At 30.4% G+C, this 144179-nt stretch overlaps 2 protein-coding genes and 1 non-coding gene across 3 annotated transcripts; 2 read left to right on the top strand and 1 right to left on the bottom strand.

The window, feature by feature from the left end:
• Positions 1-37455: 37455 nt before the first annotated feature.
• On the top strand, positions 37456-83295 carry LOC131851315 (uncharacterized; the record flags this gene model as incomplete). Its single annotated transcript, XM_059201802.1, has 37 exons — positions 37456-37503; positions 46571-46687; positions 47665-47795; positions 51810-51899; positions 52315-52479; positions 55908-56012; positions 57278-57304; positions 58734-58799; positions 59585-59711; positions 60275-60473; positions 60884-60996; positions 61074-61213; positions 61314-61946; positions 62313-62501; positions 62787-62927; positions 63211-63378; positions 63647-63730; positions 63816-63966; positions 64178-64706; positions 65235-65542; positions 65633-65842; positions 66237-66327; positions 66408-66968; positions 67054-67180; positions 67275-67498; positions 67575-67789; positions 67958-68143; positions 68409-68526; positions 69246-69383; positions 69761-69907; positions 75316-75468; positions 75747-75823; positions 76323-76499; positions 77471-77656; positions 79076-79262; positions 82059-82194; positions 83149-83295. Coding segments are annotated over 37 exons (6516 nt in total), but the record flags the coding sequence as incomplete, so codon positions are not given.
• On the bottom strand, positions 78750-78868 carry LOC131851416 (5S ribosomal RNA). The gene has a single exon (XR_009357885.1). It is a non-coding gene; the product is annotated as a 5S ribosomal RNA (ribosomal RNA).
• Positions 83296-87218: 3923 nt separating the features above from the next.
• On the top strand, positions 87219-119341 carry LOC131851370 (protein bowel). The gene is made up of 3 exons (XM_059201862.1): positions 87219-87700; positions 94380-95276; positions 117376-119341. The coding sequence occupies exons 2-3, from the start codon at positions 94396-94398 to the stop codon at positions 118667-118669; spliced, it is 2175 nt and encodes a 724-aa protein (XP_059057845.1). The 5' UTR covers positions 87219-87700; positions 94380-94395; the 3' UTR covers positions 118670-119341.
• The last annotated feature ends 24838 nt before the right edge of the window (positions 119342-144179 follow it).

Raw genomic sequence — 144179 nt, 5'->3', positions numbered from 1 at the left:
ACGTGTCGTAGCGTCGCGAATGTAGTAAGGAGTATAAGTCGTACCAAGGTGAAACAATTTAAAAAAAGTTAATAATAGGTAATTCCGGAATTTTATATTAAAGTGTAGGACATCCTTGCTATATACATTTTATTAATATAAAATCAAGGCTTTCCAACTTTAACAAAATATTTAACTAAATAGTAACTAAATAGTAACTCAGTAAATAAATATAAAACGTGGTAAATAAATATAAAACGTGGTAAGATCCCGTGACCTACTAATTATACTTATAAATAATGACCGCGTCAAGTTTAAAACAGTATATATTTAACTAAATAGTTTAGAAAATGCTATCCAATCTTAGAAAATTAGACTTTTCATAGTATAAAACATTTATTTGCCATAACATTATTCGTGTTAAGATCCGGTTAATAATTTAAATAATGTATAAAACATTCATTAAAAAATTAAGTTTATGATGTCATGTTAATATAATAACAAATATTGTCTCATATTTATTAATTAGACGTCACCTGCGTGTTTCTCATATGAGCTGTATTATGGTATAGCGTACAGGGTAAAATGGCGCGACAGATTTTTTAAACGACTACCACATAAGAATATGTAAGACTTTATATTGTTGCATGCAAAAAGTGCATGTATAAAATATTAGCTCTTTGCTTATAAACTAGTTGACAGATTATGTCTACAACCCTTTTACAAAGTAGATTAAATATAAAAGGTATTATAATATATTTTAAAGTAACGACTTTTATAATTTTATTTTACACTAGCTGTTTTACGCTGTGCACACACTTGTTTAACGTCTGTTAAATTATTAAAAAAGGACATTAAAATATTTATGAGAAAGGTAAATCTTTCTCATAAATATTTTAATGTCCTTTTTTAATAATTTAACAGACGTTACGTTCGAAATGTATAGCTTAGTTAGAACGTACCATTTGATAAGTAGACAAAGGTAGAATTAAAATTTATTTATCCATATCTATTCTAAAATATGTCAGAGAAGTTGTGTCTGTCTGTTACCCTTTCATAAATATTCGGCTCAACGAATCGTACTGAAATTTGGCGTGACAACTGATTGTATCACGAGGATCGACGTAGACATTTTTTGTTTTAAAAAGAAAAAATAAGGTCGCGGTAAACAACTACTTACTTTTAAAAATCGAAGAATAATTAAATTGCGTTTATTCGTATTTCATTTAAAATTCCACAACATCGTTTACATCTAAAGTTTTCTGATTATTTACCTATAAGAGTACAATATCTGTCGTCTGGTCGATCAACTTTCTAAGACTAGATGGTAAAATATGTATATATTATATTTGTCAATAGATGAATAGATAAAGTTACGGTACATATACATTCTGAAGAAATCAAACAATACTACTAACATTTTATATGGTAACGATGGATTCTGTCACATTTTCCGCAACATTTGCGTAGGAATATGGCTCATCTAGCAATGGAGTTACGGCATATATATTCATTCAAGTTCGACATCATTCCTCCTGATATTACGTATATACTCCGATTAACATTATCTGGTGTTATCAATGGATAATAGATTTCCTTTTGAGACATCTTTGCGCAGAATTGTAAATTTTGTCCATGATTCTACATAAGGTACTACGAAATGCGGATTGTTATTCGGGGTTTATATATTCAAATTCAAATTAAAAAAAACATTTCTATATTAGCCTAAATTATTATGTGAGGACCTAACCCAAATCTATAAACTTACTATTTTGTCGTATAAATGAATAATTATTAATTTATTGCTAAAGAATGGTGCCACAATATATTAATAATTATTAAATAGTATAATTTGGTATAAAATATGTATTCGATTATTAAAATTAATAGTTGATATAGAGCTCATAAGAGAGAATGACTTTCTTTTTATAATGTTAATAAAGTTCAGTTATTACACAAACCTATTTAGGGTAGCGTGGCTTAGGACAAGTTACGAGAGTGAAATACCCAATGTATCCTAAAATAAGCTAATAAATTTCATGATAAACGCGTCATATCCATAAAAAAACATCACACCATCATACTTCCGAGACGATATGAGACCGCCATTGGGGTGGAACAGTCTTTGAATCAGAAAGTGCCGACTGCAGAAAAAGACTTGAAAGAAAAACTTAAAACTCTGGTAAAAGGCATTCGTGTGCTCAATATGTCAAAGTTATGTGAGTTTTAAGAGTGCTCGTATAGTTTGTTTAATGGTTCTATTTCTGAATAAATTTCTTACATATAGTATAATAGTTTATTGTAAGATATAAAACATGGAATCCACGACACATCAATTTTGAAAGTTAACAGTTACTGGATTAATTATTATTATTTATAAATTTGTTATTATATTATTAAGAAAAGAAAAAGACGTCATACAAACAGGCTAAGGAAATAGATTTACAAAAAACGAGATAAAAACATTGAATTTAAAACAATGAAGAATATGAAGAACATTTTAACAAGAAATTTTAAAACTATGATGTCATGTTTTGTGGCATATGGCCGTAGTTAATATAATGGATAACATTATACACGCTACATAAAAATATCATATTGTGTATACATTTATCTACTACATTTAATATATATGCGTTTAAATTTACTCGTACGTAGATACTTGTATCGACTCGCGATTATCTCAAGAATGCTGTTCAGAAAATAATTTCTGTACACAAATTTGAAATAGGTATTAATATGAAATAATGATACGATTACTTGTATTTATAACTGCGTTGCTCGCAGTTTCTTACGTTATGACAGTAACAAAAAGCATTTTGCATAATCGTCCGTTTATATACGGCGCCGTCAGTTTACAAACGGCCGGCATTTGTAAAATGACACGAAATTCAATGTCGACATAAATGACTGTATACAAAATGCTAACTAGGACAACAAAACAACTAAAGTATAGCATTTGCTTCTTTATTAGTTTTGTTTTTGTAATTTGTTTTCATAGTTTATCCAATGACCATTATTATTGTGTTCTCTTTGTTATGAAACTCTACTGGTTTACATGTTATTTCCTCTTTTATCTGTATACTTATACTAATTATTGTTAATGTTAGTTACTATGTGTTATTCAGGAGAAATAATGAAAAATGCAAATTATTCTTTTTATATTTTTCTCTTTTGCTTCAATTAAATTCATTTGTAATCAGTAATGAAATAAAACATCCCACACGTAAGCAATACGACTGGTTCTAACAAATATCCTTTTTATGTCAATATGACGCTTTAGACGAGAAATAAACAAATCAAGTGTGCATAGTATTCTTTATGTACTGTTGCCTCAGTAAAAGTTAGTAATTTTATAATATTCTTATTCTTTTTATTCTTATTCTTTATTTAATTCAGAAGGATCATTACAATATTATTTATACAATAGGTACATTTTCTAGACAATATCAATCCTTTCAGTATTTATGCGTAGTCCTGGCTTCTGAACTAGCATTAGCCGTATGTAGTAATATGTAGTTTATATTTTTATTTGATATTATATTCTATATACACATATATGCATACATGCATAGCTGTATGTCCCCATCTCCAGTCCCACATAATTTATAAAAACTATGTTTTTTTTATTTTTGTAGTAATATTATTTTATTTATATTAAAATTCGTGGTCATTTTCCTAACGTGACTTACGTTACTTACTCAGATAGAGTTTAAAGTATTCTTATTATTTCTGGTCATTAAATCTAGAAACAAATATAAATAAATAAACCAGTATAAATAATTTGTCAGTTAAATAAACATTCATTCCAAGATATATATGTATATTCCTAACATGTCAATATAACAATATTCTTGACACCGCGATACTGTGAATATCTATCTGTTGTACGAATTGGGAGAATAATTGTTCAGTTGTAAAGTAATTATAACTTTACTTTATTTGATGTAACGTTCATTTTAACTTTGTACGAACAGTTTATAAGAGTTTTGGTATGTATAAAGGGGATCTCACATAAAATTGGAAATTAATATAAGCAGCTACTTATGTTTTGATGTATGTATAGAATAGAATAGAACTTTGGTTTGAATATAATTATTGTAACTATAGGTAATATCAAAATAATATAATGATAATTTTGATTTGTGTGTTATAAAACATAAATCCACATGATTAATTGCGTTGAATTTTACAGAAATAAATTATCATTCCTTGTAATTATTTTAATACAATCGTGCAAATAGTAATTATGCATATTTGTTGAATTAATTAATATCTGTAGTGTAATGCTGAGATAGATATTTGTAGGTTGTAATATTTTCTCCACTTTTATACCACGAGTAAGAATTAACGCTGGAGTTCATCTGCATGTAAGAATAAAATTTTCAAAGTATTATCTTATTGCTTTATTATACTCCACTGCCAAGTAAACATAACAGCTCATATAGAAAAAAGAGTAAGCATAATACATTACGCTATTCTGCCGTTGTTATTGTAAAGGTCACATAATTTACCATCCATTTTAGTAAATGTAAATAGAAAACAAATATTGTTGTTACAAACAATTTTACTTATACAGAAGTTTCTCATTTGAATATTATTACTCGCATTGAAATAAAAGTTCTACATGCTGCATTCTCTCTTCGACAAGAAAGAAAGGCTTGCATTCTACAGAATCTGAAACAAAGTACGATGCCCTCGCAGTAACCTTTGCTACAATGTTGCAGAAAGTGACATGTGTAAGTGAAATACAGTTTCATATGTTGCATGTAAATACAAAATGTTTTATAGCAGACAAAGGAATACTGAAATTATTCTAGCAGATAGTGCGGACTTATTGTGAGTCTAAGTCGGATATGAGCATCTACTTCTACTACATAAATAGCTGCAGGTAGTCAAACATAAATAAGTTTATGAGACTGGTTATATTGTGCAGCAACATTATTTAGTCAATACTATGTCTATTTCGTTATTGAAATGAAAATACTTCTTTATCTCATAAAAAGTAAATAAAAATTATACAAATATAAAAACAACATAATTACAATACTGAGGTAATAATGGGCCTGTAAGAAATCACTATTTAGCAATGAGGCCTTATTGCTAAATAGCGATTTCTTCCAGGCAACCTTGGGATGGAGAAGAACGGTTAGACTGGGTCTGATCAAGGCATAATAATAATTAGTTATAGTATTATCCAATAAATATAAATTATATATTTATACACGTACATATAACTACATAATAATTCTTATATATAATGTATACATACAGACATAACATATAAATAAATATCATTTAATATTAGCCTTTAACTTAATATATCTTGTGCAAAAGTTATCAGTCCATACTAATATATACATATATAGGACCTATACATATTAAATATTTACACAAGCCTTTGTAAGTGACGGGTATCGAATTGAAACCATCAATCAATGAAATGTGACACAGTGTGCTCAACTATGACAGAGGTCGCCAGAATCGAAATATTTTATTCGTAAAAATATTTTTAGGTACTGAAATACTTCAGTTTTCACATACTGTATCGTTCAATTCAGCACACAGCTTCAACACACCTGGCTAGAAACACAGCTGTTTTTATTTTTTAGTACATTTATTCATTTTAAGTTTAACGTATTGAATATATTGAAAATCACATCTGTTATTGACAGCTTCACCAACTGTAGGCACTTGTTGTTCCTTTTATAACATTATTTTTCTTTTTTGTATGTCGTTTTTCGTGATTATATTGTTGGAGTTGCATTTTTGTTAGTACTATTTTAGTCTATAATAGTCGTAGTATTTTAAACTTAGAAATCGTCACAACATAATCAATTAAACTAAACGTTTTTCAAGTAATCGTATAATGAGAAATCTATTATATTATAAAGAGAGGGAACTGATTTTTTTATAAGAAAACTGAGAAAATCTTTCACTCTTTAAAAAGTATAATTTTATTATTACTAGCTAATCGCCCCGGCTTCGCACAGCTGTACATGTATTATATATATAAACAATCCTCTTGAATCACTCCATCTATTTAAAAAAAACCGCCTCAATATCCGTTGCGTGGTTTTAAAGATTTAAGCATACATAGGGACAGACAGCCACAGCGACTTTGCTTTATACTATGTAATAATTATAGTATTCGAGCCTATAATACGAAGATGTAAGTTGTAAACATCCAGGTGAAAGTAGGGCAAACCACTAGCAGGTTGTTTATAAAAATAAATTAAGTTATTATTTGAATTATAATAGTAATTAATTTACTTATAGAATCAAATTAAAACAACGATGTTTTCTATCGAACATTTAAAATATTTATTAAATTAAATTAGAAAAAATTAAGTTAAGGATTATTACATAAAGTATTTTATTACTTATAAATACGCAAATGCATGCAATGTCGCGATATGTAGCAACTGTATTTACGCTTTAAATAAACATTTTCACTTTCCCTTTCCGTGTAAATTGTAGAGAGTACATAAAAGAGTCAAATTTCAAATATTTACATAACACAGCGCGTGTGAAAAATCTACTACTGAATGAGTATTATATGAGCACACGTTTACAAGCATATCTGAACGATAAGAGTATATTTTTGGATATACCAATATATGTTCAAATTTGTACGAGTTAAGACAGTAAAATTACAGAATAAGAGGCAACATCTTTGTCTCTGTTACTTAGGATAGCAAATATTTGCAGCTACGTCTGATGTCCCGGTATGAATAGAATAGAATAGAATAAGAATAGAAAATCATTTATTCAAATAAACTTACATTGAAGCACTTTTGAATAGTCATTACATTTTTTAATCTACCACTCGTTCGGAAAGCTGTCTCATCACAAGAAGAACGAGCAATATATAATATTGCGTGTTTTTCTTTTAAATAATTTATTATTACTTTACATCAATTCTTATTTTTAAGAATGATATTAGTAGTTTAATTTATATGACAAAATAACTGCAGCCGGCTTAGCTAGTGTTATTATAGATAGAAAACAGTCATAATTATTCTATATTTTTTATTAAAACTATTACACTTAAATAAAAATTTCTTCTGCCTCGAAAATCTGATTCCATTGCAATATTTACCACTGATGATCTGATCCTATTTTTTTTTATTTATTTATTAAACTTTAATGCACAGATACATTAATAAAGGTGCACATGGCGGACTTAACACCTAGAGGCATTTTCTCCCAGTCAACCATAGGGCAAACAGAGATTCATGGCGGTATATTATGATTAACATAATACTTACATAACGTAATAATAAATATATATATATATATATACATACATACCAATACATATACATACAATATATATACAAATCAACAATGAAAGTCAGATTTCTGATGGAGGAGAGGTAGAGGAAGATTAAATAGTATTGAAATTTGGGATAAAAGGAATTACTCTAGTTCAAAAAGGTGTTTACGCAATTTTGATTTAAATGAGAATTTGGAAGCGCTGGATTTAATGTCAAGGGGTAAGTCATTCCAATGTTTGATGGCTTGTAATGTGAAGGATTTTGAAACGAAGCTCGTACGATGAGCAGGAACGTGGAGAAGTAAATTCCTAGACGGACGAAGGTTGCGATAGAAGATGTCCCCATGAAAAAGAAATTTGGTATTAAGATACTCGGGAGAGTTAGGATCGTATAGTAAAGAATGAAGTGTACACAAGAGACGAACAATTCTGCGTTGGCGGATTGGAAGCCATTTAAGTTATAAGAGGAGATATGGTCGTAATAAAGACCGAAAATGTAACGTATACAATTATTAAGAAGGCGATCCATTTATTTAGAAGTTCTTCATTCATATCCGAGCAGCACACATCAGCGTAATCGATAATGGGGAGTACCAGGGACTGAATGAATAAGGTCTTAGTACTGGTAGGTAGAAAATTGTTAAATATATAGATTACGTAAGGTGTATGTTACTTTACGATTAACCTCATTGACGTAATTACTCCAGCAGTTATCAATTGTTAATCCAAGGTCTTTAACATTTGAGCAATATGGTATCGACATTTTATTGAAGATTACTGGTGGAATAGAAGTCAAGTCCAGTTTACTTAGTTGTCTCGAAACCCAAAACAATTGCTTGGCATTTGCTATTTTTGACACCGAACCTAGCCGCCCAGTCCTCAATGTGAGCAAGATCATCATTTAAGTTTACAGCTTCAGATATTCTTTCAATTCTTCCGTAATATAGCTGCAAGTCGTCTGCGTAAAGATGATAAGAGCACTTGAGACCATTAGTGATGGAATTAATGAAAATAGAAAATAATAAAGGAGATAGAATACCGCCTTGAGGGACAACGACCAATTCGCACCACTCAGATAAAGCTTCGTCAAAGCGGACAGCCACCCTGAATATAAGAAAGGAACCAATTAATGGCCGCGGAGGAGACCCCAAGATGAAATAGGACGTCATGGTCGACTGTATTGAAGGCATTGGAAAAGTCAATATACAAATAGTAACTTTAGTTTTCCATGCCCTCCCTCACATCTTCCGTCACTTTGAGAAGTGCAGTAAAGGTGCTATGACCAAGTCGGAAACCAGACTGAAAAGGACTCACAAGTTTGTTTCCAAAAATGAAATTAGACAACTGCCTGTGAGCCACCGCTTCCAGAATTTTAGAGAGGTAGGGCAGAATGGAAATAGGCCGAAAATCCTTGAGAAGAGAAGGAGATGATACCTTAGGAAGTGGAAGGACGAAAGCATTTAACCAGGATGAAGGGAAGGTATTATAAAGCAGTGAGCAGTTAATAATGTGAGTGACCATAGGAAGTACATGTTCAAGTATGAGAATAATCATGATTCTACTCACATTATCAGCACCAATGCAGTTGGATTTAATGGAGGATATAATCTTGCGGATCTCCTCGACGGACACTGAAGAAAATGAGAATATATCCGTGGATAGTTTAGGCCAGGAAGCAATTTCCTCTAAAGTGGCTTTCTTGATAGAAGAACTGTAAGCAGAGAAATGCCTGTTCAGATTGTCTAGTGAGAAGGGAAGGATAATATCGTTGAACTGTTTGCACACACCAAGCGAATTGAGGAACTTCCAAGTATTGGCCGGTGAAGCATTAAGTAGATTTGAATGGATATAGCGGCGTTTGGCTGCTCTTACCATATAATTACACCGATTGCGAGCTGTTTTAAATGAAGACCAGTTCTCTTCAGTGCGATTCCCCTTAAATTTACAAAAAGCCTGGTTACGCCTTTTCATTGCCATAGAAACGCCCCTCGTGATCCAGGGGGCAGGTGGTTTTCTTATTTCCTATTGGTCACAGTGTGATATTATTATATATATATAGCCTACAGCCTTCATAGATAAGTGGGCTATTCAACACAACGAATTTTACATTTTGAACCAGCGTAAACAAACAAACTCTACAGCTTTATAATATCTGTATGCCATATTTTCTTATCTATGTATTATGTCAATTACTATGGTCCGTTTTATGAACGTTAATAAAACGAAGCATATTCCTAGGAGCAATTTGTGCATCCTTAATAATATTCGCGTTGTATCAAGTAAATAGTAATTTATTGTTGCATTTCTTTAGTGTCTAATAGTATACGTAATGTTTATTCAATAAAATTAAATATTAATGTAACAATCAATCAATGTAAAGGTAAATTTACAAGAGGATAAAGTTTACAGAAATTGGTCATGAATTTGAATTTACGGTTGACCTATTCAATTAACAAACAGATATTCCTAAACGTTATTGTATGAAATGATTACAGAATTTATAATACTAATTTCAAGTTTAGGATATTAAAATTTATCTAACTGTCTAGCGGTCTAGAGGTTTATCATACCGCCATGACTTCTGATACCCGCGAGTTCGATTCCGCAATGATATGCGCAAGATATTTACATTTTGTATTAGGTCCCAGGCCTAGTTGTAAGTTGGTTGTATAAAACATAATTTTATTCAAAACGAATTATAATATTTGTATCTTTTTGAAGAAAATCTAAATTGATGAAGACGTATGTTCGGTCTTCATCAGTTTAGATTTTCTTTCTTTGCAGTACTGACTTCAGTACACTTGGCGAATGTTCAAGTGATACTTGACCTTGCCCTATAAATAACTATCCAGTAGCGATTTAAGTAATACTTCAAACAATGTACATGTCTTTTGCATAGCTCTATCATCATAATTAATTAGATTTCAAATCTAAACATTAGTAATATGGAAATAGAAATCACTTCGCGGAAAGTGAAGTTTCTGAGAATTAAATTGGATTTCTTAATCAGCAGTTCCGTTTGATGGTTCTCCTGAGGGAAATAATCGAAATGGAGAAAATGTACGCCGGTAGTGTAATGTCAATTATAAAAGTCTTCAATGGTTTGTTTGTAATTCTTTATTGCACAAATTATTAACAGATACATAAGTCTTAAAAAAAAAATACTTATTTATCCCAAAAGAGGGATTTCTTCCAGTCAACCTTTGAGTGACTGAAAAGAATTGCGGAGTGGTGGATACAGATACAATAAAAAAATACGCGTCGAAAAGCAGTATATATACATATATAATGCAAGAAATAAGAGTAAATCTAATAATAATTTTAATAGAAACATAAATAATAAAAACAATATATAAATACACATAAATATATATACATATACACATATATAATGGTATTATGTTTCTTGTTTTAATTTACTTAAATTAAATTAATTAGAGACCTAAATAACTAAGTATTTCTCTATAATGTAATGGAGAGCATCGTGCTTCAGTAATTACTATTGTTTTTGGCGATAGGGTTTAAGTTCGATCTTGCGAATACTTAGAACTTTGTGTTTAAAGTATACAGGAATTTTACGTTTAGATACGTATATTTAGAAAACCAAAAACAAAATCCAAGAGATACTGTAATGTTGAAATTTAATATATCTAAAATACATGTCAAGTATTTCATCATGTATATATATGTATCCATGTAAATATATTCAACACGATTCCGACATATATATTTGACAATGCCCTGACTATGTACACCGTTACAGATAAGAGGTATATTATTAGTTAATATTAAAAATTTATTCGGCAATATGTTGTACTCGCACATCCTGAACGAATATTTTAAACGAGTTTTTTTCTTTATATTTACATACAAAAAATTGTTAGCGTAATGGATAGAAAATAAATGAATACGTAATGAATAGCTGCTTTTACTCTAATATTTGCGGAAAGCTGTAGTTTACTTGTTTAAAATATTTGTCAATCAAAACTGAAATGTTTCAATATTTTATTATATTTGTAGAATCTACAATATAGACAGAGGTAGTTTTCTATTTAGATATAATAGAATTTTTAATACAAATAGTGAGAATGAATTATGTGCATTGTATTTGACATGTTTTAGCATTTACTAAAGTATTTCATTGTTATTTAATGAAATTATTACACAGCATTTTTACTAGCTCACGTAAATAAGATGGAAATAATATCTATGAGTATATCTTTATAGTCAACTGATCCTGCAACTTTGTAATCGTGGTATACGCAAAAAAAAAGTTTTTAAGTGTAATCTACCTCAATACATTAGTGACGACCATACCCAAATCGGATTTTTAGTTTCTCAGATTAATTAGATTAACAGAAATTCAGAAAAAATAACAATGATTGTTTGGTTTCTATTACGTTGATAAAGTCCATAATAATTTTTCTCCCATACATTTCCCCCATACATTTTCATGATAGTGATCACTTAGATTTTTATTATACGTATAGATATGTTACACTTTGGTTGAGTTTAATCTGTAACGTTTCTGTGACAACACCCCAACTATTATTGCCAGCGGACAATGGGTCCAGTCTGACCCATCGTCACCGTGACTGATAACAGCGCGTGTGGGTAACTAGGTTTGTGTAGTTCGCGAATGAACTAGTTCAGAAGTTCACCTTAAAGACGAATTTCGTGGTGTTTCTGCTCTTCAGTCCGTTAGTTCGTATGAATACAATAATAATAATGTTGATTGACATAAACATAAATTTAAGCACATTTTAGTAGACGTGAGTTAATGTACCTACCACTAATTTGGTCAATTTCAGCACAAGAAGAATGAGCAAAAACTAGTCTACTGTTCTTTTAATTTACATTTAAAGTCGAAGTATGTATAAATATAAACTACTTGATAGTATTCATTAGATTTAAAATATAAAATGTACAGTAAGTTGATAAAATGCTATAATAAAACTTTTAGTGGTTGGTAGCCTATTATTTATTTCTGACTCGAGTCGGGAGCGAACGAACTAGATCATAAGAGTATACAGAGTTGCGAACTATTTTGCATAAGACTATCGGTGACCCAAATGACAACAATGATTAATTAACACCGCGAACACTTCAGGTATTAACGTGACAATAACATTTAAAATAACTTTTTATTTATATTTATGCCCGTATTTTATCTCTGTCTATCTCTTAGAGGACCCGACGAGAGAATCGCATTAACCTCATTAGGCCCGTAATGAGACTACCGACATACAACAGTACTGTAGCTACAGGAAATATGTATACGTTAAAGTACGGAGTTAGATTTTGTACAGTCATTTGTCTGTGTACCTCTGTCTCTTCTATTTTAGACCCTAACCGAATTGCTTTAGAAGCTATTATGCTTTATTGCTTTTATTTGGAGGATATTGTAGTTGTAGTTGTTACATGGTACGGAGGTTTAACAACGCAACGCTTTAGCAACGCAAGAGTGGTTTCCACGTGTGTCATTTGAAGACAATATCTCTTTGTTGATTTTTTTTAATTGTTAGAAAACATTTAATGTTACACAGCAAACGTTTTAAATAAATAGATATACATTTATATTGTTTTGTTATTCTAGTCATCATAGACAACGATATGTTTTAGTGGATGATATTGATATGGTCCGATTGTACTTACACTGATGGTACACCTCTGGATGATAATAGTATGAGAATGAAGTAAATCGGGTCATTTATTCATAAGGTATTACATAATAGTTCAGAGTGTGAAAGTGAACCTGTCATGATACATTGTTGGTAATGGAGTCACAGGAAATTACCTTTTACTAATAACTTCTGCCACCTATAGGTTAGTTGCAACTTAGAATGTTGGAAAGTCAGCTTGTTCAGCATTTCGTTATTATAAAAAAAAAGTACCAAAGTTAAAGTGGGACAGCGTAATACGACAGAATATAGTAAATTAGTTCTCCGAATCTCTATGGAACAACGTGGCTCGTCGGTGAATTACCCAAGGCTCTGCATGGTATGTAGGTATACTGTCTCAAATGCCACGCCGTTTTTTGGACCGCCTAATTCGTTTCCACGAATAGAAATTTGTACCGTAAATTATGTATGACTTTACTCCCGCAATCTCATTTATTATTTGTTAGCCTTAGTTCATTTTGCTCGAAATACATTTCTGGACTAAACGCTAGTTGTAGAGAGTACAAAATGCTACAAGTTATTTTATGATCTCAGGAAGTCTCGGTTGAATTCATTGTAATACGACAATGTCTGCCTTACTTCCGATGGGCGCTTGTTCGATTCCCACCCAATATTATTAGTATTCGTCTGCGTGTTTCCTATGTATATTTAAGTACATTATATATCTATAACCTTTTACCCAAAGTTCAAATTCAACACACAAGTTTCTTGCTCGTTCATCTTGTGATGAGACAGCTTTCCGTCAGTGGTAGATAAAAAAGAAATTGTTATGACTATTCAAAAGTGCTTAAATTAAGTTTATTTGAAAAAAATATTTTCTATTCTATTCTGCTTTGTTTAATACACGGAGCTATGTGATTGGCCATGAGTAAAAAAAAAATAATCAACTTAAAACATGAATTTACCTGAACAAAGCGTAATGTTTATAATTTTTTCCAACGTAATTTCCGTAATGTATTCGCCTAAAGAAGTTAAGTCGTCAAGTCAGCATGACTATGTCAAGCCAGTTCTCTGAGACCCAACAATTTGTCACAGCGGATAAATTGCGGGGTATTCCCCTCAGTCGGCACTCGCGCGAAAATTACTAAGCTATTAGTCGAGTTTTACAAGTAATTAGCACAGAAATACGTATGGTTGATGACGTGTAGGGACACCATTGTTGTATTATTTCGTAGGACAAAATGACATAATAAAAACTAATAGTGAATATGTATATCGGTTTATTGGTTAGTTTATATTTACTGGAATGGCAAACAAACTGACGGCCTGATAAGAGGAAAAGGGGTTGTTAGGCAATGTAGCCTGTCAACTCGTCCTCCACACAGTCCCTCCTAAAAACCACCCGTCACATGCAAATTCAGCAGTATGGGCTAACAGATCTAACTTCATCATACACATCATATCATCATAGGAATGGTTTCAATTTAAACATGTCATCATTGAAATGATATGAACTAGGTTTGTTTCCGATGTGTTGTATACACGCCAGGTCACAGTTTGAGCGAAGTTTATTCTTAAAAACTCGATTTTGACTGATCAGATTTTTTTATTGGTAAACAATGTAGGCTCGACGGACGACTTTCAATGAAATTTTGGTCTCGATCGGTTAAGCTGTTTCGGAGGAGTGTTATTACAAAGAGTGAAGGAGGACAAATATAGTCTTAGAGCACATCGTGTTCTTTACTTTATATCATAAAAATTACTTGGGAAAAAGTGTCGGTTTTAAAATAATATTTGAGATAAATATGATTTTATTGTAATTGCGTATTTATTACGGATATAGAGATTTCCATAAAGTTTCCATTACTTCAATATTAGATTTCATATCTAATCTTGTATGATGTTAATACTACGTACGTTTACATATTCAGTGTTATTGAATAACCAATTTAATTAAGTTCGCCTAAAATTTACATATCTTATCCCGTAGAATAACCAAGAGCTGTTGTTTTGCGTTTTCTGTGTATTAATATGGTAATGATCACCTCGCTAGGTTCGATACATGTTTTGAGATAATTTCAAAGAAATGTTACAAAATTTCATCATAATATATCTATTACTATAATGTTAAATTATTGTTTTTTTAACTGTCAAATATTATGAAAGAAGTCGGAGAATTAATATATATAAAACTATATATATTAATTCTCCGATTTATTACAATAAAAATAATTTACTTATTAAGGGATTTTCTAATAAATTTATACCATAACAATAATACTTCAATTCAAGAAGTTTTTCTTATTAGTACGTATTATGGTTTAAGAAAAAAATAGAATTGATAATAATATATACTAAATTATAAATCAATATTTCTTATATATGGTAAATATATAAATCTATACAATAACATCCATTTATATAGGCATATGCATAAAATTTAAAATTTTACAAGAACATACTGTCACGTTGAATAATCCTACTTCGTCTACTTAAATGTAGGACATACTACTGAAGGAAAGCTTTTGAACCGAAGTTGTTTAAAACTAAAGCGAGGTCTGGTGACACTTTCAGTTTATTAGCATTGAGGTGAACTAAATTACAGTATCAATTAACCTTCGATACATAATTTATAAGCCATTTAAAGTTAAAACTATACGCTAATTATGCACTAAAAATTTACATTAGATAAAGTCATAGGGTTAAATTTGAATGTCAAAGACACCAGACAATTTGTATGTACCGAAGTCAAACTTTAATTAACAAAAACTAACTATTTGAAATATTGAAGGATTAAATAAAAAAAATAAAATATTAGTGATTAATATATTTTTAAAAATCTTACATCCCTACTTCCTTACCAATATTATAAATGATAATGTAACTGTTTGTCTTGCTTTCACGGAAAAACTACTGAACCGATTTAAATGAAATTTGGTACACAGATGGTATAGACAAGATATAGATAGATAAGAAAGGTCATACGCTACTTTTTAATGTAAAAAGGGATTGTATAGAGAATTGTATGGAAGTAATGTCATTTTTAAATCTATTCGATACTATCTTATGAGGGCTGTTCTGTATCAAATTGAAGTGATTTTATATGGATAATTATATATACTTGCATTTAATGCATTACCCGCATGTCATTAGCAATAAGATTTGATCTAATAATATAATTGTTACAGAACTAATTGACAGTATGTGTTACTAATGTTAGTGTACGATTATACGGTTGATGAAACAGACAATAATTCGATATACCCACCGTAATGATATATACTATATATTGTTTTGCAAGACGGAACTAGTATCAGTAAATAAAATTGATGAAATTAAACAAATACTTTTACACTTATAATATATTACATACTTATTATTTTGATATCTCCATTGATAAAAAATCCTTTCTCTTAGATAATAATCGTAGATATTACTAGTTTTATTAATGGTGCACAATTTAATGAAATATTCGGGAGGAGAGCATCTGGTATAGACATTAGACGTATATAGGTGACTTGTCATAAAAATATACAGATATTTATATTATTCAGTCCTTTAGACTTAATTGAGTGTACGCCCAAAGAATTTAAGTACAATAAACCCACTGTTCCACTTTCCATTACGAAGGTTTCGGGATTGTTTAAAGCAATTAAGACGTACGAATATAATAGAGGAAAATCATTGAAGAAGGCGTGACTATGCAACTATATTGTTTTCGCTCTCAAATGAACTGTACAAGCATTTGTTTGTTTATTCCAATTTCAATTAAACATAACGTATTAGATTTTTTTTTAATACTTGAAAGGGTTAAAGAAAGACAGATTATGGATATTATTGAGAATAGGCGGGAAAAAGTGTTGATATGATACGACGAACTTATTATTAATATTATCAAAGGAAAAACAGATAGAAAGAGAGAAAGGGGGAGACCAAGACACAGCTGTATCAAGTAAGTTAAGGAAAAAGTTGGAGTCGTGGCGTATCAACAACTAAAAAGATTGATAGAACATCGTGGAAGGTGGCGTGAACTCCACCGACATGAGCACAGTTCTTAAATTATGAATGAATGTAACTGGAATAGCAAACAAGCTGACGGCCTGCTTGATAGGGTGTAGCAACCGTCGACTATATGTTTGTACATAATAAGTTTATATATACAACCACGTTATCATATTGTCATAACAAATTAGCTGCCTTTACGCGTACGCTGTGTCACTCGGATTTCACACTGAAAAGATACGCTCTCTTTTAAGGTTTACAAAGAGAGCTCCTTCTGAACGTGGAGCAAAGGCTTTATCACAGATTAGCTAGTAATTTATGAATCTTAAACGTGTTTGTAGAATTTGAAACCCTATCTTAAAAGAACATGCATCCATGAAACACTTAATCGCGATCTAAAATGTAAACACAAAAAAACATAAAAAAAAACACGCAAAATTGCGCGCGCGAATTTTCTGCTTTAAATTGCATGCACACGTGCCGTGGTAAAGGCTAGTGTCATGACACTAATGTTACCACTCATGAGTTTCTATTCCTAAGGACTAAGTTGTCATGCCACCATACCTGTAATTTCATATGAAATCGTAGAGCTTACGAAGCAAGCTTGACTGCGCAAATAGGTTAGACATATACGTATTAATTAATACTAGAGGTGTAGGCGTGTGTGTACAGTTATATAGAATATTATATAAACACAATAGATTTTTATAACACTGTTGACAACTCTAAATATTTGTTATTATTGTTGTAAAAAAACTAGTCATTATCAACTATATACTACATGATTTTAAGATAAATAATCTCAGAATAATTCACACAGCGCCATCAACCCAACTTAAGCTAGCTAAAGCTTATATTATGTGTACCAGATAACTGATAAAAATACATAGATTTATTTTTTGTAAATACATATATATTCTACTTAGAAAACGCCCAGATATGTACAAACAATCATACTCATGAATACAAATGTTTATGCCGTACGAGGAATCGAACTCGCGACCATTAAAAGTAGGCAGTATGCTAAACCGCTGGTCCAGCGAGGTTGTCGCTAGAATAAGTTAAAAGCTCTGAAGTTTTCCTCTCCTAACTTCAGTCAATACTTATTATTTATTCGGTCCAGTTAAAAACTCTTGACCGCAATAAAATCGATTTCAACTTGAAGTGGTTTAGTTCTTAAACGAGGTGTCAATTGGCTTGAGTTGGTTGGACGAAGCTAGGTTTCTTATATTGAATCTGGCGGCTACCGTACTGGGGAAAAATATTGGACTTTTGCAGGAAATTACTGCACTTATTTTCACCAATGTAGATTGAGATAATAAAAGTATTGGTAATCCTACATAAACAAAGCAGGAACATTCCTAAGTGGAACCCAAATATTTATCTGCAAGTTAATAAAAGATAATCCAGAACCTTTTACGTTTTGCCGCATTCTATATTTGATAAATATAGTTACTAATAGGTACATTATGGTTACTAATTATAGTTACTAACAGTAATGGTAGGTTAGGCAGGTCGTAATTGTGATACTTAAATAGTAATCATGTTAAGAATTGAGTAGAGATGTAGTTACAAAATCTTTATCTGAAATTATTTTTGTATTTTCATATTACTATTTGGTATATATCTGAATAACATTTTTCGAGTGTTCAGTAATTTAAATAAAATGTGAAATGTTTATTCCAACATTTTATATTTTATTTGCATATCAAAACACTTGCAATTTCCATTTGCAAACTACTATTTGCAGCGGTCAAAGGAACTTTTTAAAATATTAATTTATTTTGTTTCGTAGAATATAGTTTTTAATAAATAAACTCTTTACTGTTTATATCTATATAGAAATTATAAGAAAATAAAATCAAGTTTTCTAGTTTTAATATGAGTCGCTAGCAATCGCTTATATATTAATTTATATCCGTACTAAGATTATAAAAGTGTGTTAGTTACCTTTTCACTAAATGGCTTAAAGGATGTCAATATTTGACATGAAGATAAAATTTGAAGAAGAGAAAATTCAGATGAACTCGCAAGAATTGGTAGCGCGTAGGTATATATCTATACTTACTCTAATTATTGTGAATATAAATGTTTCAACAGTCAAGAACTGGTGTCCTTACTATACTTCTTAGTATTTCGTATATGACCCATCGACCTATCTGCAAACGAGCTCGTATAAAATGCAGTATAAAATGAAATTGCATTATAGTGTACATGCGAATGAACTTTGCATCTTTGTATCTAGACGAAGTCATAAGATTTTACTTGAAGGTTTCAAGTGCACTATATAAGTACAACTTAGTTACCAACCACTACTTTCAGTTTATAGTATAAATAATAATAAAAGCAACATCAATTACATAAATTAATATTCGACTGTCATTTTAAATATAAAAGTCGAATGATTTATTAAGAATGAAAATAAATTTAAAATTCACATAGCGCATTCGCATAGTCTCAAGCTAAACAGAGCTTCTTCTTCTTCTTGTTTCTGTTATTACACAATTGATACAAATACATTTTTTATTTTGCTAAATATACATAGATAGTACCATTTTTGTTTATTAATTGTTTTATAGATATAGTTCGAAGAAAAATTAAAGGCCATTTTTATTAATTGTTTTATAGATGTTTTTGATTTGTGAGTTACGTAATACTTTATTTGGTTAACAAATATATTTATGTTAATATTATCTACATAAGTAACTAATATATGAACAGAAGCCTTACGAAACTATACTAATTAATTTTATTACGGTATCGGATTATTGCACTAACTTAATACGACCTCTACCAAATGTAATATCTACTTTGCTAAGTTCCTAATGAAAATTTTGTCATGTAAAACTTACTCATTCATGATATCAGGTCTTCCGTATTATACATTTTGTTGAAAATAAGAAACATTTTTCTGTTCATGAATTAAAAAAAAACGAAACCCATAAAAGCCACTACCAACTATAAAAGCCATCGTTACTTAACGTAAGAAGTAGTAACTAACCAACGAAAAACTAACAAAGTGTAACAGAGTTGCAGATTAAGAATCAGGAAAGAAACAACTCAGTTTATAGTCTATAAAGTAACAAGTTTTATCTTCTCATCCAGTATAATTTTTCATCAAACAAATAACTTCTATATGCAGTTGTACTCATAGTTTTCGAAGTTAAATTTAATAATGAATGTTTCACTGTATCCCTAACATGAAGTACAAATTTCAGATTCAGTGACCGAATATTAGTGTCAATAGCTAGCTAATTCGTCCTGTGAATCTATTCATATATCAATAGTCAACGTTTGAATCTACGAGTACTGTTAATTTTTGCATTACCCATGGGGTTTATGGAAATATCGTGTTACAAAAACAGAAATACGACATTTTGTGTACAAAACCTTGGCTGTCTTCTTTAATTAAGTATTTTATAATTTACCTTAAACTAAAACTTAACGTACGTAAGTCAGAATAACTATTCATATTAGTACCAGTACCTCATCATCTGTTTCTTCTTTATCCTATTTATTTAGGGTCTGCGTAATTTGGCTTTCTCTTCCATTCATCCCTGTTCGCAGTCATTTCGTTATACTCTCTTTCATTGGATGGACTATGTGAAAGATGTTGAAGATATGGTATCTTCATCATCTTTCACATAGTCCATCCATCTATTTTTCGTCCTTCCTATGCCCTTATAACCATCCACATTCATATGTACCACCTTCCTTAAAATATTATCTACTATGTTAGTACGAATATGTTAATTACCTACGTTAATTTTTTAAAAGTACATTGAATATTGCATGTGCAATTGTGCAGTGCATGTACGTAATTGTCTATGCCATATATTTAGAAATAAATAAAAAATATTATTAGTTGTTTTAATAAGTCATGATTTACGACGTCAGAATAGCAAAGAGACTCGTTTCCAGTCTCTTTATAGAGAATAGGTATTACATTAAAACAAATAGCTTAGATTTTGTTCCTATATTGCAATATCCCCTACATGCTGACTCTGACTTCACATATAGCGCATTTAGTATTATCCAATAACGGCAGCGTTATCATCTCGTAAATATTTATGGAAGCATCATGTAGAGTGAAGATTAAATCCAACGAATATTTCACTTCGCGAGGTTCCTTCACTCAGCGACGTTAAAAAAAATAAGCAATTTCCTTTCACTTCAAAATCAATATTAATAAAGAATTGGGTTATTCTTCTTTGTATTTGTTTATTTACAGTGTCTAGTTCTGCGACGACTGAAGGACATAATGGACGTCATTCAATACAACAGAACAGTTGCGATAAACGAGTAACTTGTTATGTTATTTGAGGATAAATTCGCGGGTTTTATAAAACAAAATAAATAAACGAAATTATAAAGAAGACTACTCTACGTAGCCTGTTGCTATATCATTTTAATCGTTGAATAGTACAGTAAAATTATTATAAATAACAAAACTAATTTTAAAAGATTCTTACTGTGCCAGAATCAAAATTTATGATATTTATTTTGAAATAATTTTGTTGTTTAATATTTAGATGTGATTGATTTAATAATAATTTTATCTATGATTTTTTACTAGTTAAGGTTAAGTGATGTCTGACATTAAAGTTTGTAATTTGTTATAAATATTTTTCATTATATTTTTTAGTTTCTATACCCCAGTATAATGATATTGCGATTTATGTAACGTCATATTTATCTAATACATTCTATAACGGGGCCTCTTTGCAGATAGAATTTATACGAAGGTTACGAAGATTATTCGTAACTATTTTAAAGGATATTAATTTTATAATGCTCCAAATAAAACTATAACATTTACAATTTTCAATGCAACGACATGGCCATAATATATAGATAATATATATGTATATATAAATAAAACCGGGTACCTATTCTTATTGTGTATTCATTGAAAAGATCGAGTGTTTTTAAACTAAAAAGAATTTAGTAATATGACAGTCTCTACAAGACTTGTTAAAATGTTAGTCTATACAATTAATAACACATATATAATATTATCTGTGATATTACTAAAGCAATAAAATCTTAACGTTAATAAAACGCATAAACCAACCAACTCTCAGGAGAGATGAGATTAATTATTTCGCGATCTCAAATTGATTTATCATTACACGCTCTCTACTTTGCTCGAGTATCGATAGCTCTATGTGTACAATTATATATAAGTATGTATACTATTCTAGCTAAGTATATATAAAACATTTTGTCTTATATAATAGCTTTGTGTAAGAGTGCGTGATATTACATATCACATACACCAGCGTGTATTTTCGTTTCATGGTTTACGATTCGTTAGAAGGCTTAAGCGAGCATGAAAATATTATATACCTATGTTTATTAGGTTTAGCTTGAAAGTATATTTTGACTAGCTATCCTAACTAGCTATTAATTAGGATTCAAATTCAGGATAACAACAGAATTATGATTATAAAATAAACTAATCTACATGTATTAAAATGTAGAGAAAAAAAATATTTTTATAGCATTGGACATACGGGTAAATATGAGATTTGCCATAAATAAAGTTGGTATAAAAGTAGTTAGAGGTTGTGATTTCAGATTCATTTGTAAATAATAATTAATTATATTATACGTATGAAATTAAATATATTAAAATATTATTTTTTTACATTAATATAAAGCAGATTAGGTAATTTGAATAAGTGTAATGATTCCATAGCAACGATAAAACTGCTACGAACTAAAATATTTAAAATAATTCTTTGTAAGAGATTTTATTTCTAAAAGGAATTCCTTAAAAGTGATAAAGCTATATAAATAGTAATTATTTCATGATATAGACCATATACGTTCTTAGTCTTAAGGTGGGTTTATACAGGCAATTAAATTGCGCATAGTAATTGTTATTTATGACGTCACAAACACGTCAACATCAAGCATGCTAACATGTTCAATTAATAACAATTGTTAGAGATACCGCCTCCTCCTATCAATTCCCAGCGATGGGGAGGAAGTTAATAATCTATTACCCCCGGCAACTTGTAGGATAATTTCTTATTACTGTAAAAATCTCCACCTATACCGTAAGATTGATACAGATAGATGACGTAACTGTTTTCTTATTAAGATGGATAAGATCAGTGGTGTAGCGGTTTATTAAACTGTCTTAATTTTTGATAGACCAGGATTCTTATACAATATAAATGGTATGTTTTATGCATAAATATATTTATTTATATATTTCTTATAGTACACGCTCTTTGTTTGAGACTAAACAGTGCTATATTTTCGTTAGATTTATTTATTATTTGAATCAAATGTCGTGCCTCTATAGGCATAAAAAACATGGATCGATTGCTTTATATTCTCGATGTTAGACACTTCTTCAACAGATTCTTATATAAGACTTCGCTATAAATATCAATAGTGGGAATAAATATTTTATAACAGGTTTAAAAATACAATGTTGTATTTTAAATACAATAGAATACTGTCGAGAACTTTATACCCTCCGTCAGAGAGGCATTTATAATAGATGCGTAAATATATTAAAATAGATTACCCTTCTACATACCCTTGAAATATCCTTACACGTGACGAATTTATACTAATATTACATGTTGATAATGTTTTAGATCATTAGAGAGTTGTTAGAGTAATTACTTTTAAGTTTGTTGTAAAGTTTTAATTACTTAGATAGCTGTATATAATAGAGCTTGTCGTAGCTACGTCGTAGCTATCTACACAGGATTTCCCAAGTGGTTAAACCATGGACATTTTCAATTACATCTAGCGAAGAGAGTATTCTTTAAAAAAATATATTTCTAAGAATATTTATTAAATAAATAATTGTCCACTGCTTTAGTGGTTATACTGGATTCTATCTTTCTTTAACGCCAAATTCGTACAAACTAAATTAAAATTAAGAATTTTTCAGCACAGAATATAAAGCGACTTAAATAATACTATTTATTATTTTTGGTAGCATTATGGATATAGCGTCAATATTGCCCGAATTTGCGTTTTTCATAACAATACGTTTGTTTGGTACGATCCGCTCTTTTCAGAGAAAGTGCTTTAGTGATGTGATTCATCTGATTGTTAGTCGCGTTCTATAATCGTGATGTGAGAACTGTTCGAATAAATATTGTCAGTCTTAGAACATAAAATATAATGTAATCGAATTAAAAAAAAAACTTTTTATGACATTTTATATTTTTTATTGATTGTATGATAATAAAAACGACTTAAATTAAACAGATTTTTAATCGTACAATCCGGTTCATACGAATCAAAAATACCTTTAATGTTGTATATGTGAATGATGAAAGCTTCAAATGCCATTTCTAATACTCCCGTTTTATTGTCGAGTTTATTGTCTATCGTAAACTTTTAAACAGAAAAGCTGTAAACCTTTGGCACCGTAACACTGGAATTTCTAACGACAGGTGGAAATGTAATTCTATATTACTATTAATTTAATATATAAAGTTTATTAATAAGTGAGAGTCTATCAGTTTAGATTCACTGTACCTACATAATGAAAATTTTATAGTAATAATTTATTTATGAGAATTCACACTCTAAAATATTCTGTTTGAATCTCTGTAATAGTTTAATTTAAAAACTTGTAACACTGTACCTACTTAAACATTTGGTATAGTAATAAAATAACATAGTGCTTTAAAATTATTGAGATTGAAATATATATCTCTATGGGGTTTTAATTATTATTTAAGCATATAGCTCTCGTTATTTGATATGACATCACGTAACTAATGCATAGTAAAATAGTATAATATACGTTATGGTTATTTTTTTTTCACCGTCAACATTTTGTTTTTGTATTTTAAACTCTCAAATAAAAAGTCATAGTCAATTCTTATGCAAAAATATATAAAATTCCGTATTGGCACGTTCCTATCTTACGGAGCTCACTTAAATTTCAAAAATTCAAAACCAATTTAATTTCAATTTCTACTGATGTATATACCAAGTTTCCATTAATATTTAAGAAATCTTTTAATTCAATTAGTTTACAAACAAAAAAGTTATATCATAGTAATACTTAAGTACAGATGGTACGTAATAAGAAAAATAGAAAAGCATGAAAAACAAAGTACTACCGGACGTCCACAAGATGGAATCCCAGCGGATATTGCAGCACTTCCAATCGATTAGTTTTCAGACCACGGACTAATGGCTGTGTGTTGCCAGTAAAGTGCAACTGAGTGCTTCTGTTTCAGAATAACTAGATATAAACTTTAGTCATATTTTATTGAAAGTCGCTAACCTTTCAAAATACCACACACTTTAAATTCTGTCAAGAGTTATATTTACTTCCTCAAACTGCATAATACTTATTACGAATAATTTAAATTTATACTTCCATTTATTTATCTATAGTCTATTAATAGTAAATGTGAAGAGAGTCTGTTTGTCTATTTGTTACCTTTTTATTACTAAATGCAATTTTAATGCTTGAATGATAAAATATTATGAAGGTAAACCATATTATATAACTAAGACGGACATTGGCTATGTTTTATCTCAAAATGTAATCTGGGAGGGGATGAAAAATAGGAAATGAAGCTTTATACTCATGAAATCGCGAAAAACATCTACTTCTATATACCAGTATGGGTAGATTGTATTATAAATTTTTTTATATAAATGTAATAAAATTTATTATTTGATTTCTAATAAACTTCTTAAAAATCGTATGTTATTTTGCTAGACAAACTTATTCTCAAGAGTTTCAATTAAATACTCAACATAGTCAGTTTCATTCTATCTGTCTTATCTGTTGTTGAAGCGTCCCATTCCATCACAATTAAATAATCTTCCAATAATGTTTTTTAGCAGTCATTTATAACCGTTGCTATATATTTATATGTACCACATTGAGCACATTACCTCATCACGTGAAGTCCGTCGTAACCTTCATTCCAAAGGAATATAGTGGCACATTCCCAAAAACATACTAAAATGTCCGATGATAAAATTTAGTGAGTCATTAAAACATCAATTATCATAATATCTCCATCTATAATGTTGGGATATTCGTTTATATATTCAATAAGACGACAGGAAAAGCCATCAGCCGTTTACTTCGACACGCGATCGACGAAATGAGCTCCCGCGCCGGATATTGCGAGTGGGGCGAAGGCAGGCGCAATTTAAACTGCTTACTTGAGTGTTTATTTGCCAGTTTATATAATTTATTGTGTTCTGAACGGAGCATATTGGCACGATTCGTTGGAATGTATTATGAAGAATACGTAAATGTTATTTCTTAAAGTTCGAATTTGAAATGGAAAAAGCATACTGAGACAAAATAAGGCTCGTGAATTTGCGCAAATTTTCTTGACCGGAAAACTGCTAGAGGTACACGTTGTTTTCCAGTTAAGATAGGGTAAAAATAATGTTAGGTACATGTATGTTATATATCTTGGATATGCAATATAATGTGTACTTTTCATTCAAATCTGTTGCATCTAACGTGATTGAGAAACAATCTCATATTCATAATATTAACAAGCATTAGGGAATTAGTGACTTAAAATATAAAATATATCCTTTGAATTATACATAGTCCATCTTAGGACATAGTCCGTCTATGTATATATAAAGCTTTGATATATATACGATAGAATATCTTGTATAATATGATATTGTAGATATATAGTTTACAGTAAACATTTATATTATTGTATATTTTTACAATAAAAGAATAATTATCCCTATTATGCTTTAATTAAGACATAAAATATTATTCATTGCTTAAGACCCTTTATCAATATTAAGAAATAAATCATTTGACAATACATTTAATGAAATTTAAATGAGATAGAATAGTCTTTTATCTTTCTAGAATAATAGATTACAAAGCCATTTCCAGCAAAACTGAGAAACCATTGAATTTAAATTGTGAGAATCAAAGGAAGCATAAATATTTGTTACGCAAATACTCGCCGAGAGAGGTCTCAAATTAAGTATTAAAACCCAATTTTATTGAATACGCTGCCAATTTATACAGTTAATCTTCGGTTCTATTCTCTGAAACGAAATATCTGCTTTAACCATTTATTTTAACTTGAGCCTTATTTTAATCGATCTCAAATAGTGTAATTCGAATTATTTTAAGATTTTCAGAGATACGTTATTGCATTCTTAATTTATAAAATATGCCTTTTAATTACTTTTTTAATTTATTTCACAAATTAACCATATGTACTGTTAGTTAAAGGGAATCCAATCTGTATTCGGATTAGCTTTCCTTTGACCAATACATAACTGAAATATTTGTACAAAAAAACTAGAGTAGAAATCTGAATATTTGTACTACATTGATTGAACTTGATCTTGACTGCCGAGTTTGTGTGAATGTACTAGAATAATTTTAATTTTGCACCTTTGATTATTTTGTTCAGAGTCATGTCCAGTTCAGTTTAATTTCAATTTGATATATCTCACGACTAACCGAGTATACTAACAAAGTATATATATAGCAGATTTCTTTGATATTAATTAAACTGTGGAGAAAATCTGGTTTTATTTTAGCTTGTCATATAATGTATGTTAGAGCTTAAATAAATATTAGTACCTATATATAAGTGTGCACTTATAACTAATAAGTAGATGAATACTTCTATTTTCAAGAATAATACTTCTTCCAAAAAATCTTCCAATAAATAAAACATTACATAAACAGAAATGGAATGGAATGATACAACCTCGGTATAAGGCTGTACGTCGTATATCATTTCAGCTTCACCGTTAGGCACTGCGCTCCAGCAAATCTTTTCAACCGTATTCGACACGAATGATTTCTGTGAACGTGTGCTTTAAGATAATAGGCACTTGTAAATTTACATATCTTCATAAATTTTAATGCTAAAGTGAGTAAATACCTACCTGTCTATAAGTTAAAACATTTATTTAGTCGTCGAAGAAGAAATTTGAAAATGTTTTCAAATGATTAACAAAAAGAGAGTCTCAGTATAGTCTGCGATATATAATATATTTTTTAAACATAACAGAGATGATTGTCATTACATTTATTAAGTAATTATTTCTATTATTTATTAAGTATTCCATAGTAATATTATTCCTAACAACCATAAATTCGAATTTATGGTTCCAGTTACTAAATTGAGTTTTATTGTTGTAGTAAGACTATTATTTTAAATCAATGTACATATACACCGTTGTTAGAAGATATAATATATCAAAATCTAGAAATAATGAAGTAATTGTATTATCAACCTTCAGAAGTTCACTATTTTCATTACGTAGGTGTCAAGCCATCCAATTTTCTTCATCCTGCGGCGCCCACATAGACGTAAGTCCCACACAATTTACTATCGAGTAGCTTAGCCTATGCCAAAGTTATTTTATTAAACCAAAACTTACACTTCAAAATTGAGATTAATTTGAATTCTATATTAAGGGGAAAATAAAACAAACCTACCATTGCGACCGTTAAAATATTGACTTGTCAAAGGTATAGTCAATTGACTACGTTATCGTGAACTCGATACTTGTTACCCACATTTTGCATGCTGGCTTCGTGCACTGACTAACTACTGGTTCCCCTCCGATCGATCCCCCGTCAAATTCAAATGGAGATCGAAATTACGATGGCCTGAGCCGAGGTTCGAATCTCGAGCGGTGCCTTCAAACTAAGGTCGTATCCGTCAGGCGAGAGTTGGCCTTCAGCCGCTACATAAATCCTTCCACGGGTTTGGAGTGTCATTTGCAAATATATAAGTAATGTATAAGAAATAATAAGAGATTTCAGGTTCGTCTTTGAAACATTTCAAAAATAGTATATAATATACTGTATCCATTACTATATTATACTTTGCGAAATATTGAAAGCTGTAGAATATAAATGGTGAAATTAATTTTCCAACATTGAATAAACTTTGAAAGACCAAAGAAAATTATTAAACTGACTTATGTACAATCCTTTGAAGTGTAATCATTAAACGAAACTCAATTAGACACTGTGTAAATATTATATTCAATTCACGAGTGAAATATTTCATTCAACGATCCATCACTGTGGAAATGGGCGAGATGATTACTCTCATCAAAATTCTAAGTACCTTTTACGATCTAGTATATTTCATATACATTTACAACTTGTAAAAGTACATTGGTCTCTTATTCTTTTGTACAATCAACAATGACCCTTAAACTAATTCCGAAGGTAGCGCGTTTGATTTTCATGTTGGCCTAAATATTTTCGTCAATTTCTATACTACCTTCACAATAGTCCTTTCAGTTTTCGTTCTCTTATATTTGTTTTTAGATAAAAATAGAGTAATAAAAATGCTTCTAACAGGCTTAACATTATAAATAATGTTCGTTACTTTTAACAGGCTTTTATAATGTTTTTCTTGCAACTGAATTTTAAAACAGTCATTATTTACAGAACAATGTAAACTTATCTAAAAAGTAAATTAATGTTAATATAATATAATATATATAATATAATTATAATGCCACTAACACATTTCTTTCTTATGTAACTTTTACAATTTTCCTGTTCAATTAATTCCATAACATCTACATTTTCAACAGTAAAATCCATCTACATTGTATGTTTATAAACTGTAAGTGATCTGTACTTATATAAATATAAAAAAAATCTAATACCTATAGGCATGGGATAGATTAATCGGTTGGGAAATTTTTCACTTAAAAGTTAAAATTTAAGAAGTTCTATTACCTATCGACTTTCTCGAACTTTCTCTATTTTTTGGAAATGTAATCTAATTTCATACAAATGAAATGAAGACATTACTAATTTACTACAATAATAAAATCGAAGACTCATTTTATGCAGGTGAATATAATGTTTAGAATATAACGTCATCGGTGAAAAAAGAACAATTATTTATTTACAAAGTAAATAGCCGTTCAATGAGGTAGAAAACTTAGCTATTAGGCGGGAGAGCTATTAACTTGCTTTTAGCTTCATAAGGATAAACATTGGGTTAATTCAGTAGTATGTGCAAAGAAAATATCCACTTAAAATACAGATAAATGGTTTATTATTCACTAGATGTTACCCGTTACCTTATCTACTTTTTTGAGATAAAAGATAGCCTATAACGTATTATAATATATTCAGAATGGATCTTAACGTTTGGCGTGAAGATAGATAGTACGAGGTCGGGCACAGACTATCTTTTACCTTCAAAAAAATTGTCGAAGCCGAGGATACTCATATTCATTACTAGGTTTTATATTATAACACCAGAGTTTCCAGATGTTACTTTATTCATAATAAAATCATTTCTTTATTACATATATGTAAATGTTATCCAACACCAAACTACTTAGGATACAAAATACAGTTTTTCAATTTTTACAATGGTAATTACTAATATGGGGTTAAATTATAAGGTATTTATTGATTAACCTTTACCAAACCAGAAGAAAAAAACTCTGAGCCTTAATCGTAATTACGTAACAAGCACATAGCTTCCTTTACAGGACAGGGTCACTCATTGTTCTGAAGCATATTTAACTTACCATGGGTAATAAAAGGATTTTTAATTATTAAAAGGTTATAATTCTTCTAAAATTAATGACTTTTATTTTAATACAGGCGTTAAAAAATATTTACATTAAGACTTACTTCTTCTTTCATGCAAGGAATATTAAATAATGGTTATTATGAAGTGATGTCAAAAGAAATATACTTTATTTGTATACATAAAGGTGTTTGTACATATTCTAAAAAATTAAATTAAAATAAATGTGTTACTAAGAAAAAAAATCTCTTCAAGAATTGATTTTACTAAACGAATTTTGAATAAAGAAAGTTTTAAATTCAGAAATTATTTAGTAGCTAAGCTGGCATATACACGTAGGTATATCGTACTACCTACACTAATGTTGTAATTGTGAAAGGGTGTTGGTTTATTTCACGGTCAAACGACTCGACCAATCTTATAAATTTAGACGAAAACTGATGGTGTTATTTGGACGGATATAGGCTATGTTTTATCAATCAATAATTTTAATTATGTTTAAAAGGTATATTTTTGTGTTTTTTGGTACTATTTCTTTATAAATAAGCAAGAAAAGACTGCAGTAACAGCAGGTACAGATACAAATAAAGATTTCAGATGTTAGTTTAATAAATGGAAAATAAAATTGCACTACGAGTGTTATTCTTACAAGGCTACAAGGCTAGAGGAAAATATTGTAAATTCCCTTCAGTGGGAAGGGAATTTACAATATTTTTCTCTACAACAATGCAAAGAGTTCGTTTATCGGCAATATTACAGACCGCTAAAGCTCGACCCGAGTATTTTCCGTTGTTACAGTTTCCATTACCGTTGTAACGACAACATTAGATTTTTTTATTATTTTAACATTTTGCTTTTCGATATCTAAACGTAATTTGAACACTAAAATTTTATTCACCACTGAGCTTTCACCATTTCTAGAGAGAGCGAATGGTAGAGAATGCATGCAGATGACCTTTTAGAAAATTCCCCTCGAGTATGTCAATACTGAACTATTTCTATTTATATATATATATATATATATATGTTCTAAAGATGATAAGAGTTCGCGTGCAAATTAATTTTGTCTTAAAACCGTATAAAATATGACTAATTATAATAACTGCTATTAAAATTAAAGGTAGACCAATGTACAAATTTTAACTCAACCACATTTTTAATTCAACGGACCTTAATGTTTTTAAATCGTGTAAACTAACACGGATAGTGTTTAGTTTAAATTTTGAAATTCATATGAAGAGAACTTTTAATAAATATGACAAAATTCCTCTACTTGACTTTCAGTTTAAGTATGCACTTTATGAATAACAATATAAAGATCAAAACTTCGTCTGAATAAATTATTTAATACCTTGTGAGCTTCAAAGTGTTAATCCTCAAATTAGGATTTCATGTCTGGACCACAGTGGTCCCTCAACATCAGAGAGGTGTGGTTAGTTTGATGAGTTACTAGGAGTCGCTACTTATCTTCAAAACGAGTGCTCATTAATTTAGCACGCCAACAAACAGACATAAGGAACCTTTTTTTACAAAGAAAATGTAGGCATATATTTTTTTTAATATTCACTTAATAAGTTTTACCAACAACTTACTAAGTTCAAAAAATTCTGGTATTTCTAGTGGTATATATGGTAGTGGATTATTATATACGAATAAGATTAAGGACATATATCAATAAAACTAGTTCCACAGTTATTTATGTAATAAGTTTGATAGCCCATCTAACATTAATCAAGGCAAATCAAGTAAATATTTTATTCTGTTATTGTATTCTCAAATTTGTAATTTTGCACATATATATATCTACAAACATTCGTTTGAGGAATGAGGAATTAGTGTCATTACAGAATAATAAAAGGCGGAGAGTGTATTTAATGGTAGTCGTTGTAAACAGAAATTTCCTCAAAAGATTTGCAACAACAACTTCAGATTTATCAATATTTTATCAGGAATTAAATTACACAAATAACATAACTACTTAATCTAACTCCGCTACAAAATATGACCTGAATTGTAGGCCAGATGGCTTGATATAGATCTTCTAGCCCAAGAAAAATGTTTATGCTTTATTCTTTTAGTCATCTCTCTTGAAATAAAATTAACTACTTTTTTAATTTTATTAATATAATGGTAATTGTAGTATCTAGGATCAAAACACTTGCCTCATTAATGTGCTTTAATCTTAAGGTAAAGACAGTAAATTATCGACAGTGGATGGGGTGATATGAGTTAATTAAATATGTTTTAAAAATATGTAATCCGGTTATAAAATGAATCCGAGAGACATCAACACACAGGCAAACTTATTGCCATATCATGTTATATTCGATATACTTGATGTAATGAGACCATATCAAAGGTTGCGTTCACCGCGTCGTTGATAGTTGACAATGCTTCTATCTGATATATCTGAATAACAGTCGTGAAGGTATATTTATATACTTTTAAATTTGTTAAAATATTAACACATAAACCGGAAACAGAGGATAACTGTTCAAGACAGAAAATGGTTGGCGCGCAGCCACACTATAATGCAATCAGGGTAAAGTGCTACGCCACAATCTGGTTCAGTTAGAGAAGAAGTAATGGACTTCACAAGTGTAAGCTGGATATAGTTAGTGGAAAATCCTTTTTAAAGATTTACCACTCCTCTGGAAAATCCTTTTTAAAGATTTTCCACTAACTATAGCCCGATATGTTGGGGGAAATATAACTTATGATTGCTGAATCAAATTCATATGTTAATGCTGTACCTGTTTTTAGTACCCAAGTAGTAGAATTGTGGGCTGATCAAGTGTTACGTTCACCACTACATCGACAGTTAACAATGCCTGTATTACTACCATTACACGACGTATTAATGAGAATTATTGGTATTTTTTTTTTCTTAATGTACTGCTTATGTTCTGTATTTATTGTCTGTATTAATTTTTATCGTAACGTAGTCAGTAGATGCAGTAATATAGAAATTTTATTAAGCTTTCATGTCATTACCAGAAAGCAAACTTTATAAATTATATTTAACCGAAGTTTGAAGAAGTCCCCGGAGCCATTTTCAGAAATTTAGCTTTTTGTTGTAATTAAACACATCTTGTCAAACTTCGGACGAAATGTTTTTCATTATAACAAATCTTTAGTTATGAATTTAGAAATATACCTGTCTACGAGGGTATTCTTTATTTATTACTAGTACCTATCTACTAGATAATAATTATTATAGGTAGTATATTTAAATTATTGCACTAATATGTACTTTGCAGATCAGTAGGTACATACATTGGTCGTAGCTTGATGTCGTATAGCCTTCTTTGACAGATGATAGATATTTGTATGTGAAAAGATTAAAGAATTTCAATCTAACAGAATTAAATGTATATATATATACAAAATGTATATAAATAAAAAAATATTAAAATTTACGCACTTCGATATAAGTTTGTGAAACTAATACGTTTATACTTTTGACAGTCTTTTTATGAATAAGACGCGTTTTATAATTGAAATACAATTAAGCCAATAATGCTAATTATGCTCACTATATTATATTACTATAAACAAAAATTGATTCTACATATTTATTCAAACTATTCCATTAATTTTTAAACCACTGTAATAAACGGAAACAAGTACCAGAATCTGTATAATAAAAGAGACAATGAACGTTAAAATAACATATTTGCATATTATGTGTTTGCATTAATCAACAGCCCGTCACGGACCGCTACAGGGTGATCAAGCTGAGTAATTCGATTATGGAATACGATACGTCGATATTGTCACGCCTTTAATTAAAATGTTACGGAAACAATGCTAAATAAAGATTAAAGGTTATTATGCAATTTGATTGGTTTAAACTGGAAATATTGTTCCATAATTAAAATAATATGAATTGAGTTCTTACGAAAATCTATTTCATTATTACATAGTATAAAATAAAGTCACTGTCGCTGTCTGTCCCTATGTATGCTTAAATCTTTAAAACTACGCAACGGATTTTGAAGCGGTTCTTTTTTAATAGATAAACTGATTCTTTCGGAAGGTTTATATGTATAATACATGTATACCCGTGCTAAGCTGGGGCTAATAGCTAGTATATTAAAAATACGTTAGTGTATCTATCTGATTATTACCTTTTCATAAATAAATAACCGAGCAAATCGAATTTTTACGTATAAATAGATTATATACATTAATATATGTCCATAGTTTGTTAAATTATCGGTATAATGTGTCATTCCCTACCTAAACAGATATTAAACTAGATAGCAGCATAATGTGTAGTTAGTATTTATTAAACGCCATAAAATTTTTAATGTCTCTAGACGGTATTGACAATGACACCTTTTTTATTATTATTTTTATTTTTTAATTTGGAATAAGTAGGATAGGCAAGCAAATCTGATATATATAAATCTTAATGAAAGTGATGATTTAAATTTGCACCCAAAACAAACGAATTTCCGTTCCTTTTTATATAGTGGATTTTTACCAATATTAATAGCTTTCAATAGGTGAAGAATGTTTAAAATCGGTCCGGTATCTTTTTATTATATCTATTACAGGTCAAGTCTTACTTCTTTATAATATTAGTATACACAAAAAAATTATAGCTGTCTATCAGTCACCTAATGATGTACAAAAACTTTTATATCCTTTGACCAAGTTTACTGTAGTCATTCCATCGTGCACTGCGCTTTATGGACCTTTCTCTGTATTGTCTACGTCCCCGAAGGCGTATTTCTTACAAACAATGCGTTGTATAGGACTGAAGGTGAATTGAAGGAAACTGCCCTTCAACTATTATATACGTACTCGTATTGTGGTAATATATTAGAGATGAAAAGCTTTCATATATATATATATATATAAACTTTCTATTTACTGGTGAAAATAAAAGATATGGTGTTTCTTGTCTATTTTGGACACTTTTTCTGTCTACGACGTGTTATAATTTCTTTTAAAAGATTGTTTATTATTGTTGAAATGTATGTCTGTATACACTTTCAGTCCGAAATATCACCATCAAACTCCAAATACAAGAAAATTTATGTTTAAAAAACTAGGAATCATTCTGAATTTTAGAAGCGATAACCAATAATAAGATTAATCACGGGTAAATATATAAGTCGTCATTTAGAAAGATGTGATAAAAAAACAAACCATGACGAAGCTGGAATAATTGCCAAATATGCCAGGTTGATTTATGGTATGTACTTATGTTTAGAGGAACATCTTTTGCTCTTGCTTCCTTTCAAAGGAATCAACTCTAATCACCATTACCAACTGTAGATAAAATTAAAGCACATACAAACAGAAATCCCGAATAGCCTTATGCAAAGTAACTTAATATAAGAACTTTTGAATATTCATTTCATTTTAGTCTGCCGCCCATTCGGAATGCAGATTCAGCCGAGAAGGATGAGCAAGAAACTTGCCTTATACTCTTTAAAATAAACGTCCAACATTCATTAATTTTTCACTGCTTTGTACAATAACTTTACACTATTAAAATTTTGTGTGAATCGTGTAAAATATTAAAGTATTACATAGTACCATTGAGACAAGACTTGGGTTGCCAAATACAAAAGGTATGATATCATATCATAGTAATGCCAAATCACACATGTTTACTGACTAGCCACAGATAAGAGAACACTGTGTAGCCTTGACCTTGTACCCTTAGATTTCTATTTGTTTAGGACATTACAGAACATGTTAGGTGAAGGAAGGTTGACATCAAAAGCCCTAATTTTTAGGTCAAAATTGTATACTCAGCCTTTAAGTTGATCTTTGGTCAACAAGTTATGCTAGCGAATAATAATACATATTTATTTTGCTGTTATTTTAGAAAATTATAAATTAACACGATATATATAAATACGACTATTATCTTTTTCATAATAAATGAATAGGTAAATAATTTTATATATATTATTTACCTATTCATTTATTATAAATATATATATGATTTTCTGGCACTTATGAATTATTTTTTTACTTTTCGTACCATCCAGTTCGGCTAGCTACCTCAGTTCACAAGAATCTGCTGAATTTTATATTATATTTGCATCACAGCCGTATTTTTATAAAAGATTTATTCGCTATTTTGGGAACGATTAAAAAATAAGTATCGATTAAGTATAAAATTATATATAATAAGTATAATATTTTCATACACGTATGTATATCTATATATATAGATACACCACGTATTAATAATATAATATAACTCAATTTATAATATTTAAATTCACCTTCGTTTAATCGCATATTCGTTCCTGAAAGGCTTCTATTTATGACATTGGCCGAGCTTATCAACCTCACTGTCTGTTTTAAAGCCACTCGAAAGCCTGGCTTTAGCAACTGTTATCTAAAAGCAACAACAGTATTGGCTTAATATGACGTCTGCAATACAGTAAAAAATTATGATGCATACTGAATTTATATTTACAAATACGATTGGCAAAAATTTTCTGCAAATACTTACGCAAATACTAAAATATTGTTACGTAATTAGTAAGAAATTGAATAATATATTAATCACCGTTGTCTTAGTTATGGATTCGGTTTGTTAATGGTATATATTATAAGGCGAAAGAGAGTTGGTCGTAAAACAACAAATACTATTACCACGCATTAGTTGGTTTCATAGAGATTCGAACCTAAGATCACAAAGGGCTACCAAGGGCTATATCACTACACTACTGCTCTCTGAGTAAGAACACAAATAAATATAATACGTACAAATAAATACAGATTTATGTTATATAATTATCTGTAGTAATATTAAGTTATCTGTGTCTGTAGTAATTAGACATAAAAAATGTAAAGATATGAATAGGAAGTATATTTCCAAAATTATAGCAAAAATTACAATAATTTTCTATATATATTGATCTCATATTAATACAGGAACAAAAAACTTCCTTAACACGTGTGAAATACGTAACAAGGAAACTTGTTCGTCGCGTAAAGTAATGGTATAGGTTTATAATATCAATATAAGGAAAAGTGAAAAAAAATATCATTCCTTTTTACCTTCTTTCCAGGTGGCAGCGTGGGCGGCGAAGGCGTGTCAGTTTCTACTCAGGTGAGCTTTATATCCGGGGAAGACAAGTTCAATAGGTGGGATAGTGGGTTTCTATTTGTTGAACTTGAGTTTGTCCATTCCGAACGTTTATACGTTTCTTTTATCATATACCACTATGTTGTTAAATTATTTATTAAATTTTATTCTTATCGATCTCACTGTTTCTTACTTTTACTACACTGTAATATTTTGTCGAAGACATGTTTTCATATTAAGCTCTAACATTTTAAAAGAGTGATTTAGTAGACACTCTAATTCGATATAATTATATCTAAATGTTTAGAATGTTGCATTTATCACAATAAGTTGCATTCAACTTACACAAATAAATGCCATGTATTTGTGATACCTTTTTTATCGTAACACATTTTCTATACTCATCTTATATGTATAGAGGAGTCATTTTAAAAAACAGAGACTAAGATAGGCATAAAATTATTAAGAAATATCTTAATAATATTATAAACGCGAAAGTTTCTGAGTATGGATCTCTGTTACTCTTTCAGGCAAAAACTACTGAACGGTGATGAAACTTTGCAGTAATTTAGTTTATGCATCAGAATGATATATAAGCTATATTTTTTATTGAAATTTAACGCGAGTGAAACTGCAGACACAGTTAGTCTTTGTTAAATGTATCATAGATCCTCGTCTTGAACATCGAATTTCAATATTATCAATATATACACATACACATATTATTATATATACCTCTTAATTTCTTAGATTTATAAAAAAGGATCCTTCAGATATTTATTGTTAAATATATATTTTCTCTGGAATGAGCTTGGTTTAAACGTCCAAATGAAAATTACTTTTGTTTATCGTAGAAACGTATATAGGTATCGTAGTATCGTAGAAAGGTTTCATATTAATTTGGTAATCTAATTAGATTCATTAACCTTAACTTCATCTTACCAGTCATCATTAACTGTTAAATATATACAAAATGCTTATACAAAACAATTTATTGATAATACATGTATAATATAAGATAATACAATGCGATGTGGTAGTATGCTTGACTACCTGGCGCTTTCAAATCTACATAGATGACGCAAAAAAATATTTTATATATCACATTAACTCTCCGGTAATGAAAACACCAATAACAAACCCAGTTAATCAAAGAGCTCACGGTAGACTTAACCCCTGGCACTTTAGATTCCGTATGGGTATAATGTTAACATTTAGATCTAAATTTATATGTGTTTCAGTCACAATAATCCCTTTTACACTATCCAGAATAACAGTAGTGAAGGTACTTATATATTACATTATTATAAAATAAAAAACATATGTCCATCGTCGGAATGTTTAATTAATGCTACATAACCTTGTCAATAATGTAATAAAGAATTTCCAAAAAGTATGAGTTGGAAAGTAAATTACAAAGGAAAAAGACCCCTTCTTTCCAATTAACAAGGTTGTAAGCTTGTTACAAAAAATATTACGGCCACGGATAGAATTGTTTCGAAGGCCAAGGTTATTTAGAAGGTCAATAGGTTCCTTTATGAAATTGTAGAATACCAAAAATATTTAAATTTTTAAATTTTTGCATTCTACGCATTATTAACATACTTAATCGGTAAATCATAAATAATAACACAAATAATTAGTTATGATGCAGTGATAAATAAGTTAAATAAAATCGGTTTACAAGTATATGTATATATACTGTGAATGTTATGCATTGCAAGAACAATAGTGTGGGTAGTTAAAAAAACTACTGGCATCTATAGACATTGATTGATTGACATTGCTGTACTCCAGCTCGTGATCACGGCGAGAGCAATCTAGTCGAAACGTCAAGAGCACCTCTCTTGACGTTTCGACTAGGTTGCTCTATTAAATTTAATATAATGGAGTAATTGTGTGGTAAATATATTTCTTTACCATAAAATTATTCGTATTTAGACTCGATTATTTACATAAATATATTAATAATGTGTACCAATCAAAATTTATGTCTTTTTTATTTGCTAGTAAAAGCATTCTAAAAGTGTTGATATATTTTAAAACATTATTTGTAAATTATATTGGAATGGTGAAACTGCTTTTACTGAAATGCTTGCGGAGTACAAGCAGAGGATAGTAGGGTTAGAATCATGTCATGTCAATTATCAACTCACTCCATGAGGATTTCTCCAAAAAAAACACGGTTTAATATTATGACCTCTACATTGGAAATTGTAGTACCAGGCTAATGTAGTATACAGAAAGTTAGATCAGGTTTTGTATTATAACCATTACAATAAAATGTGTAGCTGTAGGTCAATATGGTATACTGGTGGTATATGGTGGGTTTGGTTAAATTTCGTCTTGACTTACAATAGAAATCAATCCAAATGGTATCGTAATCGTATCGTATGTTTTTGATACTATTCTATAAGAAAACCTTCATTATATGTAAAAAAGAATTAGCGACGACGACTTGTTGGCCTCTTGAGGTTCTCGCACATACGCAACCTCTAGTCTAAACAAATATATATATATTAAAATTAAATCCTTACGATTCCAACCACATATCAACCGATTACTGACTAAAAGTATTAATATAAAAACTGTTTTATAGTGTAGTAATATAGAGGTTTAGAAATTTTTTAGGTCTCTTTGTGTTCTAAAAATAACAACAAGTTTTCTAACACAATATTCTTTTTATTCTGGAATATATCACTTCTTTTGATGTTTTCTTTCAAATCTGTCATTCACAATTCTATGTACTCTACAGTAGCCCCTTGGTGAAGGTCGTCTTAAAAAAGACACTTTCCTTCTTTATTTAATCTTTGTCCCCAAATGAAAAATGTTATTGTCATAAAAATGGACATAGAAATAAGTGGGCTATAAATTTTACTAGCTACAGATGTTTTCTTTTCTTTCCCGAGGTATTACTGAGGACCATCTGCAACGCGATTTTCTTATAATGAAATTCCATCCGAGGCGTAAAGACTCGTGAAAACCCTTTATTTCAGAACTCAAGGTGTCCGTCGTTGTGAAACGTACAAACGATGAACGCGAAGCGATTTGCATCGAGCTAAAAATTTTAGATTATGTTACCCTAAAATATGAACTTTCATTTTGAGAAAATTTGTAAGACGTCACTGTACAAATACTTTTGTAGAATAATTTTTAACGAAAGAGAAGAACTGAATAGACAATGCTATTTAAAAATACAGTTAATATAAAAGCAATATTTTTTGATGTTGCTAAATTATATTACGAAAACTAAATAATATTAAACACTTCAATTATGCAAGTACATATACTTAAGGTAATCACACGTGATTAAACAGGTGAGCTTATTAGTCTCACGAAAACCACAGAGGAGAATGAAAAAGTGGATACGAATCTGTAGTTTAAATTTTAGTAACTATGACACTTTCTGTTTATTTTGCGATATAAGATATTTCAATATATCTTCGCGTTAAATCAGTTCCATATGTTCCTACATTTATGGGCAAAAAGGCAACAAAAAGACAAACACATTGGCGTTATAATAACAGTATAGATTACACCATTAAGGATTGCCAGGAGCAATAAAAACATTATTAATAAAAATATATTATATAATAACAATACATCAATGTATGTTGTAGCTAAAAAGATGTAATTTTTTTATTATGATAAAAAAGTAGAAATAGAAATTTTAAGTTACTCTTATTCTTAACTTAGACTATACAAATGTGAAAGACCGTTGACGACCGAAGCTTTTAGGCATGCATTCATTACTCGAGAAGATAATCATTATTCTTCATTATTTTAATTATTTCACGAGAATCTACCACAGAATATATATGTATATACAAATATATATGAAGTGCGTAATATCTACAGCAACACTTAAACATGTTATAAATAACCTAGGATTATCTAATTGTAATACTTTTAAACTAAAAAGGTTTTAATACCAATAAAATCTATAAAATACTTTCTAATTACACGAATTATAAAAAAATATTATTACAAGACCTCTCTTTAGATTTTCATATAACTATATTTATTATGTAAACCCAATAAATAATATGCTGTAGACCAACCTGTTGGCAACTGTGAATATAAAACAACTGCCAATTTTGTGGTGAACTTAACGCTTGACGTGCTCACATTTTGTTCGGTATATTTGATATGTGATAACCATCACCTATAATATATGAACAGTACCATAGATATCACGTCGTAATTTTTCTTGACTTGTTGCCTTTCGTGCATTGCCTTTGTTCCGGAGAACTAACGTGTCATGCCCATACGCCCTTGAACCTTAATACAACTTATAAAGTACTTCGAGATTAAAGTAAGTGAGACTGAATTGTCCACGCAGATGATTTTGTACAAATACAGTACTATAGTACTATAACATAGTAACCTAAAATGGGATATAATTCGATCCTGTTTTAGATTACGAACTTATCAAACCAATAATAACTTATACAAAACTTTAAATAGCTTTCTTATGTTAATAATACTAAAAATATTAATCCTATGTCTAGACATCTCTGAATTTCAGAATTACACAGAAAATCCCCTGAGATCTAGTTCGATAGTTACAATAATATATTACAAATAGCTAACGGTAACAATTCCATTTGTAACTCGATTATAAACTATACAAAACTATATTACTTGATTTAACATTTCTTTGGAATAGCTTTACGCCTTAGGATAACTTTTTATTCTTACATAGACCACTTCAAAATGGCCTCACGTTCAAATTTTATGATGATTAAAATAAAATAATTATTTAATTTCTAAAAATAATTGAACATCAAATCTTCCTTCACAATAATTGAAATAATATTATTATTGATCAACTATATCCTCTTTAGACATGAAACTATTGTGGTTAATTTAGACATAGTGTTTTGTTATCACATAAAATATATTTTAAAGTTTCTCCCTTTTAATTTAATGACATTTTTTTTTAAATAATCGTCTAACTTAAAATCCTATTTAACTTAACATCAAAGCTTTACAATGATCCAATAATACTATTATTGTGGTTCTGTAATCTGTTTAGTCATAAAACTGTTGTGATCTTAATTTAATATTACGGTCTGTCATTAGGGAAAAGCGTTCTCACTCAAGAATTTTTGTCGTATCGTATTCGTTTTGTTTATTACGAAAGAAGGGAAAGCTCATTTTGAAACGGACTGGCACAATTTCATTTAGATGCGATGGAAACTTTGATAACGCTGTAAAATGGTATGCTTTTAAAGACTTTTTTACAGAATTCTGAAGTTAAAATATTTGGTTTAGTGACTTTATGCAAAAAATGTGATTGTTTTAATATTATTATTGTTTTCTTATGTTTTATGAACTCAACAGTTAAAAGTTTATCCAGCTGTCTGTTATTAAATGCATTAATACCTATTATACGTGTATTTTTATTAGGTATCTAATTAATAATTCAGTTTTATAATTTCAAAATAACTGAATATTTAAATTGTTTCTGAGATATTTTGATGTGTTCATGAATTCTCTAGTAATTAAAATTTGCATGAGAATAGGGAGCCTGTATTAAGCCGTGAGTGAAATAAATTTAGAGAAACTGACATAATCATAGATTAATTCCACGTACATTAATATTATGTGACATTTTATTAAGAACAAACATGAGAGTATAATTAAAATTTATTTGCAAATTGACCTCAACAACTTTTCATTCATTCTTATTATAAATATATACACTAATTGAACTTTTGTGGGTTCCGCATAGAAAATTGAATACAAAAAAATTATTAAAAAATGATACGAGGAAATTTAACTTACTCTATTTTGTCTTATTTTGTTTGTTTTAAGACTGCCATACCTAGAAAGTCCATTTGAGCTCTCTTTAAGGATGATAAATCTATTTTATCTAGTCTAGCCAAGGTTATGCTTCATACGGACTTGAGATAATACACTAGTGCAACCGCATTACTAGATGACTATATTGATATCAATATCCACTAGTACACGAAATGCATTTTTAGTGCTCCTTATAGTGCAATTAACTTTCATTTTTATCTACTTAGATTCTACATTTATTGAATCTTATGCTTTACATAAGATTCAATAAATGTAGAATCTAAATTTAAAGAATAAATCTATATCTGTTGACTTGCTGCAAGATATTTGAATTCACATATATACACACCCATGTTAACAATATTTTGTTACACATAATGGAATCCTTCCAGCAATTGTATTTCCGGAGCCATACGATTATGAAACCTTCAAGAAAAGAGCAATTTACAATTCCTCTAGTGTTGCAGGTGCTCATGAGCGGTGGTAATCACTTACCATCAGATTTGCCACAAACTCTTTTGTTCTTTATGCTATAAAAAAAACTATAGCATGAGGTCTTTAAAAAGGGATTATTAAGGTTTTTTAAACGTCGATATCCTGTACGTAACACCACTGTTGCTCACGCGTTTACGAGCTTCGGTGACCATTTACCATCTCGTCGTAATCATGTTTAATATTACTGTAGTATAAATGAAAGCACAAAATTTGTATTTCTGGAAAATATTTGTTTTCCATTGTCACTCAATAAACACTATTATCCATATAATTAAACACAGTGGATAAGTAGGTAGTTACCTACTTCTAATATATTCTATTTAATATTTTATGTCTAACAGTGACAGTATTCGAATGCGGACAAATTTAGAATACGACTTAAATAATTACAAACATTAAATCTAATCTGGCCTCTATAAGATAAAAGGGAGACTCATTGTTTCGTTTTAAACATTGAGTCTTTTAATTAAAGCGATCAAGGAAGTAATAGAACATTTATTTTAATGTAAAATGAGATTATTTTTCCCTCTTTTAATTTGAAATACAAATATAACGGTAACAAGTTAATTAATGATACGCTTCGAATAATTCTTATCATAACTTTATTTTAATTAATAATTTTTTGCGACAGATTTATGACTGAAAATCCAAACACAATAGTATCTAACGATACGATATATGCGACATCGTATCTATCGCAATTAAATAATTGATATAATAATTATTATTAATAGAATAGTGATTATTAAACAGTAGCTAGAAGTTGACCTTAGATATATTCATAAATCACGATGATAGTAAAACGACTAATAACCTATTAGTACAAATTTTATTTAAATCTGTTCGCAGTTTATTCATTATAGGATTGTTACTCAGTAAAATACTTATAAGTGCTTGTAAGTGATTAAACTTCTTACTTTTTTTATTGCGTAAGGGTTTAATGATCACAGAAAGCTAATGTCATAGCTAAGTTCATAGAACCAGAGCATTTTATTAGTTGTAAAGCGAAAACTATCGACTCAACTTTTATAACTAGTCTCTACGATAAGTCTGGAAAAGTCATTTAACTTAGAGTCATTAGGAGAACTTAATAATTGTCTCTTAGCTATCAGCTAGTGGTTAAATCATAATGAAATGGCATTGAAAAAAATTTTATGATGATTAATATTATAAGAGAACTAATGAGAGTGTCTGGCTCTTATGTTGTAGTAGACTTGGATCGAAGAGTAATGAATACGAGTTCGAGTCTGACCAACATCAAAATCTTTTCTATGTTTATTTATCTGGCTACCCTACTTGAATAATTATGATGAAATTACGTTAAAACAAAGATGTATTATATATACTGATACTGGGGAGTAGGCTTATGTCGCGATAAGAATATTCCGTAAATAATTATGTCCTTAAAAAATGCAAGCTATTTTACATTATTTTTTCTGTATTGTAATTTCAAATTTCAAGTTTTTTTTTCTATTAAATTATTGACGAAAAGCAATGTTGTCCAAATATGAACTATAAACATTAGTTGTTGTTAGAAAAAAAATAGAAGAGACGATTCATCAAAATATTCAGTAAAATTACATTTTATTACAAACTGTAGTCAATATAAATACGATGGAAATATTTATACAACTAAGTTGGACTTTACACAAGTTGTCGTACTTCTCTGTCTAATACAACCGGCAAACAACTTGCTATATTATAGTTAAAAAAATATGACAATGAAATTATAGGAGTATATATACCCATACGAGTATATCATAATAAATTGTACGTCAGTATAATAGCAATGTATGAGCGACACCAGAGTTGTCACATGATATCTATGGTTGTGTAGTTCATTTATATATGTATGAATATACAGGCGACGTAATTGTCAACACTTTTCGTTTAAAGTCCTGCCAGCTTATTTGCCATAATATGGAAAAAAGGTATCATCCAGCAACTTAGTACTACAATTGCTGTTGTAGACTAACTTTATAAAGCCGCAATATCAGAGAGTCGATCGTAGTGTGAAATGTAAAGGATCACAGTCAACTTGCAATTATGCACTCAACTTTTGCAATTGTGTTGCTATCGAGTTCCTTTGAAGCGATAAAACATCGAGCTGTTGTTGCGTGAATCCATTTTCTTTGTGAATTTCCTTATGAATATCGTTTGCACTATTTGTACTTTTGTAATAAGAATGCAGTTTATAATGACTTTCAATTGTACTGCAAGTGCACTTTGTTAAGTAAGACCGATACTTTAAATGCTCTAGAATGTACCTTTCAGGAATATAATTTTACATTTAATTATTACTTATGCCAGTGATGTAGTTTAATATAAATGAAAGAATGTTTAAAAGCAGTCAAGTATTGTTTCTATACATCTCTTTCTAACAAATAAATATTATACATAAAACTCTATATATATACTCGTCTAGTTAAAATTTGTTATACTTATTTGCTATATTGCAGAACTACAAGTGTATTTCTACAATTACTTATAATATATAACATAAATTATTTTATTTTATGTAATTAGAATATTAAACTTCGTCAGGTTGTTTAATCCACCATGGATTTAAATTACATTACATTACTATGTATCGATTATGGACTAGTCTGCTTCCGTTTCCATTTCATTTATTGGACAATGGCTTACGTTCGTTGCCATTCCGGTGATTAAGTTATCATTCCTTCATATATCAATGAACACTAATGTCACTGCCATAGCTCCCTCTTGTTGTATTTTGTAATTTCAATAAATAGTTATGTTAATATTATATTTAAATTTTCTTTAACAGGCTGATATAGCACATTCGGCCAAAGGCTACGAATCAGAGGATGAAAACGCGAGCAGAAAGTGGCAAAAGGCCAACGACGAGCGGCCAGCCAGCAGAACTACTATGTACTCTAAGCAGGTTGTTATTTTCTTTATATTTATATAATTTAAATTGCAACGACAAATGAGCCACCTGATAGAATGTGTCCACTGCCTTAATATTCGTAATATGCTCATGTAAGGTGCTCAGTTACTTCTCAGCACTCCGACTATTATACGGACAGAATACTGTAACCATGCCCGGCTAACTTCATATACAGTGCCTTTTCTGAGAACAAAGCTGCTGTCTTTGTGATCTGTACCACTTCCATATTTCACATGAGAACATGACTTACAATGTAAAGAGAGGTAGCCACACAGAAAACTGTACAAAAGCTCCTTTTTATATTTAATAGGGATTTTAGGGCAATAGATTAAGTATAATTTGAAATAGAGATCTTATAATAAATTTAAAATGGAAATAATATTAAAATGCCAAATAAGCTTACGGTTAACTTAAAGCTGAAATAGCAGCCTAATTTTCTGTTTCGTTGCAATATTAATATTAATAATGGCTGTAATATAAATACTTTATTTGAGAAAACCCAAAGAGTTGAATCTCTTATTCATCTAGCCTTTTTGAATTTTAAAAGCAGATGAGAAAAAATATATTTTAGCGCATTTCACTTGCGCATAAATTTGTGTAAAAATTAGAAATCCGATGATTGAATCTTGGCAGTATTGGAATATATTTTTTCTTTCGATTTACTATAGAAAAAATATATTCCAATACTTTTATAACAACCTTGAAAGTACACTAGCCGCCTATACAGAAAAACTTAAAGTCTGCTACAAACTTTGAAATAAGTATTACAGTATTTTATTTCACTTGAAAAAAATTGTTGGCAAGAAATAAATAACTTCAAAAACTTACACTCCACTATAATAAAATATATCACGCTCTAAAATGTAAGAAGAAAATATTCTCATCTGAATTTTTTAGCCGTTGCATAGTCGTATAACTAAATTAACACTTTACCTACCATATAAAAAAATACGTTTTTTCTTATATATTAGGAGTTCCGAGAGCAGTACTGCATCAACAACAAACAACTGGACCTGCTGGAGCTGGAGAAGTCCAAGAAGGACAGATTCCTCGGATGCCTCTCTCAATACCACATCGAGAGTCCATGTTCGAGAACCAACCGGTATGTGGTACGGTACTGTACACATGTATGTACATCTATAGTAGGTATAGAAACAGCAGTGTAAATGAATGCTATAAAAAATCATTTCATCATTGCCTTGCCTTTATCCCCTTATTTGGGGTCGGTGCAGTATATCATTCTCTTCCACTAATCTCTATCGGCCGTCATATCTGAGCATACTCTCCTTTTATTCTTATAATCATTCACTCAATCCATCCGTCTTTTTTTAGGGCGCCCTCTCCCTTTCCATTCATCCACGTTCATATTGTACACTTTCCTTAAGACATGATCCTCGTTCCTTCGCATAACATGCCCAATACTATAAAAAATATAGTATAAAGTAAAATATAAATATATATTACACATCTCACAATGTCATGTCTACAAAATAATTGAAACAATAGAAAACACTCTAAAATTCTAAATACAAAGTTTTCTTGTATTCAGAAGGGAAGAGAAGATACATATTTAATTACGCATTTTTAATACGTCCGTTTAATTTTGAATTTATATAATATGCTGCACTTGCTGTATTTTTATATACCTATATTGTACTTCTTTTACATCAAAAAAGAAACAACAGAATATGCAAAGACTGCAGAGTTGTCAATAATACTGGGCAATACATAATTCAAGTATACAATGTCACTAGAAATAATCTTCGTTTTCTTTATTTTACTTCAAAGTGATAGAAATTTAAATTAAAATTTACGTATACTTTAAATAATAAAAAAATCTGAATTGTTTTACATCTCGTTACTTATTATTTCTATAGGAGTATGCTGATTGTGTATAATAGAAAGGTGGTTATTTTACCTTCATTACGTAGAATAACATGACGGCGCACCGGATCTGAAGTTGTCAATATGAGAATATTGTCTTACAGAAGAACTAGGTAGCATAATGTGACACTGAACTAGGCCAGCCACATAGCCATCATACAAAATGACTATTGATTACCTTTTTCCCATGTTCATAAATACCGACGTCCCACTTAAAGTAGTAATATCATTATAAGTTTTCATATGATATATGAGTTTTTATTTATTGTTGTGCATACAAAACTGGCGGACTTACCTGATGGCTCTACCTGTCAACAGTCGCGTTGATCAGAGAGAATATGGCGGTGCAAATTAATATACTAAAACAGTAAACATTAAAATATAAAATCAGTATATATATGTACAAACATGCGAGCTCGTGGAATACATACAAATTAAATGTAAAATTAAACTATCATTTATATAGTCTCATGGAATATATCTTCAGATAGTAATTTGCTTGAATACTGTTAGAATTACAAGACATTACAAAACCTGTGGTGATCTCATGTGTTGTTGTTCCTAAAGACAACATTTTTATGCCTACCCTTTCATTTTACAACAATGTGATTTATTGTAGTAAAATGAAATTATTTACATCGAAACACAGCCTGCTAAGCAAGTAATTAGGGTCAGAATTAGGCGAGACAGAAACCCACATATATCACTGTAAAGTCTGGTATTCTTAATTTAAAATTTGTTATATTCTTTACATGTAAATACTTACTTTCGAACTTTAGATTGTTATTGATACTTTATCGTTTCGACCAAACTTATTTGTTCCATTGAAAGTTCAATTTTGTAATAAATTTTAGACCGAAGTTTTCAATTCCATTTCTGTTAGCCACCTGCTATTTCACGTGAGGAGAACTTTTACAATATATATGTATGTTACTATAATTTGTTGTATATTTTATTTCATTGTACCTACTATTCTCATATCTACCTATATGAGATTACATACTCTCATATAACTCTTCAGAATCTAATTAATTAAATGACAAACCAAATTCTGAACTATGAGCTCGAAAATAATGCTAACGATAACTTACCTAACCCATTAGTATTAATCGCATCACTATCTCTGTCTGTCTGTCTGTATAATTGTTAACTATTCTCGACTACGAAACGATTGAATTGATTTTAATGAAATTTGAAAGATAGTTTGTATCAATATGACAATGACAGACATGCCCTTCTAAACAGCAGAGTAAGTGGCGGGTATTGCCTAGTTTACATATACAATCTTGATAACAAAACAAAAACTAATCAAATAAACAAAAATTTTCTACGCTTGAATATGAAATGGCTATAAAATACCAAATTAAGTTTTGGGTATGATTCCAAACAACCGTTCGACGGACCTCCCATGTGAGTTCTTCGAAATGACCTTCCATGCATAAGATATGAGCTTGCTTGTTTGTTATGTACAACTCAAAAACATTATACCCAAGTTTCTAATATAAGTAAGTACATACCTTGTTTGGTTTATGAATAGAACAACGAAATGGAAATATTTATATAACCGTGATTTATTATTATAGAACTTACGTTTTCTTTCCTCTATTGAAAATTGTTGAAGAATTTGTTATTTTATGATAATTTATTTATTTTTACGTAATTGGAATGGCAAACTAGTTGACGACCTTACGGTAATCAGTATCCGTCGCCTATATAAATGAACTACAACTACGGACATCACGTTATCATGTGACACCTATGATACGAATATAACTGATGCCTTGTCATTCTAGATGACTAAGATATATCTAATGCTTTTTCACTGCTTACAACTGAAATACAGCAAAAATATACCAAGTCTCCTTACAATATAAAAAAAAATGTGCTAAACTGGCAACAGGTCAGACAAATATTGTGCGATCAGGACATTAATAACAAGTTCTGAAATTAATTATAGACGAAATATAAATTAACAAATTATATAACTATTTGGCATTAGTAAAAAATCGGTCTTTAAATTACAAATAATACTACCTGCTCACCTTTACTCTATAAGATCATCTTTTGTACAGAACTTTAAAAAAAGTATAACTTAAATAAAGTAATGAATATAAACCATAAAGTTTACTATTTAATTTTGTCTTCATTAAAACGAATAAAAATAACCTCTTTTCGTTGATTTGCAAACTAAATAGAGACCTCTTACGAAAGGTAAAGGTAACAAATTGAGCATTTTATTATTCTCCACCCTTGCAATAGTATTAGGAGTCCAGTAAGGAATAAAAACACGACACAGAAACTTTTTTGACTTACTTTTTTCTGTCTCAGCTATATTAATTCCAATTTTAAAATATGATGCCATTGTAGCTACTGCTTGTGGCTATCCCATTTAGTTAATCTAGAATATAAACTGTCTGTATTTGTACGAAATTTAATTACGACCCGCTCGCTACTTTTAACTAAAATTCAAACGCTAACAACTAAATAGTTTAATATTCGAACATCACATACCTTTATAATAGTAAAATAGTGTTTAAGAGTAGAACTAATTAGAAGAGTTAACTCAAATAAAGTTATATCAAATATTTAAAACAACGTAAAATAAATATATAAAGTATTGAATATATTGATTTTATATGGATTCGACGATGTTTAATTATATATTAAGTCGGTGATATATCTTATTAAAATCTTAATATCGATTAAAACTTTTTTGAACATTTTTTAAACTGAATGTTACCGGAACATTAAAACTTGTGTTAAAATCTTATTATAAATAAATAATCTGAATAGATTATTAGGATATGATGAATTATTCTCGCTAATCACGTTATAATAAAATTAAATAATGCTATTGAATATAATAATAGTAGCTAAAGATTTTGAAACGAATGAAGATACTACTAGAGTAACAAGTGATTATTCTGAAATTTGGTACACATATATGTAGATCACAATTATCAGGAACTAGATGCAGCGCATTCGGCCGTTTGTACGTATTATATTCCCGTGAGATTTCCGGAAAATCTATTATTAGTCGATGCTTCATATTAAATTCAAATTCATAGTCTCAACAGTAGATAGATCATTCAGCTGTAACAAATTCACTTTAAATGAGTTTATAATAGAGAGAGTAATGAAATTACTGGAACATTTTTCCCTTAGTACAGTTAGTATTAATGGTATATTAATATACCTATATAAATAAATATCACTGTTTTGTTGTTTCCAGAGCATCATTTTTATCCGTGTGCGTCCGCCGTCGGGTGCCCTCGGATGAGAACCTCAACTCCGACTATGCACCAATACAGCGGTTTCCAAGGTACATATCTATATATCAATACATTGTATAATATGTTTTAATTTGTGAAGCGAATGCTGCTAATAAGTAAGTTTTTTAAGGTTAATGTGGAAAATATGGTGACAATTAAAAGACGAAATTTATAAACAGCGATATAATATAGAATCCACAATTTTAAAATAATACAATAATATCGAATACAACAATTTGTATAATGATAAAATACAAAAGCGATATCTTAAGCAATAGACATAAATGCATTGTCCATTTATACCTAAAGTAGTAAAGAAGAAGAAAATATGACTTTTTGGTTTGTAATGAATAGACTAGATAAATAATGAGCCAACTTTTAAGTTTAAGTAACATTCATGAGAGCCCGTTGTGGGGATAAAGTTACCAAATGTTTTTATAATTTAATCGTACACATTAATTCTAGGTTTGGCCAACCCACCCCCGTTCCACCCGAGCTATGTGCCTATGATGCCGATTTGGAGTGTTCGTACTTCCGCCGGAGACCAAGGTCCGTGTGTAGCCAGCCTGACCCGAAGCGGTACACATGGATGCCAGAAGATGAAGACTTCACCCGGATGGAGTGGCCACAGTAAGTCGACATTCTTAATAAGGGTCCAACAAAGGGGAATCCAGATGGTTGCTACCTATAGTAATAGGGCCGTATGATCCTCTACCGACGTAAGGCCGTAAGCCCTTTTGTAAGCATGTACGTTATCAGATTGACTTTATAGCAGTCACTCTAAAAACCATCGTAATGAATTCCCCGATATGTCTGAACTATAACTAACTGAATATATGTTTTTTGCTTATCATCATCCTCCACTGACCTAGTTGTTAGCGCAGGCGGGTGTACCTATTGTGACATTCATCCATCGCAAAATAATATTGTACATATCAAGAACTTTCTAGGACCTTGATTTTGTCCTTTTGAGAAAAACAAGAACCTATCAAACTATTAAACAATCTATAAATCTAAATGTCAACTGTAATGTAGGTTAAAAATTGCGTAAAATCGTTAAAAATAGCGTTACTTTATATTAATAATGATTGTAATTTATCAATGAGTTTTCTTGTTCATTATATTTTATAATTTGTACACCGCTATAAAACACTGGTACTACATGTAAATAAACAATTGACAATTGAGTTTCACATTTTTAATAACCTCAGGTCGGAAGTCATCAATTCATATATTTTGTCTGAACACCACACTTAGACTTGATAATGCATTTATTATTAATTAAAAACCCTTGGTTCAAGTTTAATTTTCTAATTTAGTAAAAGTACTTACACTCTATTTTAATAGGATCAATTTTGATACTTTCGGAGACAATATCAAAATATATTTTAGTTTTAATATAAAATTGGGAATAGAAAATTATGTAATGGTATACATGCATATGCTTTTTGGCGAATAAGACACTCATAAATGCTTTTACAACCTTAATCCAAATAAATTGCGTAATTATCCTAACATATAATTTTACCCAGAAATGCAGGGAACTACCAAACAACATTAAATTCTTCCAAATGGCTGTTTCCGAGTGTTAGGGAGCATTTGACGACAGCTGGAAACAATAAAATGAGGGTGCCCATAGTTCTCGCTATTTTGAAACGTTTAGTAAAATGGTTAAGCACGCCATTATCCTTTATCATGTTATGCTTAAAATTTAACTTCTTAATTATAATTTATCACAGGTCTATTAAACTGAAGACTGAGTATATCTTCATAGACATTGCTAAATAATACGGTCCTCTGCCAGGTAGCCAAGTTGTTAAAAACTTATTCTTCGTCCATTTACTCGTATACCTACAAGTCTCAAGTGATGTAGGAAAGATTTAGCCTCTTCCGCTCTGGACGTGCGCCTTATTATTATAGTTTATGTCAATATTTTTTCTTCTGTGTCATCGATGTAAGAAACAACATCCTGGGGATGGGAAAACGAAAGCAGAGAACATTATATCCAAACTCCATAATCAACCGGGGTCATTGTTGTATAAAAAAATGTTTTACAACTATTCTAAATTTATCCAAATAACTTTCTAATAATACTTATTAAGAATTACTAAGTTTATTTGAATAAAGATTATTTGTATTCTATTCAGTGACTCTGAGAAAGTCAATTGGAATAATTTAAAATAAATATAGAAAAAATATAGCATTTGATTAATATAATCATATTATTGCTATTTATATTTTCCTGCTAGATGCCTAATGGAGTAGGCCGGGAAACGGAATACTAATGACTTATCTAAATATTCAACTCTTGTTTCGACCACTTTCATAATTCGTCTTGTGTTTGGACTCCGGTTCCATACAAAACTGTTTTTTACTGCCTTTTATTTATTGCCATTTTTATCTGTTTGATGCTAATATATTTTACTACATTTAAGATGTAATGAAAAAATTGATGAAATTTTATACATCAATTTTGTAACTAAACAAAAACATTGTATAATGATTTTTTTATTGTATTAAGCACTAACATTATAAAAGAACATATTCTTTTAATTGAAAGATTTCCATTTTCTAATTACAAAGAAGATTCGAATAATTTGCTGACCTTAATTAAAAGTAAGAAAATATAGCTTAATTAAATAATGAACAGCGGAATAACAGAGTAATTTTAATACGATCTCGTCGAGTTTCGAAAGTACATTCTCAGTGAAAACCCTAATAAAATATAGCCTTTTGTTTGAAGATCTCACGAATGACAGTGAAGTGCTAGGGCTGCCTTTGATATTTGCATAATCAAAATAAAATAATGTCTCTTATTGGAAGAACTTAGCTTGCCCCATAATTAATTCTGACTGCAGACCACTTATAAAATGCTTACGCTTTTTAAATTTTCGAACTAGAAATAATTTGCAGCGTTGTGTAAATTACTTATTTCATTATACATTAATGCAACCTAGACGAATTGTTTAGTGAGGTGAATAAATATAACGCATGTTAATACTTGATTACTACTCGTGTGTAGATTATAGCACAAATAACATAATAATAGTACTATATACTATATTTGTATAATAATTATAGTACCTTTGTTAGAAATATCGTGTCCCCTAAATCTAATTAATGGTTATAAATATACTTTGAATTATATTTCACATATATAACTACTACATAATATTAAATAATTAACATAAAGCAAATATTTTTTGCACATATAATATTTTCATATATTTGAAATTCAAATAAAGCTTCATATTATTTATTTATAAAGAGCTAAAACAAAATTTCTATTTTACATGCTTAATATATTACATATAACGATTTCCATATTAATTTTGATACCTATTAATTCTGGTACCAAACCAGGAAAAAACTTAGTCCCAATTAATTTATGCAAACCCTTCACAGAGGAGTTAGGATTTTATCTATGTAAATGAAGATACACTTTGTATTCAGAAATATGGATATATGTATGTACATATAACTGTAATTCTGAATACAATGTGAATATAATTAAATTTATTCATATTATTAAACACTTAGATAATATTTTACCCATAAAACACAATTCCCCTCGAATACGAATATATATATAAGGAAGTTGGTCCAATAAAGTAGATAATTCAAATATTTTACTCTGATACCAATATTGCCGACTGCTCTATTCGATATATATCTTAATCCCATAAATTCCTATCGATTACGAAAGTAATCATCTAATTGTAATTATTTTTATAATATACTTAAGAAAGGGGTGGGAAATTTGTAATAATTCGGTGTAGCAATATACCATTGCCAGCAATATACCATTAGTCGTCACAACCTCCACGAGGTCCCACCTAGATACCTTCGTGGATACTTCTAGGTGATTTCGCTACGATGTCCTAATTGACCTCACTTCATACTGATTCTATCATGCAGTATTTACCACAAAACATTCCATATTCATCCATATCTTAGGAATATAAAATAATATTAATATAATTATAAATAATAATAATAACCATTTATTTAATATATTATACATTTTTGATCTAGAACTATTGACAAATTTATTTCAGATCGGTAATAGAAGATAACGCGGGGTGGCCGCAAAATTACAACATAGACCAAATAAGCTCTGTGACCCGAGGTGGATCTTTGCCTAGACCACCGTCTATAATACCGTAAGTATAATAAAAATATATAATATATAAGTTACGGCTAAGCACATTACCTCATTTTTTTTATCTGCATTCCACATTTCTAAATGGATCATTAAAAGACCTGTTTATGCTATAATTACTTTTATGTACATGTAATATTTCCTTAAGACAACATTCATAATTACACGAATCTCATAATTATTATATGTGTGCAGATATTCACTAATAATATAAATTATGACAATATGTTTATGTTTCATTTATTTATCTAAGACTTTATGCTATGTATGAAATTATTCAATTTTCATGTCATAATTCCATCCACGAATTTTTCGCTATAAATTGTATATTGTTATATATAATATATTATTAAAGTATAGGTTACCTGTTGTCTATCTGTACCTATACTACATTTCATTTCATCCGGTCCTATCATCCGATTTATCAGTGATTGAGTAATGTATTTCTACATAATCTGCTATAATAGTAGTAGGTAGTATGTGATAGATTTTGAAGTAATCTTCTTCATCAAAGGTCAGATCTAGTGTATTAGTATACAAAATAGATTTACCCTTTACATAGACACTGTGTATTATAATATAAAGGTTAACAATTCCATAAAATGTCAAGATATGAACTCAAGTATTCAGCTCAGTCAGTCTAAAGCCGATCGCAATTCAGGGCAACCGCAAAGTGGGCGTTGCGTTTTCCCTATAAATTACATTGTAAGGGTTGTGTTTTGTGTAAATTTGATTGTTTTGCTGTAAATTAATTTAACGTCGCGTTTCCGTTGTATAATAGAAAATGGATCTACCCACTCCAGTGTGGTAACTTAATGCAATATGTCATTTGCGTACTGTTTTTGCTCTACATTAAATGCCTACTTGGGCAGGAATCTATAGTGAGGGTTTTAATAGTAACTCTTAATTAAAATTAAAATAGATTTTGTAATTATAAACCTATTAGATATAAACTCATATTGTTAGTATGTGGGTATGTAGGGTGATATGTTAAGTATGAGTTTTAAGAAATTAGATAATAAACATAACTTGTGGTGTTTTGAGATATGCCAATATAATATGCGTTTCCTAAATTGGCCTAATCAAATCCAGTATGGACATCGTCAGACAAGGCATCGACATAACCTTGACTTCTAAGTAACAATACAAATGAAAATTAAATTATAAACACTACTAACCTCTAATCTCTGTTCATATAGAAATACAGTATTTATGTTATCGCCAACTCGTATAATAATTCTTTTTTTTTTTCATATACCGATGAAGGCACACATTCATATGGCCTACCTTCTGGTAAGCGGTTATAACACACAGCTTCTGTTTCCACCAGGGATTATGTGTTGACTCATGCATGACCCTGAACCTTCCCCTTTATGGGTACTATCTATTCTGAATTTTAATCTTATTACTTAATTAACAGTGACGCATCATCGTTTTACTCATGAAGAGTTGTTACAGTAATATGGCTGACACGTCTTTCCATCAAATATGTGCTCATTCGTGTATGACTCTGACTTCCGAATATTACAACGACCTTTTGTGAATTCCCGTGCCTAATTCATATTCACGTGCACGTACTGGTCTTGATAATTACTAAATATACTTAATTGTAATAACTTAATTCACAACTTACCTGATACAGTTCTACTTGTATTAATCGGTTCCATTAATACCTTACCTTACCTTACCTCCTCTATCTATCAGGGTTGTCATGTCATGTTAGTGTTTACCCATGTTTACCCTTGAACTCTTCCCATGATTTGCAGTAATCGCAGTATCTAATTATTACTTTACTTGTACCTTTAATGATATACTCTCTGTGACTACCAGTGACAGCAAGTGTGTATTTGTGAGTGACTCTCGATCCTTCCCAATGCTCTTTGATAATTGTGAAGTTTACTCTAAATGTATTTTATACTGTTGTATGGGTTTAAATTGGATATTTAATTATACTTCTAATAATATTCATTATAGGCATTAATGAACAACACAAATTTCAGATGAAATACAGTTAACATTTCAACTTAAAAATACGGTATTCTTTTTATTTACATCATAGTCAGATATGCATAAAATTTGACTGATACAAATAAGTGAAATTAAATTAAATGAAAATTCTTTTATTATTCTTCTCAAAGAAAATATAATTACATAAACTTTTATAATTTTAGACATATTTAATATATTAAAACCTTAGTAATTAGCAATATTATATTGACCTTACACCGTATAGTCACCACATATCCGATTAACCTAAATTTTCTTGTATTCACAAAATACGACAATAAAAAAAGTTTATACGAAAATTTTTCACTATTGCATTATTTAGATACTAATAAAATCATAACAATCAGTACAGAACCGAAACTGCCAATTTACACAAACCGGAATATTTTTATTTGGGTATTAAACGATTAACATACATCATTATCGTAATATATAATGTAATACTACAACCTGTAGAATGGAATATAGATATTTTGTTGTAGCCTATGTATAGTAAATATAAATTAAAGCGTCAATTATTTCATTGTATATGTACTTTTTATGCTAAAAAACGATTGAAGTATTTTATTCTTGCGTATTTTTTTATATTCCATTTTTTTTATAATTGTTGTCAATATAATTTTAAAAGGAAAGATTACGTATTTTTCATATTCAAACCTCTTTAAAATAAAAGACAGTGCATTTTTTGTTTCATCATGCATATTGATTTTTTCAGTTGCCCTGCGCACACGCCGATACCCCCACCGCCACCGCCGCCACCGCTTACTATTCCACCAAATAGGTAATTAAATATAAAAAAAAGACATGTATATAAAGTTACATCATTTGCAATTGCTTTTGTCTTTTATTTTATTTAATCAACTGATTATTATCACAAATAATATCCAGACAGACTACAAAGTCGTCTACGTGAGTACTTCTGCCTCATCTACATTAGCGAAGCAGCTTTATTTTGTATGATATGTTTCAGTTGAAGGAAGAGATATAGCAGTGAAATTATAGCTTATGTAAGAATGATATCTTAGTATTCCAGAAAGGTAAAGCTTGGCTTTTGATCATCCACTGGCCCTTATAGGCCTTCGAGACTATGCTCTTTACCCGTGTGTACTGCTGGGGTGACCCGCTCCAGCATCGTTTACGCCTTTATTGGTGAGGCCGGCTACAGTTATATAGCCGGCTGAAGAAGTAAATGTGTAATTAGGTGTCGCTCGCTGGGCCGACTTAGTTGTCGCCCTGTTTCGAATTACGTGATTACGGTGGAGAGTCCGACGGATAAGTTAACGCATACAAGTAACATTACGGGCATCACATGTTAATGTGTCCGTGACGCTGTTTACGCATCTAAACGAAAAATATCACTTATATCAGGTATATTAACAGATTTCTTATCGATTCACTTACATAAAAAATATTAACTATCTATACTTATTTTTTACACATTTGTTAAATTTTATGTAACATGATTCCAATACATGACATATTAAAATACAATACGTAGGGCGTAAGTCTATCCATCGATACTTATAAGGCTATTTATTTCTAAATTATGACTTTTCTCCATTTCAGAACTAAACACGTATCTTTCGCCCGTTCCCACACCTTGACCACGTTTGATGACTCCGTTATGCCAGCAGCAGTTGGTAATAGATTCCGCCGTGACTGCGAAAGGCTCCTGGATGGACGACCTGTGAAGGTTAATATTCTGTAATATATTTCTTTCGAAACCCGGTCATAAATACTATTATGATGGTGGTAACATAAGTGAAATTTGGTCGTTTAGTCCATCCTGGAGAATTAGGTCTAGAGGTTTAGCACTGCGCCTTATTTCCGATGGTCACGGGTTCAGTTCCTCGCACTGTATAAACATTTGTATTCATGAGTATGATTGTTTGAATTGGTATGGGTATGTCATATATTTATTATGAATGTATTTACAAAAAAAATGTATTTAAGTATTTACATCAGTTCTCTAGTGCCTGCTTAGCATGATACTAGATGGCGGTATGTGAATTGTCTAGAATTATTATTTTTATTATAGTATAAAATACCTCTTAATATTCGTATTTTTAGTAACAACAGGAAATGCAGCTGACTATACGACGTACGAGGATTATTAAATTCGAAAAAGTATGTAGTCCGACATTAACAAGACATAGGTCTACAAAAGTACAATCCTGAACTGACAACACAACAAACAGTACCACCTACGTTCAGTATTGTAAGATCAATTATTGTACCTATATTCACATATTTCAGCCAGAAACAAAACAATACTCAACATTGCCGATGATGTATCCACCATACGCACCGTACCCGCAATTCATGACTGGCCAGAATACTCCGGCACCAGCGCCCATCCATTATCCGACGCAACCACAGTTCGCGACATTACCCCATGCCGGTCCACCGGTACAGCGGCCCACACAAACAGAGCAGCCTAAAGTCGTTGTCTTAGGTATTATTAAAATATGTTATCTAAAAACTCTTTTGTTAGTCGATCGATAATGGCGTTCGACTAACAAAAGTACCGTTCAATTTCTTTCAATTCAAATATATTCTTCAAAATTCAACAAAGTAAATAATAAAAAAAAAATATTGGGTTTAATAGTTCTTTTGTATGTCGAGATCGTTTTATCAAGAGATCATATTGGATTGAAAATAATTATATTTTAATGTTTTATTACGAACATAACAAATTTATTAAATTCATGATTAATGACGTAATGGCGTCAATTATTATTGTAATATTCTTCGATTAAATTACCAATATTTTCTTTAAATAATATAGTTTCACATAAATATCAATCATCAATTTGAAAATTTAAATATTGAAATTTAATAATTCTTTTAATGTTATTATTACAGACTCAATCAAAAAAGGAGTTATGAGGACACAAGCAACACAGACTGAAGTATGTTTAGGAAGAAAGCCGCTCCCGCCTAATTATTTATCTTTGAGTCCACGAACTATTAAACGGGTAAAAAAATTATGATAAGAGGAATGTTATAACAACTCTTTTAGCTAAATAATTTAACTGTCCAATCCATTTAATAGGTAAAAATGGTAGCAGCAGGAGTCCAGACAAATGGATACACGGTAGGTGTAAGAAGACTCACAAAATCATTCTCTGAAGTAGGCGGCGATCGATTAGCTGGTCGAGATTCTCAAAGCGATATCGATGCTGTTGTTGAAAGGTATTAATGTTCAAAATATTTTTTTAGTATTTAACATATTATAAAATAATATTAATAAAAACAAATTATATATATGCCTTGTTATTCTACTATTTTTCAGCATTATTGGAACTGATCATGAAAAACTCCATAGAACACAATCTGAAGAACCTCCAAGATCACCTCGTTCGCCCACGTCTATGATGCCACAATCTCCTTTAATGCAAAGAATGGATTCAGATGAAGTGACATCTTCATCTGTAAAATCAGTAGCGTCGTCCCAATTAGATAAATCATCGGAACTAAGTGTTTTGCAAAGACAAGCTCAGGAATACTTTCAACAAAATTTCCAGTTTATTCATGAAAGCGATAGAGACGATACAATTGATGATGATATAGAAACAATTGAAAAAAGTATGGCATTAAATAGAAGAAACTTAGAATATCTGCAACAAGAGATAGCCAAACAAGCTAAGGGCGATAGGTCACTAAGATCAATTCTATCTAAAAGTACCAGTGACACTTCACAGAAAACTATTAATTCACATCCACTTTCAAAAACATCCACATTTCATTCAGAACCTTCTACAGAAACATCTGCTACAACGACAGATGATAGTGAGAAAAATGAAAAAGAAATTATAATCGACTTTGAACCTAGGCCTGATGAAGAAGCTATACCATTCACAACACTACATAGAAAGAATAGAAAATTACAGAAGACTCTGTCCGAAGGAGAAATTCTTTTAGATGTGTAAGTTTTTTAAATACATATTGTACTTAATATTAAAATATTATTACATTGGAATAGTTTCCATAATTTTATAACTTTATCGTTGTTTATGTACTATGAATAAAAATTAATCTGAAATTCTTCTCGGTTATCCCATGAGAATAACGTATACAATTTTATTCATCCTTTTAAATAAAATAAATATTTTTTTCTAATACTTTGTGGAAGGTTCTTACGAAATGATATATTATGAATTTTACGCAGAAAATTGGAAATATTCAGAAAATATGTGTATTTTAATATTGATTAATATATGTGATTAAAGTATGGATAATCCATATTGGTACTGTTTCGTTAATTAATTTTGATATTTATCAACTATGACAGGAGAAAAATCGAAATAAATGGCGAAGGTACAAAAGATGTTCCACTTGTTATGTCCACTAGCCAAGAAAATATGACAAGAGAGGATCGTGAAAGAGAAGCAGTATATCGACAATATATTGGCCAAAATTATATACAAACACCCATTAAGGACGAAGGCATTTTTGGTTTTGAGCCTGATGGGTCATTTAGGTAAGAACAAAATAGATAATTTACTTCATAAGTATGATAGATAACGCACATAGAAAATAGGTCCATCGCACAAAAACACGTTCATTTTCACAAAACCACATCACAATCTAATATTTTTGTAGGGTCATAATAAAGTCTTGTTTACTCTAAAATAGCCTACTGTTTTTACTACAGTTTGTTCTCCACGCCTGCCTTCCTTCTAAAACTGCTGTTAAGTTCTATGAGCTTAAAAATTTTGTACGCTGTGCTTCCATCCATTCTCATTCAAGTAAATTCTCTTCATAGTTCTTCAGACGGGAATGCACCATATGAAGATTTTCATGAAAAATACATTAGTTACAAGCATGAACCGTTTAGAAATCGAAGCGTAAGTTTCGAAGAGCGTACAGAAATTATCAGTAAAAAGGACGAAATTCCTGAAAACAGGTATGCACGCTACAGATGAAACGCAATGAGCTTTAGCAATGCCTTTCATATAGAATAAGATATATTTTTAAAATTTGTCTAAATGTACCAAGTACTTCAATTTCCCTATTATACCTTTAAATTATAGGTAAAAACTCGTCAATAAATTTTACAACTCCTATTATCATAATAAACCAAAACTTTTTCATTGCATAAAAAAATCACTATATAATATTAATATTACTTATTATCATTTACATACGTATTGTATGTGAATAAAGAAAATTAAATCTGATTATTTCAGTACTGCAAAATCAAGTCCAGGATCACCAGAACCGACAAGCATCTGCGTAGATGTAGAACACAAGGCAAAAAAAGCGGTAATATTAAATAGTATCACAACAATTCTTACTCCATTAGAAAAGGTATCACCATGTGCTTCGAATGAATCTCTCACTGCGGACCATAGCAGGTAGTGTAAACTAATTAGTAATATAAACATTGTATTTTAATTACTAATTGTCCCCTTAAAGTAGAAGCTAATTATGTACTTCTAATGGTACAGATTCTGATATCTCTCTTTAGCAACGAATGCCTATTACATATATTAAAATACTAGAATGTAAGATGTGGTGCAAGAAGTCAAGTTTCAGATTATATCAAATCAATCTCAATCGAATTTCCTGAACATTAAAAATTCATATATTATATTTAAAAGTACTGTCTGTTTAAAATTTCAGAGATCACTCCGATGGAATGTGGAATGAATCACAAACTACAGTCTTACAAGTAGATTCTGGGACTGAAAATGGAACCGTAATAAGGTAATAAAAATTATATAAGTATACTCAATTTTAATTTTTTATTTATTAAGTGTAAAATATATATTATCTGCACTTTGAATTGCAGCTCATCAGATCTCAGTTCATTAGCAGCTTCACCAGGTGCTCTTGCACTACTAACACCTACATCACGAAGAAAACAACTTTTATTATTACAACACCAACAACGATCCTCTTTAGATACAGATGCTTTAGATGAAGAATTTGATGCCTCACAAGTAATTATTAAATTAATAATAATATAATAGAGATATTATAACAATATGTTGAAAATGTAGACATAGTCAGTTGTAACTTGCCTTGGTAATGGTACAAAAACGAGATCCTGAATAAAAGTATGAACTTTCGTTCTATCATCAAGATACATCAATGTAAAATTTATAAACTATTTAACTTTAATTAATATTGTCTTATAACTAATGATTTCAGAGTCAGTCACCAACGTCCCCTCGAAATAAACTAGACACCTCTAGTTCAAGTTCAGTACAAGCTAGATCTTCCTTGTCTCCACCTGCAGTTGTTCCCAATATTAGTCTACCAATTACAAAACAACCAACGATATCCAAAAATATATCTACAATTGGACCACATAAAGTTAATCACACTCCAGCAATAGCCATTACACATCCTAGTTTAGATTTATCAGACGTACCATTTAAACGAACCCCTAGTATTATTAATAAGAAACGTGAACGAGCTTTGAGTCCTTCTAGAAGAAAGGATTTACAGAAGAAAGCGCAACAAAAGGAACCAAATGGTACCATTCCTAATCAGATTATAGAATCGCCATCTGAAACTCCCTTAGCTAAAGCAGCCAGTAGTGAAACTAGCTTAGCTAGAACGGATTCTGGAAAAATAAATACTACAGATGTGTCAGAAAGTACGACAACCACAGAAGATTATGTTACAGCTAACTCAGATAGCTCCAAAAAAAGTAATAGTAAAAATCAAAATCAAAGTAAGTACAATAATGAGATTTAAATATATAATATATTTAAATCTATATATCTATCATTAGTAATATTATTATTATTTATAACAATAACTTGTTGCAAGGACCTGGAATTCTTGATTTTTTTAAAGAAACTATGATATTGTCAGCCATTAACATACCTAATTTATATAAAAAAGTATATATATGTATGTTATTTTTTATGTAATACGAATGGCAAATAAGCGTTCTACCTGATGGAAGTAGCAACCGTCACCTACATAAAAAGAGCCTCCAGCATTTTTACGCATGTTTTAAAAAAAAATCTTTACTAGTAAATGAAGTTTACAGGAGGTAAATTTGATTGATAATAAAATCATATTTAAGGTTTACCTTGAAAGAATGAATAGCAATTAGTATATAGACGAATTAAATAATTCTACAGGCTCAATACTTCGTTTAATAAATATTCAATATTTTAACAGAATTTATGGCTTTCTACATTATTCGAAATATTATGTACCTTTTGTATTATATTAAAATAATTTTTTGAAGCTCCGGAAAATAATAAAACACAGGAGGGTTCATCTTTTGAGAGTGCATCAAGTTTATATTCATCAACCCGAACAGAAAATATAGTGGAGGACTTAGTTGTGCCAAGCTTTTCGCCACCATTAGAAATTAGCGATGATTTTATTGTACCAAATCTATCTTCACCGCCTTTACCATTACCCGAACGAGTTCCTAAAACAGTTATCGAAAAAATTGAAGTGAAAGCAGAGGTTAACCAAACAACAGAATTTGCTAGGAGAGATAAGACTGAAATTATTAAACATAATGAAGAGATTACTAAAATAACTAAAGTAAGTGTTAAATTTACCTGCCATGTTAATTTCAATTCGTCGATATTCTTATGTTATCATAATTATTCAATATTGAAATTAATATTTTAGCGTACTTCGCGGGATACAGTAAGTGGAAAAAGTAGCTCAAGTGGAAGTTATAGTATAGGTGGTTCAAATCCAAATGTGACTGAAGATATAAATAACAAGGCGCCTACTGAAAGGACGAAAAAAGTTCCCGAAAAGATAGAAGTTAAAACGAAAGAAGAGAAATCTATAAATTTAAATAAAAGAAAGGAACAAATGGTTCCGAAAATGATGGTATTACTTTTTTATTTAATATTTGTAACTGTAATCGGCATTTATTAAACGACGCTTTTTAAGTCTAGTTTATTATTTTATTCAAATTTGTATAACCATTTAAGTACATTTAAGAAACAAATATTACAAAAAAAAAACTCCTTGACAAGCTTTTACATTTATTGTGTTAGAAGAATGAATAAAATTGTTGACTCTAGTAACATTATAAAAGATCTTAAAATATTTTGATGTTTCATTAAACAATTACTCTCAAATAATTAGGTGTATGTCAATCAACTATAATATACAAATACGCCATCATTAGAGAAGAATATTTCTAATTATAGTTGACATAATATACCGCGGCTATTTCTAAAGTATTTGTATAGATAAAAACCATGACCGTTAATTTCAGGGTTCTGTATCGGATGATGAGCGAAGTGTTCATTATTCATCTTCCGGCTATTATGAAAGTCCTGTGGATGATGAAGATGATGGTGGATTAAGTAAGAGATTTGATATTATTATATTATATATCAGTGAGTAATTTTGATAAGCTTACTAAATAGTTAATTATATATTTCAGCTTACAAACACTCACAACGATATAGAACAACTAATAGACAAAAAACGTGGTTAGAGGAGAAAAGAAGAAAAAAGAAAGCTTTCACATTAGAATTTTCTAAATCTTACGATGACTCGATATCTACTTCACAAGATGATTGGGGTAAGAAAGGGAAAGAATCTGATTGTATAAGCCAGCGTTCAGAACGTAGTATATTTAAACCAATAAATTTAAAATCACCTGATGAGAAACCAACTGAAACAAGAAAAAAGAAAACGCATTTCAAGGAGACGACTAAAAGTGTGCAATCTTCACCTCGTGAACCAATTGATGTAGAAAAATCGTTGAAAGATAAAATAACTAAAGAAAAGGATACAGAAACAAAAAGGCCACAAGAAAGGGAACGATATGTCAAAAGAACGAAATTGAAAGCAAAAAGTCCTACGCAAAACAAAACTATAGATAACGGCCATAATTATAGATCTCAACATTATGATAGACGAGAAATTATGGGATCTAATATGAAGCTACATCTTAATATTCCTACATCAGATGATTCTAGTGAACAATATAGAAAGGATGGTCTGTAAATAAAACTATTTAAATCTTACTGTATAAAATGTGTATGGATTATGTAGGAGGTACATTAAAATATTATTTATTTCAGGCGCAGGAAACGGTAATATATCTCCAAGAAAACATAGACGCTTACGAGATAGTCCTAGAAGAAAAACGGGCACTAATTCAAATTTAGTGAAGTCACCGACATCGGCAAATAATCATTCCGCATATAGGTATTTATAATTTTTCGATATTATTTCAAATTTGCCGATAATTTCAAAGAAGTGTATTTTATATTATATTAACTAAAAATAATAAATATCTTAGTTGTAGGCCTCGTAGAAAAAGCGGGTCCAATGAAAGCATATCACTTCCCGGTAGTTTGCCTAGAAGAAAACAATCAATTCTCACAGTACCCTGCTTAAGTTCTCTAGAAGCCGAAGATATAAATACTACTAGAACCCTTACCAGTGCAGGCTCAAGATTAACACCTTTACGGTACATTAAAAGTCCAAATACTTCACCTAGACACCACAGAAAACAAGATAGAGGTAATAAAATACATATGAAAGTAATTAATAGACATTATTGTATAGAAACAACAATTCATTATTGTATTTCTTTTAGACGGAAAATTTGCAAAAGCAGCGTCCGCAGAATCATTGCGTTCAGTGTCACCAGGCTCAGACTCTGTTTTCTATTCGGAGCAAACAGAACACAGCTTCACAGGTGCCGATGGAGAAGCTAAAGCTCATTGCTTGCATTGCGGCAAAGAAGTACATATTGTTACTGCTGCTGCACACGAACATGATAGTGTAGCTTCAAGAACTTCACACACTGATGTGAGTAGTATGAATGTCATAGGTATTCGTGTATACGAATCTAGTAATATTACACACTTAAAGCAATATATGTTAGACTTAATTTACGGCCAACATGTAACGATTATGTTGTTAACGGAAACCAATGAATAAAATCTTATAATATGTTTACAAATGTCTTGGTTTCAGGAATCGTATGCTGACGCTACACCAGATATAGTGCCCGCTCCGGCGGGGTTCGCTGATTCCCCGTCATGCATCAGTTCCAAAAAACACTCAAGTGGCGCCAGATTATATAAAAAACTTGATAAAAGATATCGTTCTGAAGACAAATCTAGACACCATTATCGAAACCGACAAGATGTTCGAGCAAAAGTTAGTTTATACTTAGTTTATAATAATATTTTAATTTCTCTTCCAACTATGTATTTAGACATCTGTACATTAAATTATAAATATACATATTTTATAACAACGATTAAATGATACTGTATGCAGTTATGTTTATTTTGGCATTCTTTGTAATTTCAGAATTAATTTAGGATAGAATAAAATGTATTATTTATGGCCATTTTACATATTTATTAAAACGCCTACTTTGTATTATTATTGTTTAAATTAAATTTTTGTTTTTTTTTAGTCTGAAGAAAGAGGAAAAGAAGAATATGCAGCTAATGAAAAACCGGCAGACACAAGAATTGCACGTTCTGCTGGAAATAGTTTAGATAAACTGGCTGGTTCAAGTGCAGATCCTGATGGTTTGTATATTTACTGATGCATCTAATAATTATAAACTCATAGGTAAGGGAAATAGAGTACCACCTACCTTGTTTAATTCGCTTAATAGCTCTTATTTGCTGTATGGACAAGTTTTCATAATATTGTGCTTACTAGACGTGGATTCAATTTGTAACAAGCAATTCTTCCTGATCATGTTATTTCACAAAATTATTATTAAAAAATGATACAAATATAAAGAATACGAAATAGATATAAATAAAACAGTAGAAACCAGTAAACATTCCTGATACAACGGTACCTATGAAATATATGCAGTGAAAAATATTGCCGTAATTATTTTATCAGGAGGAAATAATTTAGATTCATTGTAAGTATTACCAATACTTGCAAAGAATCTGGTAATTTTGTATAAACACATTGACTTGATGTTTTAATATAATTTTTATAATGTTGTATATTATAATAATAATATTTTAGGACAATTCCCACAGCGTCATCTAGTTTCAAGCTAGGCAGAGACTGTTTTATGAGTTCTAGGAAACTTATTTAGATATATAGAAAATACCCAGATTGATACAAACAATCATATTCATAAATACAGGTGTTTGTGCCTTGAGAGAAATCAAATCCGAAAGTAAGGCGGTGTGCTAAACCGCAAGGCCGTCAATTATATATATTGTTAATACTAAAAACAGTAAAGCTATAGTATTTATCTTGTTTATATAAAAATTTACAGAGCATGAAGAGTGTTCGGGTAGCTCGGAAGGAGCTGATGGAGGCCGTGAAGAAAAAGGTGTTTATGCAGCTCCGTGGTGGTGTGGTAACTGGATACTACTTTCTGAAAACGATGATAATTGGACGAGGATACCGCCAGGTAAGTACAATATTACTGTAAAGTTGTCATAAGTGTCGAATGCAAGAATAGTTTTAACCACAGATAAGAGAATTCTTCATAGTCTAAACTAAATTAATAACTGACCACATTGGAAATATAATAAAACAAGAAATAATAGTACCATATAGGTCGTTAATGAAATACTCTAAAGATTGTAATTCTAACGCCAGCTAGCGCCGATGTGGTAAAGCCAAAACTAAATACGGCCAGATTTTATCCAAATATAAAATTTATAAGCTTCGCATTAGTAATTTAATACAAAACTATGCACCTACAATTTTATTAGATATAAGTAAATGTATGTAAATTAATCACAAACACTGATTGTGGTGAACAAATAAATGAAATCATTACAGATCTATTAGAGACCGCTGAAAGTTCTAAAGAAGACCCAACAGAATCGGAAACCGAATTTAACAAGAGATACGTAGCTCTCACACATAGACTTGTGCACAGGCGAGCATGTATTGAACTGAATAGACGACAAGCGGATAATACTTTTGGTAAGTAATTGTCATTGTAAATATAGAGTAGTTATCATTTTCTTTGCGAGATCAAGGAATATTTATTGACCGGGATAAACAGCTAACCTATGTCCTTCTCTGTCTTAATTAAAACATGTATTCTACTAATCCAATGGTGACAAAGTGTCAAGTTACATAAAACGTGTGAGTCCATACGCCAAAAAGACAGCAGCTTAGTTTAATATTTGCTCGAGCAGCAAACCACTGATTTTCAGATATTGCCCAGGAACATACACGAGACCGCATGTAACAAGACCGGCGGCCTAACTAGCTCTACTACACTATTATTAATAACAATTTCTAAATGGCATAAATAACCTTAGTAAATAAAAACATCTGAATAAATAGGGACCACAACTTTCATTGATGTAACGATATGAATACCTACATTATAAATAATTACGATTAAAATAGACGTAACAAGTTTTATTAAATTGTGTCGTAGTGTTAGCAATAAAACAATACCATTATTCTGATCCAATATGACGGGCACGGTGGTCTAGCTTAACACACCGCCTTACTTCCGATAGTCGCGGGTTTGAGTACTCGCACGGTACAAATACTGTATTCATGAGTGGATTGTTTATATTGATCTAGGTGTTTTCTATGTACTATTCTACATGTGTATGTATTTATAAAAAAAAGTATTTATACCAGTTGTCTAGTACCCATTACACAAGTTCGGCTTAACTTGGGACTAGATGACGCTGTGTTAATTGTCCGGGGTTAATATTATTATTATTATTTGTATATTTTGTTTACTCAGCTTTTTTTTTGCTGAGTTTTTACGCTTTGTGTTCTGAGTTGTTAAGCGGCCGTAAGTGTGATTACGCCCAAAACCAAGTAAATGCAGTGCGTACATGCGTGCGTGTATACGAGTGTGCGCTTTTGTGTGTCTATATATTGTGATATTATTATTATTATTATTATTATTATTAATGTAATTTATGTTAATCATGATACTAGTATACATGTATGAATTCCAGTAACATTCCAACTGCTTATTACAAACTAAACGCCATGAACAAGCCATTCTAGGAAGCAATTAATGCGTATAGTTTTGCGTGCGTGTCCTTCATTCTTCTCATTACAGTTTTAACGTTTTCGACGAGTTGTTACGTCATTGCATCTAGCTAAGCGCGTGCATTAACTGTTCTACTTCTAAATAGTGACGTACAAACTATTTCTGGTACTCTCTTTATTTAAATAGCGTCACCTATTATTTTAAGATTGTCCCCTGAATTCTTACGATCTTTACTAGCTATTGATACTAAAATATCGTTCTGACGTAATCTTATTGATCGTTAATTAATACGTGCTAAAGTATTAAGTACTACAATTCTTAGACTTAAAATCTTATAAATTAAAGGTAAGATTTAACGCATTACATTTGGTTCTAGTATTAAAACAACTTCCTGTAACAGCGCTGAAATCGCTGATAAAGCAGCGAACGGTACTCAAGCGGACTAAATTTAATTTTGAATCGTTCCAAACGTCAGTTCTTAGTTGTTGAAGACACGCGACTGTAGCCAGATGATATTTTTACGTGTAACGTTGTGAACGGTTGAGTTTGTATTGATTTTACATTTGGTAACTACATGTTCAGTCAAATTATGTCGTGGCTGACGTAATATTAATACGGTGTTTGCGCGAAAACTTAATTCTGTGACAAAATCGGGTCAACGTAATACAAAGTTCAAGATCGTACGTTTAAATACGAATACAGCATGGGCCATTCCTGTAAGTAGTTTCATTTCATTATTCACTATTTTTTTTAATAAAGAAAGTTTTTGCTGTTTTATATAATAGTCGCCTTTGTTGATGTTATTATTTTTTATTATTATTATTTCTAGTTAAAGACGTATTGACAAGCCCTAAAGGGAGTCTCAGACAGAAATTAGAAGAAATCTTCAAATTGATGTTGGTGGTCTGGTGTCGACAGTGTCAAGTAAATAAATTAGTAGCTGCAGAACCTTGTGGTAAAAAGAACGAACATTTTTACTCTTTGAATTTTTTTTATATGGTTCGATTAACTGAAATTTAGGTAATTCGTATTTACATAGTGATGTTATAATTTTTATTACAAGATATTAGTTTTTATAGTGATTTGTATACAGTGCAAAACATTAATAGTTATCATGCAGAATATGAAATTATTTTTTACAATATTTTTAGAATTATTCTGTCTAGTTAAATGCCTAATTCTAATTATCGAATTAAAAGTACCGGGATAGAAATTACTACTCAATAAAACAAAAAAATTTCAGGGTTAAATAAATTTTATTATTTCTTTAATAGGTACCCGTATGTATAATACTTCGTTATTTGTATTAAAGATATTCTACACTAGCTGTTCCCGCGACTTCGTCCGCATGGAATTTAACTTCATTTTTCTAAAATAAAACTAGCCTAAGTTACTCCTTATTACATTAGCTATCTAACAAAAAAGTCCAGTCAAAATAGGTCCAGCCATTTCAGAGATTAGCCGGAACAAACAGACCGACAGACAGACAGACAGACAAAAATTATAAAAATTGTTATTTTGGTGTATGTACCGTATTTATTTTCATATGCATGCAGTAAAGATGGTTATTTCAATATTACAAACAGACACTCCGATTTCATTTATATGTATAGGTATCATATCTCCCATAAGAGTGCTTAAGATTAAGTAATTCTCTTATCAAAAAGTTGAGAAAAAAACAGTCTTATCCATAGTTTTCTGTAAACATGGATCATAATAACATAAAACTGTAAAAGTCACGTCATAGTCATTTTTGGTTGATGAACTGTATTATGGCGCTTAGAAAAATAATGCAATAATACATTACTTACTCTTTTCAAATCATACGATATTATATTCCAACCGTTGATATAAAAAACATACCTACCTCATATTTTTATTTCTGTGGGATTTCCCAAAATTTAAATTCGCAGTAGAATTTGTAGGTAAGTAGAATGGAACATAACATTAAATCTTACAAATTATACAAAGTATTAGAGTCTTACTTAATTTCATATAATACATACTCGTACATCACTTTATATATTATTCTCGTAACGTAGATTTTAGTTGAGAAGAACTGGCCGTGACAGAAAAATAAAAAAGAACCTATTTCAATAGGTTACATTTTTATTTTATTCATATTGATTATTTGAAGCTTCTTCTACTTCTACTATCTACCTTACGTAAACTAGAAGAATTATATGTAGCTAAACTTATATATATTGGAATAGAATATATTATTGATTATAGGATTACATATCCTTGTTATTTTATATATATAAACTGGCTGTACTCGCGACTCCGTCCGCGTGGAATTTAACTTACCTTTTTTAAAATAAAAGTAGCCTAAGTTACTCCTTATTATGTCAGCTACCTGCAAAAAAAGTCCCGTCAAAATCGGTCCAGCCATTTCAGAAATTAGTCGGAACAAACAGACAGACAAAAATTGTAAAAAATGGTTATTTCAATATTACAAACAGGCATTAATATATATAGATAACGCTATTTTCATATGTTCCTAAGTTCCTAGGTTGTAATAAGAATACATAACCACAACATAACTTAGTATTATAGGTATATTTTGAATTCTACGAAAAATTCAAATCTTTTGTAATTGTTACATTTGTATTATTACTGTAATTAATAACTGTGTTATTACGAAACAAAGATATTCTTGCAAATAGGTGGTTTGACTATACAATTAAGAAACGATTTTGAGAATGTTTGCTTCTTTAATTTTTTTCACGATGAATCGTTCGTGTGCCAAAGTTTTATGTTTTTATACTTACAAAGACGATACATTTGTAATAGATGAATTTAAAATATTCTAAACTGATTTTTAAAATTCCCTTATAGTCAATATAGCTAAATTATTCACTATCAGATATAATTATGAGTTATTTAATTTAATAAAAAATATTGAATTTACAGTATTTGCATCTTTACTAGGACAATATAAATACACTCTGATTATGGTCTCTAATAATATTTCTGTCTCAAGGTCCCTTTTGTTTTCTTCCCAGTTTCTGATATCTTGAATTTTGAAAGTATGTACTGTTAGTTATAATGTATCTTTGACAGTAAAATAATTTCTGATGTCTAAATTTTAGTCTCCTAATTAGAACAATGGTTATCCTCTCCATATAATAATATATTAATTATATTATATAAATTAAATCAACATAATTTTATTTATAGATAAATGTATATCATATAGTGGTATTCTCATTTATTATTGGTAAAATTTGGAATTCCCCAAGTATCAAAAATTTTCGTTTATCCACTTTAAATAAAAATAGAGAAGTCTGGCCATCTGTAACACTGACGTCACTTGTTTAATACGTATTATATTGTAATGTTTACTGATATGTAATACATACGAATCTAAATCCGTCTAGTTATCTTCAATACATACTTTTTTACATGTACATTATAGAATTTATTTACGCTGCCTGTTTATTTACCATAGACATCACACAATTCCAGAAGGTAATAATCGCATTGTATGAATGAACATAGCTTTAACAGGTTGGAACTATGCCAAAATATTTTAGAGTGAAAGTAATTTTGCAAGCAAATATACGTTCTAGGCATCAAGTGCATAAATGTATGTCAGGGTCGATTTTTTCTCATTTTACAGCCGTCTGTAGGCCACCATTTACGATTTAGATAACCATATTAAACGAAGATTTAAAGAATTAGTTACGCTGTAATGATAAACAGGTTTATTTGGGATTTCAAATGCTGTGAGCAGTCTTTAAATACATCATACATTATAGAAATGTTGTTATGAATATACTGATACACTAGTATATTCTACAAACGATAAAATTATCAAATAACTTTTTTTATGGAATTGTAATGGAAAACAAGCTGACGGTCCACCATACGTTAATCATCGTTTCTTTACATGAATACCACTATGGACATCATGTTATCGTCAGACGCCCGCAATGATGCTCATGCGTTGTTATTCCGTAGGACTTATCCTGTAATTTAACTGCTTTGTCTCACCTTTCAGCCGAAAAACAGCTTACAAAATAAGCTGGTTGGCTTTTGAAAAATATAGACACGCAGAATATTTTTTCAACGCCTATCCACAATATTTCTTGTACAAGGATAAAGATGCAAATATGCTCGATTTTAAAGAATCTATCTAATACACGATTTGACACCCAACCAGTTGGACTAATTTTTCAAATCCTCACAAATTGGCACCAGAGATGGCTAGTTGAGTTAGTCGAGCTCAATGTCCTAACTGTGGGAAAAACCCCTCTTCAGTTTCTAAAAAATATCGTACAGAGTATACCCTATGTAGTACAAGTAGGTATATTTATATTGACTCATTTATTATATTACTAATAGAAACAATTGCTCACAGAAAGTGACAAGACAGTCGTCGTCAGACGTGGCAATGAGGAATTCGGCTTCAGAATCCACGGAAGCAAACCAGTCGTAGTGTCAGCGATCGAACCCGATACCCCGGCCGAAACATCGGGTTTAGAAGTTGGTGATATAGTAATAGCTGTTAATGGTAAAGTTATAAGTCAATTACTGATTTTTTTTAATGAAACTTATTTTTTGTTTATTATTGCTGCAGTAGGTATTATTAGAATTCATAAATTTGTATTTCAAATATAATTCGTTTTAATACAAATAATGTCGCGATATGCTGAATGATAAATTTTAATTTGGAATAAAGTTATATGCATAGGCTATTTCTATTTATTTAAAATCAGTTATAATACGTTCTTTATACTTTAATTGCGCCGCTGTTTTATAACTACTAACTATCTGCTCATTATTTTACAGGGATCAATGTTTTAGATAAGACTCATTCTGAAGTAGTGAAAATAGCTCATTCGGGATCAGAGATACTCGAATTAGATGTAAGTGTATATAAAATACTGCATTTGATATAGTAGTCAAATATATTGGTATACCCAATTGTCTCATATAAGGTCCCTACTATATTTTTACCAGTATTATGTAATATATTTGTATTCAATTAGTTAAACTACTATTTAGTACAAAACTTACATATATTTAAAATCATTATTTTGTTAAATTAATACTTTTTTTGTTGTAATTTTATACTAGACATATGTCTAGTAGAAATAGCCGTAGAAATGAGCCGTTAGTTGCATTAGCGACAATACGTATATATGGAGGGCTTATTTTTATTTGTAACATTGATGTGCCCATAAGACACATCAATGTTACAAATAAAAATATTCAGATACTAAATAATAAAAGTAAAGTAATAGCTTAAACTCTCTCTCTTTGCATTGTAATTTTAGGGTCATCAACCTGAAATTGTACCCTGAAACCGTGCTCAGTTTAATAGCCCCATTTAATTATCACTATACTAATTAAAATTCGCGTTAGGTGGCAAGAACATGCGAAGTGGTGGCGTCATTAGCTCACGAAGGTGGACCAGCAGCTCTATACTCAGGATATCTATGGCGAGCAGCGCCAGTCAGACCTCATCATCCACCTCGTTGGACCCGAAGATGGTTCGTCCTGAAGAGGGACAACTGCCTTTACTATTACAAGACAGATTCGGTACTCATACTATATTTTTTTATCATTATGTAACCAAAATTGATTTCATTTCGTTTAAAGTTTATTCTGATAACAGTATTTTTTTTTTGTTTTCTGTTTGAGCTGTTGACACTAAGATAGTTGAAATTACTTTGGTACTATTAGAAAACAGACTCAGTACTCAATTTCACATTATTTTTTTAAGGTTATGAAACCTATATTGTATGTCTTATCGTTTAATGGTTATTCTGATAATTGGATATTTTTTTTAGTAACTTTCTATTTCATGTTGTTGATAAAAGCACCGAAGACTAGTATTGGTCCATACTGTGCCGACAGTGTTACTCATATACCTATGTTATCGGTATGTATTGTCAGGATACTGTACTGAATTCACCAGAAATTGATTACTAGGTTTTCAGAAATTGATTACAAAAGGTTTCTCTATTAAATAATCCGGATTGATTGTAAGAAATCTGATAGATATATACTTATATACTATAGTTAAATTACATACAAGTCTACTTGACTATATATTAATAATCCCATGTCATTTCCCGACTCGAAGACGGTCCCATTGATTGTAAGAAAATCATTTATTCAAATAAACTTACATTGATAGATATATACTTATATATTATTACTTTACATTTTTAAGTTTAAATGTGTGAATACAAACCACCAATTAGCACTAATTCAATTAAATACTCAAAATGAAAAAATATTGAATACATAACCAACTGGTTAAACAATTAATAAGAGACGTCAGTATATTACAGACCAGTCCAACATGTTCACTCTGTCATTTCAGCCATCACTGCGCTCGACCATATTTTAGGGAGCCCAATGACGACCACGCCGCCACAAGTCGCATTTTAGACGTTCAAAACACCAGTTCTAGCGAAAATCAATCAATTAAATCAAGAAAGCAATGAGAAAATACAATATTATATCATATATTTTATTAAATTAACGCTCTTATTTATTTCCAGAGTATACACCCAGTAGGTGCACTAATGCTTGTTAACTATCAACTTACGGAGGAAGAGGGAGGAAGACCACATGGCTTTCGATTACAGCGCGGCGGCGGTACAAGATTGCAACTAGCCGCTGACACAGCGGAAGCATCCGCTAGATGGCGCGCTGTACTCGCGCATGCAATAGACGCTAGTAACCAGGTAATTTTATTAAAAACTAAACAACCATCCAGGTTTTACACGAATATAAGTTTAAAACAATCTAATCAGCTGACTAAAGGTCAATAGGACTAAGGAACCTTGTTCTGACAATTACAATTCAATTTAGCCAAATAGGTACAGCCTTTCTAAAATGATGAATGACTTGCATACGTGCGGGTTGTTATTTCTCTCTCTCTCTCTTATATAGATTAAGATTTATTATTTAATAATATTGTAATAGTAGCACATTTCATATGAAAAAGTAATGTATGTAATGGCTAACATCTATTTACGAGACTAAACACTAATTATGCTGTCTGTTATTGCTGATAGTGCCTATAAACAACAGATGGCGTGCATTTTTGGCACCATACTTAGGTGATTTTAATACCATAAACTGGACTTAGTCGATCTAAAAATGAATTTGAATGTTTGGAATAGAATTGTGGAGCGTCTGTTTTCTAATAAAAATTGAGATACTAGTTCAACTATATTTACTTCGTTTTTATATATTACTTGGTTTTTGATGTTGAAACGTGTATTAGTGGGTACATTTTCTAGTTTTCTTTTGTATGTAATTAATCATGTTTGTAATTGATATATCATAATGTTGTGCATTGTATCCACAATATATTTATATGACCGGAATAGCAAAAGGGGGCAATACTATTTTGCTAAAAATAATCTTATCACGACAATAAAAATCTAAAGTAAAGATTGGAAAACTTTGTCATATTCCGTTTGTGTCATATATATGATATATATATATATATATATATATATATATATATATATATATAATATATATATATAAGTCTTCTTAACATCAATGAACAAATATCACGTTGAAAACATCGGTTCTCGTCCCATCACCGAAAAAAAACTTAAGTATATTTTTTTAGTCATAATTTTTAATTTATACGTTGATTAGTCAAACATATTATTATAAATTCGTAATTATCTAAGTTTATGTTCATTAGTACATATTTACAAGTTTAGGGAATATGAATTCCGCATAGGATTTATTTTATAAATTTATCTTAAAACTAGTAATCATTCTTTTCGCCCATAAAAAAAATTATCGTAGCAAAAAAATCAACGGCACGCGGTGTTCCCAGGCGGTCACCCAACCAAGTACTGACCGAGCCCGACTTTGCTTAACTTCGGTGATCGGACGAGAACCGGTGTTTTCAAAGTGGTATGGACGTTGACAAGCATTTTGTTTAAAACTTACATGATTTTAGCTACGAATATGTAATTTATTTTTTCACTAATATATGATATTATGTTATAATAGTTTTTTTCACAAAAGTACGCGTAGTCATTATACTTACTTATACTACAAGACATCGAATAATGCTTTAATTATTTGAATGTAAATTATTATTCTTGTTTACAATAATGATATGTTTGTGCTAGCGTGACGGCTGGTTAGAAGTCACAATGAGAAATATGAAGTTGCCGCCTTCGTCTATACCACGGCCTGACTGTTTCGGATATCTGATGAAACTGGGCTCAAAATGGAAGTCATGGGCGAAGAGATATTGCGTGCTGAAAGATGCCTGCTTGTATTTCTACAACGATGGAAACAGCAAAAGTGCATTTGGTACGTTGTCCATGTCTATACTTTTATTATTATTGTAAGGTGCCACCAAATTAGGGCCCTACCTGTATTTTCTTCTTCGAGGCATTGTATTGAATGTTAGTATTCCTATAATGATGGAATATCGTGTCCGAGATATTTCGGTATAAAAATATCCTTAATAAATACAAATATGTGTTCCATGTAGCATAAGTTAGCTTTTAAAATAGCAATTGTCGCTTCGGTATGCTTTGATAGGTTTGGATCAATAAACTGCCATAGTACCCAAATAAACCTATACTTGTGTAGTAAGGCACTATATTTAATTCAGTAAAAAGAAATTGATATGAAATATATGTACTAGGTGTATAAATATGAAACCGGACTGATTTTTGAAAAAAATTATCGTTTAATACTCTAGACACATAGGGGCGATTTTATTCGAAATATTTTCCTTCGTTAGCTACACAAGTCTCCCACCTCTCGGGCAATTTTCGAATTCCGCGGCGGACGAATTCTTCACCTTTTGACCCGAACCAATTTTCGACCCATTTTGACACTTCTTGAAAATTGGCGAAGCGGTGCTCAGACAATGCGTGGCCCATTGATGCGAAAATGTGATAGTCGGATGGAGCAAGGTCTGGAGAGTAGGGCGGGTGGGGTAGAATCTCCCAGCCGAGACCTGCGAGCACTTCTTTTGTCGCATTTGTCCTGTGAGCCGGAGCGTTGTCGTGTAGCAAGATTTTTCCCTCGTGCCTTTCCTGCCATTCCGGGCGTTATTCAAGCAGAGCTGCGGTCAAACCTCTCATTTGTTGTTGATAACGAACCTGGTCGACCGTCTGGCCAGGCTCGAGCAGTTCGTAGTACACCAGACCCTTCTGATCCCAAAAAAGGCAAAGCATATGTTGCTCTGATTCACTTTGCTGATTTCACCGAAGTACCTGGATCAACCCAACCTCTAGGTCGCTTAGGATTCTCGAAATAGATCCACTTTTCATCTCCAGTTACAATCCGGTGCAGAAATCCTTTCCTTTCGAACCTGGCAAGGAGCATCTGACAAGTGGTTTCTCGCCGCTGTATCTGTCTTTCGCTCAATTCATGTGGGACCCACTTCCCGAACTTGAGAATCTTTCCCAACGCCTTCAGGCGTTGCGAGAGGCACGGTTGGGTCACGCTGAGTTGCTCTGCAAGCATCTTCTGTGTCTGACAAGGGTCTTCTGTAAGCAGCGCTTACAGCTCTTCGTCTTCGAACTTTTTTGAGGGCCTTCCACGCGGTTGGTTCGTTACGTCATACTGACCCGCTCTAAACTTCTTGAACCACTCAAAACATTGTGTGCGGCATAGGGCATGATCGCCGTAAGCTTCCACAAGCATTTGGTGACCTTCCTCGGCGGTCTTGTGTAAAAAAAAAACAGAATAAAAGATTTCCCCGCTGAACCTCACTTGACGGCATGTACCCAGCCATTTTCGGCGGTAATATAAAAATTATCTAAATGCAAAAGTGGCGGCTTTTTGATTGGAACTCGTAGTCGGATTCCTCAACAATAACATATAATAAGTTTCAGCACCGTAAGCAGACCACAGCGATTTTGGCGGCACTTTTAAGAAAAATCCGGTTTCATAAGTATATATTGTATAAATTAATTATTGCTATTAAAACATGAAATTCCTTTATTATCATATTATATAAAGCATATATAAGTACTGAGCACTATAGTAAGGAATACCATACAAATAACAGTGAGGTAGCACTTCATAAAAAGCTGAAATTTTTGAAAATGTAAACTATTTTTGAGCGCTTAAATCTCTGGGCTCTAGTTGTATTTGATAGTCAACTCTTGAGGAAGTTCATATACTATAAAACATAAGACTACGACCCTTAGCAGTTGAGCAAAAATAAAAAAGATTGAACACTTAAATTAATAGTGCGGCCGTGTAATGCGATGCTATACCGGATGTTAGGGAACAGGAGTGCTCAGTATTCCTTTGAAATTATATAGCAGGTGAAACCTCGAGGCATAGATATGCCTCGAGGTTAAGAATATAAAATAGAACAAAACAATTGAACCTCAATTGTTTTGTTCTATTTTATATTCTGCTCAACTGATAACATATTTGAACTGTGAATAATAATCTTAATGTGACTCGTTTTCGAATAGTAGATAAAGTCATTTGACGCCCGTACGCCTCATTAGTTGCTATACCGGAGTTGTTATTTTACGTACTCTGTAATTTCACTATGCTATATCTCACACTCCAACAAAAGTTACAAAGAAGCTGATTTGTGTATGAAATAGTGTGTAAATAGAATAACCACTAAAATGTATGTTGTTTATCTTAAAGCTAGAACACTTACGGTGTAAGCACAGAGAAAATATATATTTGAAAAATAAAACTTGTGACATTTTACGATTATTAATCTATATTAGGTGTTAATGTTGTGATAAAGAGCTTGAGTAATACAAATTTGCAGCTAATTTTAGCATCTTGAATATCTCTATTTAGCCGTGTCGGCTTGTCATACTGAATATACTGGAAAGTATTTACGACATTAGCATTAACTGTCATTATAAGGAAAATGAACTATTATCATGCCTTTCTTTATAACAATATGATAGCGTAATCTATACAATGTTTAATGTATGGAATGAATAAATTGAACACATTTTTACGTACAGAATGCTACTTTTTATGCGACAAGTATAGGTTATATTGTACTAAACATGAGAGAATAGAGATGTAGAGATTTCTTTAATGGAGCCCATTCAAAGCTAAAAGCATTATTGGTTAATGATTACAATGCTACTTGTTTTTTTTCAGGTATGGCATGTCTTCACGGGTACAGGATACAGACGTGTGCGCCAGGCGGCAAAAAATACGCGTTCGAAGTCATGCCTACAGAAACCAAACAGCGGCACTTCTATTTCCACACCGAGTCAGAAATGGACAGAAAGAGGTAAAATGGACTGAACATTATTGATTAATTTCCTTAGACTTCGTGTTATTATTTGACAGCTAGAGAAAAAAGTGCTACTTATTGGTACATATTACATATATCAGGATTTTAAGAACATTTTGTAATCTAAATAAGTTGATGGATTTTGATTAGAATTTGTTATATTTTTCTTGATATAATTATGAATCAGTTATATATTCTGTAATAAATAATATTTGGAAACTTAATTTGACAGCCCGAATTCTGTTGCTTTATTGCATCCAATTCTTTAATTTCTATATTGTAAGTACATTTTATACAGTGTACATTTTATCAGAGGATCGTAAAGTTTAAAGTTCCTGTACCTCATACCATCGAACTTTATTTTATGCAATTGTAATGGCAGATAAGCTGACAGCCCACCTGATGGTAAGTGGTAACCATCGCCTATATACTTGAATAGCGCTACAGACATCACCTTGTTGTGTTACGCCAGAGATGGACATTTTCCTTATCCTGTAATTTTACTGTCTTATCTTAATCTACACACAGCTTACACAGCAAGCTGCTTAGCAAACTGAATAGACAACGCCACTACACATACCATGTGGTTGTAGCCCATTGAATGTATATACTCTATCCTTAGGAAATAAAAACCATCGCTCCCAAGAATATTTTTTAATTCCTGTCCCTGACGGGCCTAGGCAGCGAACTCTGAAAAAGGGTTGGCACAATAGGTCTATGTAGGTGCTACAGATCTAAGCACCTAACAATAGCCTAAACCCCTCAATAAAGAAATTCGCTTATTAACTGAAATCTCAAAAGATTTTTACAAAAAAAGCATTATTGTTAATTTATAAATACCGCTAAAAATTGAATTTAAATTCTCCTACTGCCTTATGCCTTATGTTTTTATCTAATTTCATGATATTTTATAAAATAATATAGTCTACATTATATATTTTTTTATTCTAGATGGATGGCCGCTTTGGAATACTCTATAGACCGATGGATGAAGGCCGGTTGACGACGACACATCACTCCAGATGATTCATTCGACGTCTAAATAATAGTTTCATTAAATTATTTTATTTTATTTTGTTTTCCGTTATTTGTACCTTTTTTACACACAAGCTTACAAAGCAATGGAATATATTTAAATTTTATTTTGGATAAATTATTTAATATTTTTATAATGTATGTATTTCTTATATAATGTTGAGGAAATATTATGTAGATTTATTTCTATCAGAATTGCTGAACTTAGGTAATATACCTATTGTATACTAAGAATGTAGAATTATTTATTCACGAAAACTATCAATATTTTAAACTTGTTATAAGTATATTATAAACACATAATAATAAAAACAGTAAATCACTAAAACAAGATAATTTTACATAGTATTTTTAGGATTCATATATGTACGCTTTGAAAATAATATAGTATATTATAAATTATGTCGCTGTGGTTAACCTACTGTTTACCTGTTCGTAGAACATTTTCGGTCTGTCTGGTGTATTGTCTGTGTATCTTAAGTATTTACATCAGACACCTATAATTACTCCTCCGATCGATCCACAGTCCAATTTAAATGGGGATCTAAATTACAACGGCCTGAGCTGACCCCTAGCAGTGCCCTCAGACAAAAGTCATATCCGTCAGGCGAGATTTGGCCTTCAGCCGCGCCATAAGTCTTTCCGCAGGTTTGAAGTGCCATCTATACTCGGCCCCTATCGTCCGATGAACAGCATTAGAATAGTCCGAAAAAACTGACAAAGAAGTTGAAATTTTATTACCACGTGACATGTACAGTAAGAATCGTCCAAAATGTCTACTATGCGCATACTGCGCTGCAGAAATGTATTATGTATAATACAAGAATGTTATGTCGAAATTGAGCATTTAATTTATAAATTGCGTTATAATATAAAACTTCATATATTTTTTGAGGGATAAAAATACGCCATTGATTGCCAATATCTTCCCAGGTTATTAGCTGTGGTCAAGTATTCCTGAGTCGTGTCTCTAAGTATCCTTAACTGATTTTCTTATCCTAGCTAAAAATTGGGTGACTGGTGTATTTCTTAATTATCATCGTCATCACTCATCCACCGTCCAATGATGTAAACAAATCTCTCCCATATCATGTGACAAAGAACGGTCTGGATCACCGGCATCCATAATTTTTTACTAACTCAATAATAAAATATACTTAAATAGTACTATTCCAAAATCACAAATAGATGTATTATTATATATATGTGGGCCGGTGCTGGCAGGGAGCCGGTCTAATTCCTTGCCATCAGATATGTTGAAGTGTAAAGCAATCATATATAGTAATATTTACTAAAAAATATGATATTTGTTAATAAAATTATTTATTTAAAAGATTACGTTACAATTTTAGTAAAATGATATTTTACAGATAATGTATAATGTAACGACGCATCGAAACTTTAAAATGTTTAAAAGCATAGCTTTATCTATGTTATTCTAAATAAATATTTAATTAAAGATATATCATATTAGAGAATTAATAACCATGTTATAAATAAAGTTTTTTTATACTTAATATGACTGATAAAAATGAGACTAAAATATAAACGTCGAATAATGAAGAGAGATTTGATGGAAAGTATGATTATGTATATAAAAACAAAATCGTATGAATATTGAAATGGATTAATTGAGAAATATTAAATATAGTCTTATCGAGAGAAGCTGAGTTTGACGTTAAAGTGCTAAAAAGAAATGCACAATTACCATTAAAAAACACGCAAGTAAAGTTTGAATGCGAAAAATTTCTAGTAATTACATTAGAATAGTTTTATAGTTATGTTAGTAGGTTAGATAGATGTTTAATTACTTTGTCAAAATATTTCAATCGTCACACGTAATATAATTGTTATTATAGAAGAAAATATTCAACATTTCATTTATTATAGCACATATATTGTAAAACAGAGATAATTATAATATGTATAAAATTGTTTCCATTTAAACTAATAAAGTTTTAGATAATTTATTGAATATTATATATTTATATATAAAATATATTTAAGCCGAAATAATATTCCTATTACAGTAGGTAAATATTAGATGTGGAACGTAGATATTACTATTATAAAGTATTTAATTAAATGTATATGTCAAAGCATGGTAAGCAGTTCATAATTGATATTAGATAGTGATTTTTTTATTTGATTAAAAGCACAAACTATGAATCACAAATAATTAATCATATTATCATTATTGAATAACAACTGACTTTGTCTTTCATGTGTAACCCTTCACATTTCTATAATCGCTGTCAGTGTTGTGACTCTCTTAATACTTTCCTATTCATTTATGAATTAAGCATGTTTTTATGTAATTTTAATGTAAAATTATTTCTTTATCACCGTTGTATATAACGCTAATATTGGAAGGGTTACGGAAACGTATATTTATAGTAAAAAATAAATTATAAAAATATAATAATGATTATTTGTTAAAACGTATGATTCAGTACTATTTCCCCTTAGAATGTGGTCCATACTAGGTGACTTAAAATTGTGCATTAAACTAATAAATAATAGATGAGTAAAATTCATGTTGATGGTATGTATATAAATAATCAGGTAAAAGCTCAAATATACTTAAATGATAAAATAAAAAGACTTGAAACTAAACAAAATCTATATAAATGCTTATAGAGTAGAAATGTATATTAGTGAGTGTTAAAATTATAGATATTAAAGTTATCGAAGTTTTGTTTAGAGTATCTACACACTTTGAAATCTGTGGTTACGTCGGAGCAAGTGAATATCTCGCTGTTAACAGGATTTGTATGCCATTTGATTAGATTCGGACGAGTCGATGAGATTACTGTTCCGATATGGCTACCGATTTTAGGGTCGTGTGTGGTGCTTTTAGATTGTCGCAAGTTTATAAAGTCACGTTATAAGAATATAGTATTGTGTATTAATAATTCATAGATTTATCATCAGTAAAGAAATAAAATAGATACTTATTAATGTGTTCAATAAATAAGTAATCCACGTTTGAAAGTTTTTAAAAGTTTATTTAATTTTTAATATTTAAACTGGTGCCAAATATAAGCGAATTCGTATAACAAAGATGCCACATTAGATTAAGTTTTAAATATAATTTTTATGCACTGTTAATTTTATCGAAATTCTATGTTTATATTGTAAGAAGGTTTATTGAGAGTATGAAACATTTGGGACGAAGAAAATAATTTAACGTCTATGTAGACGATTTTTTAAATATATATGTGACCATATGTATAGATTTCGTTGTAATAAAGTATTAAAAACTATCGATATTATTATTTCAATATATGCCCATGTAGTTAAGTTATAGTTAAGCTTAGCCCAGCAAAACTAGGCATTATCTTTATATTTTTATTTTGTAAACAGTATTTTGTTTATAAGTGTTGAAGGGACTTATAGCTCTATTTTTTATTAGTTCCTATGTGTATGATACATTTTTTTTAGGATTTTAAGTTACGGAACTATTCTCTACAAAGCTAACCCAAACTTAAACTTAATGTAACCAGATAATTATGTACAAACTGACTATTTATACGTAAATGCAAAATAAATCGTGTTATTTTTTTTATTTTCAAACAATAATTAAATATCAACTTGAATTTTTATGCTTAAACGGTTTCTTTCTAAAAGAGATTGAAGCTATTGATTTGTACTACGTACATGTAATATTCAGTAAATAGCTTTTAGAAAGTAGGCAACCTATAGTGAATGTTAGATCTATCACAAGAAATATAAAAATATTATCTAAGTCATGGTTTTTATAGATATATTTATTAATTAACAACTACAAGTCAAATTCATGACCCACGAATTAAGTCGAGGGCGGCGTTAATTTACACGACTTATAAGCTACTAACACGAAAAATAAACAATTCAGCGATATCCTTCCCTTTTTTACTGCTTCTAAAGAAAAAATGGGCTGGTAGAAGGCTTCGGTTGGCGGCGTGTGGGGAGGGGACGCCACGGGAGCGCTACTGCCTGCCTCTGACGGCGCGGGCGCGGTAGTACGCGCGCTCTACTCCCACCAACCGCGCGCTATCTGCGCATACGCAGCCTTTGCACAGTGTTGCCATACATAAAAAATCTACAGTGATATGATATACGTTCCAAATTCAAAGTGGATTACAGTGAATAAACTTAGACCAGTGAATTAAAGTGACAAACCCCGTGTGGACAGGTGATACAGATATACCGTATCTACTTGGAGCAATAACTTTTTCGCTCAACAACACCTATTAACTGTTTATGGCCTGTATAGTGCGTCTATTGTAGTGTGGAAGCGTATACTAATCTATTCACCTGTCTCGACGCTACCTTCTGCGGTTGGACTGTGAAATGTGACAAAAAATTGCAATGAGCTTCTATTGTTGTGCGGACCCTTCGTTTGTAAACTTTGTGGGTTAACTACCTGACTACTGGAGGGTTGAATTGGACACATCTGACGATCGATCGAGCAACTCGTCTCCTTGTGAGTTCTATTTTTTTATAATTGGTAATTTAATACAACGGATGTGGAATAAATTGGGTAGACGGGGTGCGCTTGAACGTCGCTACCTGTTTTGTATGGTCATATGCTTGATAGATGTTTGTGTGTTCATTTACTGTTTTTATAGCAGATGTTACCGGAGTGGAGGAAATTAAACAATTCTGAGAAGTAACGGCTCTGCGGTTTACACCATTGTTCTATAGTTTTACACCGACGTTTACTTAACATTTCCTGCTACTGTGTTTCGCAGTAATTATCATGTATCATTGTATTCATTAAGATGAAGATTTACACCTTTAATGTGTACCTAACGACTACAATATACGTGTAGACGTACTTATATATACACGTATATATAGATAGCCAACAATGAAAACTTGTACAAATTACAGATGTCTTATATTGGTATAATAATTCAATTAAGTTGACAATATCTGTATTTCAATTATTTTATCAAACCGTGTGTGTAATTATTACAGTCATTTTAGTTTTTAAACGGTATTATTATTTTTTATATCAATTAGCAATATATGTATACTCATATTATCTGGATGCAACTTGTTAAGTTCAAAAACCCCGACTCTTCATTTTCAGATATTTTACAGTTTATAGTTATGCTTGCCCTTATTGTTTGTAGTTTTCATTTTTCAATTTCAGCAAAAGGATAAGTAGATACTTAGACAATATACAGTTCCTGAACTTATTTTATGTAACACCAAATAATTGACATGATACAGGCACGCAAAGACTAGTAGGTATCTGAGTATGCAGAACTGATGGTCGCTGATTCGATTTCAAACATATTTGTAAATCCAATATATAGTTACTACGGGTAACTACCTATTTATATACCTGTTTACAAAAACAGTATTAAAGTATGTCTATCAGTCATCATAAAGATAACACGTATATTGCTGACACTATTTAGCAGCCTATTAGTCGGCTCTATATTTTTAGTTTAGACTAAGAAGATACGGTAAGAGATTCATATAAAGAGAGACATATAGAGATGAAAGTGCTGAATTGGTATACCAATTTGTTTCGTTCATACAGATACAGAAGTAGATACTACTGCATGTTCTATGCATAAACGATACAAATATACAAAGGAATTTAAATCAACCGCTAATGTATTAAGGTTTAAAATTGGTAACGAACAAAACGGTTTCCTCGATCGGTAGAGCAGATCACTACATAAGGTAAAATTTAGCCTTCCAGCCTGTCAGTTAATAGATTCCAATATCCATTACCTACCAAAAATTCTACTGATTGTGTATTAAAGTTTGTGGAATCTAGATGCTTTAAGCATTTTTGTTTTATATTGTATACAAGGAAAGAGCGATTTTACCACGTTTTGTTAAGTCACGACTTTCTAATATTTCAATAATTGGATAAGCCATGATTACGGCCAGACTAAAAAAGTATCAGAAAAGTTGTAGATTGTGGGTAGGACATTATTCTGTATTGAGTAATGAAATAGCAAAATTAATTTCAAAATATAAAAATGGTAGTAGCTAATTAACAACCTTAACGCAATATGTACTGTGATCATTATTGATATAATCAATACTTCAACAATCTCAATGTAAGGTACATTACAATAGGTGACATACGTTTTTTTTAATATTGTTGATGTAAATAATAACGGCTCAATAATGTTAGAAAAAAAAGTATATATAAGTTCTTAAATCTCAGTCTTCCAAATTCTGTTAAATTGAGAGATAGAGGCATCGATTGGAAATATTAGTTGACAATAGTTATTATGGAATTAATTAATGATCGATAACACTCAAAGTTTAATAGTCAGTAAAATTATATTTTAGGGTGGACGAGGGTGGGTACACTATCGAATTCAATCAAATTATTATATTCGCTTAAGCGTAACACGATTGGTATTCTTATAAATCAGATACATTAAATAATATAATTTACGCATAAAATATTCTACAAAAGACATTTTATAATGTATGTAAATCAGATCCGCGCTACTAACTACATATGTATTGGCACATCATCGTCGAAACACTATGATATGCCCATTTTGTTGCAAAACTAATATGGATTTTATTACGATCCTGTTGATTTTTATTATAATTCAAACACATTATGTCGTTGAATAAAAATGCGTCATAAATTATGAACATAAACCTATTATAAAAATTTAACTAATCGCTGTCTGTAAGTACATCATAGATAAACCTAAAAATAACTATAATAGTGAGATTTTATCAACATAATATAACTGCGCGATTGTACGCCTTTATTCCTGAAACAGTTTAACGAATTTGTATGCTGTTTTCACTCATTTATTTCGGTAAGCTTCACCTAAAATCATGTGGTTATTTTATACTAATCGGTTTACAAAAAAAATGTTATAGGGGTACAAATACGTGGGCTCAGATAGTTAATAAATAATTATGAGGACAATATTTTCAACTTTATGTCTACTACAATAACAGTAGAGTTGGAATATGATCTGATTGCTAAGTAAATAGTAGTTAATCTTTACCATCAGTACGATAACAATAATCTAATCATTAATGTTTGAATAGATTATTATCATGAAACCTTGCGGCACCGAAAATGAAACGCGTAATATTGAGCCATAAAAGTTATTTGCCTGTAGATACTGAATCAAAAGTACGTAAGAACTTAAATTTTATGTTCTTTTACTTAATTATTATGACAAAAATGGTGACCAACTACCTGATGGCAATCGGTAACCACTATATATATCCATGAACAGCAACACGGGCATCATGCTATCATATGACTGATACTACTCAAGCTTTGCCATTACAGAGAATTAAGATATCGTGTCTCTTAACTTCAAATATGACTACCTAATCGCACGCTATAGACACTTACAAAGCAACCTGGTTGCCGGCAGACATAGGGCAAGTTGAGATACCCTCGCAGACTTTTTACAGTTTACCTCTATTCTCTATTATCAACCGTTTGTCTGCGACATGGTCAAGATTGAATCGAGATAAAAATTAGCTTATTTCTTTTTGCATTTAAAGTTAATATATTATATATTAACCTATGGCAAAACCATGCTGAATTATGAATTGGTATAGCCGTTAAAACGTGAAAATAAAATAAATAAACATATTGATTTTCATTTATTACATAAGACAAATTAAAGTAACCCCTTCGAGAGCAAAATTCTATAAAAAAATATAGTTCTGTCCATCTCAATTCAAAGACTAAATAATTTTTGCCTACATATTCATTTTGGCTTTAATGAAACTTTGAATATATTATATAATGGTAAAAAAAATGTTTTCAGGAGCATAAAGAAAACATAACTTTTATTCAAATAAAATCTCTCTTGGTTCTGCAATCTACATCTACGTGGCCTGTAGAATAAAGAGAATAAGAATTATTTAAAGATTTATTCGGATTTCGAAACCAATAAACAAGAAAATCAAACAATTGTACTAAGTACCTAAACTTTTTACGGTATTCTGTGAATATTAACTACTATAAAATAAAAATAGTAATAAAATTTAAATCATTAAGTATATAATTACTTGAGTACTAAAATAAATCAGCCATAGTAACCACACCACTTCCTAAAAACAGCACCCAACTTCAAGCTTTCAAACTTTCAACCCTACTTCAAGAGTAGGTACCTCCTATACCTAATTTATTTTCGAGTTTCATATTCAACGAGTAACGCTTTTGTTTAATATTGAATGCATCTTATGAAACTATTAGAAGTGAAGTGAGAGTTATATTCATCTGCTTGCATAATATGAAGATCACCATGAAATATTCAGTGCGAGGTAGTAAGAACATGTAAAAAATCTTTACGATTGCTCATGGATCCCAATCCATATATTTCAATACATTAAATACTAACAATATTTACATAATGAAAATAATTCGACTGATTTTAATTTTTTTTTACATTTCATGATAATTTTACTATATACAATTCGATCACAAATCATTATTGTAACATACGTACCCATGTTAGTACCTATTATAAAGCATTTAAAGGCATTTTGCAAATCATCCTTGTACCTATTCATCTTTACCCTGTGCTATTTGTCACATGTCAGTCTATGAAATCAGTGTTTGTTAATCAGTTAGTTAATCAGTTTTCAAAGAGTCCACAATATTACTTATCCACCGAATTTTAGCTTCAATACATACTTTATTTTCTATTTGCGATGACTTGGTTTAACTAGATTCAGCAAATAATATTTTTACATCTGTAATATTAACAATATGTGTATTTCTGTATCCGACAGTAAACTTGTAAGACTCTCAAGTAGTTACTAAATTACTTAAACACCTGTGTGTTACAAGAGAAATGTAAATTACCAAACAGACGGCTTTAAAATATTCCTTTTAAAGTTTTATGTTATTGAAATGACCAGTATTACATCCAGAGACCATTGCTTACTGCAGCTTGTATACATATTCATATCTCTCAAGTTCTTGAACCAAAAGCGAGATAAAAGTAGTTTTACTGCTTCGGAGCAAGTAAGATGGTAGAAACTCGATCAAGCGTTACCGTAGAGTAAACGAGACAGAATATAGAAAGCAAAGAGTGTGAGCAAGAGGGACAGTAAATCAGAAGGCTTTTACGGTAGAGCGAACAACGCAGTGAAATGTGGGCCCGCTTGCCTTCTTTTTCGATCTCGCTTGAATAAATTGATTCTGAGATTAATCTTTTGTAGATGCTTTAACTTATTTATTTTTTGTTTAGTTTGTATCAGCAAAAGGTTTCATATTAGCAAGTAACTAGTGCTATTTTTAGTGAATAATTAATACTTAGAAGTATGTGTTTATAATCTACAATTAATTATACTCAAAAATATATTAGATAGTTGTCCCACATTACGTCAATTCTGGTAAAGGTGTCTAGATCGGGAATACAATCTTAATTTACAAAATTTCATTCAAATCTATTCAGTAACTCTATATAAGAGAGAACTGTTAAATTGGTACTCAAGATGCTTTTTTTATATTAATACTAAAGTACAATTAACCTAATCATAAAGAAATCAACTAGCATAGTATGGACATGGCATAAGGAGGAGCAAAGATCATGTTCAAGAATAATTCAATGCGATTGTGAGTTTTACAATTAGGTGATCAAAATATAAGCAGGAACATAATTAAATCACATAAAGTCGCAGACGCCGGAAACTTTATGAAAACATTCGTATACACACCGAGTAATAAAATGAAACGTCAGTTTTATTGTCCCAAGTCATTATAGTTTAGATGAAAATAGTCAGACCAATCATAAATCTTAGAATAGAAATCTTTCCAGAGTCGTTATTAGTACAAATAAACGGTGTAGCAATATGGTAATAAATGTATCTACAATATTGACAATAATTTCTACTACGTACAAAAAATACATATCTTTTATTGAAATTCGGTCAAAATTTTCATTTTTGATATCACCTAATTAAAACTGATTTCCATAAACTTAATCTGCCCAAAAATGCATAGGTTGCACAGGTTAATTTAGTCAAAATAGAATATATAGTATTTATTACACGCATATTAATTCATAATTATGTTTTAAATGAAAGTTCTAAAAGAACATATATATATATTACTATTTTGACATATATTTTTTAATTTAATGATAAACAAATACCGTTGTCATTAACATGCCATAATAATGATTGAATCCGAAAAGCCAAAAATTTGGTAATTTAAGTATTAAGTTACAGTCTACATTGTCTCATGTCTCTATTATATATACCAATTTTGACAGTATATCTAAATAATCATCTCTCCTTTGGCTATTACAATATATTAAGTAACCTTAAAATAAAATACTATAAAAAATACAATTACTTAGATTGTTGAGTTTAGAACACGAATAGAAACAACAAATTTAGATAGGAACTACTTGAAAGAATCAGATTTGAAGTTGATTTTTAAGACAAAAATGTTTTTTAAGAAATATATATTAGTAGTATACTGATAAAACTAAATAGTAGTTATCGTGAGAAGATTTACTGATGTATTATAATTAGTTAGTGGAATCAAAGTAGAGCTACTTCATCAAGTATGTTTCTCGTTCCATAAATCTAAATGAATTAAAAGAGCAGGTGACCGTTAATTAACTCACAGTTCAATATATCTATTTTCACACTTGGTCGTTACGTGGTACTTAATTGAATCTAATAATAGTATTGTAAATCCAAACTATTATTTTAATTTTAAAAATGTAACTTTTCACGACTAAATAAGTATATAAACGATTGAACGGATTTAAATGAAACTTGATATGAAGATTGTATGATAAAGACGGAAATAGACTATATTCTAGATAAAAATATAATCTAGAAAGAAATGAGATAGGAGATGTAAGTTTGTGGAGATCTAATGCCGTGTTACAGCCAGTATTGTATATTTTGAAAGACCTTATTGTTAGGTGTTCTAAATATATCTAATTAATAATGAACATTAACTTGACCTCCGATGGACCTTATTGTTTTATACCCTATATTATACGTCAATGACATAACCAATCAAATCTGTCCTTTTTAGATCACAGAACTATATTCTATGATAAATAAGCATAGTGAATGCCGGAGGGCAAATAATAATTAGTATAATAAAACAAAAACTACTACTATCAAAAGCATCATGCTAATGCCATTTTTTGTTTTCCTTTCAGATGTTTTTAAAGCGTGATGTCGGACAACGGTGGAACAGTTGTATCACGGGCTTCTACACCACGCCCTGTTTCTGATACACCCGTCACTGCACCTTTACGATCCAGACATGATCAATTTCTCACAAGTTCTGCAGATAGAGCCCAACAAAGACCATCTTCTAATGGAAGAAATCCAGGCAATAGTTTTGAATCACCCCCATTACCCTACCATCGACAGATGACATCTGGTTCCTTATTAACAGCGTCCCATCGAGAATCTTCGGCTTTTGTTCCTGTAGTACCGACAAGATCCATACATCCCGTCATTTACCCTAATGAAATGCATCCTGCATTAATACCTTCCGAAATTATGGAACGAGAAAGAATATTGGATAGAGATCGTACTGAATCTGCAAAGGGATCTCCGGATAGAGCAACAGCGAATTTCCCAAAACGGAACTTTGATTTAATGGCTATGATGGTTGAAAAAAGAAAAGAAGTGGCCCTTCGTGAGGCTGCAGCGGCTATGCTACTGCCACATCATAGAACACCATCTATTGATGGCATGATCTCTGATGGATCAACACAATCCCCAATATACGGTCCACCAGGTGCATATCTTGGTGCACCAGGTCCATCCCCAACAACGCCCGGCAGTTTCAGTTTTCCCGGAGCTGGATTATTTCCACCTGGAGCAGGCCCACATCAAATGCATCCTCACTTAGATCGCCGATTGCTTAGAGCACCAGGAAGAGCGTCAAGACCTAAAAAACAATTCATATGTAAATTCTGCAACAGACAATTCACAAAATCCTACAACTTGCTCATCCACGAAAGAACTCATACAGATGAACGACCATACTCCTGTGACATTTGTGGAAAAGCATTCCGAAGACAGGACCACTTACGAGACCACAGGTATGTAATTTTGTATTAAAACACTAAAACCTATTCACTGTGACTAATATAATTATGACATAAATTGTATCTGTTGTATAGAATATGAACTTCCTTACATTTTAATTTTCTACAACACTGATTATGGTATAAAGACCTAATTTATATGCCCGTAACAGGCAGTCGGTGTAAGTCAAGTTGCAGATGTGAAGCCAACTGTGGCTGCATCCGCCCGGCTACTAGGAAATGAAATATTTATAAGTCTCTCGATAATAGTGCTAGTTTCTCGGAAATAAGTCTATCTTGATTAATAGTAAAAGGTGGTTGTACTTTCCAACGTACGAAACACGGCCATCAGTCTCGAAGCATGTAGAAAAAAATCTCAGGGACATCGCTGCGCATACCATTTGCTGAGCAACGGTTGAGCTATTGGTCAGTTTTACTGATTGTAGATAAGAATAGGATGATATACAGGCGTTTCGGTTCAATTATGACAGATAGAAATGAACAGATTGACTTTTTAATATATTATCAATTTGAGATGATTTTATTTGTAAATGAGTCTTATTGACTTGTTTAAATGCATGTACTTACATTTTATTTTAAAGTAATATTTAAAAAAGATAATTGTTTAACTGTAAAAATACAATAAGTATAGCTAAAGGGAAATCTTGCAACAAATGTTACAAATGCTGATCAATAATTATATTCCATATTAAATTGGTTTAATTTTATAAATATTTTTGCTACCAATAACTTGAGATTGTGTATCCGAATCTCAAATTATTTGTAGCGAAACAAATTTTATTTAGCCAAAATCAAATTGATTTTAATACCTGTATCTTAACAGGACATAGCTACGTTTTGTATGTGAATAGTATAGTGGACATAGCTAGTTTTGAAAAGTGTATCCAATAACTAAATACTATTTTAAAATTCATTTATCATTTAATTACAAACCCGTTTTCAATCAAGGTAATAAATAAAGGAATTTGTATTTTTATTCCATCATAATCATCATCATTGTTATTAAGTGTTATAGGTTTCGGATGCAAAATTATTACCGTCAGTATAATACTACTTTATGTCGTAAATTACAATTTGTGTTCTATAGAAGATTGGAATTGAACGAATGTCTATATGGTTATAATATTTGATTAACAATTTTAGATTTAAATCAAGAGTTACTAAATAGTTAAACACTCTTTACGACAGATAGATCACGAGTTTACTACTATCCACTTTTAAATTATGTATTTCGTAAGTTATTTCTTTATTTTCTTCTTCATTTTTAAATTCACATTTATTTAACTGCAACTTATTACTCTTACTTTTAAAAAATCTAACATTCCATAGTGATGCAAAATTCTAACTAAAAAATTCTAACTTTCATGATAGTGTGTGCACGTGGATGATGATGATGATATGGAAAACAATATTTACTTTACATTTAATTATTATTAATTAAACCTATATTTTAACAAAGAAGTAGCGATATACTGTAGCAACTATTCTAAAATGCTTCAGGTTGTAAATGTCGTTTAGTTCCCATCAAATAAAAATAGTCATAAAATTAACCATAAAAATATCGGCAGCCTAGACCGATTTTGAAGGAACCGACTCGGACTATTCGTCTCACATTAACTTACACGTTTCTTTTTTTACTTTTCGATCGTAATTAGTTTAAATTCTGATGACTCATCGTATTCTATTGGTGCCGGTTTGGTAATAGAAGTTTGTACGGTCCACAAAGCTGAATTTAATGGAACGCCTTTCCTCATGGAAGTAGTATTGCTTTTTTAATTTAGAGGGCAAAGCAACTTGATTCTGATGCCAGTAAATTATACAATGTATACCTACTCGTTATTTACTAAAAAGCCTGTAAATCATATATATCCATTATTATAATGCTTTTTCAATATAATATTTTATATTATAATGTGTGTTAGTTTTAGACGATAGTACAAAATGATTTTAAATAATAAAATAAAATATCACAATGGAAGATCCTTTTTAATGGATTAGAGACTATTTGTAAATTTATTTTGAGCATTATAACAACTTTTTAGTTTGTACACTTACCAAAATCCCTATTAACAGCTATGACATTTTTAATTATAGTTATTAAAGTTTTTATATTCCACAAGGATAGACAATTGGGATAATTTTATTAAATTATTATTATTTAGTCTAATAAACTTTCACTGCTGACGGTATAGACTTTAGTTCTTTTAAGGCAATTTAATATTTCCCGTTCAAATAATTTTGCGTTATCATTGTAGAATTGCCAAAAGTCATTGAATAAGTCGTGAGATCGTGACAAAACACTTACTTAGTTATAGCTTTAAACGCCAGCATAAAACGGTACAGGATAAAAACAATTGTTATATTTTCTATACTAATATAATGAAACCAGGACGAAAATGCGATCAATAAATTTTTTTTTTTTAATAATTTGTCAGTATAATTTATATATTGAACTACAATATGAAACTAAAATAACTGATTTGATCGTAGATGCTATTTCGATGATAATACCTACTTATAAACCAAATCTTGTTTTTTGAGAAACCTACAAAAATAACTGTTTTAAATTATGCATTTAATTACTTAGAAATACTCATATAAGTTTTCAAATTTATATTTGTAACACCATAGTAAAATACTGATTTTTGAAACGTAAATCAATGGTGCTGTAATGTAAATCAATATTTAATTAATTTATTTATTTATTTATTTACATTGTACTAAGTGAGCTTTACAGTCTCCCAATATGCCCACTTAGGAAAATAATATACAAAAACACACAATTATAAACACTAATTACACAAGGAAACAAAAAGAGAAAAAAAAACAATAATAATAATAATACCTAATCTCCATATAACATACTAGATAATAATAGATAATACAATATGTCTTATATTTTATTAAATTAAATAAAAACTAAGAAATCATAACTGCATATAATGAAATTTCTTTAGATCTATAGACCTATCAAAAAATATTTATTACTTTATAAATAAGTATATGCACCTAACTAAGCAAATAACTTGAAATGGAGGCACGGCGGTAATGCAAAGGTTCACTTACTTTTTTGTCGCATGCATTATTACGTTATGATTGCCTTTATAATCGAGATGCATCGCACAAAGCATGCATAATGCCATGTTATTATACCCTGTGCCGCAATTAATAACTCCAAGAAAAACCTACGCCTTTGACCCATCAAGGACAGACTTGAACGCTTATTTCGTTATTCTGCGAAGCATTTAACAAAAACCATGGCAATTTTTGATACTCGACGATGGCTGTACGTAATAAAATACAAATAATATAGAATTATAAAATGGATATGAATATGTAACAGGCAGTTACTCAGTTTCATTACATAAAATATACGGAAACTTTAATTACTTGGTCTTATCGAAAATTGAACGTGAGATGATCGATCTGTAATTAAAAAAAATTAACCAATGGCTTTCAAGGAATATTTATCAGGACTAATCTATGTATGGTATAATTACTTGAATATAAAATATTATATACTGCAATAGTAACTTTTTCAGACAATTTCAAGTAGGTAATAACAGCATGGTGTTTTATTCAATGCATACTTTAAAACAAAGTAACTAGTAATATTATAAAATTATCTTTAACACTCATTCTTTAATTACCATATATATCGTAGCATGCTTGGGAACTACAAAAAAATATATATCTAATATCCAAAGAGCTGTGAACGTCTGCCAGAACGCATCTGTAAACATTTTTTTAAATCTGTAAATTTTTTTTATTGTGTTATTAGAATCTAGATACTTTCAGCCAGATTCACGTGTCTTTGAATAGCACCTAGTTATGTGATCGTGGTCTAATGATTTACTCCTCCGACTCACACCCAAAAGCTGGCAATTTCAAATTTGCCTGACAGCAAAAAGAACTTTGTGTGTCAATTTAAATTTCTGACTGACAGTACGGTTAAGGAAACCCCGATAACAAAACCAAAAATTAATCTGAAAGACGGCGGTACAGTCTCACCTGCCATATTGGATTGAAGAATGTCCAGCGAAATATGGGCAGTAAAGAATTGCATTTAAAATGACATTGATAATTGACAACCTTTTGGACTATCCCATCCAGGATAACAGTCTTGATGGTATGTCTTTTTACGTAGCTATAATATTTATAACATAGAGTAGACGAGTAGAATCAACAAACGGAAATTCTGATCTTCCCCAACGGTAATGACTACTAACGCTTACATTTTTATTACTAGATATAGTTACAACCAATCAACGGTGCCACAGAATTCCGTCCATTAATAAAAACTCGTTGATAGTCGTTTTCCATCTCAAATGAGATGTGGTCAAACATAAGTATACAAACAACAACATTTACACCATAAACCTGTATTGAGTTGCGAGTTATAATACAACTACGTACCGCCATTAATATAACTATACCACAGACACGTGTAACATGTTACACTAGTATCATTAATTTTCTACTGCAAGATAGGGCAATTTCTTTTAAGTAAAACTGGTCCCTATTACATTTTGTGGAAGCACATTTTACTATAACTCGCTTTATGCACACTGTAAGTGTCTGTGACTTATATATTTTATATTAAATTAATATGTATGATAATATATGTATGTATGTATACATACATATATTAAACATAATTAATTAATAAAGTTATATTTAGATACAAAGCGATTTACTAATAATTTGCTTTCGCTTAGAAACTTTTTACTCATTAAACTAATTAATTGTATTGGAATATAATTTTCATATTTTAATATTTCTATAATAATTTATTATGTAATTGTTTTTAAAAAAATTTATTTTTTGTTAATTTTTATTGATATGTTTATGCATAGTATATACATATTCATAACTTCATAATGTTATATTATTCGTTTGTTTTTTTTTTTATTTTTGGTACAAATATGTGTATAAATATATCGCCACGTTTTTACCGTACCGAATTTTGCGGTTCTATTACTATACACAAAATTTTTACTACACTTAATATAAAATGTAAATATAAATATTCTTTATTGCACTTAAATACATTTGTAAGTACATATATCAATTACAGCTAATGTTAACAAAGGAAGACTTATCTCTAAAAGAGATCTCAACCCAATAGAGCGTGGCATAGGAAGTGTTGAGTGGGTTAAAATGTGCAAATTATATTTTTTATGAAAATGTCAAAATAATTAAAACTAAACATAAAAATATAATGTCCAAAATACAGATAATGACTATATACAGACTAATACAATATACATAAAGATAAAAAAAAAATATATTAATATATAATATGTACTTGAATACCTAAACAAAAAAAATTGTATATACGATTAAATTTGCTAATTGTGCAACGTATGTCAGATATGTAATGTCGTTTCATAGATTTCCAACAATATTACACGACTATTGAGTACCTACCATAAAAATGAGAATGTGATATCATCTATATATATAAAAATGAGAATGTGATATCATATAGAACTGAATACTAAAATATTTAAAACATATACATAGTAATATAGACCTTACAACCTATGTACTTAAGTATTTGATTGTCATAAACCAAGTGATCATGAATTCACATTAAGCTACCATTATCGCATACTATGGGCGGCTATTTTTAAAATTTCAATTGAAATCAAATGATTTACACAGGTTTCTGCAGAAGAATTTATTGTTTGTGCATTGAACATTTTATCTCAGACCCCATATGCAATTATGATTCGTTCGAGACCACATATAATGGGGACCGGCAAACCTCCACCCGCTCGTTTTGATCGCTCAAGGGCCCATAGCAAAAAGGGATATCAAATTAATATTGAATCCATAATAAATCAAAGCGGGCAGGTGGACTTGGTCGCAAGAACAAGAGTTTTCCCTACGGACATCTTTAGAAATTATCGTCTTCAAACCAATTGGTCGATAACATTGGCTTCTCGAAGCTTGTTTCCGAAATATATTTAAATTATAAGGAATGTGTTATATTTAAATTGAACTTCGATAATTTCACGGAATTTATAACACCCGGGCAGTCTTGTCATGCAAACATCCAGAAAGAATAACCACAAACCCGTATTTCTAATGTAGTATTAATGAATACCAAAGAAAAGATAAGTATGCAAAATATTTAGTAATTAAAAGTAGACAGAGTATAGACATGTGGTCGTATTTAGGTCATTCAAAACAGGAAAATTTACCCCGTACATATAACGCAGAAATCGAGACATTACAGATTCATTTCTAAAATTTACATTAATATTATCATTAACATGATTATTCTCATTATTTCAACGTTATTTATAACGATACGTAGTAACAAATATATAGTTATCTGTACGAGTTGTTCGGCAAATCAAATCCATTTGTTGAGAAATAGTCGAAATTGATTGGTCTAATAGCTGTGCTGGTTTCTTCTACATACGTTGTACCTCCGTTTGAAATAATCGTGACCGAGGTTGTAGAATAATTAGCCAGAAACGCCGTACAAGTCCGTTCGTCGATTTCACAGTTTCTTATTGGCTTTTGAAAGTTCTCTTTGGCCGTTCTCGGTAACTGTTGCGCAATTTGTTTCATATACTCAATCCATTTCGACGGTAAGGATGCTGTTACATCCTGTGCACCTGCGACTGTAATTGTAAGCAATATCGTAACCAAAAGTGAGTTTGGTTATTAATAATAATTATTATTAAGTAGATAAACAGTGCTGTCGATCGCGCCATAATCTTAAAATTTACCATGTATGTGCATGTTATGTGTCATTTTAAAAAGATGAATATAGTCTCTTTGTCATCAATCATCGAATTAATAGATGCACTCAATATATTTGTCAAAATAAATAAAATTGTCAAGAATCATAAATTTCTTATTAATTTAAAATGAATACATTGTTTTTTTAATTATCATTAAAAACATATTTAACGTTATCTATAAATTTTTATCTATAGATTATCGCCTTTCATCAATCTTGCATTTTTTATTTCAAAAATATTTAAGTTTAAAAACCTAATTTGAATGCCTTCGCTATCCGTCGAACGATATGGACAGGTAAAGGTATTATTTAAATTATACTGGAATCGTTTGCGTGTGGAGCTGAAGAATACTTTTTTGTCGTCATCGTACCAATTAAGTTAAGTATTCGCGTGATTCGGATTCTGAGATAACTTTAATCGAATGTATCGATAAATATGCACAGAAATTGTTCCCTTCATTTTTTAGTCCACCATTTCTTTAACATTATTCATACCTATACGAGAATATTGTTAGTATATTTAATAATTACATTCACAGTAAAAAAAATAATATTTTCAATTATCATTCCTGTGGTACAATCAATACCATTAATCATACATACATTGGCTATCGCAAAAACGGAAAGTAATACTCGCCTGTAATCTGAGAACCTGTCTCTTAAATGTTGAAATGTTTTTTACTGTATCAACTTTTTGGTATTTGCAAATGATCAGAAGCTTTTGCTTCGTTATTTGTTTTGTGCTTTTACTAAAATACCTTTTATTTATATAATGCAAATGCAAAGTTATTACCACCACATGTTTTAGTATTTTTTACAGCTCCAATTATAATTGGTTATTATAATTATTTATCCTTTAAAATTGGCACTTTTCATTTATTACAAACCATTACCTTCAAGGTATTAATTTATAGACATGCCATTTAGAAATTTGAACTTGGTTGATATATGTTTACGACACGGCAACATTAAATTTACATTTATCATTTAAAATCTCATAAGGAATTTCATAATCCGGTGTTTGATGTTCTCTTTTAAATATTTATATTAATTTAGGAACCAACACCGAAGTTATTAATGTTTGCTATTAATAATATAATTTATTTTTTCCACATAAAAATGTTATTAAAAGAAAATCATGTTTTAATGGTAGTTGTTTAAATTACACTTAAGAAAATTTCACCTTAATGCAAAAGATGAAATATTCTTAAATAATTTATCAATTTAAAAAAAATTAAAAGGTGTTGGACCAACTAGCTGTAATTTGCAGCATTTTCTGCGTGGTATATGAAACTTTCTACAGCTCAATATAATTTAAAAATTAGTAAGTTTTTTTTAAAGAAAATTGTTTTTTCTTATTAATTTTGCTAGTGATAGTACTTATTGGTCGTATTACTTATTATTATAGTAAGTACCGTACCTTTGTAGAAAATTAATATTCATTATATTCTGATGTTTCGTATATGCTAGTTTTAAACTTGAAGCAATCGTCATTCCAATGCGTTTGTTCAAGAGAACTTCGCTTGAAATATTCCGAGTGGTTTCGAGGAGTCTAGAGCAAATAGTGACCGGTTGGTTGCCCAAACAAACGCAACCTCTACGGCACTACACCACTATGGCCTTTAAAACCCAGTCTGTACTGCTTGACAAGAATGTTTGTATTTACATTACATTATCTGATATTTGTATGTGAAAATTGTTAATCGTTTGATCTGGACGTAGGAGGTATCTCTAATTGAATTGAACTTAAATCATTGTTTACTTAATGATTATCTTTTTATTCATTGAGATTAAACAGAAACTTGAGTTATACTATATGACTACCGTGAGTTCAGATTGTAATTTGAGAAGAGAAAAATTAACAAGATTCTGCTTTGGCTCTTTTCAAATTATATTATACATTATTAAAATACTACATATTATAGCTTTAGTTTAGGATATATATATATATATATACATACAGATATATAATAAGCCATAACGGGAACAAGGATCTTTAATATGTTCTCAAAAAAGTAAAAATTACGTAAAATTACAAAAAACAAAATATAGGGAATTAAGTGTTTAGTACATCTAAAAAACTTATTTTCTAAATATTTTATTTTAAAAATTGAAATTCAATCCATTGACCCATGACTGTGTAGTATTTGTCAACGGAGTACCACACAATAGGCCGTTTGAGAGTCCAAAAACAAGTTTTGAAAGTATTCCACGTTAGATACCATTGTTATTTATGAACTTATGGAAGAAAGGTATCCCAGGCGACTTTAGTATGTCCATTAATCATACGACGACGTCTACCTCAGATAAAATCCGTGGACATACTCACACAGATGTATTAAGGATTGCTTTTACTGTACATATGCACGGACGTGTATGTATAATGAGGTAGACCGCATTAATCTTATGTAGCACATCAAAAAATCTTAGTAAATAACTGTTCAATACTGAAGAACCTTATATATATATATATATATATATATATCTTATGACAAATTTAGTTAGGATTTGTTCAGCTTTCAGCTCTGAACAAAAACCTGTACATACATAGACAGACATACAAATAAATGATCAAATATTAAGAATTTGTATAATAAGAATTATAATAATAGTTAATGTAATTGATCCCAACTGTCAACAACTCACAATTTTGAGTTGTTGACAGTTAATTTTTAAATGTACGTGATTGAAGTAAAATATATGGAAATTGTGTAGTGACTGTACTTGATGTTATCTGTGTGCTAGTAGATGGTAATCCACGAAGTTTTATACCACAGTACTAACCGGTTGTCCTTGATAGGTTGAACCCTTGTCGGCTAGTGTAGGCATGTTCATCAGACTGTACCTATATGTAAGTTTCTGTATACAATGTAAGTTCTCGTAAAGATCATGTATCTTTATGAGAATTTACTTCGTCTAAAATATAAACTGGTAACATAAACCTATCAGTGTAACGCCTTATTTCTATTTATATATGATGTAACTAGCTAAATAAAAATATGCTAAATAAATAAAAAATATAATACATACAGTTCTATTCTAGGATAATATTGTTTCTTCATCTTTTTCACACACTTCAGTAAATTTCAGTTTTCAATATATCCCTTCCATAAAAATTCCTAAAAGACCCAAAATACAGCATGTTGTCAACTGGATAGTATGTAGTACAAATATTAAACGATATTCTTTTTTTAGAAAAATCTAGTAATCGTTGTTTTTTATATAAAATACGATTAAAAGCAGAATAGAAGAAAAAAAATGCCAAATCAAAGGACCAGTGACTGTTTGTATGGCGTTTCTTTTCTCATTTAACAGAAAAAAAAACAGTGCAATATCTTATGCGCAGTAACTATTATACAATATGTATGTAGTATGTACTACACTATCTGGTATATATATACTACTATATTACGCAAACCGCTGTAGTCCAAAATGGTCATTATTTTTAGAATATTTACAACCTGATATATTGATAGATTTTATTAATTCAATATATTCTCACAGCGATTTAAAATGCTGTGTAGTAATATAATAAAAATAAAGAAATACCTCAAAGAAACACAATTCCACATCCTTACACGATCCCGTTAATGAAAAACAAGTATCTGGGCGGTTGATTTCACACAAAAAGTTGGCTTTACTTAGACTCAGGGCAGTTTCAAAAGGAAATAATCACGTTATTTATTACCACTGCCTGAGAGCAACCATTTTTAATCTTCTCTAAGCACGTACAAACCGATTTTATGGGAGATTAAAGCATTGATCGACTTTTGAGAACTTTTTCATATAACTATAAACATTTTTAAGTCGAGAAGACACCAAAACTAGATTTTAAAGTAATATAAAAGATTACTATCTCTTATCCAGTAATGACTTATATTTTTTATATTAAACAGCTTTTTATAAATCACGCTATACGTTAATTCTCAGTAATAAAGAATTGACGGTCTCTAATTAGAACAGACGCATCTATCTACTTTACGACTACTATTCGATTTTACGATTTTTTAGTTATAAAAATAACGAGGACGCTACAAATAAATTTTATTATGTTAATATCGATTTCGTAGAATGAACAGTGTAGACCTACTTATCGATATTAAGCAGATAATTCAACGATTTGCGGCACTTTGAAGTAGGAAATGCAATATGCAATATGTTATTTAAACAAAATAATGAACTAATTATGATTTTTGATTTGATATTTTTATACAATCAGAAATTTTGGTTACAAAATATATATTTTTAATGCATTAATGCATAATTTACAAATACAATATATTAGAATGTTATACACTAAGTTGAACCTGGTTTTAGAACTAGCAACACATGTTGATAACATAAATGATAAAAAAATCTAGTAATCCATAAAATCAGAGCCGAGGTTTGGAGGAGTCTTGATTACAACTTCCATCCTATTTTTATATAGTAATCAATCAAAAAGATTAAAACTAAGTATGAACTATATTTTCCCACATGAGAGAGCCCAATAAAACTACTACGGCAAACGATTACAGTCAATTATATGCAGCACTAAAAACGGATTTACGATGAAACCAAAATTATTAAGACTACACCGTTGGTCTGATTACACCACCTCATCACATAAATCAACGGTTATAGATTCGACAAAACAAAATTGTAGCAAGGATTCCAACTCTAATTGGATTTGTACATAGAGTGAATCTATCAGTATACTTTGATTAATGGTATCTGAGGACTAGAGTATAATTGCCAAGCGAGACCGTCATGAATCAAACGCTTGAGTTATAAATCTGATAATTGGAACTAGTTTTAACCACTTGAATTATTATTTTCAAATGCGTAAGAAAAAGATGAAGCATTGTCTAGGTTGTTCTTTGTATTTAAAATTAATTTCATTGCATCAGCATTCGAAATTTAATTTATTTGTCATCGCTTATCTGGTGCTATTGTTCTTTAGTATTGCTACACTAAGTGTACCTAATGGTGGCTTTAAACAAATGTTTGTCACATTAGAATTTATCGTGCGTCGTCTAACAGGGTTCCTCTGTATCCAGTTTTCCTCTATGTTAGTTTTAAGCCACTGTCCATGTCAATGTTATCTGTTTTGATATTATAATCTTATCTACTTGTTTAACATGTACTCACCATGGGACTGGGAACAATAAAAATATATAACCTACCTTTGTTTTGATAATTAGTATATTTGTTTTTTGCGTTGTTGTTATCGTAGCTTTTTTGCAAGAATGTCTAAATAATAATTATTGCTGCCGTTTGGCTATTTCCATGAAAAATAAAATAGAAGTCATAAATAATAATAAATAAAGCAATCTATGAATCAGGTTTCATCAAACAATATCTGAACCGTGAAAAATTGTGTTTTGGATCTATTCAAGCGTGATCATTATAATGATACTTGAAACTTGCTGGTATCAAATATCGTACCGATTTTTTTATATATACCGTGAGGCACCGTTTTTTTGTTATATATGAATGTGACGCAATCGGATAGCTAAAAAATAAGATTAATATGTTGCTTTATATTATCTGTATTTCATCCGTCAGGCAGGACATGGCCTTCAGCCGCACCGTAAGTCTTTCCGCGGGTTTGGCTTTTGCACAAGGCTACATATCATTTGGTAAAGCTGTAAAGGCCAACTGTGACATTAGAATAGTTGGAAAATAAATTTAATTACATAAATAAATAATAGTAATAAAATTTCACAAAAAGTTTGCATAATATTTCTAAGAAATAAATCACGGATATTTATTATTAATGCAGACGAATCACCTGACTTTGCACCGGCTTTCTTTAAAATGAAGTATACAGTGCAATGAATGTATGAGTCAGTCAGAGGTGAAATTGAGTGTGAAGCGGCAGCGGCTAGCCGTCGCTCCCATTACGTCGCTTGGACTGCGTACACGCCGACAAACCGGCTATGGTTGCGGTGTTGTATGTAGTAGGAACGCTGATTTTTAATAACATTATTTTATAAACACTTTCAAAGTACATATTTCAAAATGTTAACACGTGAAAAATGCAATAATTAGTAGCATTATGAGCGTCCTCCTGATATAATCTATGTTCAAGCCAACTTTCATTAAGATTTTTTGAGCCGTTTGTTCGTAAAAATGTAACAAACTGGTAGATATTTACAATATTATTATAGATAAATAAGAAACTAACAGATATCATTTTATAAGTTCAATAGAAAATATATGTTTTCTTGTACCTAAACATAATGACAGATAACTACCGAGTGTGTCGGTTAGTTACCACATAGCGTTCCGAACCAACCTCTTCGCCTCGCTCCATTAGTATTTTCCATTTATTTTTTGTCCTCGTACCTGTCCGACTTTTGGGGATTTGACTTTTTATAACGTCGGCCGCGCGACGAATACAGAATTTCTTTGGACAACAGAAAATAAATGATGGGACATGGAACTATTCCTTGATACAGACTGTATTATTTTTCCATTAAGTTTTTATGGATCAGTCTATACGTTTTGTAGCATTTTATGTAACCTAACTCTCCATTTTTACACATTTACCTATTCAACTTCTTGCTGTGATTGGTAGAGAAAAATATTTAATACAGGTAAGACAATACTTAAATTTACCCTAAAATTGCAGTTATAAGAAAATCTTATATAATAATAGGTGGTATCGCAATAGACTTATAGATAATAGATTATTTAATGAATTATGTTTTTTTTTAACTATGCAAAACGAGTAATTTCAACTTTCTTTATTAGCAACGTAAAGTTTTGTAATGTGTTTCAATTTGGTATTTGTAAATCCATCAACAATAGTGTCTTAATAAAACAATAAGAAGTCATTAAGAGTAATAATATTAATTTATTTTATTGAAATGCACAAAATTTATTCATTAATTTCAATGTCAATTGTCACTGTAAAGAATTGTATAATTTCAAATTCTTCAATTTACAATCTCCAGAAACGAAAGCTCATTATGATACTATATCTATTGTCACAGATAAAGCTAAAGTCTTCAGTATAGGTAGTCATTAAATCATTACCCGAGACCCACCGTATAGTACGTTAATGAGTCATTGTATTACTGGTGAAGTGATTGAAAGCAGTACGCCCACGTGGAATCTATTAAGCTCTGCCACCAGACTACTTGGGTAATGACGTGAATTTTCTTTCAACAGATTCATTATCTAACATAAATTAAACGAATCTTTAAAATTTAATAACGTTTTTCATTATAAAAATGTTAATCTAATTATAATTTCGATAGCACTATTAGTGCTGTATGTGGACCATTCTGTATTGAACAGTTCTACAATATTATATACATCTTAAAAATCTTTAAAGTTATCTACGTTTGCATCTTTATCTATGTATCTGTCATGTTTTGATATGAGAAAATTTATTCATATTATTATGTATAATTTAGTAATCTAACTCCTATTAGATTCTTGTTCTATTTTAAATAATATAAGAATAGCACTTAATGTATATAGTATAATATGTACTTCTACTGTCAATATAAGCTTTTGATACTGGCTTGTGCTTGCCAGTTACAATTTACGAAAAAAAAAGATCATTACTAAATTCCATTACAATTTGCCAAAGAAAAAAAGACCGCTCCGTTTATTGACGTCTCATTTTGTTAAGCGTTGGTACAAAAAATAGTGCCTAATGTGAATGCTAATAATGCTTCGGCCATTGCGAAAATATTCATGTGAACAACTCGCAGCCTCATTAGCATTATGTCATTCTACATGGAAACGTTTAGCTACCGACAATACGGGTTCCGAAGCTCATATTTTAAAAATATTTGCTTCGTTTCCTTCATATTTATTTATTTTTATAATTCGCTTTCATATTTATGAATTTATACAAGGTAATTTATGATATGTATATTATTTTACTTGACAGTTATTTGTATGAAGTATATCAGTTTACTTAATTTACATTTTATATGATATAATACAATATGTTTTAATAGAAATTACGACATTATATTAAGATAAAACGATCTATAAGAAACTGCAACATTAATTTTTCCAAACGTTGTCCAACTGCTGAACTAAATTCATAATTGTAAACAACATTACCTGCAATAAGCATCATTAATAATAATATTGACAGTGTAAATAAGATTTATAGTAATGTGTGTTTTACTTACTAACATTGTAACTGAAATGTATATCAATAATAGTAACAACCTTCATGATCATACCTTATGAAAGATTTGTTGAAATTCTAAAAGTTAATAGAGCTTACAATTGTCCTGATATTATCATGTTAATTAGTTGAAAGCCAAGAGAAGCGTTGGTGTTCATGCCTACTGACGCTAAGATATTAGTAGCATAACAATAAATCGAGTTAAAGGAAACCAGCTTAGTTGGTTGTAAAGAGATAAAACATTGCGTGGGCTTGCACGACAAGTCGAGTCAAGCGCAGTTGCTTAAGTACAGCTTTTATGTATCCTAATACGGAAAGGACTTCTTCTGTAAGTCACCAGTTGGGCAGTATCTTAACGTTATCTTTTTATATAATTTATTATATTAACGTGTTTTTACACACAGATTTTTGAGTATAATAATTTTTAATCTTATAGAAATAATAATGTTTCTATTTCACTAAAATATAAAGTAAGGCAATGGGTAGTCAATATTTTTACTGAATGCTAAATAATGCAATTAAAAACGCAAATACGAGTCTCGATATACCAGTCTAAGAAGATCATATTTAATTAACATAAACACTCGAGCTTTTAGTCTCAATGTAGATTTTAATATCATAAAGTCAATATAGAACGTAGAATGGCTAATAAAATTATATTCTGATGCATCTCGCCTGAAAATCGAATGGTTTTGAATAACAAAACCTGCTACTTCATTATACAAATCGGGGGATTATGTTAATATAGGCTATTTATAAGCGGTTTTGATTTACTTATGTGACAGTATGCGGCATGTAACCGTTTCTGAGAATAAATTTATGTATTATATCTCGCTACTGTTCTGCATTTGTGTGGGTTTTGCAAATACATATCACTAATTAAGGCTGCGTTACTCATTACCATAAATTCGGTCTCTTTGTCTTCTCACAGATATTTATGTTTGAAATTACTTAATTTAATTGCTATGAAGTCATCATTTAGAATGCTGAGTTCATCGTCCTATTTTGTATATTGAAATTAATTATGTCCAGTTTTTGCATTTATATCTACGATTTCATTCATGTTATAATGAGTAGAAGCAATTTTAATATGATTTACACGCTACGTGTGAGCGTAAGTATTTTGTTCTTAACATTTAATGTACATTTTTTATTTTTTTGATTAATCTAGGCGATAGAAGCCTTAGATATCGAGATGAGTTAGGTGAGGTAGGAGCGCCCGAGAGGGGGAGAGGATCGGGCACTGACCCAAGCCGCGGCATTCCAACGCGCGCAACGAATGGACCTGCACTCTTTACTTTAAATAGAAAACATCATGAAAAATTTAAGGCATTCAGATAAAATTTAATTTAAATTTCACATATTACTCATATTACAAACGTGAAAGTTTGTTATAATATATAAATTATAATATGGATTTTTGTTAATTTTTCACGTAAAAGTACTGCACGTATTTTCATGAAACTTTACAGTAATATAGCTTATATCTTATATCAGAGTAACACATAGGCTATAAATTATATGCGTATAGTAAAGTAGAAATATTGTTTACATCGGCTTTTATTTACTTTTACGTCACAATTTTACATAATAAATATACTATGTAATTTAATAAGTAATCATAAATATATATCGTTAGTCGTATGAATGAAATAACAGTTGAAACGTAATTTAAAATATAAATAGAAATGTTAGGATAATAGACACTGAAGTATGATCATTTATGATAGTAAGACAATAGTATAAACTTATATAGAATAATATCGCTGTGTAATAAGGCGTACAAACATATCTTTTGACATTATATTCGCAAAGCTGTCACAACATTGTGTATTTTAATGTAACCCATTAGCGCCAGAGCTCGGTCCTCTCTGTAATTTTGAGCCACATTTTTTTAATCTCCGCTCCATGCCGTGATGGGATTCTGAACGACTGTCCATCGCGATCCTTATCGCATTGTATAATAAGAAGAGACAGACGTTACTTATATTTTATTTAACGTCAGAACTGATCGAACTGCTCTGATAAGACGTTAGAAGGCAAAAGATTTGTTTATATCATTAATTATGTGTATTCTTTACGATTTCTAACTCTTTTAAGATATGTCTGGAGCTTAATTGTATATAAAATTAGATTGGTTTCCTAAACGCGTTTCTATTTTGTGGTTAAAACTTTTGTTTTGTTTGAATAAATGATGATTTTATAGTTCTAGACGGCACGAGGTGTACAGTATACAGAGTAACTGGTAATTGGCTTGTTAATGTGAACGTAACGTCGGTGCTTTTGATCTTCTAGTAGAGTTGTCTGTCGGCTGTTTCGGAAACCGTCATCGGATGGATTAACTTTTAATTCTTCATATAAATCAGTTTCTATTATATATTAATAGTTGCATAGTAATTTATTAAAATGAATTCTCTTAATTGTTCTCCTCTCACAGAAAATGCAATTACATAAACTGATATGTATACAAATATAAAAACATCATTACAATAAGCAAAACATAGACGTGATAATAGGCAGCTTTATCCCTAAATAGTTTTACAGCATCTTTTTTTATTATTACTTTTAATATGTAAGTTTTTATTTTAGGAATTTTAATTTTACAACTACTATTTGAAAAATTGGCCAAATATTTCATGATAATGTTTAATTATTCAATAATCACGTTACTAGTTATAACAAACTCTGTAGATACTATAGTTAAGGAATAGTTTTATAAAATATAATTTCAAGTAAACCTCGAATATTTGACATCATCAACATAGAACACGGCCTGTGTAGTCAGTCAGGTTGTGTCTACTTTGGTGCAAACCGGTTCCTGTCAGTCAATACGTTTGCGTGGTATTGCCAACGATGCTTGTGGTATGTAGGATCCATTCATGGTTTTGATTTTTTAAATTAACTTTCCCTTCTATTTTACCACATACTATAGAAAAATAATCCGTTACAAAAATATACTCATACATTTCCAATTCTTATATTAAGGTTTGTGATATGAACGTAAATTAAATTATTACTTATAATTTTTAATATGTATTTTAAATATAAATTTAGTATTTAGTATTATTAATATTGTAGCAGGTACAAGCACAAAAACACTGATTGTGGAAAAAGGATTTTGCGTGGTATTGCCAACGATGCTTGTGGTATGTAGGATCCATTCATGGTTTTGATTTTTTAAATTAACTTTCCCTTCTATTTTACCACATACTATAGAAAAATAATCCGTTACAAAAATATACTCATACATTTCCAATTCTTATATTAAGGTTTGTGATATGAACGTAAATTAAATTATTACTTATAATTTTTAATATGTATTTTAAATATAAATTTAGTATTTAGTATTATTAATATTGTAGCAGGTACAAGCACAAAAACACTGATTGTGGAAAAAGGATTTTGCTTGAACTTCAGTAATGAAATTAAAAATCTCAATCTTTTTAATTTCAAAAATGCAAAATTAAATCTTTTCCTCCTTTTTTATAGATTATTGAAATTATAGAGCTTTTATAGACATAAGATATCGAAGTACTATCTAAAATACTAACTGAATATCACAACATATGTTATTACATACAAATTTCTCTTTATATTAGTAATACGTGAAGGCAAATTTGATCCTAGGTGAGAGTCAGAATCGTATAAAAAATTATCTACGAATCGATCTTCGTATTTGAAAATGGTAAGATGAACAAACGCTAAATCGATTAGTTATTAATTTTCAAGTGAATTCTATACTTACCTAAGACAATTTTGCCGAAATATACGCTTACAATGCAAATAATGACGTGAGAATAATAGATATATGCGAAAACAAAGAAGGTTCCGGTTATTTCCATTTAATATTTACGTTTTATTAAGCACCAATATTATTGACTTGCAGGTATTTAGAATATCTTCGGTTTCATACTTTTAAGAGTTTTTTCTTGTAGGGGCAACTGATTTATGTATCAAAGATCATATCTTCTACTTCACTTTACGAAATCCAGCTTTCCTTTTAAATATTGAACGCGATTATTTCTTGGTTGGTGGTGGTTGTCTACCTAGTTATTTATTTGTTCATAATTGCAATGAAACTTGTATAAAGGCGAGCTAGTGACATTGTTTATCACATATTTATTATTGATTCTAGTATTTTCTTTAAAAAGTCATCATTACGTATGCAGTGGTTTACCATATTGCCCTTCTTATTCTCTAACATACTGACCAGGGTTTTTTTATATTTTTACTTCCATCTTGGGTTAATCCACCATAATTGGTATTAATTATCACATATTTTCATATGGAATATTATATACAAGTTTATGAAATTTAATTTAGATCTGAGCAAAGATTAAAATTCGACGAAGGACCAAAATATTCTAAAGTCTATAATTTTTTACTAATAAAACACTCTCATTTATGAATATATAGGTACTGTATTGATTATACCATATTTTAAGGTACAAAATTGTAAACTACAGAGTAGAATATGGTCATCCACACTCAACGTAATGGAGGGGGAGGTCATTACCCGTTTTTTGTTTATTTTCCACGGAGTAATGATATATTATTTACGTGGCGCATTCTTCGCATGACATCCCAGGAATCTTAGAGTCATCATCATTAAATGAGTTCCGTGGCGGCTGTGTTTCAATTACATTTTTTGTCATACACATCTTCATGGGTGCGCAGAGTGCGCACGATTGCTCCTAATATATTATTTGCGCAGAATGAATGATGAGACTAAAATTGATATCCTTTGTGTGAATAATTAGTTATTCATTCGATATGTTGCATAATGTTTCATTATAATTTGACACGTTTTTCATTTCAGAGAACTTGACTTAACTAATTGTAAATTATAAAACTGACATAGTGCGACTAGGCTATAAATTGAGTAAAGTATTTTTTGATTCGGAATAGAAAATAAAATACTATTTATGTATTAATTAGAAATAAATATATTTAAATACCTGTATATACCTAACTAATGATGAATTTTTATTTTAATCATTTATATCACATGTCAATTTATTACTCTATTTAGATATACCAACTCATTAATATTAATGCGTCTGATAAGATATCCTGTAGTGTTAAAACTTAATATAATTTACTGATTTGCACAAATTTCTTACCTTTCGTGTCAAATATTTTTGCAAAAATATATTGCTATTGACCACTGTTCAACCGACTTTAATAAAAGGATGTGGATTTCAATAGAGTTTTTTTTAAAGCTTAAAAGCTGGGGCTTCTATCCGGTGCTTCTGCTTTCTTATATAAATTTCTTCAAGACCTGACCAGTAATATGGTTTTTTCGTGGTCTAAATACGATATTGTTTTTAGGGTCGATTAGCATCATGTGATTAATGTCGAGGGCTTGGCTAATTTATGTAGAAATGGGAAAACTACTTTATGACTATATGTATAGAAACAGCGAAATAATAAGATGTGAAATTACTAATTTCTAATTATCAGTTTAATTTAGTTTTAAATTAAAATTTAAACATTTGCATCAATACTTCCTATTCGACTCTGTGACCTCCATTCGTTTCCTCAAAAACTCATCTCATGTAAATCGTGCTTCACAAATCATCCACTACTAACAATATAGCATTGATTAGTAAATTTTAAATATTTTACTTTTATAAGTCGGTGTAATAACGTGATATACCTACGATAAATAACTTTTATCCTCGATTTTGTCTGCTTTTGAGATACAACCGAGCTCAGTATACGAATACAATCTATCTTCATGTCAAGTTCTGTTATGATCTGTTCAGCTGTTTCAGACGTTTAGTCGTGAAAAATTAAATAAACGGATGTTATCTATAGTCAAACAGCTTGTATCATGTTGCAATATTGTTGCATAGGCAAATCAAGTATTATATTTACACAGAAATGTATCGTCATATAGATTTAGCTAAAATGTAAAGAATAGGAATTCCTTAACAGATTTCCAATTAAGATTACGAGAACTTAAATTACGAATAAACGACTATTTCAACTTTATCTATCTCTACATAACTATTAAATAAAATATAATATTTGCCGTTTCAATGTACAGCATAAAATAAAATTAGTACTACTTTGATCATGTTAATGGCACATAAATTTACCAGACGTATAGTAACTTAATATAACCTTAACGCTGTTAATATTATTAATCGCGGAGATTGGCCACAAAATGCTTTTAACGTAATTCGATTCGGCCAAACTGGAACTCTTGTGGAACGGAACCAGTGTATTAAGAGCTTCCTCTCTCCTCTCACTATTCGGTAATTCTGTAATGCAAGATGATAACGAAGAGTTTAGTATAGGTCTGTAATAAATGGTAGGTAGTAACTACTCTCGCGCAAGCGTCGTCGTTGGTCTCGCCTTGAGATTAAAGGCTCATGTTACTCGGATCACGTTCAAGGTATGCCTGTGGATTTACACAACAGTTTTAAAATAAATAAAGCAATCGTTTATAAAACATAATCAATGCCTGATAGATTTACTAAAAATTATATACTTGAATATCTTTTCACAATTTTATCATTGAAATGCAGGTCATAAGCAGGTCGTAATACTAATTAATATACTTTTATTTAATAGGATGAAATACCATTTTTTTTAATGTAACGCTTCTGACGCATTATAATCACACAGGAATGCAGTCTTTATTTGAAATTAGGAGTATAATATTAGATTAATTAGAGGAATAAAAACCTGTAAATCCAATCAAAGTCGTCGTTTTATTTTTAAACTGTAGGTATGTTGTAATGGAATACCATAAATAAATTTTAACATACAAAGATCTGCAGAACATGAGGCCGAATCGGTCCACTTCACTCCGCCCTCCTCGGACGTTTAATTAAACCGTGATATTTTATAGTATGAGTCGTTAATCGTTCTTAGTGAATGTTCATAAATAAATTACTTATTAGAACATATACCTATTTGTACAATAGTCTTGAAATTACTTAAATGAATAGATCATTACCAAATATGTCGTGGTTGATATATCCTTACAAAACTAAGGTTATAGATATATAGATTCTCTTTGAAAGTTGTTGTTACATTAATGTACATAGTATAGTTCTATTAATTGATGTATTATATAAAACAAATACTTTAAGAGGCATTATCAATCTTTTATTTTATATTGTTCCCAAACTCAGAAAAACCACTAAACTTCACTAATTTTGTTACTTTTTCTTTTACAGGTACATACATTCTAAAGAAAAGCCGTTCAAATGTACCGAATGCGGGAAAGGATTCTGTCAGTCGAGGACCTTAGCCGTCCACAAGATTCTACATATGGAAGAATCTCCCCACAAATGCCCAGTATGCAGTCGAAGTTTCAACCAACGCTCTAATTTGAAGACACATCTACTGACCCATACAGACCACAAGCCCTACGAGTGCAATTCTTGTGGAAAGGTATTCAGAAGAAACTGTGATTTAAGGCGGCATGCTCTGACACACGCTGTTGGTGATATACCACCAGGGGACGTATTAGATGTAGGTGAAGAGGATATTGGAAGACCCGGCTCTCCTATTGAACCTGGTTTTGATGATGATGATCCAGAATTGTCGTCTCCTGATCATTCTCCCGTAAGGCGAGCGCGATCATCTTCACTTGAAAGTATTGGAAGAGAACAAAGCGAAGAAAGACCAACACCTAGAAGAGCATCACCTTCAGCGGTGGAACGGACGCAATGCCATCATAATGAACCAAGAGATCGAGCAAGTCCTTACACTATGCGCCCTCAGTATTTAGAAAAAAGTCGCGCACACTCTTCTGAAATGTATGAAAAACGAAGATACACTTCCGATGAAATTATAGAAAAGGAAATGCGTTACACTGATATGCCTGAACAAATAAGGCATCCGCAATTGCAAATTCGACGAGATTTGCATCAAGTGGCTCCTCCAGATACATCTAAAATTGGTCAAATATCAGGTTCATCTGTAGATCCAGGAACTTCTGCAATGTACTTGACACCATTTAGAAAAAGAAGTCATCCGCCAGATATTGGTGAGAACATGAGGACTTGTACTGCTGTTTATAGAAGCAGGTCACCCGAACCTACTAATCTGACTATGCCACGACAGTCGCTTGGAAGTAACGAAGTAGTAGTTGGAATACCACCGACAATTATGGGGATGCCTTCATACCACAAGTTCGGTTTGCCAATGCCACCACCACATCCTCAAATGGCATATGGTACAGTTCCACATACAGTTCTTGGCCCACAGCAAACAGTCGCTCAGGATTTAATAGTTAAACATGCTCCTCCTAAAGATACGATTCCAAGCTGCTCTTCAACAAGCGTAACAATGTGCAAAGATGTTTTGCAATCAAATGTGAAAGATTGCGAAGATGTAAATTCAAGTGCTATTGCTAACGGCATAAAGAATATTGTGGGAATACAGCCAAATAATCCCAAGCCAGGATCAAGCCAATCCAGTGGTCCTAAGAAAGGTTTTAGTATAGAAGATATTATGCGACGTTGACTGTAAGTTAACTTTACATTAAGAAGTAATGGATTATGATGATTTTTTTAAAAAGAAAGTTTGTGTCGTCCTGTATTTTAAGCTTAGTTATAAATTTTTGACAAGTATTATTAGTTCAAGATTCGATTTTATGTTGTGTAAAATTACTAGGGGTGTGTTTGTATGTATTTGAATCGTGGATTTGGTTTTCGTAAAGATCTCATAAGGTTTGTTTGTGCAGTGTTTTGTTTACCTCCAAATTTTAAAAATTAGTCTTATCAAAATTATAGGCAATATAATATTATATATTTTTATGTTATTGTTGGAGTTTTGTGTGTATTAGAGAATAAAATAGTATGCAGTGTATCCATCAATTCTGATTTAGAGTTACATGATTGTTATTAGGCATTAAGGTCTACAAAAGTTGCGACTGGTTCTTTAGCTAATAAAACTGTTATTTATTATATAGATATATCGTAAGTCTATTATAATTTAGAATTATCATTTTTAGTAATTTAATTATTGTATGTATTCGTGATTTAACTTAAGCAATCATAATAGTGTTATGTTGTACATATAATTAAATAATTATTTAGGCTATTATCAGTTTAGGTATATAATTGTTAAGTATTGAAAAAAGAATGTCTGTAATTTATATACGAAGAAGATTCATTATACTGTAGTGTTTGATAAGATGAAGTAAACCATATGAAATTCTATATTTGGAAAATTTTAATTGTAAAAGTTACAAATTGAGTAAATTTATTTTTAAATAATAATATAATAGTATAACACAGAACAGTATTTCTCTATTCTGTAAAATATACAAAAGCCATTGCTCACGTGTAATTTAATGAATTTATGTATGTACCTAAGTAAGTAATATCATTTTGAAATAAATTAAAAGTGAATTAAAAGTGTCTTGTTTCTTTTCAATTTCGAAATCTGTCATTAGTAAGTACAATTTAGATCTATCTCATAACAATAAAAATAACCTATAACATGACTAATTAACAAACCTACGTGGTTCTCAATACCGAATAATCATAAGGCGTAATATTAATAAGCGTATTACAAATATGTTCTACAATGAAGTTTTCATGTAAGTGTATGCAAATCATAGGTATCAAAATATAACCAAGATCGGTCTTTATAGTTAACCCAAGGGCTTTTCTTTATGGGCCGGTAGAGCAAGCAGCTCATTCAGTACAATATAGTATACTTAAGTGGCATCTCTAGAGGTGAAGTATTATATACTATACGTCCCTGAAGAAAATAGTTAATATAACTATCTATCTATAGTTTATAAAGAAATACCTAAAAAATATGAAAAAGTTCAACTTACTATTAAATTATACAATAAATAGATACTGTATCCTACTAATACCTATTATAAACGCGCAAGTTTGAGAGTATGGATGGATAACGTTTGTCTCTTTTACGCAAAAACTACTACGGATTTTAATTAAACTTTACAGTAATGTAGCTAATACATCAGATTACAGATAGGCTATAAATTTCATGTGGTTGTAACAGCAAGAACTGCTAGTCAATAACACATTTGTAAGATTGAATAGCAAGAAGCAAATAATCTTAAAATATAGTTTTATTGTAAGTACTACTATCTATCAATACTTTCAGAATATATCATACCTATATTGAGAAGAAATAATGTCATATAAAATTGTAAGGATAAACCTTAGACCCAAAAAGTTAAAAAAAGCAGTTTATACTCGATAATTTGCTTTTTTAGTTGTAATAGTACTCGAGAGGGGGTGTCAATAAATATTTCATTCCTATATGTATAATAGTCAATAAATATGTAATTTAAATAACTAAAGGTACAAATTGTTAATATGTGAAAAAAACATTAATGCTCATGACCGGTACAGTAAAGGACTGTAGAAAAAGTCAAGAAGAAAATATTTTTAATAAATTTTAATACTTTTCCCCTATACAGTGCATAGGGGAAAAGTATTAAAATTTATTAAATGTTATATCTATTTCTTATTAAGGTAGGTACGAACAATTCAACTGCAAAAGTTGCCATTAACATTTTAGTGTACCCAAAACAACAGTCTTTAAAAGGTGTTCCTTTTACGATGCACATTTACGACGCGCCAACCTCTGAGCCATTCCGACTGCTACTTGAGACTTTATGCAAATCGCTTGCCGCCGAATGAGAAAAAGAAATAATGTAAAAATATATTTACGATCGAATGTCGTTTCTCGATATTTTAATCCGACCGATTTGAGGTGAAAGCTCCAAATGTGAAGCAGTGGCAATCAATTTATATTGCTTGAATTTCTTATCTAGGGTTGTCGATGCCTACTTTGATTGCTTTGGAAAAGTTCAGTAAGAATTCTTGAAAGGGTATAATATATCTTTTAAGAAATAAAAACTGAAAAGAAGTTATTGGTTAGCTTTTTAGCACATAGGTGTCTATATATTATAGTTGTTTAAAAATGGAGTAGTCTATCGTAAGAACTGCTGTCAATAATTTAGAAAAAAAATCAAAGAATAATATAAATATATATAAAATATAAATAAATAAGTAATGGAATCCGACGACGCAAAAAAAAATTACCTTCACGGGATTACACTCGTTTGGTATATCTTCTAAATACCTAGATTCACAGCGGTTGAAAAAGTGTTTACTTCTGATCTAGATATTTAGATCTAGACGTAAATGATCGATATACCATTTCACCTCCGTGGCCGTTACCGCGTGGAGGTCAACCTGACATGGTATATTGCTAGCAATTGGGTCAGTAGTCCACATTCCCTCAGTGCGGTGCCTAATTGTATATGGTGCCGAATAAATAAATAATATTTATTTATCAGGGACCGTATCATATACATAATTATATTACTAAGCCTAAAGAATAATTAATTACATTTTTAAAAGACATTAATATTTAATGTTTTCAATAAATACATGCAAATTAATTCAAATGTTTACTGTTTATTAAGTAAGTTGGCATGTATTCCAATGAAATTTGCGGTTTTCATTCATCATACTCAACTAAGTTAGGTACACAACCAGGCGACTAATATTTACCTAACCGAATGTATAATAAAGTGATTTGAGAATGCCATTGACTTCTTACATCTTTCTTAGGCTTTAAACTGGCAATATTAAAATCTGGGACAAATCAGCATAGCAGTGGTGGTCTTCGTTCTGAATAGCTTCGTTTCCTAGATCGTTTCGTGAGTAGCGAAATTAGGCTCAGTTTCTTATACTGTAGTCGCTTAGCCGATTTTGCCCTACTGCAAGCGCTTCAAAATAGCCCCTGATGTTATTTTAGTGTCGTATAATAATAAATTTCGTCTTATTTTATGGTGATGTCTGCAGAACACATCATTCATGTAGGCGACGATTACAACTTACCATCAGATGTTTTTTCGAACTACTCTAATTCTATTGACCGCAGCTGGCCGTTTCAGCATCACCGGACGATTGGGCGTGAGTGTAGATGCAGTGGCAAAGCCACGGACTTATGGAGCGGGTGAAGCCCAATGTAACCTACATATATAGGAATAGTGTAATCGTGAATATGATACCTGATAGGAATACTACATACTGCGTCCATCTCAATAAGTTGACAGACAAGGCAATGATGATCATCATGATAGATTACACTTTTGTACTGTTGCTAAATATATTAACCACTATAAAAATTCTCAACTATCACTAGTTTCAAAATGGAAAACAATAAATTGTACATAACATGTAACCTTACCAAGAAATTGGTATGAAACCCAGGCCACGTCAAGTTTCGGCAACAACACAGCCAAGCGTCGCACGTTGGTTTCCGAATAATCGTAAATCTGCCGCGTGATATGAATTCGAAAAGTAAATGAGCAGTTTGAAATTTTACTAGCAAGAACACTGGGAAACCCATATGGGTAATCTAAACCACTGTGCAGTACGTGATGAGAAAACATAGCTCAGTAACTATGTACGGACACACAGTTCCTCAATTTGACGTACTGGTGTACGCGTTGTGGTAATAATAATTACTGTAAAAAATATTTATTTGTTAGCTAAACAAGCGACTTCGTATATTTTTGTTTGTTTTTAATAAAATAAATACAAACATTTTATTGATGCTTATTTATTTTATTTATTTATAATTCTTTATTGCACCAATATTAAAAGTAGATATATATATGTAAAACAGTACATTAAAGAAAGAAGATTTAGGTGGTCTTATCGTTAACGCAATCTCTTCTAGACAACCTTAGCTTGCTTACCACATTACATTACTGCATCCGAATCGGTTAAACCGTATCTAAAATTAGCGTGCACAGAAAAACAAATTCTAATACTTCATTTTTTTTATTTGTTTCACCTTCTATTACGCTGATAAAGTGTCGCAATAATAGTAATGTTTCTTACATAGAATTCATCATTGTACAGATAATGATCAATTTTATTTTTATTATATGTGAGTAATATGTATTATATGTCTATTACTGTTTAGGGACATTTTTTTGTAGTAATACTTACAATTCTTTATGTAAATAAAGTTCAATGTATGATATTAAATATTACGATTCTGTGTTATACTTTGTAAATTTGTTATTTTTATCGTGTAAAGTACCTAACGATAGTGCAAATTTAACAATATGATCCAATCGATTTCCGACTTAAGAGGTACTAAAATAGAACATAACTTATTTTAATCGACATATGCATTCTTCCTTTTTGGTTCCATATAATGATCAGAATATTCTGCAGCTTTTGTTTTATATTTCAGTCAAAACAGACTGTTGTTAATCGTTGGGAGCCGTATGTTCCTAGAGTAGTGAACAAGTGCCAACAAACTTCGCCTTCTGAATACATTCTGAATGGTCGCACAACTTTATTAGAAACTGACTCACACTAAGTATGAACTACGTAATTCCTTGTAAACCAACTGTCACCAATAATGTAATAACTCTACCGGAAATTAAAACATACTTAATTTAACGCTGCCGTGAGAACTACGACTCCGAAGATAATAGACTAATAGCTGTTTCTTTTGCCGTTTTTTCTATAAATTGTATATTTTAATGGCTTTCAAATCCGGCCTTTGATGATATAATAGAAACTTAGTTATATAGACTGTAAATAAGAAATATTTTGAATAGGTGCTCGTTATTAATCTATTTCAATGACTTGCTCATTTGAACTATATATAGTTATATGTATAGTTACATACATAATAAAGATCCTTTATTCTCAGATATTATACTAAATGGATAATTATATTTTGAATTTAATAAATTTAGTAAACGAGCCGTTAAAAGGAAACAAGTAGCCTGGCTAAACAAAGACTACAAATGTATATAAACTAATATACATAAATAACGATGAACATTTCTAAATAAATCTGTTAAATACATTTATATAAAGAGAAATAATTTAATCTAACAATAAAAATATAATTTTATTCAATACACGTCCCTTTTGGTTGGATAATACAATAGCAATAATAAAATGCAATGTCCTTAAAAATACATAATGATGTCTATCGGCATCGAGTCATATCTTCTGATCTAGTGGCTCGCCTCATTTTCCAGGCGGGCTGCAACCGTCTACTGTAACTATGAACTTTAGATGCATATTGAAAACTAAACAAAACCTCCCGAAATATTTCTATATTAAAAGAACCTAATGTCTTAACATATTCAATCATAAAATGGCCTTAACCTGTATCAATAAAGGCAATAAATTGCCTGATATAATAAAATAGGAAAATAAGTATAATAAATTTGTTAGCATGTTAAAATAATGAATAATATAAAAATGAAAGAGTATTACGCGGATAATAAATATTTGCAAGATGCTAATGAATAATGTTCTATACCTAACAAAGTGTATTGTATGTAAGTGAATTTACTAGTGTTTGTGAGTCACTATATTATAATTGTGCAATGCAACATAATAAATACATTTAAAACGCGCTATAGACACTTGCGTATAGCAAAAGAAAGAAAAGATATTCCTTTGTATATATATTGTTAAATGATTAATATTTATTGATTTCGTCAAGCAATATAGCCGCCGAGGCCGTCAATTATATATATACATTGCAGATTTAGCATACCACTCTACTTCCGATGGACCCGAGTTCGATTACTCGCACGGCACAATGTATGTATTTAGTTTTACACACCCGTACCTATAACACAAGCTCTGCTTACCGTGGGATTAGATGAGGCTGTGTTAATTGTCCAGGCTTATTTATTATATTCATTATTAATTTATTATATGTTTAATAAAAAAATATGAAGATATGTTCAAAAACAGTATGGTATTTTGTATAATGCAAGTCATACCGTCACAACTGTAATAGCGGATGGGGTAATCAGAGGTTCATCATGACAATTGGACAATTGACAATCTATTGTCGATGTCATGGTGAATGTAACACTTGACATGTTCACATTTCGCTGAGTATATTTGAATCCAACGTGGCAGGGGGCAAGCGTACCGTTGTCACTCGGATTAATTTTTGATTTTGTTATGGGCGTTTCCATTACAGGAGGATCAGCCGGAAATATAAATTAACAGGCAATATTTTTATTGTAGCGCCCAGATTTGAACTGATGGCCTGTTCGATGTAAGTCGAAGTAATCGAGTACTTCCTAAAAGTATACAATAACAAATCACACCTAAATTACCCTAAATAAAATGTATATAAAAGATAGAAGTAAGATATATACGTAATTAGAAGGTGTAAAATGTCCGAAGTCTATAGATGTTGTTTCCACTACATTGTATGTATAGGTACCTACGCATTATCTGAGCGGCACCGGCCACTCTCGCCAACGGATCTCAAGCGGTTACTTGCTTCATTGCAAATAGGGGTGGCACTCACATTAAAATATAATTAGAAGAAAAAATTTATTTTAACTGATTTACAAATTTTTAACAAAAAACTATTATACTTATATAAAGTCTATTTTATACTAAAACACATACATGTATAGGTACTGACTTTATTAGAGATCATAGATGTGTTATTCCCAAAGTATTTTTATATTAGTTATTAAAAGTTTATTTCCAATGGAATATTAATGTAAATTAGACTTCATATTTTTGGTTTTCATTTGGCATTTTGTTCGTAATTCAAAGTGACGGGCGTATTTTCATTAATAAAGCTAGATTGACTTCAATAAGGAAGAGATCAACTAAATTATACCTATAGTTACTTAATTAACCTACCATTTCTACTAATTGGTCCAAGTCTATGGTCGATGTGTGTAATATTTTCTACAGATATTGATATGCATTTCTGTGTATTAATAATAATAATTGCTATTTACCTCATGTACATGTACGCATGTACGTATTAAATCGGTCAACAACCGACAACATACCTTACTCACAAGGAAATATCTAATATAAATACAGTGGAATAAAAAACTACAAACAAAATTATAAACTTTAGCTGCCAAATTGTATAAAACCAAAGAAGCCGGAATCAATTAGTGTTTCTTATGTAGGTATGTTGGATTAAAATTAATAAAAAAAAGTTAATTTCATCCGCGTATTGAATAAAATAAAATAATTGACAATTGACCTTGAAATGATAAGATATACAACTTTTATTGTAAATTTTATTCCAATAGCTTAAGTATTTTTTAGAACACGAATATACTACATTTTATGTGGTTATTGTTAGTATGTTTGCAATATTAGCATTATACTCAGTAATTACTAAAAGTACATTCATTGGATAATAAACATGATACAGATAACTAAATAAATAATCCTGTACAATTCCTGAGGTAAGTAACCTGCACAACTAGTTACCTAACGTACGATTTCTGTTTAGTTCGACAATAGACAACTGATATACACTTTTTATCTAATGTATTTTCAATTTACGTATGCTATATCTAATTTCTGTAACATATCTACTCAACAGGTTGCCTTTACAGCTTGACGGACCAGAAATGCAGTAGAGGGCCCTCTAAACCCGCAGATGACCTTATGTAAGATCAATACTCTTTCTGGTATAGCTTTATATTCTATTATTGTCGCACTAGATAATACCAATCAATACATGTTTAAGTATATTTATTAAAAGATTCAATGATTGTATTCTACATTTTGTTTTTAATAGATGATAATGGAAAGGTGCACCAGCCAGCGCTAATGGTATATGCTATCGGGACGCTAGTGAAGGATGATAAGATGAGCTTGAGGTCAGGTGAATGAGCCCGTCGTGGTAAATTCACAATGGCTTCTAGGGTGCATTAGTCCACATTAATAATAATAATATACAGTGCTTTCTTCCAGCCCTGTGTCAGAATCGGCCGATACATTCTACTGCCTAATTAAAACGGTGCAAGGAACCTTTTTATCTGCACCGAGATATGGTTACCGTAGAACGACACGCGAACTTGGTTTTGTATACTTTTGAATACTGTGACTCTTGATCAAAAATCGTTCATATGTTATATTTTGTTTTATATTGTTATATATTATTTCACAGATATTAATTTAATTATTTCGCTGAAAGCATAAATATATTTATTCATTTATCTAGAAAATACATTGATAATATATGCTGCAATATTTTTTCAGGTATATATTGAAATGCCTATTAATAGATTAGATATATTGAATTACATATTAAGCTGTCCTGGCAAACGTTGTATTGCTATATAAATTAAAATCGCTATTAAAGTAGGATTGGTGATAGAAACGTAAAAATTTAGGGTATTTTAATGTTACATTATAAAAATATAAAAATTTACCAAAAAATAAACACTTAGGGGTATGAAAAATAGATAGTAACCGATTCTCGGACCTACTGAATATGCATACAACATTTCATAAAAATCGGATAAGCCGTTTCGGAGGAGTATGGGAACTAACAGACTAACGACAGAATGTCACGAGAATTTTATATATAAGATTAAAACACTAATTAACGTACACACAGAACAGTATATGTACTGAGACCTTTCATCATAAAGTAATATATTCATAAATTACTCTCATAACTTACGTAGTCCTATAATTTATGTATGAAATTGCAACTATATTGAATTCACTGAAGTTCAATTTTCTTCTAGCTCTAAATATATATTTATTTCCAGCTACAAATTTTATAAATACCTTATAAACACATATGTATTACTATTAATATTATAGCAACGACATACATTTTCTATCAATAATAAATTAATTGCATATTCAATTTTTGAAATTTTAATAAGATTTTATGACTTATATAGAATACGTTCAAATATTCAATAATCTGTATAGCAATACTATAATGTATTGGTACACATTTATTCCCAAGCGCACCTTGCAAAGTTCTATGTAACTTTGGATACCCATTGGAGAATACTTTCTATTCGTTTTATACTAATAATATGTAGATGACATCATATGCAATATGGATATATCTCTGCCTTTAGGATCATGTTTTCTTTGGTTAATAGATAGATTGTATTTAGGGAAACCCTAACAATAGCATATAATCTTTACTTCGACGTTTCGAAACTTTATTATAATCAGTAGATACTTTTTTTTAAATTTGTAATTAATACGACAAGTGGCTGATAAAACATTTTTTTATATATTAAATAATAACTAATTATCTCAACAACCAATTCATAATAAGCGAGTTGTACAGGCTGCAGTCTCAAGTGCGACGGTCGGCATTCAGGCTCAAAACCAGTTTAGTTCTCTTTATAGCACAGACCGCCTGCGCTGCAGCTTGCGTCAGGTGACCACACGACCGGTGCATAATATGAGTACAATGTATACACTGTAAGACATACATGTATTTCAACGGGCATAGTGGTCAAGTGGATTAACACAACCCTTCATTCGACGGTCGCGAGTTCGATTCCTCGCACGGTACCAACATTTGTATTCGAGAGTATGATTGTTTGTATCAGTCTGGGTGTTTTCTATGCATATCATGTAGGTATTTACCAAAAAAAGTATCTATGTATTTATATCAGTTGTCTAGTACCCAGTTTAACTTGGGACTAGATGGCGCTATGAGAATTGTCCAGGGATATTACTATTATCTATGATATAATATTACTATTAAATAAAATAGGAATTTATAAGTGTGTGTATATACACACTATAAGATTGTCCTAACGACCATTATCTTTATATATTTTTTACATAAATGACAATGGAATGATTCACCTGTCTGCGATAATGTTTTTGCTGGCTAAGCACCAGTGGAGGTGTTATAATGAGCATGAAGTTAGGCAGGCTGGTTTCCAGGGGTAATCGCGAGATCAACCTGACATGGTACATCGCTAGCAATGGGGTTATTAGTCCACATTACTAACAATCTCCTTCAGTCCTATTCATTGGATTGTATTCATAGAAATGATCACATTCTCTTTAGTAATTTAGTTATCCGCATAATATTGTATTACCACTTCCTCTTAGCCTAAGACATCGAAGTAGATTATTAATAAAACAACGCTGTAGAACAGGTTAAGAGAAATAAACTCGAACTGTGACAGGCCGCCACGCTAAAATGACTTGTAGAAAATCTTTCGACCAAAATCATTTAACTGTAGAGTAAAGCGATAGTAAAGGATATATAGGATTTTTGCTAGCTAAAAAGCACACCGCGAATCTCCAGAAGCTGTACCAGAGAAGACATTTCATATTGATATATTTAAAAAATATTTTTTTATATCTGTAATTAAAACTATAAAACAAACTCTATATATATATATGTATCACAGTCTCTACGACTACCGTTTAAATATTTATCTCATTCTAAATTGTTTTACAACATATTTCTACAATAGTAACATTAGTTAACATTCTACCTACAGTTCATTAGAGATGAAAAAACTTTTGTTGTATAAAAAAAATCTTTAGAATTTTTTGTATTTATTTTTTCAATTAGACATTATGTATTAGATATACCACTGTTATGCCCTTAGTACTGTGTAAATAAATATTTATAGATAAGTCCACTTTTATACGAAATTGTGCTCACCCTATCATAACGTAATAATACACGTATTCTACCTATAAACTTATAATGAACAGACTATGTCTAGGGCTAGACCTAATAACGTATCGATGAGTCCTTAATTAAACAGGGAATGTACATAATTACAGAAACTATATTCAGGAAATATAACGTTATAATTAAAGACAACTTCATGGGCATGAATACGACGTGCATTTAATTTTTTAATTAAGATCTAGCAAATACTTTTACTACCTTTTAATGGTAGGTATATGTGTAAAATGTATAGATATTGTTATATTTGTACCAAATGTTCCGTAGCTATAACTTATTAACTTGATAATTCAAACACTTACATAATCTACTTTATATAACTGACACAAAGTAAAATGATCTACATAATTTTATTAAGTTTTTTTTAATTATTTAACTGGAATGGTAAATAAGAATGACAGTTCACCTAATAGTAAACTGCATACGTCGCCTATATACATGAACAGCAGCACGAAATGCACGTCTTACCCTCAACATCCAACCCTCAAATGCTATTCCGAAGAACTAAGATATCATTCCTCCGTATCTTATGATTTCAGTATCATAGTGCCTTCCACCAAAACATATCTTACACAGCAAGCTGCTTGGATCTAACCAACAAATATAAGTAAAGTAAGTCAAATACTTAAATATTAGATACCGTATGTATATTGTGTGTTTACTTACACATTTACAAGAAAAAACAAATATAGTGTATTTTTAATTTAAATTATGATTTAACTCAGATTTATATTTTTTTATATAAATTGGGAAGGCACTATGAAAATTGCCCATTGTATTCCAATGGAATGGAAAATGTACTGTATCTCCTTCTAATATGCTTCTATTCCTTTCACACCCGCACAAATAACAACTGTTCTTGTCCTTGTCCACAAACAATGGATACTACCTAACACAAAAAGAATAAGTCGCGATAGTGCAGTGCAGAGGATGTTTTATCGATATATCTTTTTTTATCCTAAAATACAAAACAAAGTCACCGCCGCTGTCTGTTCGCTTATAACTTTTAAATTACGCAACGCAATTTAATGTAGTTTTCAGCAATAGATAGAGTTTTTTTATCAGGAAGGTTTATATGTATCATACATAGACCGAGAAATTAAAATATTTATAATGCATCAGGATCAGCTATAAACATTGCTATTTATATTGTATAATATAAATAGATTACGCTAATAACAAAATGATTTAACATAGTTAATAACAACGACGGCGATTATCTAATAGTAATGCTAGTTATCGTGTATTGCCAGTGTAAAATTTGTTTCTTTCTATCTATATCTAAACTCAATTTAATCGTGATTACTATACTTCAACGTCTCATTTCGTTTTCAGTAGTAAGCTCGTATAATTATAAGTGCATAATTAAATATTAAAATGTAATGTATAAAAGGCGTATACAATGTCTTATCTTAAATGTAGCTACTATAACATACAAACTACTTTATTTATTACTTTATTACATAATATTATGTATTCCCCATACATACATACATACTTATAATATCTCACCTTTACTCGGCGGTATGTTATGTGTATATTAGCAATTTAACGATCAATTCCAAATTTCAAAGATTCCTCTAACAATCCAGTTGTGTTTACTACTTAGTTCTTTGAATCATTTTAACAATGATACGATTAGTACTTTTTAGTTATTGCTATTTTATACCTAATATACACCTATCTAGTAAACTTACAAAGCTTGAATTTTACTTCATTAGGAGAACAATACTGATTTTCCTTCCTCTCTGTCAATATTCGAGAATTTTACTCGAATATTATTTATTTATGTGACCGTCTAGATACAATATTTTATTAGCAGTATAAAGAAAAATAATTATCCTGATAATTTTATATCGATGAGGTAATTTCATCGACACATCTACACCTCTATCGAGCTACTGCCACAAAAAATATTTTATCGTGCACGGGGCAGCCTAAAAAAACAAACGGTCGGTAAGTCACTCGCCGTCGTTACGGCCAAAGAGGAAAGTTATTTTTTTGTCACAGTGCACGGGTTGGGAGGCGGTCAACGGATTGTAAGTGTAAAAAGTTACTCGCATTTCTTCGTCAGTTGAGTAAAAAGCGTTGAAGAGAAAATGTTATCAAACTTCTACATAACTTTTTTGATAATATGTATGTACTGACAAATTAGGTAAATTAAGTGTCTGTTCGACCTCCAGATTTGGAAACCATCGTGGTTAGTTCCTAGTGAAGTGACCACAATGAACTAATTGATCCGATTTGATCGTCATCGTACCATCGTACCATCCTTCACTGATGACCCATCAGCGTTAGTGCAAACAGAGCTATGTTACCATACATAAAAAGAATATACTGGGATAGTCGTATAGTATACCTGAGCCAAGAGTCAGTGATATAATTCAGCATACTGATTAAATTCCTCCAAGAAAAAATGGAAAATTGGAATTTATTTTTTAATCTTTGATGGCGATAGAAAAAATTTACTGTATGCATGATATTAATCTAACAACCGATAGAAAATGGTAACTACTTGTAATAAAGGTACAAACACTAAAAAATCTAGTGACAATAAAAAATAATCTAAAGTAAAGAAAATACTTTTAATATTGATACGAAATGAATATATAAAAATATCCAAAGAGCTACAGTAATTAGTGAAGACCATTAATAATTTACCACGAAAAGTAGAGTAATAGGACTTCTGTATTAAGATATTTATAATTATAATGAACTACTTGTGGACGCTCAGTGTTTGTAAACACAAACTCTAAATAGGTATAACGGCAAACTTCAGTGAAAACATCAATCAAATCGGTAAATACGTATCTGATATTAGCGTCCACAAACACAGATAAACAAATCAACATGTAGGTACTACTACGGGTAGGTTTATGTATTCGTATCAATTACATGAAAAAAATATTTAACAAACACATCTCGTAATACTACTATTACACATATGTATGGTTATTACGGTATTTTTTAACTAATATTACATTTGTATCTTTTTAAAAGGCAAATAGCAAATTGTCCGTATTGTCAAAATAAATCTTATTTATTTATCTATATCAAATAACATTTATATATACATTTACATATATACTACAATACAATTTTTACTACTATCTTCTATGACGGACCTGTATCTTGGGGGCTGGAAGCACAGATACCAAAAAGGTATCAGTATGTGTAGTGTACACATACAGTTAACTATTTTACAGTTATATTAACCATTTTAGTCTTATAATGAAACTGAAGAACTCCTTGAGCCCGTATTTATTTAGTTGTTCTAGTATTTATTTATCTCTATATACATAATAAAAATTATATATGACTAAGTTTATTGCAACATTAATTAGTAGCGGTCAACAGTATCTGTATGTAATGTTGTAGGGATTGAGCACTGTTAATTCTAAAGTACAGGATTGTTCCTATTTACGGATCAGAATTTTATTAAATAAATAATATTCACAAAAATATATATCAAATTCTATTATATAACGTCTATACACGGTACAGAAACAATCTGAGGCGATCTAGACCCTAGATTCTTGGGCATTACTGTACCAATATTAAACCCGTGTATAGGCGCTTTATGACAAAAGCTACATCACCGTTCAATCACTTTACGATCATATCAATTAGGACCTGCCATCTTGATTGTTCGGGATGATCACAGAGCATGCGCGCAACGCCCCCCGCAGAGCGCCACGCCCTTAACTTCACCCCAGGGGGCTCATGGGGGTGAGTATGTCAAGGGTGAGAGGTAAGATCGGGGACTTGAATATAGGTACCTACTTCAATAGGTAGATATGCATAGCGGAAGAAATATGGAGTAATACAAACTAGGTAGATCTTAGGTGAATAAGAACAATCATATGATTAAAAGAACTAATAATTATGATGTAGATCACTCAGATGTTTATTTATTTATTTAATTAATATTTATTTTTACACCCTGGAGCATCCGCCTGTACTTTATGGTAGTGCGGGAACAGTGGATCACCAATCGATCCACAGTCCTATTCAAACGGCTATCGTAATCACAACGGCCTGAACTCAGGTATGAATACCTATCGGTGCACTCAATTTTGCCTGACGGGTACGATTTTATCGTATCCGTCAGGCATGTTGGTCTTCAACCGCTCCATAGTTCCTGCAGTGGGTTTAGACCAGGGATGTTATGGATATGAAATTTCGGATAAGGATAGGTTTCGGATATAGGAATGATTATTGTAGCGGATACGGATGTGGATATGAAATTATTTCGGATTATTCGTTAGTTTCGGATAATTTCGGTTACGGATATAATTGTTTTAAGGAATTTTAAAAGTAAAATACAAATAGCTAATAAAATGGTTACATATCATGTCTCAATTAGGCTCCGATATTGTCCGAAACTTTTATTTCGGATTCGGTTACAGTTACGGATATTTTTTTGTATCGGATATCCGATAGTTTTGGCCAACAGAATTAGAATAGTTCGAAGATATGGGGAATGATAGGATGAGAGCAAGTTATTTAGCCCATCATAGCGATATCGTGACGCTTACCACAGTTAACACAGGCGGGTGCACAACTCCACTATTATATATTAAAAAAAAATAAACTAACGATATCTGGACAGTGTTACGTTTACTCCGCCATACCTCTGTCTACCCCATCTGGCATTGCTATCGTAAAGTTTTACATTAAATAAATTAAATTAATTACCCCGACAAACAAAATTAAACGCACACCCTGAAATAATATTGTCACATCTACCACACTAATACACTTGGGGACAAAATTACCGGCCTATCGATTTCAGACGCAATATACGCCTACGGTGTTTGTGTAAACAGTCTGATCCCCCGCTTGTTTGCTGACACGAGCCGCACTGTAATGAATCTGATTAAGTAGCTTCGCCATGCGAAATCACTGACACTAGATGATCAATTGTGTCGATAAAATGGACAAATGCGTCGATAAGTTTATATCGAAAAACTCACACTTACGTAACAGCGTACTTAATACTATTTATTTTAAGATTTTATGAGTTTTTGTTGCTATTATTTTCATAATATAATGACTTATTCTGGTTTCTTATCATAAAAGATGAAATACTTTCTTTACGCAAAACAAACATTAAGATTCAGCTGTTTAGTAATAAAGAGGTAACTGACCTATTTATAAATTTAATAGTATATATTCATACAAATGTGGTGCAATTTATCAAATAAATTGGACAAAATTGGAATCGATCTGATCGACAGTAATTTGAAGAAAATTTGCCATCACTGTTTTCAAATTCAATTGTAGTACTGTGCACATTAGAATACATCATAATAATAATACATATTAAAATATGTGTTAATATATATTATATGAGTAGTTGAAGTAAACAATAATAAGGATAATACAAATTAAATATTGCTGCTATATGAAAACATTTTTTCGTAGAATCCGTACAGAATTTATTGCATCAGGTTCTGATAATAAAACCCGGAGTTCGGTCGTCGCCTCCGCCTCTGCTGGGGTGAGCAAACACATAAAATGGAACGCCAAATTAGAGCAATAACGTGGCCAACAGTGTAATGGTCTAATTCGTACGTATTAATAAAATTGCCACCATAATTAACAATGTAGGTACCGAACTAGTAATGTTGATGTGTTGATTGCTAGTTGTCATCTCTGGTGTTAGTCGGATGAATAGGTAAAAAAAGTTTTTACATACAATTACATAAAATAATTAGTATCTATGTCAAAATGATAACATTTATTGGAGGATACCATTGAAATATAAATTTTAATACTTACAAAGTAGAACTTAATAGGTAAACTTCAGAACAAAATTGTGAATTTATACCTATACAAATAATAAGGTTTTATGAGGAGTAGCTGATATTATAATTTTGAACCTCCTTTTTGTTTGACCGTAGTGGAGCAAAAAAATGACAATAAACTTTTTAAAAGCAGAGATCCGTTAATATTTGCTCCATCTATGTTATTAGTAGTGCCTGCAATTAAACATTACATATGTTTGTAATGTTGTTAAGTGAACGAATGAAATCATAGATGGCGCTATTGAACAAATCTAAATTAAAATAAACTATAGTAATTTTGTTTAAGAGTACATTGATTATGTCCAAGAAATTATTATTTCTCATAATGTGTAATTAAAGACACAATTCATAATAATTTAAAATTTAAAACAGATGTATGAAAAGGACATGTTTATGGGGCAAATATTGAAAAGCGCCATCTGTTGTAGAACGTTAGTACTACGCATCATTCTTTGAGCGCCATCTATTGGAATTTATTTAGATTAAGTTATTTGATCGATATTAACCCTATAGATTTTTATGTCTAATAACGTTACCATCTTGTAGACATAGATGGCACATTTTATTAATTATAATTTATAATTATATTTTATCTTCCTAATATAACAAATAAAGTAAAAACTTGACATTTTATTATGTGTTAGGTGATTATAGTTTTGTTTATGTTATAATTTATAGTTGTACAGGGGAAATTAACTGACAGTATATACACATTTACGATGTTATTAAAAATTGGGTAGTCAGTGGTCATGTCAACTGTCAACGTTTTAGAAAATTAATGCAACATTTGACATGTCCACATTTCGCTCGTTATATTATTTGAATCAAATGAGACATCAATAAAGCCTCCGTTTGTCTCGAATTAATTTTGTTTTGTAAACAAAATAGCCAGTGAAATTAATACAAAAAAAATGAAAAAATGAATGAAATGAAAGTGTCAGATTTGAATACAAGACTTTTGAGGTCTAATTGGAAGTAGTCATCTACTAAGCCACGACGCTTTCTTTTACATTAATATTAACCTTTAATCTTTAAATTATAATATTTCTTATATACACAACTGTAAATAATTAGGTATGTCTTTAATATTTTTTACTCTACATTGCACATTCATTTTTTGAAAAAAATCTTTTCAATCTGATACAACGCTTCGGAGCAAATTGTCAATTTCTCCCGGGCTCGCATCGTTCCGAAATTTGCATGCAGAAGCGCCACTTCAAAGGTAACTGTTGGTAACTACCTTCCTGTGAAGTTTAATAGACGATCATTAATATGCAAGAAAAATTCATCTGTTTGTACATAAATAATAAGGTTCAAAACAGCTTGTAGGAAACAAAGCATCTGTTCTTGGGGTGCATTATAATTAGCTGTGCTATTTTAGACTTTACGACAACGTACTTAGAATTATTATCTCTTAAGTTTGATTTGTTATATAGATCTTTTAGTTTGAAGGTGGTCGTAGATTGGCTTATCTCACAAGCGGGGTTGACTGAGAGTGGTTTAACACAATTTTGTACCGGTGAATGAGTTTTGGTAGCCGCCAGCCATCTTCTCTTGCGAAATTTGAAATTCATATAACGTGTACCTACGTAGGTATATATATACAATATAATGTGCATTTATATATTTTCACTCACTGTTTTTAAATTTATCTTTATGTAACATATAATTAGAGAATGGCAAACATGTTGATGATCTTGGGGAATGTCAGACATGAGTATTTGAGGACATTTTTAGATTGTAACTCCTTCATTTCTGCTGCGACGATTATTCTAATCCTGGGCAATTAACACAGCACCATCTAATCCCACAATAAGCAGACTTTGTGTTATGGCTAGTAGACAACTGATGTAAAATACTAATAGATACATAGAAATCTCCTTGACCGATACAAACAATCATATACTCATGAATACAAATGTTTGCAATGCGCGAGGAATCGAACTCGCGACCATCGGAAGTAAAGCGGTGTGCTATACCGCTACACCACCGACCCTGCTTTTCATTACGATCTCAACTTTATTCATTTTCAATTGATAATGGACTAAATTTGTCATACGAGGCTCTATTGAGAAGAAAATTCAATAGTTTAATCAGATATACTCATTAAACAAACATACAAATCAAGTACATAAATTTGATAAGAGAACAAATATACGTATTTATGTACAGCGGTACATAAATCGCGCAACTTCTTAAGAATTATGAGGAATAATGTGAAAAATAAAGCACATGCACGAATGAACGAATCTTAATGAAATTTGACTTAAAGATAGTTTAAATCTTGACTTATCATCGGTTTTTATGAAGATATTACTATTGAAACTCGTCTTTTCGAAAACTATACTTTTGATTTTTCCTAATTGTACCTAAGTACGTATAAATAATAACCGCGTCAAATATTAATTAAAATAATTGAGTTATATAGGTAATATTTTTACCTTCCTGTATATATTTCAATTAATAAGTATTAGATATACTAACATTCTCTAAATATGCTGTACTCATTTTAGTTACTCGACCTACATCAATTGAAAACAAACATTGTCACATCCGACAGGTTGCGCTGCCACAAAATGTGAGATTCCACATTCTAATAGTTGTCACAGTTGACATGAAGTCAATATACACAGTACAGCGATATCATTTTCCCACAGACTGCTCTAGATTCAAACCATAAAAGTACGTAAGTCGTAATTTGCATTTTATTGAAATTGATGATTTAATATTTAAACTTGTCGGAAGAAATAACTACTACTAAATAAATTCTAATTTACTTTACAGCATTCAAATGAATTAAATACGATACCGATCCCGTTATAAGATCACCTCGTATTTGTCTATAAGTAGTATAATAAGTACCTAACATATCTTCAATAATGCATTTATGACAAATGTTGATCGTCGGTCGCACTATAAGATATTGATGCAATATCTACTACGATTTTTAATTGTTATAGTAAAAATAATGCTCGTCGCCCTGGTTTCGTCCGGCGCTCTACCTATAATTTCTTAAACGGAAATATAAGGAAAATTAAAATTTCCTCTAAAAATCTTCAATAGTAGTTACCTAAGTAGTGTACTATGATAAAAATGTATTATTAAACATACGAGGTAAACTATTCATAAAATTAAATGATTCACAGGAAATATTTCCTTATAATATGTAGATAACACCTGAAGTCGTGTTGTGATTAGGAAATCGAGTTGCAATCAGAATGATATTGTTTACAAGTTTTCCTCTATCTTTGTCAATATAATATTGGTTATATAATTTTAAAAGTATGTAATATAGGGTTGTTAATTCTAATATATTTTTTTATTTGCCCCTTATTATCTTCTATGATTATCTAATTTATAGTATTTCTTTATCGAATCATTTTCTTAAACAATAAGATTTTGGTACATTTTTCGTAATATTTCATTTTACAAAGATGTGCTTATCAGTGATTGATTCGTAATGCTCTAATTTTGTACAATAAGATCGAATAAAAACTAAGTAATACAAAGGAAGATTCGATCAAGGTTGATATTACAAGAAATTATAATATATTCATGTGACTCACTGGGACCATTTTGTAATATTTGTACTTATAGACATTTGGAATTCATATTACCCCTCTACCAACAATATTTATACTGAAATTAAAAAAAATATATGAACATAACACATATTGAACAACATTTTGTATGTCTGACAAAATGTTGTTCAACTAGTGACCAAACAGATTTAAGCAAAACAACAATCAATAACTTTAAAACAATGATACGAATCAAAATTGACATTTATTTCAAAGAAACCGTTCTAGTAATTACAAATAATGACGAATTTAATAAGTAAGTAACACAAACGGATGATAACGATAAAATTAGGTAGTTTGTAGGTAAACACAACATCACCGTAATATCATATCAATGTTTATTTGTAGATGCACATTTTAAAAATCTTTTTCTTTATATTCATTGCATATTTATTTATGTCAGTATGTCATTTCCGTAATCGTTCAAATATTGAACAGTAAAATAATACTTATGTATTCTGTGGTATTCTGAAAACATAAATATCTATTAGAATATTTATGTATTCAGAATACTACGTACTACTGTCTACGTAATATTCTAATAGATATTTATGTTTTCAGAATACCCCAGAATATATTTATAAGTATTATTTTACTGCTCAATATTTGAACAATGACTTAAATGACATACTACTACATTGAATTATACTTTATAAATGGTTTTTTATATACTTACTAAATAAATAAATAAATTTTTAAATAGTAATAATACTTGCATACCGAAATATATACATAAAAAAGGAAGTCCATTATTTCCTAAAACTAACGATGGTTGAAAACAGTATGTATGAAAACTTTTCAAATCAGGGATATTCTACTTTGCTGCAAAGCTGTAGTGAAGATTCGGCAATCTTTCAAATTCATAGAGTAGCAGGAAATTTCTCATGGCGACCCATACTATCAGTGTGTCCACACATAGATCGTATCTTCCTGAACAGGTCAACCCACTTGACTGATAATGTAACTCTGATATTTCTGTTCCCAGGCTCTGATGCTCGGTAGCCTGTAGTTTGTTGATTCATGCATCCGTACGTGAATAAGTTAGCGCCGATTTTTTATAATATTTACATACGGATTTGGGTAGATTCAAATGATATAGATATTTTCAAATAGAACGTTCACTAGTCTGAAAGTAGACAAATATTTTTATTAGTTTTTATACCGTATACCTACCTATTCTAAAGTCTGTCGACTTTAAAATACTATAATCGACAAATACTATATATAAGTAGATAACAGTAAACAGTATAATTCCATGTCAATATTATAAATGCGAAATTGTGTCTGTTGTGAAAGCAACTGGTGGCGACGGTTACCATCAAGTGTGCCGTCAGCTTTTTCTCATTGCAGTATGAATCCAACTTTTTATTCAATTTTTATTTTCTAAACTCTTATTATACAAAGTCATAATCAAATAAACATATAAATTTTTAGTAACTTGTATAATTAAATATCATATTTTAAGTTTCACAATATTTTACTATTCTAAAAAAAGCACTAAGATAAGCCTCGTATGCTGTAATTGACTGAAAATATTCACTAAACTTAACATTTCCCTCTAGGCATCTTTCTCAGAGTTCTTTAGCCTATATGTTGAGCCATACTTAACAACATATTCTATGACAATATCATCCTAATTCCCCAAGCAGTGTTTACGTGAAACAGACATACAGACAATGTTTGTCTAGTCACGATTTGATAACACGAATATAAAATAAATAATAAAGAAATAAAGATAAAGATATTTACATAACAGAAAACTAATAATTTAAGACTCGTAATTCCCACTCGTAATTAATTATTTTTATATGTATTTCAAATCACAAACAAGCTGACGGAAGCAAGCATACTGCTACATTTCTAAGTTACTTAATGGTACCATTGCTGTTGTCATAGTATTGCCGTGGTTGTCTTCAATGCACTTCACATGATATTATATTTATACTACTTAGTAGATAGTATGATTATAGTTATTCCACTGCTACATCTCTTTATGGATGATAATGGAATGGAGCACTCGCCAGAGCTAACGGTTTACACTGGCGGTGCACCAGTGTTGGATGATAGGATGAGTATAGTCAGGCCAGTTAACCTATCGTTTTTATCAAGATAGTTTCCAGGGAGAATCGCGTGTAGATCAAAATAAAATGGTACATTGCTAGTAATGATATCACCAACCTACATTACTAAAAATCCCTTGTTCCCTCTTACTGCTATATTATTACCTTATAATTCAAAACGATACTCAGTTAATAAATCAAGCTGCTTGACAGTAGATGAAATATTGACAAAGGGAAGAAAATTGATTGTTTCCAAAGCAATTCTATTGCCAGCAATGTGTTCTATGTAGACATTCACGTGGTCTCCCCTAGAGACGATCTTGGTTAATTCCTTGCGAATTTATCACGATGGGGTAACTGATTTAAACTCATGCTCATATTATCATCCTCCAGTGGTGTCTGCCAGTGGATCAGATTTGTGCAGGCGATGCAACAATTCCATTATCATTCGTTCTAAAAATAATAGCTAACATAGAGGTATAAAGGTAGCGTAGGACTTTGTATTAAATGTGGATATCTCTTATCAAAATATATTCCAATCATTGTTATTGTATTTGAAATATATATACATTTTTAATATTATTATTTAGTACTTACGGTAACGTATTATTCTTGAACATGAACAGTCTTTATTATATATTTTCACAGCTTAGAATAACAGATAAGTTATGACAATGATGATTGAATCTTCAAAAGTAAACCAACCAAATACCAAACCAAGTGATAGAGTTGTGGGAGAGTTTGGTAAGTGTAATCTTTTCACAACACTGTTTGCGGAAATTAAGTGGATTGTTAGTTATTTACACATCAAATATTTACGTGATAAATATTATTTATGATATGTTCGTGTGAAACATCTTTGATATCTCATAATATTCTTATATAATCGCTTTCGATGTAGTGAATACATTCCTGTCTATCATTTGAGATATCTATGTATTAGGAATATAAAGCAAAGTCTTTCTTTTACTTGTCTGTATCTCCGTTTACCTTTTGTTAGGGGTTTAAATACACATTTAGATTTTTCCGGAAGATTTATACGAACTTAGTCTTAGGTTAGGTATTTTGTTTTTTTACTAATTAGCTTCAAAAAAAGTAATTACAATCTTAATTTGTTATTAAAATGTTGTTCCTAAATACGTTGTATTGGTTCTAGTTTCAAATTAAAAAAAAAGAAATAGTGTCACAACCGATCACACCCCAAGGTCAGTAGTCACAGACATAAATATACACATAATTGGTTTATAATTACTTTTATTGTTAGGAATATGTATCATAACACAACATAAGTGCCTTCTATAAAAACTTAACAGTGATAAATAATTAAAGCATGTTATGTTGTTCGTAAAGAAGTCCTGCGTTTCCCTTCTATAAGCATTTTAATATTTATTTTCGTAGGCCGCGCTCTTTCGGACTTTCGCAAGCAATTTCTGGGCATCTAAAAGAAAAAATAAAGTAAATATATATGTCTAAACCGTACCCAATGTACACTTTCGAAAAATAAAAATCATTATCATCAAAAATGGCGATTTTTAGTCCAATCTACGTAAAAACTAATCACTCGTAATTAACCATTAATATTCAACTTATAACAAAAATATATATGATATAATCTATCTGTATACAAATGACAGTAAATATTGATAGAACTCAAACAAAAAAAGCTATGAAGTCTCCTGCTGACGTTGACGACTATCACTACTGTACCCTGGCACAATCGTACCCAGTCTCCCCTACTGCACACAATATATATTATATATAATATACACATATATATAAATATGGGTAAAACATTGTATAAACCTTTTATGTATCAATGGCCACGAGAAATAAGTTATAATGAATTAATTTTATATGTCAATTAAATGAGTTTTATTATTAAAACCCATTTAATTGACATATATAATTAAAATTATTTCTAAAATATTTATGGGATCTAAAATAATTACTTGACTGCTTTCATAAAATGAATATTTGATAAAGTTTTATTGTCTTATAAAAGATACAGTAGAATTGAGAACCCATTTTTGAAGGCAGTTATATAGTAGCCATTATGTATCTATCAGGTTGAGTACATGATACCCCCGTTACAAAGTCCCGCTTATTCAACAAACGGACTAGAATTTACTTACACCGTAACAAGAAACATTCAATGTCAAAGCAAAATATTATTACAGAACAATTACTTTACTACTTTAACGTCCGTTAAGTACAATATAGAACAAACAAGTAAGTAACTAATGAAGACATACAAACAATAAGAAAATCTACAGGAGTGTAATAAGAAATAAAATGGAATGGCTCTGAGACCGTTAAGTAACACAACTTGAGTGGTAGACTATACTTTGGCTCGTTCCGTCCACGCGCCGTAGTTGTAAAACAATTAAAAATAATAGAAAAATAGACAAAATATGAGAATTATTTACGGATAATAACTAGGCGACAATATCTATACAGAAGGTCGTAGGAGTTTAATGGATGTCTTCTGACTAACTTGTTCTATTATTGTTTACCGTCGTTTTTTTTTTCAGCTAAAATATCACAAAATTTATTTTTTATTATACATGGAGAGCGCAACAAACTACTTTATGTAATTATACTTATTAATTTTATACTATTAAATAGTTATTTATTCTACCGTCCAATTTCAGTTGAGAATTAGCTAAGAATTTAAGAGATAAGTAACTTAAGTGTTGCTTATATTATAACAGTCATTAACGACTGTAGTGACGACAATTGCTCTACTTTGTTATATCGTATCTCAGTACAGTGAATATTATTATATATTAGTTATTACATTTAGATACTGGTTATAAATGATTGCAGATTACTGATAGTTGATTATATTAATCATAAGAATCATAACACTATAGCAAATGTGTAAAATATTGGAAATAAAATTTTTATTGCAGTAAAAAAAGTGTTGCCCATAGGGCAGATTGTTTTAAATTACTAATAGAAATATATGTATGTTATACAGACTAGATAGTGTAGGTAGATACAGTCATCGATTTAAATATACTTAAATTGTACATATAAGTAAGCTATGACTGTTTAT

The sequence above is a fragment of the Achroia grisella genome, unplaced genomic scaffold (genome assembly GCF_030625045.1).
Source record: "Achroia grisella isolate CSIRO2021 unplaced genomic scaffold, CSIRO_AGI_Agris_v1 utg782, whole genome shotgun sequence".
Lineage (NCBI taxonomy): Eukaryota > Metazoa > Arthropoda > Insecta > Lepidoptera > Pyralidae > Achroia > Achroia grisella.
This window is presented reverse-complemented; position numbering and strand designations above follow the sequence as displayed.

Excerpts from the sequence above, each read along its gene's own strand:
- LOC131851370 (XM_059201862.1), top strand. The coding sequence starts at position 94,396 with ATGTCGGACAACGGTGGAACAGTTGTATCACGGGCTTCTACACCACGC. Across the intron at positions 95,277-117,375 it reads GACCACTTACGAGACCACAG|GTACATACATTCTAAAGAAA; the intron begins GTATGTAATTTT and ends TTTCTTTTACAG.